The 120,455-nt window shown below is 50.2% G+C and overlaps 1 protein-coding gene across 2 annotated transcripts; it reads left to right on the top strand.

Moving 5' to 3' along the window:
- The first annotated feature begins 776 nt into the window (after positions 1 to 776).
- On the top strand, positions 777 to 66,625 carry IL11RA (interleukin 11 receptor subunit alpha). 2 transcript variants are annotated; one of them, XM_063128372.1, is made up of 14 exons: positions 777 to 904; positions 1,076 to 1,154; positions 41,441 to 41,540; positions 44,446 to 44,506; positions 46,447 to 46,613; positions 46,884 to 46,998; positions 55,425 to 55,457; positions 56,873 to 57,036; positions 58,690 to 58,853; positions 60,229 to 60,370; positions 60,732 to 60,827; positions 62,851 to 62,953; positions 65,297 to 65,379; positions 66,490 to 66,625. In XM_063128372.1, exons 3-14 carry the CDS (start codon positions 41,441 to 41,443, stop codon positions 66,504 to 66,506), a joined length of 1,245 nt encoding a protein of 414 aa, XP_062984442.1. In that variant the 5' UTR covers positions 777 to 904; positions 1,076 to 1,154; the 3' UTR covers positions 66,507 to 66,625. The 2 variants fall into 2 exon arrangements, with proteins under 2 accessions (XP_062984442.1, XP_062984443.1); XM_063128373.1 differs by having other exon boundaries at positions 62,854 to 62,953.
- The last annotated feature ends 53,830 nt before the right edge of the window (positions 66,626 to 120,455 follow it).

Below are 120,455 nucleotides of genomic sequence, written 5' to 3' on the forward strand. Positions count from 1 at the left end.
GTGTCTCATAGCAGTGCCCGGGACCTCACGTGCAGCCGCTGCGTTTCATTATGGTACAGTGCGCATGCGTGCATACATGTCATAAGGACGTGTAGTACTTGGGATAATGGCGGATTCTGGAGAGCGGGAGGAAACGTGGGAGCCGTGGGAAGTGAAGGGGAAAGGCGGCGGTTTGGCGGGGCCGGTGGGAGGCTTTTCTTGGTCTGATGTGGGCATATGGCCTGCCAGTGAGCAAGCAGGAGCTTACTTCTAATGCATGCTGCTGCCCGGCCTGTATGATGCCCATTGCACCATCGAGAAAGGTGCTCAAATGCAGTTCAGGCACAAGTGGCAACTTGCCATGGAGTGCGACCACGCCGCCTCGATCCTGCTCACCAGAAACTGAGCAGGGCTTCACAACCGTGCCGAGCACCTTTGCCCAAATCTTCGCGGCCTCCCTTGACTGCATGCCTCTCCCCGCTGGTGTCCAGACCAGCATAGGTTCCCTGTGGGCTGGCCAGTGGGCCTGCCCTGGCCACGCTGCTCTGGCCTGCCGGCCCGCCTGCGTTTGTTCCGCCCCGGGAGAGCCCTCTCTGCCAGGAACGAGCCCAGTCCTGGGTTGTGTGCTTCGTATCTGCAGCCTGAAATCGAATCCAGGCCCCCTGCTCTCCCACCCCCTTCCCCAGCCGCGGAGTTTTTACGAGCGCTTTGCTTTTGACATTATTTTTAGGAATTTCTCCAGCCTGTGGCCGGGGCTCGAGGGAGGAGGGGAGGGGAGGGGAGGGGAGGGGAGGGGGAACGGTTTTCCTTTCCTCCCAAGCAGGCAGGCAGGCAGGCAGGAGCCGCTGGCTGCTTTGGCTGCTTTTCTGCTCGTTAACAGAGCAGGGGCTGTTCGGTTGGCGCCTGCCAGAGCCTCAGGTTACCGGTGCGTGAGGGGCTCTGGTTGGGTGCAGTGGGGCGGCCAAAGGGAGGGTGCGGGCCGGGGGCTGGGGGGGGCAGAGATGGTGGGGGATTCGGTGGGTGTGTCCTCGAATCTCCAGCCGCAGCCAGCATTAAGAATAGCCCCCCTTCCTTTCTTTGCCTTTTTTTCTCCCAGAGTTTCTGTGATCTGGCAGCTGCAAGGCCATGGGGAACAGCAGAGGCAGGAGCCGCGGCAGCAGCAGCAGGACTTGAAGGTAAGTTGCCGGGGGCATGCGCCCGGGTTCTCGCGTGTGGCGGCATCGTCCTGAACGATCAGGGAAGGAGGGAGCCTGCGGGCGGGCGTCCGTGGGTCCGGGAGCCACGGTGCTGCCCTGTGGCAGCGTGCGCACGTTGCCGGAGGGGACGTCCCGCAGTTCGGAACTGGCACATGCACCGCTGTTGTTAGAACTGGGTGCCTCTTCCGAACGTGTTCGCGCCGGCGGGGCGTCCCCTCGGTAGACTCTTTCGGAATGCCAAGCTGTGGGTCCCGGAGGGATGCGTGGCGGTGTTCTGCAGGCAGCCCAGCATATCTGAGTCATGCTCCACTGAGTCACAACTCCTCGACCCCTTGAGTCAGTGGGGTTGCTCCACATGGTGGACTCCTGTGTACCTGAGTCAGAGTGTTGGTAAACGTGAGCTCAGTCCAAAGAGTGTGGCCGCGTAGTGTAATGTACGCAGCTCTTTGCATTGCGTGTTTCCCTTGCATGACAAGGGTCGTTACAACTCCAGCTGTTTACTGTTCATTTGCTTATTTACTTAATGTAGCTGTGTCCCACCTCTTAGGGTAGAACCTGTACAAGATGGTTTATAGCAGTTCTGGGCTCCACAATTCAAGAAGGACGCAGACAAGCTGGAGCATGTTCAGAGGAGGGCAACCAGGATGATCAGGGGTCTGGAAACAAAGCCCTATGAAGAGAGACTGAAAGAACTGGGCATGTTTAGCCTGGAGAAGAGAAGGCTGAGGGGAGACATGAGAGCACTCTTCAAATACTTGAAAGGTTGTCACACAGAGGAGGGCCAGGATCTCTTCTCGATCCTCCGAGAGTGCAGGACACGAAATAACGGGCTCAAGTTAAAGGAAGTCAGATTCCGGCTGGACATCAGGAAAAACTTCCTGACTGTTAGAGCAGTACGACAATGGAATCAGTTACCTAGGGAGGTTGTGGGCTCTCCCACACTAGAGGCATTCAAGAGGCAGCTGGACAACCATCTGTCAGGGATGCTGTAGGGTGGATTCCTGCATTGAGCAGGGGGTTGGTCTTGATGGCCTTAGAGACCCCTTCCAACTCTTCTATTCTGTGACTCTATAAGTAAAACAATAAAATATTGAAAACGCTACTAGTTTGATACTTTAGTACTGCCCTATTGCTACTGGAAAGGTTTGTTTCCAAATGTATTACTGAATTTATAACTGGTGAAATGTAACTCCGATAAGCTGTGGCAGTGATGGTGGAATGCAACTTCAGTGTTTTCCCTTTACGATTTGTAGGAGTTACTCTAAACTCGCCCTCTGAGTTCCTCTAGACCTGTTCTGGTAAAACGAAGCCAGACCTGTTAGTAGCGACAGTAGCAGATGGTATCTCACCCAAATCTCCAAGGTCAAGCAGAAGCAACCTTTTAATAGCAATACAAACCACATGGGTGTGTAGAGATATTTACGGTGTGTTCTCTGCATCCATGGAATGCTCTCCCTTTGAGATTTATCAAAGTCCACCGTCATTATCTTTTCAAAATGTTGTAAGATCTGGGCCTCTGGATAAGCAGAGAAAAGGTTGGGGCTGGAAGATTAAGAGACCAATTCAATCTGTAATCTGTTTAGTTAGATTTTCAAACATATGCTTTGGGTGTTTTATCTGTTAGCTGCCCTGAGTCTCCAGGATGGAGTCAGCTATACCCTCAACTGATTAAATTACTACTCTTTTTATTAGACGTTTATTAACCCGGTAGGCTATTTTCAGTTCATTTTTGATTGTTCAGTCGCTGTGGTGTCAGTGAGTCAGAGGGAAAAGGCTCCTGGCTTTGCCTTGACCTATCTCTGGCTTTGTAACCTCTGTAGCCCTGGCTTTACCTTGCACTTACTGGCGCTATTCCAGCTCCGCTGCTTTGCAGTTCAAGAGAAACAGCGAGGGTATGTTTAGCCTGGAGAAGAGGGCAGATATGATTGTCACCTTGAAATATCTGAGAGGCTGCCCTGCACAACACGGAATCATAGAATCATAGAATAGCAGAGTTGGAAGGGGCCTACAAGGCCATCGAGTCCAACCCCCCGCTCAATACAGGAATCCACCCTAAAGCATCCCTGACAGATGGTTGTCCAGCTGCCTCTTGAAGGCCTCTAGTGTGGGAGAGCCCACCACCTCCCTAGGTAACTGGTTCCATTGTCGTACTGCTACGGAGCAGATATGTCCAGTGCTCTTCAACATTTTTATTAATGATTTGGACAATGAGGTGCAGGGAACACTTATCAAATTTGCAGATGACACAAAATTGGGTGGGATAGCTAATACCTTGGAAGACAGAAACAAACTTCAAAGTGATCTTGATAGGCTGGAGTGCTGGGCTGAAAACAACAGGATGAAATTTAATGGGGATAAATGCCAAGTTCTACATTTAGGAAATAGAAACCAAAGGCACAGTTACAAGATGGGGGATACTTGGCTCAGCAATACTACAAAAGAGAAGGATCTTGGGATTGTTGTAGATCGCAAGCTGAATATGAGCCAACAGTGCGATATGGCTGCAAGAAAGGCAAATGCTATTTTGAGCTGCATTAATAGAAGTATAGCTTCCAAATCCCGTGAGGTCCTGGTTCCTCTCGATTCGGCCCTGGTTAGGCCTCATCTAGAGTATTGCATCCAGTTCTGGGCTCCACAATTCAAGAAGGATGCAGACAAGCTGGAACGTGTTCAGAGGAGGGCAACCAGGATGATCAGGGGTCTGGAAACAAAGCCCTATGAAGAGAGACTGAAAGAACTGGGCATGTTTAGCCTGGAGAAGAGAAGATTGAGGGGAGACATGAGAGCACTCTTCAAAGACTTAAAAGGTTGTCACACAGAGGAGGGCCAAGATCTCTTCTCGATCCTCCCAGAGTGCAGGACACGGAATAATGGGCTTAAGTTAAAGGAAGCCAGATTCCAGCTGGACATCAGGAAAAACTTCCTGACTGTTTGAGCAGTACGACAATGGAATCAGTTACCTAGGGAGGTTGTGGGCTCTCCCACACTAGAGGCCTTCAAGAGGCAGCTGGACAACCCTCTGTCAGGGATGCTTTGGGGTGGATTCCTGCATTGAGCAGGGGGTTGGACTCGATGGCCTTGTAGGCCCCTTCCAACTCTGCTATTCTGATTCTATGATTCTATGTCCTCTGTTGCTCCATTGGGCAGGATGAGAACCAAGGAGTAGAAATGGCAAGGGAGCAGATTTTGGCTGAACATTAGGAAAATTTAACCGTGAGAGCTGTTCAGCAGTGGAACAGACCCTGCCTCGGGAGGTGGTGGGCTCTTCCCTGCTGGAGGTATATAAGCAGAGGCTTGGTGGCCGTCTGCCAAGGATGCTGAAGATTCCTGTGTTGAGGGTTGGTCTAGATAACCTCTAAGGCCCCTTCCAAATCTGCAATTATATGAGCATGGGATTGTATAGCAACTGAGATAAGCTGTGTCATTCTGGATTCAGCAAGGCCATTGGCTGGGAATTATGGGACTTGCAGTCCAACACATCTGGAGGGCATCAGGTCAGGGAAGGCTGATACAGAGGTTCCCCCCACCACTACCTGCTCTCAGATCCATGGCACTGGGCTGAACGTGGGACCTTTTGCTGGCAAAGAAAGTGTCCCTGTATCATTGTGGGCCCATTCTCTCCAGGGGTAAAGGGTTAAAAGGTTCCCAGGAGAGAATGGCCAGAGGGTGACGCCCGCCTGGAGCTCTTTGCCTTTATTCCGAGATATGTGCAGCCTAGCTGTGACTACTCAGTCCTGTCAGGAATGCATTCTGCACATGCTCAGGGGCAAGCCTTCGAACATTATCATGTATTTTAGAGCATTCCAAATGGGTGCGCCATGGCAGAAGGCTTGTGAGCTGCAGTGTAGGGAAAAGCCAGAGGGCTGGAGTTTTCAAATATGGATTTCAGCGTAGGAATCAAATTCCATTTTAATGAGGTTTTATGTTGTCCCTTTCCATTTTACTGCCTTTCCTGAGCCTTTGAAACAGGGCAGACAATAAATGCGTCGTCCAGCTCCCCCAGAGCACTCCAAAGTTACCACCGGAAGACCCAGGGCCATCCAGTGCTCGTTGGGGCAATGCCATGTTAGGAAGCAAAGCGAACCGGTCCCACAGTCCGGGCCGCGCTGGGGCCAGCCGGGGGTGGCAGAGCCGCTGAGCTTCATGGGTAGGGAGCTTTGGGCGGTAGTTCAGAGCAGGAGCCCAAGCCTTGAGGGCAGAAGATGCCAGGTTGGAACTCGGCGTCCTCCGCTGAAAAGGGGTCTCAGAGACGAGGGAAAGGGCTGGAAAGACCCCTTGCCAATAGCTTCAGTGCAGCCAAAAGCAAAGAGTTTTGTCCTGAAGCTCAGTTGGGGAAGGAAGGTGAGTTGAAATATCGCTAGCGGAGATTTGGTACCAATATCGATCCCCATTTTAAAATTCATTTTCACTCTGAGGGAGAAGCCATGTTCACTTGACCAAATGGGACGGTGTTTAGAAGGGGCAGGGGTGATGGATTGCAGGGCCAGGGGCCACCCCTTTGCCCCAGGAATTTAGTGGTCCTTCTGCAGGAACGAGCCTATGTACGTTTTGACTTATAAAGCCTTGCACAGTCCGGGACCAGAATCTCTGATGGAGCACATCTGCCCAGATGAACGTACTCTGAGGCTAGAGGCTGAATACCAATGGAGCAGGCTATTGTGGACCCCCCCAGAGACGTGGGGAGTGTTCGTGCTCTAGGGTGGATTCCTGCTTTGAGCTGGGGGTTGGACTCGATGGCCTTAGAGGCCCCTTCCAACTCTACTATTCTATGATTCTGTGTGGCTAGCTACTGGTGAAAATGGCATAGTGGGCTAGGAAGACCTTCTTAGACACATCAGTGTGTGCCATACGTTTGCCAGAAAAGTGCTTGTTCTCACCTGGGTCCAGGTCAATCCAAATTCAAGTATCTGCAATTTCGTGTTCGTTACTTGTCCTGAAGCGAAGTCGGGGAAGGAAGGTGAATTGAAGTATCGCTAGCGGAGATCTGGTGCCACTATCCATCCCCGTTATAAAACGTTGGTTGTTGTCACAGGCACAACAGCCGGCTTGACAATGTGGCTTCCTTGGGACACCCAACTGTTTTGGATTAAACCCTATATAGACTGAATAGATGCTGTGGGGCGGAATGGCTTAAGTGGGAATTTCTGAAGAGTTCAGATTGTTTTCAGTTTCCATTCTGAACTCAGTGCAGTCATGTTGGTTTGGGTAGCTTAAAAACGGAGGACTCCTGGTTGGGCAAGGGGTGATTTTGGATTCAGGGAATGATAATGGAACTTTTCTGGGGGGCAGTCTAGAAAATTTCCCTCATCATTCCCTGAATTCAAATTCAGCCCTTGCCCAACCCAGTAAGGTCCTGGAGGTTTAAATTACTCAAACCAAAATTACTGAACGGAGTTCTGAAATGGGGAGGGTCGGAGCTTGTTTCCTTGCATGTAGCTCTTCGTTCACTGTTTTGCCCTCGTGTTCATAGACCCTTGGAGGTGTTCCTTGAGACTCTGAGGCAATCTTTGCCAACCTTGGGCTCTCCAGATGTGCTGGGAAGCAGGTTGGGGAAAGACGTTGAGCGTGCATCTCCACAGCACAGGCTTAAAATTGGTCAAACTCTCTTCCCAGGGAATGCCTTGAACCAAAGCTCTTGGTTGGAGGCTAGGGATCTCTCACGTAGGGATCTCACCAACTAAAGTTCCCAGGATTCTTTGGGGAAACCCATGTGGTATAAGGTGGCAAAAAATGGACATTGAGTTTCGTAATGCAGAAATGACCTGAGAACACGGGGGTAACGTGTGTGTGTGTGCGTGCGTGTGTGTGTGTGTGCCCTGGAATTCTCTGATGGAGCATCTAAGGACACTTTTGGAAGTGATGCTAAAAAAGCTTTTCGGTCTGAAAAGTGTGAAATTGGTTAATGAGGTGTAAGAAGTAGAAGAAAGCCATTTTAAAAATAGAATGCATATGCTAGTTGATGAAGGTTTGTTTTTCACTCGAATTACAGTTGTAAGAAATGGGGGATGGGTGGAAATCATAGAATCATAGAATAGCAGAGTTGGAAGGGGCCTACAAGGCCATCGAATCCAACCCCCTGCTCAATGCAGGAATCCACCCTAAAGCATCCCTGACAGATGGTTGTCCAGCTGCCTCTTGAAGGCCTCTAGTGTGGGAGAGCCCACAACCTCCCTAGGTCACTGGTTCCATTGTCGCACTGCTCTAACAGTCAGGAAACTTTTCCTGATGTCCAGCTGGAATCTGGCTTCCTTTAACTTGAGCCCATTATTCCGTGTCCTGCGCTCTGGGAGGATCGAGAAGAGATCCTGGCCCTCCTCTGTGTGACAACCTTTTAAGGATTTGAAGAGTGCTATCATGTCTCCCCTCCATCTTCTCTTCTCCAGGCTAAACATGCCCAGTTCTTTCAGTCTCTCTTCATAGGGCTTTGTTTCCAGACCCCTGATCATCCTGGTTGCCCTCCTCTGAACACGCCCCAGCTTGTCTGCATCCTTTCACATGCAAGTCAAATAACTGACTTGCATGTGAAAAAGGGCCAAGGCAGTGTTGTTCGAGCTCTTTTCCTGGGAAGCTTTGGGGATCATCCGTGAGAAGATCACTAACAGAGGACAAACCTTCCTGAAAGGCGGCTTGCCCACCGCCGCGGATCCTCCTCTCCAACGCGCAAACGCAGCGCTGGGTGTGTTCCTGGACATGCTCTCGGTTCACGCAGAGCAACACTGACGCCCAGCAAGGTTGGCTGTCACCCCGCGTGAACGCCCTAGAATGCTTCCCAGAATCCACCGCAACAAACAGTGGTCCCTCAGCAGACACGTCAACTTGAAAAGGGTTCCCGAAACAAGAAAGATTGCAACCCGCCGGAATATGGCAGAGATGTTGAAATCAATGGCATTTTGCTCCAGTGTTTTCAGTATTGTTGTCCTCTGCCAGTATGAAATGGGGCCGCAAAAATTCGAAAATGTTTTCAAAGAAATTTGAACTCTTAATGAGAAATGCAGACAGGCCTCGTGGGAGAGAGGCGTAGGGCTGGATTGCAGGGCTGCAAAGCTACGCTGTTCTTTCTGTGTGGATTTAAAGCACATGTGTCAAGAAGCTTTGGAGTGCTGTGCACCACAGCGCTTTGCCGGCCTGCGTGTGGCAGGCGCTGTGTGTTTCGCCATGCATTGCTTTCCCACCAGCCAGTTGTACCTCTGGCTGCCAGTTTGCATGAGCCTTTTCTGACCTTGCAGCTAAGTGGGCTTGGGTGGGTAGAGCAGCTGTAGAGCATCTAGTAAATTCATTTTATTTATTTATTTATTTATTTATTTATTTATTTATTTGCAATATTTATATACCGCTCCCCATTCAAAATTTTGGAGCGGTGTACAAGATAAAATACAATAAAAACAGAATGCAACACCTTAAAATAGATTTTTAAAAGAAGCAAAATGAAAAGGGAACCGTGAACCGTGGCTGGTTATTAACGAAAGGCTTCCTGGAATAATGACATTTTCAGGAGGCCACGAAAGGAATACAAAGTTGGTGCCTGCCTGACCTCCAGAGGCAGGAAGTTCCATAGGAAGGGGTTTTCACCCTGAGGGAGAAACCATGCTGACCTGACCAAGTGGGACAGTGTTTAGAGGGGGCAGGGGTGATGGATTGTAGGGTCAGGGGCCACCCCTTTGCCCAAAGGAATTTAGTGGGCCTTCTGCAGGGACGAGCCTACATACGTTTTGACCTATAAAGCCTTGCACAGTCCAGGACCAGAATCCCCGATGGAGCACCTCTCCCCAGATGAACGTACTCTGAGGCTAGAGGTTGAATACCAACAGAGCAGGCTATTGTGGACCCCCCAGAGACATGTGGCTGACTACTGGTGAAAATGGCATAGTGTGCTAAGAAGACCCTCTTAGATGCGTTAATGTGTGCTATACGTTTGCCAGAAAGGTGCTGGTTCTCACCTGGGTCCAGGCCAATCCAAGTTCAAGTGTCTGCAATTTCGTGTTCGTTACTTGACATGACTTTGTGTTGTGTTGGATCAGAATTTAAACACCTTCTTTGCGGAAATTCTCCACGTTTGCAATTTCTGATTTCTATCAGAAGCAGTTTGCAGATTGTGAACTAACCTTGTGACAACTGTGCCAAGATCCTCAAAGGATGGGAGCGTGTGCCCTTATGTTCTTCAGCAGGAGCACAAGAGGTTTTTAGTGGGATGGCTGGATTTCTTCTTTAAAGGCCCTGCTTATTGCACAGTTCCTTTGCCGAGGCAATTTCAGAGTACTGTGCCTGGTGCAATAAAACGGGTGAGAGATGGCCACTGTCAAAGACGGAGCCAGGATTCTCAGCTGACAGGCACAGGTGCGGGCATCTCGGTCTTTGTAGCAACTGGCTGGTTCCCCAGGCATGCTCCTGGCTCCAGATATTCAAATGTGACCCATCTTGCAGCAACGCGCGGGATTGTTTTCTAGCTCTCTTGTATCACCGTAGCTGCTTGGATATGGCTTTCGTAAACAACAGAGGAGGCAGTAAATCCATGTTCGGATTTGCGGTGCTTTAGGCTGTAGCAGGGCGGGGTCGGGGGGTGGGTGGACTCATGTGGCAGGATGCTCCTCAACGGAACAACGTACCTATGCACAGAAAATTAGCACATCAGCGGGGGAGAAAGCTAAGCCAGGATCCTTTTTCCTGACAGCTAGTTTTCCATGTGTAGGGAATGTATTTGTGTGGAGGAAAATTCAGTCTTGCATGGACTCTCACCTGCAGTATGAAGGATGCACGGACTTCTCCTAAGTTTACCCCTTCTTTGTGAGGACGAGGGCTCAGCCACGTCTTGGACTGTGTGCTCCCTAGGGTGCAGCAAGGCACAAAATCCTGGGCCTTGGGGACTTTTTGTCTGCCCCCTTTCCCCCCTGTCAAAATGTTAGTGTAGGAAACACAGTTGGAGGCCCAGTCCGGCAACCTGCCTGCCACGTACAGCATGAAGTCGCTCTCCGTCTCTGGCTAACAAGCGGTCCTTTGTTGGTCAGGGACGGCTGCACCCTGAGCTACAGCAGGCAGGCGGGCTCCAAGGCGCGGGGCACAGGGCCAGGGAGGGTTCAGAGCCATTAGAGCTTGGATGCATGGGGGGGGAGCGGGGAGGCAGGCATCTGCCCTGCTTCGCAGGAGGGTGAGCACAGCTGCGGAAGGGTAATGGATGTTTTAAACCTCAGCAGTTCACACCTCATTAACAAATTAAGGTGTTACCCTTCCTCCAACCCCCCCACCACCACCGATATCCAAGAGTTGTATCCTGGCTCTATAGGGAGGGGGCCTTTCACACAAGACCAATTTCCTCTGTGGAAGTCCGTCCCACACAAGCAACAGCATGAGGGGCATGGGTTCAAAGAGTGCTTTTTGCCACATGGAAATGACTTTGCCTTGTGTGACGTGTTGCCTGGGGCGGGGAGACAATCCCCCACGGCTTTGCTTTGATTCATTTAGGGTAGAAATCCCAACACCTGTTCAGACAGAAGAAAACGTCATGCATGCTGACTGGGGAATGCTGAAAGTTGTGGGGCTTTTTTCTGTCTTAAAAAGGCATAGGGCTGCATCCTTACTTGTTTTAATTCCTGGCTCAAAACATGCACGTGAAAACCGTTGCTCTAGGAAGCTTTGCCACAAGCATCCGTTCATATACTGAGACATGGTCCTTTTGACCCTGCATCCTGTCTTCAGCAGCGGCCAGTCCACAAGCTGGGCAACGTGACACGAAAGCCACAAACGTCTGTGTCCTCAGCGTCTGATACTCGCAGGTACACTGCCTCTGAACAGGGAGGCTCTGCTTAGCTTCTCCAGCTAATCAGCCTGGATCAATTTGTCCTCTACGAATTTGCCCAACCCTTTTAAAATGCCAGTTAAGCTCCTGGTTGCCACAGTATCTTAACGCAGTGAATTCAGCAAGTTCACTGTGGTTTGTGCAAAGGGCTGCTTGGGCCTGCTGCAAATGTGCTTCCGTGGGAAGTCGCCATTCCTAGGCTTGTTGTGATTAAGAGCGCCTCTGCAAGGGTTGATGTGAAGAAGGAAGAGAAATCAGGGCACGCTCTCAGCGATTGATAGCCATTAAGGTTGGCGCTGCAGAGCACGTCGGCACAAGGCATGAGCGTCCTCAGCGTGAGGCAGCAGGAGCGATGAACAGCCGGCCCTGAAGCCGGCGCTGCGCGTCCTCCCAGAGCAAACCCTCCTCCCGTTGTCCCGAAATGCCGCCTTCCCTGGGGACACCCATCCTCCGCCAAAGGCCCCCGGGGCCCAGAGCTGCCTACCGGGCCTTTTGCGGGGGCGGCTCTCCGCTCAATCCGTTCAGCCCCAGGAGCCAAACCCAGTCTGTCTCCCGGCAATCCAAGCACCTCCACAGAGCGCTCAGCTTTTTCTCTGGCAAGAGAGGGCGGGATAGAATTTCTCCTGGAGAAACCGCAGCTTGAAATATGGCAGTCCAGAAAGAGCCTGACGGGGACGTGGTGCACAGTCCTCCACCACCACCACCCAAACCCTTTGGAACAGGCTGCTCTCAACCCTCGCTGTAGCAGCTTGGGCTTTGCTCAACCACTAATGATGGGTGCCAGTTAATGGGCCAGCCGGGCTGGCTGGGAATCCCTGCTTGTTCGAGTGGGGGGCTGATAGCGGGGCTCTGGCGGGGAGTGGGGCTTCAGAGAGAGAGAGTGGGGAGGAGGCAGCCCTTCGCCTTGTTTCACTTCATCTCTTTAAATGACTTGTGCTGTTTTTTCCAATCGTTCAAAGTGGTTTACATCAACGTTATTTTTTGTACGAACCCCACATTAAAACAGAAGCAACACCAAAAACAACATCAGCTCAAGCCTTTGCAGCCAGCTGCCTGGCAAGTCGCAGCTCTGAGCTGCTGCAAGGATGCGTTCGTGGCTTATGGGGGACTGATGCCACTGTAGGACTAGCCCGGTGGAGTGTTTATGGGTCCCCTTCCCCCCACACACACACACAACCTAACCCACAGGACTGTTGTGAGGATAAAATGGAGAGGAAGAGGGCCATGTAGGCCACCTTGCATTCCTTGCAGGAAGAAAAAAAGTGAAATATATGTGTAATCATAAATACATAAATATGAAGCTACCTTACACTGAGCCAGACCATTGGACCATCTTGTCCAGCTGTTGGCAACTCTGGCAGGCTGTGGCTCTCTAGGGTTTCAGAAACCCCTATGGCAGCCTTCCTCAACCTGGGGCGCTCCAGATGTGTTGACTACAACTCCCAGAATGCCCCAGCGGGGCATCCTGGGAGATGCAGTCCAACACATCTGGAGCACCCCAGGTTGAGGAAGGCTGCCCTGTGGGGAAATACCTCGGACCTTGAACATGTAAAGCATGTGCTCTACCACTGAACTATGATTCTTCCTCTAACCATCTCCTCTGACCATGAATTTGAAAGTAGATAAGGAATTTAAAAGCCTTTTTCCTCTAACAATACCACCAGAGCTCTCCAGAATGCCTATACAGCAAGCGCAAGTGACGTTATTTAAACATATTAGAATATGCTTACTTTTTATTGACCAAGTCAAACAAACTATCATTAAACATTTGGCATGTAAGACAATGGAACGATTATTAAAATGAAAAGACACACCCCTGCTCAAACCATGCATTTCCATGTCAACCGAAAATACGGAGGCACCGTCCTTCTCCAGCCCAGAAAGGGCTTCCTTAGCTGGAGATCCCTCTTGCTCACTGAAGAAGGAATGAGCACAGAAGGATGCCGTTGGCTGGGTTTTACATGGAGCATCTGCTGAGCATTTTGCTCTGTTTTGCCTTTACAGAGCCGCTAGGAGTAGAAAACACATAAAACGTTGGTCCGAATCAAATGGTTAAAACCGACATTTCTGCACATGAAAGTTGCAGTTAAAATAACTGGCTGCATTTTTAGTTGGTGTAACATTTCATTTTAGTTCTGGTTCTCCCATCAGAGTGTTTTCCCTGGGGCAGTCTGTGTTGTGGAGTAAAAATGTATGACCTCTCTGGGCAGGAGCGAATGGCCCCCAGTTTCCCCGCCGTTGCTGGGCCCCAGTCCTCAGAAGAGGTGACAGTAGTAAGAGAATGCCTCTGGGAACGTGCGAAGTTGGTTCCTTCCCCCACCCACTGCGTACAGCTGGCCCCTCGGACCCTTTTGGGGGGGACTTGGAGCCAGCCGCCCGAGGCAGGCACTCACGCAGCTCAGCGTCTCTCTTGTTTGGGCATTTGGCCCTTGTCCTGGGCAGGAACCTGGAAAAGGCCCACTGGAAACTGGAGCTGCAACTTGGCCTCTCTTTCCCCCCTTGCTCTGTTCTGTTCTGGAAAGCCTGCCCAAGCCCCGGGGCTGCTGCACAATTACAACTCAATGCAATTAAAAAACCCTATAAAACACCAGCATGGAAACAGTCAATGGGCTTAAAGAACCGTCCATTTGTTGTGCTTGGCAGGATTAATTTTATAGACCCATCATGGCAAGAGGCACCTTCAGTCCACCCCAGGCTTGGTGAGCTGGTGGGGAGAAGGGATTGGATCCTGGGCCAACGTAGGACTGTGCCAAATATTCTCTCTAAAACATTCTGAGGGCAGAATGGGGGGCCTCGGGGGCAAAATGTTCCTTAATAAATCCCTGAAATCTGCTTTTCCCTTGCTGCTCTTCACGACAGTTACGTTTTCCCCTCTGAGCACTGCTTTGCACATTTCCCTCCCTCTTCCCAGAATGATCCCAGCCAATCAGGCATTGCACAGTTAATGTCATGATGTCATAAGCCTACATAGACCATCATATCTGCTAAGCGACGATGTCATGAAGCTACTTCAGAGGAAGGGCAATGCATTCTCCCTTTACTATGCACTAGAGATGTGAAGGCCTGGGGGGGGGAACGGAAAATTTGGGGAAATACCCATTCCCCCCTCCCCCGTTTTTTCTGAAGTCTTCTTTGGGGGGTTTCCCCTCAAAAATGGAAAAAAAATTAAAAAAGAAAAAGAAAAAATTGATTATGGAATGTTTTATTTTAGCATGATGAATAAAATGTTTAAGACAAGGAGTTCAGATATTTCCTTCTCCAAATGATTTCTAAAAATGATGTACAGTATCAGATTATTACAATTTCTGTCCACCGAGGACAAGCAAGTCCTAGGTTGCAAACTGAGAGTACAACTCTCAAATGCAAGAGCAAGATGCATTTCGGCCTCTATGGGGCAGCACTGCCACTGAAGCAGGGGCTGAAACTGATACTGACGCTATCAGTCAGGAAATGAGTCTGATTAAATTTCATGCATAGACACTGAATCTTGGTCTGTCCCCCCCAGCCCTTTTCTCAGTTCTTTTTATGGGAATGGGGGCTTTATGTCTGCTTGACACTGTGGAGGACTGGCAGAGACATAAATAATTGTCTTGTTTTTTTGTGTGTGTTTTTTTGGGGTTTTTTGCCTGCTCCTCATAAACTGGCAAAACCAATGAGGTTCCTTACAGTTCAGGTGTTCCTTATAGTTCAGGAGCTTGTAGCTCCATTTGTTACAAAAAAAATTAAAAAGTAAATTCAATTTGTAATAATTGCTTGAATACACTGTACTTTTAATATGCCAAATGTAATAATTTTATTCCAAAGCAACTTGGACATAATTACATTTTATGGTCCTAGAGTAACAAAGTGACTATCAATCTGTAAAAGGTGCTAATATTGCAATTTTTGCAATTTTTCCAAACATTTCCATTTTTTCCCGGGGGGGGGGGGGGAATGGGGAAAAAACAGTTTTTTTCCATGGCTTCAAAATTTCCAGAAATCTTACATCTCTACTCTGCACCATGTGGCCAATCGTATTGGCTGCATGTTGGAGTCACAAAGCCAGTTCAGAGTAAGGGACAATGCTTCCTGCCCCTATGCGGAATGGATGGATACTTTACCCTTGCTTGCAACACGCCTGGAAAATTGCGTGAAGGGGCGTGTGCACTTTCTTTAGCAGGTGAAAGCTTGAATGAAAATCCTCCCCCTTTTGGCTCCGCTTTAGGGCACAACCTCTGCTGAGATGCAGATCTGCCTGGCATGAGGGCATTCAGCTGTGGCCATTGCCAACAGGGTCTGTGAGCGGGCATCGCTCCCAGTGGTCTTGGCTGAATGGTGAGCTGAAAGTGCCTTTGCTGTCATTCCCACGCTAATGCCTTGCGAATTTGCTTCTGAGCCAGGCTGAGACTTGAAATCATCACAGCTCCATGGTCTCTTGCAAACAACTTGCAAAAAGGGCATTGTACTACGTATCCCATTTCTGCTTTTCTGATTCTCAGCATGCAAATGGCTTCTTTGCTGCCTCCCAGGATGCTTTGTTCAGTAGGAACAGAAAAAGATGCCATCTACTGAGTCAGTCCTGATGGGCAGCAGCATTCCAGGGCTTCAGACAGGATTCTTTCCTTGCCCCACCTGGAGACGCCAGGGATTGAACCTGAGACCTTCCGCATTCCAGGAAGGGACTCCACCCCACTGAACTAGGATGATCCTTCCCCAGTTGGAACGAGGTGTGTGCATATCTCTGCCAGAGCCTCAGGAGATGTCTGTCACAGCGTTCCGAGAATCACACACAGGAAGATGCTCCTTGATTCATCTCCTCAAATGGTTGGGCACGGGGCCAGCTGCCCTCGTCTATTGCTGCCGTTTAATTAGTGGCTGAAACATAAACCTCTGTGGGATTAAGGGCTGATTGATATTTCAAGGAGTCCTGTGATACTGAGTGTGGTTTTGTGAGAGCAATTTTGTTTTTGAGATGGAAAGATGGCACATTCAAACTTGTCTCAACTTTGAATTATTATTTCATTTTTTTCTTTTTTTCTTTTTTTTTGCTGGAGCTCATTCCAGCAGTAGAAAGAAAGATCTAACTGCCAAACTTTTGGAAAAATGAAAAGCGGTTGCAATTTTTAAAGTTAAAAATAAAAACCGCAACCCTGTAAACCATTATAATGAAATCTTGAATGTTCCATCTTACACTTTTTTAAAGTGTCACAACGTCTGAATTTCATTTCTTTTCTAAAAACCACACACACACACATGTTTAACCTGCCCACCCCGGCTTATAAACATGGCAGGAGGCCCTACTTATGTATTTGGATGAAGTCAGATCAGTTAACAAAACATTTATTGAAAGACACTCTTAAGCATAAGTGACTCAACACAGTAAAGTATCCTAAAGAGACAGCCTCAGTTCATCCTTCCCAGGGTAACCAAGCACACTCAGCAGGATGGCAAAATTCCTCAGGTGCCCATGGGTGGACTGGCCACAGATGTCCCAAACCAGACTCTAGTGGATTCACAAAGAAACAAAGGTTAACGGCTCTGAGCCTTGGCTCCAGGGGCCATGAGCCACCAGACTCTGCAGAACCTGCCAAGTCCTGGCCTGTGGAAGGAGTTGCAGCTCCTTCAGGGCTAGCCTCTCAACTCTCCAGCCAGCCAGCCAGCTAGCTTCGAGCCCAGGCAAGGTCAGCAGTTCCCCCCCCCCCCGGCCTCCCCAAAAAATCTCAGCTTTCAAACTCCCCTTTTCTTGTTGTAATAAGCAACACTTTGCCCTTTTCAGCTCGTCGTGATTCAAAAGTCCTTGCATGAGTACTAGCAAAAAGTATGATTGTTCCCCTGCACAGTTGCAAGTGAGCGAGGGCGGTGCCTCCCCGCACCTTCATCAATTCCCCTTTTAATCAACAACCCAAGAAAATCTCATTCATGGGCTGTTATCATGATGTCTGAACTCAGAACTCTGGATTATTTAGGGATAAAAACAACCCATAGTTAACCCAACAACAAACAATGGACAATTGTTGGGTTACCTCCAGTTATCTAACCCCTAACAACCCATGATAAATCTGAAATGGGGCTGGCTTGTTTCAGAAAGTGGAAGTTTCTGAAACAAGCCAGCTTGTTTCAGCTGCACTTTATCAGACTGGTAACGAGGGAGAATCATAGACTCATAGAATAGCAGAGTTGGAAGGGGCCTACAAGGCCATCGAGTCCAACCCCCTGCTCAGTGGAGGAATCCACCCTAAAGCATCCCTGACAGATGGCTGTCCAGCGGCCTCTTGAAGGCCTTCCAGTGTGGGAGAGCCCACAACCTCCCTAGGTAACTGATTCCATTGTCGTACTGCTCTAACAGTCAGGAAGTTTTTCCTGATGTCCAGCTGGAATCTGGCTTCCTGTAACTTGAGCCCCTTATTCTGTGTCCTGCACTCTGAGAGGAGTTTTGAGCTTTGCTCTGAATTGGAAGGTTGGTTGCCTGAATTCCCAGGAAAGATGAATAAGTGGCAGGCCTGATTGAGAAAATTACTGAAAGCATTATTAAAGACTAAATTAGTAAGCATATAGAAGGACAAGCCCAGCTGAAAAAGAATCTGCATGGTAGGCCATCTCTCACTAACCTTTTAGAGTTCTTTGAGAGTGTCAGTAAACATGTAAACAGGAGTGAGGTGGATCCGGTAGACTTTGTTTACTTGGACTTCCAAAAGGCTTTTGACCAAGTCCCTCACTGAAGACTCCTGAGCAAACTCAGCAGTTGAGATATAAAAGGAGAGGTCCTCTTATGGATCAGTAACTGGTTAAAGAACAGAAAGCAGAGAATAAATGGCAAATTCTCCCAAAGGAGGCATGTTGGGACAAAAACCCAACAACTTCAAGTGTAACCTGATGGGATCTGAGCTAGTGGTGACTGAACAAGAAAGAGATCTTGGGGTTGTGGTGGACAGATGGATGAAAATGTTAACCCAGTGTGTGGCTGTTGTAAAGAAGGCAAACTCCATGATAGGCATGATTAGAAAAGGAATTGAGAATAAAACGGCCCGTACCATACTGCCTTTATACAAATCTGTGGTGTGACCACACATAGAATACTGGTTACAGTTTTGGTCAACACACCTAAAAAAAGATATTGTAGAACTGGAAAAAGTGCAGAAAAGGGCAACTAAAACGATGAAGGGGCTGGAGCATCTCCCCTAGGAGGGAAAGTGACAACAGCTGGGATTGTTTAGCTTGGTAAAAAAGGAGGCTGAGGGGAGACCTGATAGAGGGGTACAAAATTATGCCTGGTGTGGAGAAGGTGGACAGGGAGGCATTTTTCTCAGTCTCTCATAATACCAGAACCCAATGGGGTCATCCCATGAAGCTGATTGGTGGGAGATTCACGACAGATAAAAGGAAGGACTTCTTCACACAGCGCATAAACTATGGGATTTGCTACCACAGGATGTGATGGCCACCAATTTGGATGGCTTTAAAAGGGGGTCGGATGAATTGCTGGAGGAGAAAGCTCTCAATGGCTACTACTGTAATGTTTTTAATTTTTGTGAACTGCCTAGAGAGCTCCGGCTATTGGGCGGCATAGAAATGTAATTAATAAATAAATAAACAAATATAAATACTAGCCCTGATGGTTATGTGCTACCTCCAGTATCCAAGGCAGTAAGCCTGTGTGCACCAGTTGCTGGGGAACATGGGTGGGAGGGTGCCGTTGCACCATGTCCTGCTTGTCGGTTCTGTTTTGCCTTGGTGCAGTCTGTGCCTCTGTTTGGCCTCTGTGAGAACAGAATGGTGGCCTAGACGGGCCCTTGGTGTGATCCAGCCTCCGGGCTCTTCTCATGCTCTTATCAAAGAGCCAACCAGCCCCCCTGCCCCAAGGCAGCACCATCCACCCAACCCATAGCAAACCAGGGATGCTACACACAGCAGGCACTCTGCTGCTTGAGTCTTGAGTGAGCCAGCTGGGCGGTGTGCTGAAAGGGGATGGAGAAAGGGCCAGGATCGTCAGGCTGTCTGGGGAACGGCTTCCCTTGGTCCAATATCATGATCCGTCGATGCCTTCTGCAGCCACACCAGCTTCATTAGGTCCAGTTCCCCATCACCCAGTGTCCTGATCCCCAGTGATAGCTGTGTGTGGAAAATTGGTATTCCCATTTTACAGATACAGAAGCTGGGCTCAGAATTTCTGGAACTTCCATTCCTCCTGCTTTAGCTGATGAGCTGCCCTGTAAGGCCAGAACCTCTTCCTCTGACCTTCCTCACACAGAGATCTCCAAGGTTCCACGCTGCTCTGATCCCTAGACGTGCCCGGTCCTCCCGTCCCCAAACCTTGGTGTCCCACCACCACCACCGCATCCGGGACCCTCCTTCACCCTCCTTGCCCTCATTCTTTCCACTTCCCAGCCGCCCTGCAACCTCTCCCAGTTTCTGTGCTGGGCTGTCCTTTGAGTGCACTGGGGCTTCTAGAGGGAACGTTCACTTTGGCGTCGGGGGAACTATTAATGCCTCCTAAGGCTGGGAGTGATGTGGGGGGGGGGGGGGTTGTCTAGCCTGGTCCCACTTAATTCTGCCCATGGTTCTGGAGCCTCTGGAGACATCTTTGAGATCAAGAAAGTCCCACATCAGGCGGTGGAGGCAAGGCCAAGAATGTCGGCGTGGGGGCTGCCAAGCCCTCTGATCTCCCCCTCCCCCCCTTCCCAGTGGCAGGACGTCTCCCCTGCGGTTCCTGGACCACCAAGGTGGCTGTGAGCACGGGACGCCCGGTGGCCCTTGTGGCATTGCCCTGCCCTCCTGGCAGCCTCTTCCCTTTGCCTCTCTCTCTGTCTCTCTTGAGAGGCTTCACACAAGAAACCCACGACGAAAGCGATGCTCTTGCTGTCCTGGGAAGTTGGCCCAGACCTCGCAGCTGCCTGCTCTGCTGCAGGTGCCCCCACCCCCACCCCTCCACATCCAAATAGGCTTTGGCACTGGGCCAAAGAAGCCCCCCCGTGCCACGCCCCAGAGACCGCAGTCGAGCCAAAGAGGGAAGAGGAGGCCAGGAGAGGAGGGGCTGCCCGGCAGAAGGAGTTCTCGCCCCTGCCTGACCAGTGCCGGGGGGAGGGCTGGGCTTGGAGGCCCCCTGTCTTGGCACCTTCGGTGGACATGTGCCAAGGAACGCGGTCCCTGCTCAGAGGGCAAGCTGCCTTCAAGTGATGGCAGTGCACAAGGGCGGCTGGACCGGCGGGGAGGGCTTCACGGGGGAAGGGGGCAACTCCTGTGCAGGAGAGGAGACTGAAACGCTTTCTTTGGGAAGACGGCGCCATTCCCCCCACCTTACGCGCGGTGGTGACACTCCTGAGGAATCTGACGCGGCCCCTTCCTCTGACCAGTGGACCGGCACCGTGCCTGTTTCTGCAACTGCCCGCCTGCCTCATTCACGCATCATGAGTCAAGGCATGAGCTCAAGAAGCACTGGGGAGGGGTTAAAGCTGTGAGCGATGAAGGGGCCTCCTGGAGACGCCTCTTCTGCTCCCATTCAGGGCCGTACTGGCTGCTGGAATCTCCAGGCGGGGTTTTTCCTTGGGGTAAACTAAGGCTTCTTTTCTGCCTTGATGCGCAAGTGGGCACCCCCTCCCCAGCAGATGTGCCCCTCCCAGGGCCACCCGAGCATCCCGGCACCATCTGCTGCAGTGACTGACCAGGACCTCTGTGTGGCCAGGCGGGCCCAGATGAAGAGGGGGGTCACGGGTCAGTGCGTTCGCGCGTGTGGCGGAGGCCGGCTGCTGCCTTGGACTGTGAACCAGGGGCAGCAGAATCAAAGATGCTCTTGTTTGGCTGGGATGAGGCTCAGCTGTGCGGTTCCCCACTGCGGGGTTTCCAGGCCCAGTGATGAGGTCTGTCACACACACACACACACACACACACACACAAGGCAGGGCCAATCGGCCCTGGTTAGGCCTCATCTAGAGTATTGCGTCCAGTTCTGGGCTCCACAATTCAAGAAGGACGCGGACAAGCTGGAGCGTGTTCAGAGGAGGGCAACCAGGATGATCAGGGGTCTGGAAACAAAGCCCTATGAAGAGAGACTGAAAAAACTGGGCATGTTTAGCCTGGAGAAGAGAGGACTGAGGGGAGACATGATAGCACTCTTCAAATACTTGAAATGTTGTCACACAGAGGAGGGCCAGGATCTCTTCTCGATCCTCCCAGAGTGCAGGACACGGAATAACGGGCTCAAGTTAAAGGAAGCCAGATTCCAGCTGGAAAACTTCCTGACTGTTAGAGCAGTACGACAATGGAATCAGTTACCTAGGGAGGTGGTGGGCTCTCCCACACTAGAGGCCTTCAAGAGGCAGCTGGACAACCATCTGTCAGGGATGCTTTGGGGTGGATTCCTGCATTGAGCAGGGGGTTGGACTCAATGGCCTTGTAGGCCCCTTCCAACTCTGCTATTCTATGATTCTATGAATCCTGAGGGCCGTGACCAGGAGCATTTGTCTGCCTGATCTTTAAAGATTTAAATCCCGAAAGTGCCGCTCTTCCCTGGAGTCCCAAGGACTGTTGCGAATGCCGGCACTTCTGTGCCTCATTTCCAGCAGGGCTGTCTTCTTCTGACTCATCTCCTTTGCAGGACTGGTGTTCGCTCTTTGTCCATTTTTCTATAGGTTAGAAATTCTGGGGGTTGGTCCAGCACCTCTGGAAGGCACCCAATTGGGAAAGATTGTGCTGAAGAGCCTGCTTATGGAAGGATGGATGGATGGATGGATGGATGGATGGATGGATGGGAGGGAGGGGCACCCTGGGAGCTACGCTGACCCCTGTGCCCTAGTGACCCCCAAGCCCCTTTCAGGATGGATCCTGCTTCTGCCTGCCTGCCCCATCCTGGCCTCTGGCTCTTGGTCATGCTGGCGTGTGGCGAGACGTTAGGGGTGTACGTGGGAGTGGAGCGTGGAGCCTGCCGTGGACCTGCAGCCACTTCCCCGTGGTCTTGCTGGGATGACCATCTCCCCCACCTTTTTCCAGTTCACTGCCACCACTTGCAACCAGCACAGACTTTGATGTGAGTTTAGGGCAAACTGGTGCCTAAACTGGTGCCTGCCAGATGTTTTGGACTACAACTCCCAGCTTTCCTTACCATGGGGAATGATCGGAGTTGCAGTCCAGAACATCGGAGGTCACCAGGTTGGGGAAGGCTAAGGGCGGGGCGGGGTTATAACCACAAAGACTGATTGCGTAATGAACGGTTCTTTATTAATTAGGGTCTCCCCCCCCCCTCCGCCCCCTGGCTACAGCTGCCTGCCAGGCACTCAACGGCCGGCATTTGGGCCGTGGGCACCGCAGGGAGGCTGGCCTTGCGCGGCTGGCTTGGCTCGGCCTCCTGAGTCCAGCTTGCATAACGGTGCCCCTGCTAAGTGTCCGTTGGCACCCTCGCCGCACATACCCCGTGGCCTCTGCCAGCCCTTAGTGGCTTCAGCCGTGCGCCCGGCTCCAAGGGAGACCTTCAGCCAAAGGCAAAACAGCTTTGCTGGGCTGGCAGGGAAGGCGGCAACAGCCTGAGAGGGAGCTCTGGGGAGCGGAGGAGGCCGGGAAAGAGAAGACCTTTTCTCCGGGTGCCTCTGCAGTTCTCTCCAGCAGTTTCAGCTTCACCACCTTGCTGCCAGCCTGTGCGCTCTCTCTCTTCCCTGACTTGGCCTGGTCGGCCGTGCCAATTGGCTTTTGTTAGCAAAGGCTCCTGGGTTTGCACAGGGCCCTCGCAGACCTTGCTTCCTTGGTGCATTCATCTGCCCCTGGGTTTGCTTTCATTTCCCTTTCTTAGCCCTTCAGGGGTACAGCAGGGGGTGGGGGTGGGGGGTACTAATTACCAGTGGTGTAGTATAGGGTGGCCATATGGAAAGGAGGACAGGGCTCCTGTATCTTTAACAGTTGCATAGAAAAGGGAATTTCAGCGGGTGTCCTTTGTATGCATGCAGCACCTGGTGAAATTCCCTCGTCATCACAACAGTTAAAGCTGCAGGAGCTATACTAGAGTGACCAGATACGAAAGAGGGCAGGGCTCCTGCAGCTTTAACTGTTGTGATGAAGAGAAAATTTCCCCAGGTTCCCCATATATACAAATGTCACCTGCTGAAATTCCCTTTTCAATACAACTGTGAAAGATACAGGAGCCCTGTCCTCCTTTTCATAGGGTCACCCTAGTGTAGTACAGCCTGGGTTCACAGCGACGCTGGCATCCTCTGCCACCCCACCCCCCAGAATCCCCTGTTCCCCCTGAGCTTAGCTTCCATCCTGACAGTAGCTGCAGGCGAACGGGGAGGGAAGGTGAGAGATTTTCCCAGCAACGGTGTATTGCTCCTTACTGTATAGGGTGACCATATGAAAAGGAGGACAGGGCTCCTGTATCTTTAGCAGTTGTATTGAAAAGGGAATTTCAGCAGGTGTCATTTATATATATGGGGAACCTGGTGAAATTTCCTCTTCATCACAACAGTTAAAGCTGCAGGAGCCCTGCCCTCTTTTAAATCTGGTCACTCTAGTATAGCTCCTACACTTTAACTGTTGTGATGAAGAGAGAATTTCACCAGGTTCTCCAATGACACCTTCTGAAATTCCCTTTCTATGCAACTGTTAAAGATACAGGAGCCCTGTCCTCCTTTTCATATTGGTCACCCTATCACTGTATTTCGGGGTGACCTGGGCCTCATCTACACCAAGCAGGATATTGCAGTATGAAAATGGTATATGAAAGGCAGGAGCCACACGACTGCTTTATAGTGGTATTGAAGTGCACCGACAACTGCTGGGGCCCATTGACACAGACCATGTGCCGCTTTCATACTGCTTTCTCCTGCTCGGTGTGGCTCCTGCCTTTTATATACCGCTTTCATGCTGCAATATCCTGCTTGATGTAGATGAGGCCTGATCTTGAATGGGCAATTCACCCTATTAGCTTTACCCAACAGCTGCTGCTGGTGGAGATGAAAACTGCTAGAACTAGTTTGATGATCTGGATCAGCGTAGCTGCTTGCGTTTTTGGACTCTCCTTGGGGCCGTGGCTGTGAGGCCGGTCACGATGCACGCCTGCTCTTCCAAAGTGACCTCTGCACCACGGACCTCTTGTAATGACAGTCCTCCTGGTGTCCAGGACTTAATTCCTGTCTTGCTGTGTCCTGAGCAGGATGGGAACCCAACCCCCATTGTGATTTCAGTTGCTACAGCAGGTTGGATCTGAAGGAGTTCATAGGACAAGAAAAAGGGGTTGACTGAAGATTAAGAAGAACATCCTGATGGGCTGAGCTGTCCGATGGTGGAGCAGATGGCCGGGGAAGTTGGCAGACTCCCCCCCCCTCCAGGATAACCATTTCCAGAGGGGCAGCTGTGTTAGTCTGTTGCAGCAAAAGCAACCGGGCGTTGTGCAAGAGTCTTTGCTGTTTCTCCTCCATTAGAGGATGGATGCCCCCCACCCCTCTCTCCGGGCTGCAGTCCCAGTGGGGCACCTGCACTGGACCAGGCGGCCTTTGGGGTCCCTTCCACGTCTAGGATTCTGTGCACGTCCATAGGGCAGGGCAGTAGGGCCTGTTACTAGAGCTGTGCTTCCCAGGCACCTGCGTTCACTCCCCATCGATGGAATGTCTGAAAGGGGGCTAATGAGAGAGGCATTCTGGCTGCTGCCCCTAATCTCGGTAGTAGGGGTTTTCCCCCAGTGGTCTTGTCAGGATTGGTTTTTCATAGACAGGTTTAAGGGGATGGGAACACTTAATTCATTTTTGGTCAAAATAACACATATCATGGACGCTTCATCCCAGTGATCTGACTGCCATGTGTGTGCGAAGGTGCCATCGTCTGCTCTCCAGCCAGGGCTGATGAGAAACGGAGAGAAATAATCCGAGTTCACTCAGAGCTCTCAAACTCTGTGCCGCCGCCTCCTCCTCCTCCTCCTCCGCACAAGCTTTCGTGCTGAGGAAGCAAAGAACCCATTTCCTTCGTCTGGGCCCCAAACTGGCCTCCCGGCCTGGCAGAAGGTTGCCTGCTCCTTTCAGCACATGGAGGCCCAAGTGTGCTGTTCCCATGGAGACAGCCCTTTGGAGGAAGGGATCCTTCTGTGAATTGGAAGGTTCGTTTTGAACACCTGGGGGCTGAGTGTGCAGAGCTTGTGTGAATGCAACCAACAGCACTGAGAGAGTCCGGTTCAGAGGGCTGTCACACTGGAGTCTCTCTGACCCCACACAGACCTGGGGAATGGTAGAATTTGGTCCCGGTGCAAAGTGCTCAATACCTGGGACTCTATACTGTCGGCCTGAGCTGATATGTAGGGACTGGTGAGTGGATAGGTTTGTTTGATGGTAGGAGGCACAAGTGGGTGACCGTCTGGTCCCATTCCAGGCATGGTTCTTCCAAATCCCTCCCCAACAATGCATGAAGGGGGAGCATTGATGCCCCCTGCAGTCTGTGGTTTAGTTTGCAGCTGGTCCTCCTGTTCCCAGACTCCCTTTCCTAGCTTCCCCGGGACAGACAGAGATACACACATGCACACCCCTGGGCCCTCTGCTCAGACTCTGCTGGCAGTCGAATGTAAAAAATCTCACTTCTATGCTTCTGTAATAGTCAAGGCGTCTCAGTGGGTGGACCAACCTCTCTCTCTGTCTCTCTCTCTCTGTCTCTCTCTCTCTTTACCTCCATTGGGAAAACACCGCAATGGTTTTGATACCCAGACATGTAAGGATTGATTTGCACTTCATGGCACTACCATGCTTGCTGTTGTGAATGCCATAAACTGGGAATGGAAGAAATGAGTTTTCAGACTAAGGATGTGTGAGAAATTTGTTTCAGTTCATTTTTGATCAGAATATGGCCAGTTCCAAACGTGGGCTCCAATGCAATCTGTAGTCAAGGTCCGTAAATTCCTGCGCTTGCAGTGTGATATGCAGGAGGAAAAAAACCCAATGCATTCAACAGCATATGTACATTTGAACCATGTGCAGGAAAAAGATCATGCTTTTGAAAAATGCACATAAATACACTTTAGTCATTGGGAGAAGAGGACATACATTTCAAAGATGTGCATAATTAATGCTCACATTTGGAAGAATATCCATGAAAAGATGTACAGATTTTCATGCGAGAAGAAAAAAGCGAAGATTGCAATCTGATAGAGACTCAGAATGGGCTTTCAGATGGAATTTGGAGGACTTCAGCAAGTTTTGTGATTTGCACATCCCTATTTCAAACCTGCAGGGACACCCTGTGTCTGTGTGCTGGGATGCAGGGATTGACAGCTGCTTTCCAGGTGCGCACAGAACAATGCTCCCTTGAGTTGAGAAACATAATCTACACTTTGCAGTGTGATATTCACCTCCGCAAATGCTACTTCATCTGCAACCACATGCTTGCAACGTGATGTGTGAGTCGGCCCTGAGCGAGTCAGGGATTTGAGGTCTATGTAACAGGACTGCTGTTGGCATAGCTGCCATTACGGAGCCTGAAAGCCTTTGGTGAGTGACGCATCTAGTCCTGTTTCCACCACAGCCAACATTGAGGCCGTTATACAGTAGCATGAATGCATGAGGTTGTCTCATCTTGACCATCTTGCGTGAATTTGCAATGCCCTAAGTTGCAATATTGTCCTGGCACACCAGTCCTTACACATACCCATGGTTCGAACATCTGAGCTGCCTTCTGCTGCATCAGGAGAGCAGCAGCAAACCAGAAGAGTGGAGGAAGAGCTATGTCTTGGGCGAAACAGTGGCGCTTGCGATGATCACCAAGCACATTGCTAGGAGATCTTCACAAAATCAGTGGCGACTTCCAGCTGTGGGCCAGCACAGCTGTTTGCAGGACGTCCTGTCCTGCAAGATGGAGACGGTCTTCACTCTGAAGCTGAAAGCACCCTCCCCAGCCCATGAGCTCTTTGACTTTATTTCTTTCAGGAATGCAGTTACTTTGACTCCTTGATCCTCTTGCGCCCTGTTAGTAAACACGCTTGCACGCTTTGAACTTCCCCCTGCCTTCAAAGGTGCTTGAGCGTGAGTATGTTTAGAATTAGGCCCTCGGTTGGCAAGTCATAACCCACAATTATTTGCTGTTTATGCCATTCATAAATTGTGGCTTGTGACTTCACTAGGCTGCTGGACTCTGATCTCGCCGCGCATAACTCATGGCTGAAACCCCACGGGGCTTAAAATAGCCGACTCCTCCACACCAGTGTCTTGTGTACTCCCAGCTCGCCAAAACAGTTGGTGACTGTTTGCAAACTTCTCGTTGGAGGTTCCTAAACAGGATTGCACGTCTGGAGTGGGCACAGATGTCAGATCTGTCGCTGATGGGGCTAATTCCAGTCGTTTTGGCTTAATTCTCCAGGCGAAGCCGATTTATACATTTGTCTGCTTGCAAACAAATTCAGAGCTAGGGAGGACAGTGACCTTCTTCTGAGCAGCAGGCTCCTGGGAACATCTGCTTTGCAAGGCTGGCCAAAACGCACGGGCAGCACTTCTCAGAAACACGGAGTTCTCTCTGGCGCAAGCCCTGCTCCGGAAATGCCCCACTGAAACAAAGGCCCTGGTGGACAGTGTGGTAAAGTAGGGGTTGCCACAAAGGAGCCCCCCCCCCTCTCTTTTGCAAAGCTTTTGTTCCCGCCAGGGAAAGCCAGAGAGCCACAGCAATCATGGCCGGCAATTGTGGTTTGCTCCACTTAACGAAACCTCGGTGAGCTGAGCTGCAGTCACTGCTGTGTGGTGGAGGGAGGAGGGACTGGCACCGGCGGCAGACCCCCCACCCAACCCCGCCACCCCACCATGTCCTTGTTTGCATAAAGCTCTTGCTGGATTGTGCTGTAAGCTGATTAGGAATTCCTCCTCTTGTGTATTTTGTGTGTGTGTGTAAAAGGGGAACATATTGGATGCAGCGGGGAGAGGCGTGAGAAAAGTTGGGAGTAACAGAAGTTTGTTCGTTTGTGTAAAAGAGAAGAACGCTTAGAATCTGTGCTGTTTTATTTTCTTTTAAAAAGAAGGCCCAAGTATCTAGTCCTCAAGGCTAAGGATGGAATATTTTTAAATGTCCAGGCTTCATCTCCCTCAGCCTACCCCCACATTGAGACCTACCTCAGGAAGGCTGTCTAGAAGCACGCCAGCCTCATGTTTATCAGTTCTTCTCTAATCACCCCCCACATACACACACACACACCTAAAATCATCTCCTGGCTTCTGAAAAGACTTGTTCGTCTGCTGTCTGCAAGGCCTCAGGCCAGGGACAGCAGACAAAGAAATTGTACTTATATAAGATTTAGTCTGATTTATTAATCAATTAAAATTGCGTATAGTTAAAAGCTATTTATGAAACAAGAAGCCAGTTTTCTTTCTTTCTAGACAATGTCTGTCCCAACAAGCGTCCTCTTAGAAGAGCTGCCTTCTGCTGCGTGGGAGAGAGGGGGGAAAGGCCTCTGTCCCGATGGTGCAGATGCCGCCTGCAGCTCTTAGAAGCACAAAATCTTTCCAATATAATCAGGAGCAAATTAATAGACTGCAATCCTAAGTATGCCGATCTAGCAGTAAGCCCCACTGGACACAATAGGAATTACTTCTGAGTAAGCATATACAGCAGGAGTGGGGAAACAGCCATTCCCTAAGAACTGGAAGCCAGCGTCTCCCCAGATGTGGATCCATGGATGATCCAAGCTTCATTGGTGTCGGCGGTGCATAAGACGGAAAACAAATTGACAGACTATTGCAATTACCAAATGGCTTAAGAGTGGCGGGTGGGTGGACCTGGGACATAAATAGCAGGGAAGTGTTGTGTTCGCTTCATCAGATTGATTGATGAACCATTGCAACCCTAAATGTTTGATTGTAGCCTTAAACTCTGGCAAAGCTCTCAAGGGCAGAGCGGGTCTGGTGCAGCCACAAGGCAGGCAGACGGGGCATCACGAGGCGGTCACGTTTAGACGCTGGACTTGAGGTTTCTGCAAGATTTGGTTTCTCACCCACCCCTCTGGGTGGGGCCTTCAGCCCGGTTTTTCTGAGGCTGAGAGCAAGAATCCTCCGGTCGCTCTTTCTTTCTGTCCATGATTTAAAAAGCAACGGGCCTGTTTCCAGGATCTGCATTTACCCAGGCGCCCTTTCATTGCCTTCTGCGGCGGGAACGTGTCTCCCAGGGAAATGAAGGGGCAATGCCTTTTCCACCCCTGGCCCTTAAACGGTAGCACTGCTGTGCCCCTTCCTGGCCTGCTTCCTGGGCTGTGATGGTGAGGAGGGAGAGGAGGGTGGCTTCTGTTCTGGGGAAGGCACTGCAGCACTTGACCAGGGTTCCCATGTCCTTGGAGACCAGGCACGGCATCCCAGGGACGTTCCCTTCTGCCTCTCTAGAGCCCTGGCACTCCGGGCGACCCTGGCTCAGCCTCGTGATGTGGGGCTCACAAGGCCGCTAATCCTCCTCCAGATGTGGGGCTTCCGCAATTTCTAGTATTTGTGGGAAGGCCGTTGGGCGCCTGCCCAGGTGGGGCTCCTGCCCCCCCCCCCTTTTACGCCCCGCCAGCCCTCGTCTTGCTCCCTCCGCCTGGGGTGGTTTTCATAATGGCTTTTGGCTTTTAAAAAAATAACAATAACAATAACAAAGAAATAAAAAATTCACAATTTACAGAATCCAAACGTTTTCCTTTCAGGGCTACAATTAAATGCGAAATATGGCTAGTTAACATTGCAGCTGACGAGGTCATTTTTCCTTTATTGGGTGAGCGCTCGAGAGTAATGGATTGTTCATGTGTTTTAATGGGGAAAAGCATGTGGAGGCCGAAGGATTTATAGCCCCATTGTGGGCATGTGGGGCTGCGCAGCCACAGACACCGCGCAGGAGGGGACAGAGGTGCTGGCCCAGCCAGAGCAAGGAGCCATCTCGCGCGGAGCTGCCCGTCCTCTGCGCCAGCCTGTGCTGGGCGCGCTAGAAGAATGAGACAAAGGGCGGGGGGGTGTCGTGGCCAGCTGAAGCCAGGGGATGGAGCAAGCGGTGCGTGGGTGGGGGGTGAGGAGCTGCAGGCCCGGCCCCGTTCCTTTCTTGCATGGCCTCTGCCCCCCACCTTTCATTTCCGGATCTCCGGCCACTCGCCCAATTCCTTACCCACAACTGCACAGTTCTTTGAAAATCAGCCTTGGAAAGAAGATCTAGATCCTATTAAGAGACATACATTTCGCACACTTTGTTCTGCTTAAAGGCTTTTGTGCTCTCCTGCAAAAACAGCCACGGACAAAGGCCGCCCACTGCGTGGAAAACAATGGGCTACAATTACAGCAAAGTAGATTTAAGTGAAGTGGTGGTTGGGGGCAAGGGGGGGCGGCTTCAAGAATGGATTGATCAAGTCCCTCAAGAGGACTGCAGCTGGGGAGGGGGGAGAGAGACAACCCTCTCCAGGCGCTGCAAAATCTCCCCCTTAAAGCTGCCCCAAAGGGCAATTAAACTTAGGAGGGGAAACTTCCATTGGTAGCAATGGAAACTTTTTTTCCTAATCAAGGGAGGTGGGAATGAAAGACAGAGACGTGGGGGGGGGGGCGGGAGGAGTCAGGGACGGAACAGAGGAAGACAAGGGGAGAGGAAAGAAACACCGTGCTTATTGCAATCCTAAAAGGTTAGCAATTCTGGCAGGAGGTCCTTCTCCAGGGACCCCAAGGGTGTATCAGATTCCGGTCTTGTGTGGCATTGTGTCATGTGTGTGTGGTGGTGGTGGGGGGGCTCCCCTTGATCTTTGGTGTCTCCCCTCTCTGCAGGGCGGCGCAGGGAGAATTGGCACAGAGTGTGAGTCTTCCTAGCCTCTCTGTGTGTCTCTCGTGTGGGAGTTGGGAGATGGGGGATGGTGGGTGGGTTGCTGTCTATATGTGTTCAAAGCCTGTGGTGGCTGCGAATCAGCGCCGCATCAGTTATATGACACAACTGCACATTTGCAGCCATTGCACTGCTTTTCCGTGAAGCTGCACTGTTAAAAAGTCGGGGAGTTGTCCATACTTTTTTATTGGTAGTGAGGTCCCCCCTGGCTCTTCTGTGTCTGATCTCGGTCCATGGTCGATTCAGGCGGGGGCGTTCTTGGAGGATATTGACTGATGATTGGTCACCAGAAGCCACACTCTGTCCTGGTGTGAGGATTAGTCAATGCCACTCCGCAGGAGCGAAACAGTGGAGTTTAGGAGGAACGTAGCGCCAACTTGGCACCGTGAAGGCCAGGCCAAGGAGAGTCGTATGTCCCCACCAAAGACAGACATCTGCAGAAATGACAGAGGAGAACCTGGAGGTGAGCCCTCCTTCCACCTTCCTCACCTTCCATCATTCTTCCCTCCCTCTCAAACAGAATTGTGCCCCACTTCATCTTATTTCAAAATGTATTGCATGGTGATGGATGGAGTAATTAATGGAAGGGGAATTGATTGTGGAGCAGGATCTGGGTGGGAGTTGGGAAATTAACTGGGGGAACCCCCAAATTTGCCCCTGGCTTGCTTTTGGATTAGTGCTCCATCAAATGTTTGAAACTCCATTTTGGTGCAAAAGCTGCCATTTTTAGGTGGAGGTGAAAAGGCTCATGAAAACAAACAAAACCCTACCAGCCGCTCTTCTTGTGTGTGCGTCTCCCCCCCCCCCCCCCCCCCGTTCACAGCCATTGCAAATTAATTGTAATTGAAGAGGAAGTACAGATTTGGGGTGGGGTGAAAATTCATTGAAGAATTTTTTTTCCCCTGGATTATTTTGAATGGTAAATTAATCAGCCAGCGTTTCCTTCTGTGCAATTTAAATAAATCCCAGCAATTTGCATATATGCAGATAAATTACCTTTTGCAAATTTTATGGAGCTTTATGTCCTCTGGGGCTGTGCCCAAAAAATTTTAAGTGCCCAGTGGAGATGCACAGATTTTTTGTAAAATCCTTTCCATCTGCGTTTTCAAATCGTCAGGATTCATTCCACCATTCCATTGACAGAATCAGATATTTTCCAATTTCTCGATTTGCGCAAATTCACACTTGTAAAAATGTGCATATTCCCCCTCCCCAATGCACAATTCCCCTCCCACACACACAAACACACCTGTTCATGCTTTACGGTATGAGGGAAATGCTCACTTTTGTCTGGTGGTTTGTTTGTTTTTAAAGTATTTTTCTATGACCAAATTTGCGTAAAATTCGAGAATTTTTTTTAAAAAAACAGTCTGTGAAATCCCTGCATCTCAGAAAAAAGATGCAGAATCTGTGGGTCAGATTCAGGGAAAACTGAACTTATTTGATTCCATTTTGGATTTCTTGGACATCCCTAGTACCCATCAACACCTCTGGTTGCAGAATTACTCCTCCCTCAGCCCATTATGGCCATTATGGCAGTACAACAATGGAACCAGTGGCCTAGGGAGGTTGTGGGCTCTTCTCCCACACTCGAGGCCTTCAAGAGGCAGCTGGACAACCCTCTGTCAGGGATACTTCAGGGTGGATTCCTGCATTGAGCAGGGGGTTGGACTCGATGGCCTTGTAGGCCCCTTCCAACTCTGCGATTTTATGATTCTATGATTTGGTGAATGCTCTGCACCTTCGCAAAGCTACACTTTAGTTGATCTTTGGGTGACACGTAAACTACCTTTAGAGCACTTTAAAAATATGTAATGCAGTCAGTAGATTAACTGCAGTCCAAAATCTCCTCTCTCTGCCCCCTCCCCTGCCTTCCCACATGACTGGCTTGGCATGGGAGCCTTGTCTGGAAACACTTATTTGTCTGTGGAATCACACGCCCCAATTCCCCAGAGGAACTAGCCAGACATTTGGCCTCGCGTGGCGCTGAGTTCCACGGTCATTGAGCCGCCAAATATTGGACATATCTGAGAACCGCTGAGCATGCCAGCACTAGTGATTTATGGCTGCCCTGAAAGGTTTAAAAGCTACCTGAATAGAAACCACATTCTGCCCTCATTCCAACAGGCTCTTCTCCCGTATAAGGTCTCGTTTTTCACGACAAGGTCTTGGCAGAAACAAGTATGAGCATCAAAACAAGTGTCGTATGCCTTCAAATAATATTTTGTGGGGGGGAATGCAGCATTGAGTGCAGTGTGAGCAATGAGGCACCCCGCTAGGACATTTATTCAAAAAATAGGCAGACGTGTAATGCACATATGGTGAAGAATATCTCTTGCCAAGTTGTGATGGGTTTGCCAGCTCTGATTGTGCCTCAGTGGGGTCCATACAGGGGTGGACACAGCCATTGGTCTCACCTTTGCCTGCGTACCATTTCTGCCCCAAATACAATTTTTTTGGTAAATTCTTATCAAAAGCAAACTGTAAGAAAATTCTAACCCATCTGCGCTGGTATAGACATGGCCAGCATTTATTTCCTTTTATTTATTCAAAGCATCTTTATCCTGCTCTGCAGTTGAAAGGCCCAGCGTGGCTTGCAAGACTCCGTCATGGGATGGTCCTTGCCCCCAGGTTTACAACCCAAAAAGACACGAGACGCAAAGACAGGGGTGGGGAGGGAGGAGGAAAATATCCATATGATGGTGACGAGGCCGGATTCAGTTGCCCAGATGGCCGGGAATACCCCCATTCTGGGGCCCACTGAACTGAGGCTGGCCGTGCTTTCTTCCCTCTTGCAGTTTTACCTTCTTTTGCGTTCAGGCTTCATCTCTTTCTTCTCCCATCCCCCTCAGGGCAAGATCACTTCTGGAGGGAGTTGGGGCTGGCCGGGGAGGTGAGGGTGTGTGTGTGGGGGGGGGGCGCTGTCACGATGGCCTAGGCCTGCCCAAGCAGACATGTTTGTTTTGCCTCTGCCTCCTGGGAATTCATCCTCCACTTCAGACAGTCGATCCTGCCACGTCCCAACCAGCAACCCCCAGATACACAAAACAGTCTGGCAGGAACGGATTATCCCCACCCCACCCCCCGCCCTCCTTGCCCAGTCCCCAGCTTCAGAAGGTAGGCGCTGGAGCTAATGGCCTCTTCCTTGGGCAAACCTTTGCTTACACAGCTAGCCATCTCCTGGCACCTTCTAGCCACGTGCCTGGGCATCCATTGGTCAACGCACAGGCAGCTGTCAATCAAGCCCACCTCTCACAGGAGAGCATAAAACACGGCCCTGTGTCCAGGCACGTTTCCCTTCCTCCCCCGTCTCCATCCACACTCACCAACGCAAAGAAGCTTCAAGATCTACAAGGAGACCCTGAGCGTAAGCGACGCTCAGTAGAGATCTGGATAGACCAGGACTGTTGGGGTAGGTTTGGTTTGGCTCCCCGTTGAACGGCGCGCATCCTTGCGACATCCTTCCCCATACCTTTATCCTTTCCTTTCCTTTCCTTTCCTTTAAGACACTTGCTTAATTGGATGATTGGGCGGGCGGGTTTCTCCTGTTTTACACTTTCAAAGGGTGGGGGGAGTTGGACTTCCCCCCTCTCCTGATCCATCCAGATGGCTTGAGTTACACTTCCCAAGTGTCAATCAAGACTAAGAAAGGAAGGGAAGACACACAGAGCGTGAGCCAGTGGAGACTGGAGTTTAGGTAGGAATTTCAAAGTTCTGGAAATGTTTGTGGCTATGGGGGGAAACTTTCCCCACCCCTTCTTTTTTTCTGGGGGAAAATTTGGAAATTTGGGGGGAAATTGAAAAATAAGCTATCCTCTTTTTTTAGCGCTCTTTACACTTTGTTGCCTTGAGACAGCCTTCCCCAACCTGGAGCCCTCTGGATATTTTGGACTTCAGCTCCCATCAGCCTCAGGCAACATGACAAAGGGTCTGGAATGCTGGACATTATAGTCTAAAACACCTGAAAGGCTCCAGGTTAAAGAGGGCTGCTTTAGGAACATAAAGCAGCCTTTCTGTACCTAAAGTTATTTTGTGTGTAACTTAGTTTGAGCATAAAATTATCATTGTATTTTAGATCTTTTAAAAGTAAACTCAGTAGATTTGTAATTATTGTCTGAATAGATTAGAACTACATTCAATGACTGCTACAGCATCAGAAACACAGGACTGTATAGAACAAAAACCAAACTGTCAAGAATTGCACGTTTACTGTCAGAAATACACAATGGTGACTCTACTCACATGTTGGGAAACTGAGCATAAATGTTTATCAGTAAAATAAACTTTAGATTGATAATTTTTATAAGGAATTAAAGAACAAACTATGCTGGAAACCTCCCAGAGAGGATTAAAAAACATTTTTTTAATGTTTAATGTTCACTATTTCCATACATTTTACATCTCTAAGCTTTCTATAAAAGTGTTCTTAGTACATCGTTTTTAGAAATCATTTTGGGGGAAGTAAATGCTACGTAACAACAATATAAATACTTAGTCTTAAATTCTAAAAGGAAATATTTCATAATCCAAAGCTGTTCAATTTTTTGGGGGTGGGGGGACCAAATAGTTCTTGTGGGTGGGTGAGGGGTGTAAAAGGGTGGGGTGTTCTTCCGCAATTCTTTACCTGGGCCTTCAGCTTCTATGTGTGATTCATCAACTATTAGAATTATTAGAATGTAAGCCTTTGTGGCAGGGTCTTTTTATTGTTTTACTATGCACATTGATGGTGCTATATTAATTAATTAATTAGTTATAGAATCATAGAATAGCAGAGTTGGAAGGGGCCTACAAGGCCATCAAGTCCTTGCTCAATGCAGGACTCACTCCACCCTAAAGCATCCCTGACAGATGGTTGTCCAGCTGCATCTTGAAGGCCTCTAGTGTGGGAGAGCCCACCACCTTCCTACGTAACTGATTCCATGGTCGAACTGCTCTAACAGTCAAGAAGTTTTTCCTGATGTCCAGCTGGAATCTGGCTTCCTGTAACTTGAGCCCATTATTCGGAGTCCTGCACTCTGGGAGGATGGAGAAGAGATCCTGGCCCTCCTCTGTGGGACAACCTTTTAAGTCTTTGAAGAGTGCTCTCATGTCTCCCCTCAATCTTCTCTTCTCCAGGCTAAACATGCCCAGTTCTTTCAGTCTCTCTTCATAGGGCTTTGTTTCCATACCCCTAATTAATTGATGTATTATCATCAATTAATTAATGATAATACCCTGGAGGGTTGGTACTGGGTTGCCACCATCGTCTGGAGGAATTCTTTCCCGGGCCCACCACTGGGAGCTAGATGGTGGCACCTTAGCAGCGTAAAGAAGACCACATTGTACCTGCCTGCCAGAGAGCTTTTAAAGGTCAGGAGCCCCACCGAAAAAAGTGGTGGCAACCCTGATGGATTCAACCCTGATGCAGCTGAATACCCAGCAATTCAAACCCAGACGTTGGAGAGCTCAGCACAGCACACAAAGCTCTCAACCTAAATGGGCAGTTTCGGTATTTTGTTTTGTTTTGTAATCTCAAGTTCTTTCCATCCCGAACATGAAGAACATTGCAGAACTTGGTCAGTTCTTATCCAAAATGAGCTGAAATTCTCAGCCGTGCCTCGTTGTTCATTGCTTGCCCGCTTCTCCGACGCTCTGAATACTGCCGAAGTCTTTCCCCCTGTGCTCTTTCCCTCATTCTGAAGACACCTCCAGCTTTGATGGAGCTGCACTGATGTGGCTGCTGAGATGGCAGCCGCTCACCCCTGCCAGGTTTTCCATGTTTTCCTGCCCAGGGGGTTGGGAAGCACCTTCGGGAAAGCAAATCAAAGAGCAGAAGGTGGGGAAGTAAATCCTTGCGCCCTTCCGTGAGCCATGGCTGGCAAAGATAAACAAACAGAGCAGCCATGGCGGACACAGACTAAACACCAGCGTTTGTGGCCTGCTGCTGCAGGAGTTTCCTGGCACAAACAGCTGCACGGAGTTTCTGGCAGCCCGTCCGCTTCGCAGGGACGCTGCAGCGTCGAAAGAGCTCTGGAACGGAGGCGCTTGTAGGGGGAACCGGCCCCGAAGTGATCTCGCCATTCCGTCTCCTGCAGGCTGCAGCCACGTGGCCTTCTGGCTGTCAGGCACACAGCTGGTGTGCCGTGGCCTTCTTGGGGTGGGTCCTTCTGTCTAAGCAAAGCAAACGCCTGGCCTACGCTTAGAAACCGTGGCCTTGACTTCCATGTTCTCTTCGACTGATGTGCAGATGCCGTGGACCCTCTGCTCTAGCCCACTTTTGGGTCTCCATGGCAGTCTGCTTCCTCCACCAAATCCACCCCCCAGTGTTGGGGGAGGAAAGGAAGCCAGCAACTGGCAAACCGCTTTGCCTCCACTGGGTCTGTTGAGACGTTCTGCTCTGTTTGCAGCTCCTCCTCTGCACGCAGGTCCCTGGAATCTATGTATAAATAAACACGCCAATCCATTATAGGTTGGAGCGATGTTATTTTTTCCATGTCAAACTATTCCAGACATCTTGGTTCACCAAAATCCTTCTGCCTGGCCTGGGAGGAGTGAGCGAAAGCCGGCTTAAAAAGGATTTAACCTCGCTGTTGAGTTAATGCCTGGAGGGGACAATGGGACACCCACAGGCTGATTTTGCTGTGGTTTTTGGGGTTAGGAGGAGCCAGGGAGTCCCAGCACACAGCGGTGCTTAGTCTGTAGCCGTACTTTACAAGAAACGAAAACTCAAATTCAGGGACTATGGTAAACGCAGAACAATAAAGCCTTATTTCTAGTAACATAATCCCAGCGAATTAAAGAAATGTTTTCAACCAGCTCCAAATCTATCCGTAAAGGCATCCCACTGAACCCTAAGTCTACCCTTGCACACAACACGGGCCATGACCACAGGCCCCTACAGCACCCTGCTTGATAGGGAGGCTACCTGTTGTCCCGTTCTGTTGTCCCAGTTCCTTGTGTGTGCTGAATTCGAAGCCAAGACTGGGGCTTTATCTCTCAGGAGCACCTCTTTTAGCCGGGACCTGACAAAATACTTTGCAAGTAATACGAATCCTGTCAGTTTTCAAGGCTATTCTGTGTGCGTGCAAGAGATTACTATTAGCTGGTAGAGGAGAAACAAAACAGAAGTGTGGTCGTGTCACCATTATACAGTATTTCTTCGATTCTAAGACACACTTCCCCCCCCCATAAACATCTCTAAAAATGGGGTGCGTCTTAGATTCGCAGGTGCGTTTATTATTTCTTAGAATCAAAGCTTTTTTTCTGTTGGTGGTACTGAAATTAGTGTGCGTCTTACAATCGATGGCATCTTAGAATCAAAGAAATACGGTATCAGTCCTCCTTGCCTTCTGTCCTTAAAATATTAGACCCCTCCTCTTCCAGGCTACTCCAGTTCCCATCGCTCTAGCATGGCATCTTTCATGCTCCAGGCCAGCGTGGGAGCAACTGCCCACAATGTGCTTCCTTCAGCACGCTGGTTGTAAGGTCAGAAGGTTCCTCTGAGGTCATCCATCCTGCCCCCATTGTCTAGCACACCACAGGCCCCTCCGCCTCCTCCTGCGTTGATTTGTGGGGTCTGCACACTTGGCACGGACTTCTCCTTGATTGTCAGGGCACCAGTGGCGATGACGGTGCTCCAAGGGGGAATCCACCCCCTCACAAGGCAGCCTGCCCTGGAGTTTAGTCACTCGCTGGGTTGGATGTTACGGGAGAAGGCCTGCGTGATCCCCAGCCCTTGGCTCGTGCCCTGTGAAATGGCTCCTTCTATCAAAACCAGATTGTGGGCGGAGTCGCCTGTCTGTCCGCCACTCTCCCGTTGCACACTCAGCACTCTGGAATGAGCTCTGCAAAGCTGGCGAGGGATCCTTACGGCGCCTCTGCTGATTCCTTGCAGCAAGTCATGGGTAAAGCAGAGGAGGGGCCAGGCAGAGGGAGGCCCTGGATCCTGCCCAGATCGTTCTAGTGGCGGCAGGTCCCTTGGAAGGGGAAGGGTGCTGTGCCTCTTTTGATTGCTTTCTAAAGCAGGACAATCGCTCTGGAAATAGATCCGTTGGCTCTGGTGCAGCTCTCGACTTCTCCTCTGACTGTGGCCCTCTGACACGAGGAGCAACCCTTATGGCCCCATCATAACGTTGTTTATGGTTGCTTTCACACGTCTGTTTCTGTGTCTGTTGCAGGCTTTTGCGGTTTTAAATTTTGTACGTTGTTTGAAATTGTTTTGATCTTACATAGAATGCCCAGAGAGCTACGGCCATGGGATGGTTTAGAAATAATAATAATAATAATAATAATAATAATAATAATAATAATAATACTTCAGGCTGGAGTCATAGTGCTCAACGCGGTCAGGGCTGTGGAAGCCAAAGTAGTCCTCTCGGCGGAGGGGGTTGCCAGCAACAGCTCCTGCCCTTGCAGAGTGCTACGTTGCCTTTGGGGTCCCGAGATGAGGAGGGTCTCCATTGGGTGCTTCTGAGCAGGAATACAGGAACCAGGAGTGCAGGGGGGACCTCAGTTGTAGTCAACTTCAGCTTCTAAGGCAGCCTTCCTCAACCTGGGGCGCTCCAGATGTGTTGACTACAACTCCCAGAATGCCCCAGCGGGGCATTCTGGGAGGTGCAGTCCAACACATCTGGAGCGCCCCAGGTTGAGGAAGGCTGTTCTAAGGTGACCAGGGGCCGGATTCAGGGCTATCACAGCACTAGCGCCAATGACGCTGCTCTGGTGGAAACCAACGCGATCCCAACCTCATTGGCACCTGCTAGGCAAAGGGGAGAAGCAGGGGTTTGCCAGCGAATGTCAGCAGTGCGGTTTGGATTGGGGTTCAGTCACACTGAACACAGCAAACTGACTTTCCCCGCCCCCAGAAAGCAAAAAACAGGTACCAGAAAACACAGGAATTATTAGTTCCTCTGAGCCTCTATTTCTGTTCTTTATTTCTGTTCTTCCCCTTTAAAAAAAACAGCAGAAATGACTCTGTTCATATTTACTTTATGTTCATTGCATTGCATGTACTTTTTATGGATTTAATGTAAAACACACCACTTTTTTATGAGTGTGCTAGCATTTTTAATCATTTTAAACCTATTTGTTAACTTTTGTAAACTGCTCTGATCATTGAAGGGGTGGCAGAAAAAACAGACTCAGTACATAAATAACATTCTGTTTGGTGGGCAGTGCTTGAGAGCTGGAGGGGGCTGGGAGTGTGTCTCCACCCCCAGATTTCGGCCAGCAGCGTGTGAGTTGGAAACAATCGGGGAGTTGGGGCAGGAGAGGCACAAGACCCCAACCCCTGGGCTGGGCACAGCCGACGGACGGAGGCAGCACCTTTGTTTCTTGCCTCCGATTTCTGCCTGTGCCAATATTGGCTTGCAGAGATTAGGACTTGAGTTTTTTCAATGGACGGAGCCAACAGGGCCATATAGCCAATGGGAGGACGTGCTGCCCCCCTGGCATCCTTTTGTAAAATGGCACAGTGGCCTCCATACCGGGCCGGGCTAAGTGGACCCCCCACCCCTTCAAAGTTTGAAGTAGGATTCTCCCCCACAGGAGCAGCATTTGTGGGTATTTTTTTCTTGCCCCATCCCTATGTGAAAGGATAAGGCAGGGGGAAGGGGGGGATTGACGGATGCGCAGCGGAGATGAGACAGGCACCGGATTCAAATGGTGGCAGAGCAAGGGCGAAGGAGCAGAGTGCAGGACACGGAATATGTCAGGGTTGCTATAGGGTGGATTCCTGCATTGAGCGGGGGGTTGGACTCGATGGCCTTGTAGGCCCCTTCCAACTCTGCTATTCTATGATTCTATAATTCTAATGGGCTCAAGTTACAGGAAGCCAGATTCCGGCTGGACATCAGGAAAAACTTCCTGACTGTTAGAGCAGTACGACAATGGAAACAATTGCCTAGGGAGGCCGTGGCCTCTCCCACCCTAGAGGCCTTCAAGAGGCAGCTGGACAGCCATCTGTCATGGGTGCTGTAGGGTGGATTCCTGCATTGAGCAAGGAGTTGGACTTGATGGCCTTGTAGGCCCCTTCCAACTCTGCTATTCTATGATTCTGTTTTACATAGCTGCCCCTGAAAATCTTCCTCAGCATTGAGACCTGGAAGCACAAAGTGTCCCTCTGTCCTGCTGGCCACGTGCTTCTTCCTTCTTAGCTGTGGAATCCTTGTTCCAAATTTTCCCACAGACCTACTTTGCACTTTGGGTAGGGTGACCATATGAAAAGAAGGACAGGGCTCCTGTATCTTTAACAGTTGCATAGAAAAGGGAATTTCAGCAGGTGTCCTTTGTATATATGGAGAACCTGGGGAAATTTCCTCTTCATCACAAGAGTTCAAGCTGCAGGTGCCCTGCCCTCTTTTAAATCTGGTCACTCTAGTATAGCTCCTGCACCTTTAACTGTTGTGATGGAATTTCACCAGGTTCTCCCTATATATAAAGGACAGCTGCTGAAATTCCTCTTTTTCATATGGTCACCCTAACTTTGGGCAAGAGTCTGAGTTGAACTTTCAAATTTCTCTACAGCGAGATTATCTGTCTGTGTGACTTTCTGCAAGTGGCTTCTAGTCATCTGGGTTATTCCTGGTTGCGTGAGGTCCTCCCCAGTAGCCAACGTTGGAGGAATCCATCCCCAACTCTCTCTCTTACACACACACACACGCACACAGACACGCACAATAGCTTCAGGTGTTGAGCCTCTGCCTACAGGTAACCCGTCCTTCCTTTCTCTCTCCCCACCCCTTTTTCCGGCCCCCAGATGCTGAGCCTCGTCTCATGTGTCGGAAGAGTGGTAGTGCTTTTGGCGGCTGTTTTGGTGACCACGTCCATCACCATGTCAGGAGAATGGGGGGAAGAAGGTGAGTCAACCACAGCAGAGTAATAACAGGCTGGGGCTGGAGGGGTTGTTTGCAGGATTTGGGGTGGGGAAGTCATGTCTTGCAGCATCAACTCCCAAAGCCAAGGCAGAGAGGAAATTTCGAAGCAGGGACAAGGCAAGATATCAGGAGCTGCTGCCCTGTTACACCAGACCAGCACAAGAGGAGTTCAGCTGGAGCCCTGTTCTGGCGTTCTGTTTGAACATGCGATGGGCAGACTGAGGGGGAGCATCCGGACATTGAGGGCAAACCACTGCAGCAGAGGGCCTTCTGACCCTGTGTGAGCATCATGCGCAATGCAGAATCCTTGAAAACCTGGGTTCTTTGCCATGCAGCGGCAAAAAGCTCCGTGCTGCAGAGGTTTGCTGGCGCTAGAGTGCTCCTCCTCCTCCTCCCTCCTCAGGTGTTTGAACAGAACGCCTGAATAGGGCTTAAGCCGCTAGTATGTTTTCTGAATATTTGTGGCTTTTGAAGGTGTCACACAGAGAGTGCTTTTCCCCCACAAACCCACAACCTGGCATGGAATTGAATTTAGGATGTCCCTAGGCGCCAGGAATGTGCTTTGCCACGGAATTACGGCTTCTTCACCAGCGAGTCAGAGGTTCCAGGACTCCACTGTCTGTTGTGCATCTTCCTATTTCAAATTCCAAATTAAAATTGTATTTGCACCAAGCCAATCGCCATTGCAATTTATAACAATAAAATAATCATAAAACAGACAGGCATTTAACAACAGGATTTAATAACATGAGCTGAGTTTGTTTGTTTTTAAAGGGCCCCAGAATAGCTGTTTTTATAAGGATATTGTTGTTTTTATGTTTTTTTTTATGTTTTTATGCTTTTTATGTTTTTTGTGAACTGCCCAGAGAGCTCCAGCTATTGGGCGGTATAGAATGTAATAAATAAATAATAAATAAATAATAATTAATAATAATAAATAAATAAACTTTGTATATCTGTTTTTAATGTTTACAGTTTTTAATTGGGGTGTGCACGGACCCCCCACTCCGCTTCACTTTCAGATCCGCCATTTTCGGATCGGGCCGCTCCGCCCCACCCCCACTCCGCCTGTGCCCACTCCGCTCCGCTCGGAGCTCCGGATGCGGCGACGGCGGCAGAGCCCGGTAAGGGACCAAGGGAGAGGGGGACCTTACCTGCCTCCGTCTGCGGTCCGTCGCCGTCTTCAATTGAGCCCGTGGTTCCAGCAGGAAGTCTGGGCCGCGGCCCAGACTTCCTGCTGGAACCACGGGCTCAATTGAAGACGGCGACGGACCGCGGACGGAGGCAGGTAAGGGAGAGGAGGGCGGGGGTTGTTACCGGGCCCTGCCGCCATCGCCACATGGGCGACAGCGGCAGGGCCCGATAAACCCCACTTACCTTTCCGGCGGAGCTCCGGATCGAGGTGAAGGATCCGCCTTCACCTCGATCCTCTCCGCCACGCTCCGCCGGCCCCCCAATCCTCTTCGCCTCCACCTTAAGGGCAGGCGAAGCCCCCCGCTCCGCTCCTGCTTCTCCGGTCCGATTAGAAGCGGAGCACATCCCTAGTTTTTAACGTTTGTAATCCGCCCAGAGAGCTTTGGCTTTGGGGCTGTATATAAATGCAATAAATAAATAAATAAATGTCCCAGGTTTTTTTAAAAAAATCCTTAATACAAATATGCTCAGTATCACCAAGCAAATTGAAACAGTGAACTCAGTTAGGATGAAAATTATAGAATTTAAAACTCAGGATGCAATTGCAGCCCTAGTTTTAATGGCAGTTGCGAAAAAATTTGCAGTTTTCGCTGTAACTGACCTGTCGCAATCTTCAAGAAGAAAGTTCACATAATAATCAGTTGGACGCCCTGGATAAGGCAATAATAAGAGGGTAATTAGCTCTTGACGAGTATTTCTGTACAAAGAACAAAATAGCAGCACGTGGGCCACAGATTTAATATTTACATCTCCACAAACACGTATCTGATTTTGAGACAGAGTTCTTCTATCGCGGCCTTCAAGTACCACAGAAGGAAGCACATTAAAACGTGCACTTGAAAAAGCTGTTCTACGTTTAGGGTATATGAGCTGCTGTTGATACGCCGGTGTCTTATCCTGGAACTGGACGAGGACTGTTTGAGATAAGGGCTCAATTTCCTCATTATGGACAAGCTATTTTGTCATTTAATGTCCAGTAAACGCTGTTTCAATATTTCTTTAGCTTTGAAAAAACCTAGGCCTAATAAGCACTGAGCTGAAAAGCCAACTCAGTTTAGCCTCTGATTAGCAGGTTTCATCCAGCTGCCTTTGTGGGTGTCTCTCCATGTCAGGGAGAGGAGACCCGGGGCAATTAAATGCAGCCGCAGCCAGTAAGACATCTTCAGATCATGGGCATTTGGGATGATGAACATAAGAACATAAGTGCTCTTGGCTGGTCAGACCAAGGGTCCATCTAGTCCAGCACTCTGTTCACACAGTGGCCAACCAGCCATTGGCCGGGGATGAACAAGCAAGACATGGTGCAACAGCACCCTCCCACCCATGTTCCCCAGCAACTGGTGCACACAGGCTTCCTGCCTCGAATACTGGAGATCGCACCCAACCATCAGGGCTGCTTCCTTCTCTTGCTTGGGCCAGTGAGGCTACGGCAGCCCAAGTGAGTCCCAGCTGTGCCTCATTCTAGGCACAGCAGGTTGGGATTCAGGAGTGAGGTTTTCCTGGCGCTGATGCTTGTGGGTACCAAAGAGGAGAGCAGCCCCTGTGCTACGGGTGTGGTCCATCGCTTCCTGCACAAGGCCCCATAAGGTTCCATGGCTTAGGAGCCACCCTTCCCAGGGGCAACTCCCCACAGGCCAGGGAGCAGGAGAGCACCTTCTGTCCCGGGATTCACGCTGATGGACCTCTCTTGCAGGAGTGACGTACGGCCAGCTGGGAAAAGACGTGACGCTGACGTGTGCTGGAGTGAGTCCAGGGTAGGTGTCTATGAATGGTCCTGGTTCTCTTCAGAGGAGCAGGTGGAAAAGGAAATGTTGGCGTACCCTGGCTAACAAACCGTCACTGCCTCGTAGTCACATCTGAGTCACAAGCGGTAGCCATTTTTAGTGCACCCCATATTTATTCCCCCACCCCCGGGTTTCACTGCCACTGCCCTGTGCCGAGAATACAGATAAGGGAAAATGCGTGTGATCTTCCCGGCCAGTTTTGCAAGTTTAATTGTGGCCTTAACATTTTTGTTTGTGAAATACAGTCTTGACGCATGCTTTAAAAGACACAAAAGAATGCCTAAATCACCGGTAGGGAAGCTTCTTGGGCCATGGGCACATTTGACAATTTGAGAAATTGTCCTGGGCACCACCACAAAATGGCTGCCATGGGACTCCCGACAAAGGACAAGTAAGCTGGCCAGAAGACAGAATCCTAACACTGGGGGCAAAACTGGACAGAAACCCACGGGGAGCATGGAGGGGCGGGGGGAGACGGAGACAGAGGGGGAGAAAAGACTGAATCCTGACCCCTGGACTATGTCATAATAGTTCATATTTAGGGGGGGGTTGTCTTTTTCTGTTTGCTTTTCGTCTGTCAAGGTGTCGAGATTGGACGTCACAAACAAAATCTGAATAATTTGCATAGAAGTTTTAAACTTTTAAGGTGGCTCTGCATTTTAAGAGCAGCCCTTCCGGGGCCGTGCCAGAGGCCTTCCTGCCCCGTCTGCCATCCTGCCCCCAGTGTGGCAAACCAGCTGCCCCCACGAAGCCCACATGTTTAAAAACGTTCTGAATGTTTAATGCTGCACTATTTTGATACTTTCGTTGTTGTATTTGTGTGCTTGGTTATTTTGTGGGGGCATTTTGGGGTTTGTATTTATGATTGTAAACCGCCCCGAGGGCAGTTGAGAAGTTTTAGGATCTTTTACGATGCTTTTAGGATGTTTTTTAGGAAGTTTTAACAATGTATGATATGTTTATAATCAGTATTTTATACTGATTGTTGTTCCTCGCCTCAATCAAAATGGAGAGGCGGGTAAGAAATGAATTTGTTATTGTTATTGTTACTGTTATTATTATTATTGTTATTATTATTATTATTGGGCAGTGTACAAGTCTAACAAATGAAAAATAATAATTAATAGCACCCTCCGGCTCATGCTTCCAACTACTGGCATACAGAGGCACATTGCCACGGACACTGCGGGAAATACTTAGCTAGGGTGACCCTATGGAAAGGAGGACTGGGCTCCTGTATCTCTAACAGTTGCATAGAAAAGAGAATTTCAGCAGGTGTCATTTGTATGCGTGTCGCACCAGGTGAAATTCCCTCTTCATCACAGCAGTTAAAGCTGCAGGAGCCCTGCCTAGCTTGACCCGATACAGGCAGGGCTCCTGCAGCTTTAACCGTTGTGATGAAGAGGGAATTTCATCACCAGGTTCTGCTGTAGGGTGGATTCCTGCACTGCGCAGGGGGTTGGACTTGATGGCCTTTTAGGCCCCTTCCAACTCTACTATTCTATGATGCTTTGATTCTCCATATATACAAATGTCGCCTGCTGAAATTCCCTTTTTAATACAGCTGCTAAAGGTCCAGGAGCCCTGTCCTCCTTTCCATAGGGTCACCCTAACTTAGCCCTTGTGGCTAGTAGCCACGTCTTTTCCTTTCACCCCTACTTGCGGTACATTTCCTCCTGCCCCTGCCCCAAATCAGGCTACCCTGAGTACTGATATCGCCCCCTCTGGTAGGAGTGTGCCACCGCTGCCGCCTCCTCCTCCTCCTCCACTCAGCCTCAGGAGGGTGCCAGGCTGGGCAAGGTGGGCTGGAGCGGCTGTGCGAACGCGCAATGGGCTGGCCGGGCCCTGCCGGGGTCGGCCGCCCCTCCTGCCTCTCTCTCTCGCCCTCACTGCAGCTCTCTGGCTTCTAGCTCCACAGCGACCTGGCAGTGGAACGGCGCCCCAGCGCTGCCGGAGGACTCCGCGGTCCAGCAAGGCCAGCTCTTCCTGCCGCACGCCGAGCTCTCCTCCGAGGGCCTCTACAGCTGCCACGACGCCAGCGGGCTCCTCCTCAGCTCCATCACGCTCCGCCTCGGCCGTAAGCTCGGGCTCTGCTGCTGGCGAGCGTCCCTTGGGGAAGCACAGCCTGGGCGGGGGGATGGTTCCGGAAGCCCTCTCTCAGCTAGGCTGGTGCGAGCTTTTCCAGGATCCAAGGGGCAATCCGGTGTGGTGCTGGCCTCCTCTAGAGTTGGCGGTTGCGCTCCCCCTCTAAGCGGCGCCTTTATTTATTTATTTATTTAATTACATTTATATACCGCCCCACAGCCGAAGCTCTCTGGGCGGTTTACAACATTTCCTTCCCCTGCAGGTGCGCCCGGGTTGCCCTCCATCTCCTGCAGAGCTTCGAACTACGAGAACTTCTCCTGCTTCTGGGCTTCCAGCCTTGAGACATTTCTGCCCACCAAATACATCACCACCTACAGGTATGGCTCCGTGTGTGCATGTGTGCGGGTGTGCGGGTGCATGTGCGCGCGCGCCACGGAACGGAGAACACGGAGACCAGCCCGTGAGCTCGCACGCACGCACGTGCTCTCCCTGCGCCCGCTTCCCCTGCACCTCTGCCAAAGCGGCATCTCTCAGAGGCAGTTAGGGGACGTGGTTTCGTGCCAGAATCTGCCCTGATGGGGCTCGCTCCGTTCCCCGTCGCGCACACAGCTCCTCCTTGCTCCCAAACTCTCCCCACGGTGCCCAGAGGGGCTGGACTCTAGAGCAGGAGGTTTCTTTTGCATGACAGCCACGTCCCACGCAGAGGGCGAGGGCTTCCCTCCTGGGCCAGCTGCCTTCTCCGTAGCTGTGCATCCCGGGGGAACGTGGCAACTCGCTGCCCTCCAGCGCTCACGCGGCGCTCAGGCCTCTGCTTTGCAATCCAGTTGCTGTGGCAGAAGGCGGTTGGGGTGAACTGGGGCGTCGATCTGGGTTTGGCTCTCCTGCCTGCAACTGGACACGCGCCCTAAATGGGAATGAACACCCCGGGGCAGATTCCTTGGGGCGGCCTTCTGCCTCTTGCAGGACCGTGATCCACGTGGACGGCGCGTTTTGTGTTTCTATGTGTTTGATTTCTGTGGTGTGGGTGGCTGCTGTTCAGCTGCCTTGAGCACCATTCGGTGGAAAGGAGGGGCTCCGAACTGAATGGATGATCGACAACCTCAGAGAGAAGGTCTCTGCCTTGAGGAGCTTGAGACCTCGAGGTCAGTCAAGCGGAGGCAAGAAAGGGAGCGGAGGGCGACGGAGGTGGAGCCAAGTGCGGGAGGCGGGGGGGGGGAGGAGGAGGAGGAGGACGCGGGATCAGTTCATTCAGGCTTGGTGTCTGTAGGGCGGGGCTGGGGGGAGGGAATTGTGGCCCTCCAGCTTTGGGCTACAAGTCCCATCACAACTCACTATCCTTGGCTGTGCTGGCTGGGGCTAATGGGATTTGAAACCCAGGAGCATCTGGAAAGCCCCATGTTCCCCACCTCTGCGCTGGGGGAAGAGGGCCTCAGGGAAGTGACCAAGGGGGGGAAAGGCCTTGCTGCTCGGGGAAGAGGGCAGCATCTTCCCAAAGGGCTCTCTCCAGTGTCACCTTTGGACATTGCTTTACCAGTGAGCCGGGGAGAGCTCAGCACCACAGTTGTTGCAGCTATGAGCCGGGGGCCACTTGAAAACTGAAACCCCCTGTGCGTGCGCGTGCATGCAGTGGTGTGGGGGTTTTGAGCAGCTCCATCCTGTGCGATGCCATTCATGGGAGCAGGTTGCTTTCCTGAACTGCTAAATGCCCAAATAAGCGGCCAGTCCTTGCACACGAGTTGATCCTGAGCCGGGATTTTTGTTTTTCCCCTGGAGCCTCTTAGTCCTGTCGCTCTAAGGTCCCTCTTGCCCGGCCCTTGCTAGCGTGCTTCTGTGATGGCGCCGGAGTTTGAGGCACGGCTTGGATCGCGCCAGCTCACTTCTCTCGCTCAGGCGCCTTCCGGGACTGACCCAGGCAGGGCAAAGCACTCGGGGGGGGGGGCTGCGATGGGAGCTGTGGGGGGGGGCTGGTGCTCTCCCCCCTTGCATTATTCTGACTGGACGTTCTCTTGCCCCGCAAAGGGCAGCAAATTGCCAAGTCTTTTTCCAAACCCTGTTCTCTGGCCACGGCCCTTGGAAAGAAGACCTTCCCGAAAACGTGTATCCCACGGCTTTCCATCGCTCCTTCCAAATCGATGCTCACAGAAAGATTTGACTCTCCGGGTAAGGGGGGGGAGGCAGCTTGCAGAAAAGGGGAGCTCCGATTGGCCTCCCGGCATTCCAGAAGGGTGGAGTCACGGTGCCGCGGCGCAGGGAGGGACGCTCCAGGCCCACCGCCTCCACCGCAGCAAGCGAGGGCGCGGACCCTGGGCGCGCTGCTGCCGGAATTAACGAGGCCGTAAAGAAGCGAAAGCCGCGCTGCCTCGTATAAAATGGGGGCTCCCAGGCCAGCAGGCTCAGCTGTCCGACACGGGGCCTTCTGCACAGGCAGGGCCTGGGGGACGCTGCCAGGTTTATTAGCCAGGGCTGGCGGGGAGTGGGCTGCAGTAAGCCCGGCCAGCCGTTCGAGGCAAAGCGCTCGCGGGCCCTGGCCCTGCGTCCCAGCCGTTCATGCGAGCCTTTGGTGAAGAAGGAGGCCTGCCCGGGATGGATGGGGTGGGAGCCCTTCTGCAGGAGGAGCTGCAGGCACCGCCTGGCCTGTCGCTCACCCTTGCTTCAGCCACTCAGAAGCTGGAGGCAGAAGCTTTAAAGAGAGTTGAAAAGGGGATTGAGAGAATCATGGCTTTCCATGGCGCACTGCACTGTGGCCCTCTGTGGCCTTCAGCCAAATAGCTTTTGCAGAATCTTTCACCTCTGCAGGAACCTGTTTCATGGGAGCAAAAGCAGGATGAGCGTTCGCACTGAGAGCAGGGATCCCTCCGAGAACCTCCCGCTCTCCAGAAGAATCTCACCTGTGTTCTGCATGATATTTATTTATTTATTTATTTTATTACATTTCTATACCGCCCCCCAGCCGAAGCTCTCTGGGCGGTTTACAACAATTAAAAATAGTAAACATTAAAAGTACACAAAATTTTTAAAAAACATAAAAACAGTATAAAAACAACAGTATCCATTTAAAACAACAATTCTTGGGTCCATTAAAACAAACTTAACGTTATTAAATGCTGCTTAAAATGCCTGGGAGAAGAGAAAGGTCTTGACCTGGCGCTGAAAAGATAACAATGTTGGCGCCAGGCGAGCCTCATCGGGGAGATCATTCCACAGTCGGGGGGCCACCACTGAGAAGGCCCTCTCCCTTGTTGCCATCCTCCGAGCTTCCCAATGTTGAGCGCAGTGTACGGGTAGGTTCATGTCGGGAGAGGCGTTCCATCAGGTACTGTGGTCCCAAGCCATGTAGGGCTTTATAGGTTAAAACCAGCACCTTGAATTGGGCTCGGAAACATATAGGCAGCCAATGCAAGTGGGCCAGAATTGGTGATATATGCTCAAATCTTCCTGTTCCAGCTATCAATCTGGCCGCCGCATTTTGCACAAGCTGCAGTTTCCGGACCGTCTTCAAAGGCTGCCCCATGTAGAGGACGTTGCAGTAATCTAATTTGGAAGTTACCAAAGTATGGACAACTGAAGCTAGGTTATCCCTGTCCAGATAGGGGCGTAGCTGGGCCACCAACCAAAGTTGGTAGAAAGCACTCCGTGCCACCGAGGCCACCTGTGCCTCAAGTGACAAAGATGGTTCTAGGAGAACCCCCAAGCTACGAACCTGCTCCTTCAGGGGGAGTGCAACCCCATCCAGAACCGGTTGAACACCCCCCATCCAATCAGAGGAACCACCCACCAGCAGCATCTCAGTCTTGTCTGGATTGAGTTTCATATAAATGCTGGCGTCGTCTCCTCCCTGCATACCAAAAATGGGATTAAGAGGGAATGCGTGAGATGTGTTTTTGGTATGTGTGAAGGATGTATGAAGTCAGAGCCCTTGCCCATCTACTCCGGTGGGCAATGGCTCCCCAAAAACCGGGACGGGGAGCTGCAGTCCTTTTAACTGGAATTGCCTAGGCTCAAACCTGGCCTCTTCGGCATGCAAACCAGGTGTTTTATCCCTGAGCGGATTTCCCACTGCCCACTTCAGTCCAGGACCCTCACGGAGGGGTGCTTGAGAGACATCTTCTAATGCTGCGTTTTCTCAGTGTGTTCTCCTCCTTTCCTTCCAGGGTTTAAGGGTCCTTAAGCTCCACCTGCCTAGCTTGGTTTTGTGCCTGATGTGAAACTGACCGATGCAATTGACCCTGAGCCCAGAGTTGGTGGCACTCTGAGCATCTCTGCAGCAGTGCCTGCAAAACATCAGGTGCAAAGTTGGGTTGCTGCCCTTAGGGGCACGGCCTCATGGGAAATGCCCCACTGGAGGGAGCTCTTTCTCAAACCCGAAGATGCTCTGAGTGGCGAGGGATTTCGTTATCTTGTTAACATGGCTCTGGGATTTCCCCTCCTGCCCTGTGGACTGTTGTGTGTTTATTGTTGGCTGCACAATGAATGAGCCTATTCAAAACTTGGCCCCATGCACAGAAGGCCGGCGTGTACCTACTTTCATAGAATCATAGAATCATAGAATAGCAGAGTTGGAAGGGGCCTACAAGGCCATCGAGTCCAACCCCCTGCTCAATGCAGGAATCCACCCTAAAGCATCCCTGACAGATGGTTGTCCAGCTGCCTCTTGAATGCCTCTAGTGTGGGAGAGCCCACAACCTCCCTAGGTAGCTGATTCCACCGTCGCACTGCTCTAACAGTCAGGAAGTTTTTCCTGATGTCCAGTCGGAATCTGGCTTCCTTTAACTTGAGCCCGTTATTCCGTGTCCTGCACTCTGGGAGGATCGAGAAGAGATCCTGGCCCTCCTCTGTGTGACAACCTTTTAAGGATTTGAAGAGTGCTATCATGTCTCCCCTCAATCTTCTCTTCTCCAGGCTAAACATGCCCAGTTCTTTCAGTCTCTCTTCATAGGGCTTTGTTTCTAGACCTCTGATCATCCTCGTTGCCCTCTTCTGAACACGCTCCAGCTTGTCTGCGTCCTTCTTGAATTGTGGAGCCCAGAACTGGACGCAATACTCTAGATGAGGCCTAACCAGGGCCGAATAGAGAGGAACCAGTACCTCACGTGATTTGGAAGCTATACTTCTATTAATGCAGCCCAAAATAGCATTTGCCTTTCTTGCAGCCATATCGCACTGTTGGCTCATATTCAGCTTCTAGTCACTCCCTGCTGCATTCAGAATGTGACTGGGGGATTCTGCCCTCCATTGTCAATGGGATGCACCCACCTCTGGTGTAGAGCACAGCTGCAGTTACAAGGCACAACGGCGGGGGGGGGCGGTGTACAAGCAGCAAGCTTGATTCCACTCAGGTTCTCATTTTCCCAAGGCCGAATTTGTTCCACGTTAGATTGTAATTATTATTGTTTTTGTCCAGATGATTCGTTTGGTGCATTTTTATGTGTGTGGGGGGGGGAACCACATTTTTGTACACATTTTTCCAAATTTATTTATATTTATTTGATTTATTACATTTATATACCGCCCCACAGCCGAAGCTCTCTGGACGGTTTACAACAGTTAAAATATTGTGCACATTTTTGCAGATGGACACATCGAATGAAGTGTTTGTCCCAATCAAATGAAGCATTTTTGTACATAGTTTTGCAAAGATACATTTTTGTGCACTTTTTTCAGACAGGGCAAGTATTTTTTTGTGAATGAATTTTTTGTATGTTTTTTTTTAAAAAATTATTTTGTTCTGTAAACTGCATCTCAGATCTTAGAAATGTTTAGAGTTTGGCTTTGAGCTGCGTTCCAGTTCGTGTTTAGGTTCAGGAAGGTCCAATTTGGTACGTTTGCACTGAAATGTGAAAGAAACTAATTCCTCACCCGTCGTTCCTCCCGGGGCCCAGCCGGGGCAGTGCTGGGCTGGCACAACACACACACTGCACTGGGGATTCTCAGTGCCAGCAACAGCACCTCCTGGTGCCACCCTTGAGCAGTATGACAACGGGACCCATGACCCAGGGAGGTGGGTGGGCTCTCCCACACTAGAGGCATAGAGTCATAGAATCATAGAATAGCAGAGTTGGAAGGGGCCTACAAGGCCATCGAGTCCAACCCCCTGCTCAATGCAGGAATCCACCCTAAAGCATCCCTGACAGATGGTTGTCCAGCTGCCTCTTAGGATGCCTCTAGTGTGGGAGAGCCCACCACCTCCCTAGGTCACTGGTTCCATTGTCGTACTGCTCTAACAGTCAGGAAGTTTTTCCTGATGTCCAGCCGGAATCTGGCTTCCTTTAACTTGAGCCCGTTATTCCGTGTCCTGCACTCTGAGAGGATCAAGAAGAGATCCTGGACCTCATTCAAGAGGCAGCATCTGTCAGGGATACTTTGAGGTGGATTCCTGCAGCATTGAGCAGGGGGTTGGACTCGATGGCCTCATAGGCCCCTTCCAACGCTACTACTCTATGATTCTATGAGTCTTGAGTTGTCACCTGCTCTGGGAAGAGAGTGTTAAGTACTTAGCAGAGTTTAAGTAAACGCATATAAGCCTTCAACCCTTTACTTGACGACAGAGTGCCCTCTCAAAAGAAATACTCACAGACGTGGAGTTTCTCCAGTAAAAGAGTTTGCTGAGGCATAACAACATTCCAACACATAACCTTCCATTGACCAGCAGCAATGAGAGAAAGAAACGTTCAATATGTACAACTATATATACATTCAGAAACTAGATGATAACACTATTGTATCAGTCAATTATTCAATTAGGGATGAGGGGGGGAACGTCTCCCGTTATCTTTGACCTTTACAGTTTCATCATTAACTAGCAACACCTGCTGTGATACTAAAACGCTATATTATTAAGTATATTAAAATGCTTGAAAACGTTGCACTATTTGCCCATTATGTAATGACCTATCAAAGACCGGGAGCTATGCCCAGAGGCATGGTGGAATAGTCAGCAGGGAGATTAGCACTGTCTACTATACGAGCTGGCTGAATTGCACAAAGTAAGAGTACTAGTTTGTCGGGAGGATGTCATGATGTTACGTATGGTTTGTGGTTGTTTTATCATAGAATCAGAATAGCAGAGTTGGAAGGGGCCTACAAGGCCATCGAGGAATCCACCCTAAAGCATCCCTGACAGATGGTTGTCTAGCTGCTTCTTGAAGGCCTCTAGTGTGGGAGAGGCCACCACCTCACCAGGCAACTGATTCCATTGTCGTACTGCTCTAACAGTCAGGAAGTTTTTCCTGATGTCCAGCAGGAATCTGGCTTCCTTTAACTTGAGCCCGTGTCCTGCACTCTGGGAGGATCGAGAAGAGATCCTGGCCCTCCTCTGTGTGACAACCTTTCAAGTATTTGAAGAGTGCTCTCATGTCTCCCCTCAATCTTCTCTTCTTCAGGCTAAACATGCCCAGTTCTTTTAGTCTCTCTTCATAGGGCTTTGTTTCCAGACCCCTGATCATCCTGGTTGCCCTCCTCTGAACACGCTCCAGCTTGTCTGCGTCCTTCTTGAATTGTGGAGCCCAGAACTGGACGCAATACTCTAGATGAGGCCTAACCAAGGCCGAATAGAGAGGAACCAGTACCTCACGTGATTTAGAAGCCATACTTCTATTAATGCAGCCCCAAATAGCATTTGCCTTTCTTGCAGCCATATCGCACTGTTGGCTCATATTCAGCTTGCGATCTATGCCAATAAACGTACATTGATTGATTGATTGATACTAAAACTCGGACTCTATGCCAAGTCCAGTTTTATTCAGGGCTTATCTTTCTGTAGATAAATTTTCTGCCCTGACAGATAGTCCCTCCTTCTGGTCAACCCTGGCATTACCCTGCAGCAGCTGACCAGTCCCTGGTAGCCTCTCCCTTTGGAGAAAAGGTCCCAACCCTGCACTGGAGAATCAGTGCCGGCTCACAGTACGGGGCGGACCACCCGTCCACCCACCCCTGGATTCTGCAGCAGCATTACTGGTGTAACAGAGTGAATTACAGAAAGTGCTGTGAGTGCTACAAAGACCTGAGTTGCACGTAGACATCCCTCCCGCCCAATCTCTAGTATTGGGGAGAGGGGGGAGGGAGAAAGATTTTTGAACACTGAGCTCATGTATGTGAAGCAACATTCCATGCACTTCGCATATATTTGGTACAGCATCTGGCACACTCAGTCAATGATGTACAGTGGTGTGCAAGCCGCTTCTGCTCTTGAGGTGGGGGAGCTGTTTCTCTAAGGCTTGGGGCAGCCCAGGGGCCCTCGATTGCAGGCCTGGCTGTTCCGCGCCCCACCGCTCCAGCCACTTCCTATCATGTGAGCATTTTTATTTAGGGATCACTGGGTCCCAAACTCCCTCCATCTCCTGTTTAAAATGTTCTCCGTGCATCTGGGAAAGACCCCAGAAAGGGTGGTCAGTGCCGGGCTAGGGGCCCCATTGGCCTGGCTTTTGCTGAGGCTGCTTCATGCGCCCCCAAGCATGTGAGGGGCTGCCTCGTACAACCAGCTTCTCACAAGGCTGCATGGCAGTCAAGCCGTGGTTGGCGTGTAAGAGTAGGCCCTGGGTTTGCCCTGTCACTCACAGGTGGCCAAAGAAATGCCCCTGCTCATCCCCATCTTCCTAATTCATTGGACCGTAGAGTGGAAAGGGGCTTCCAAAGGTCATCTGTTGCCGTCCCCAGACCTGGAGTCGCAGCCTTGGGGCTGCTATGAAAGAAGAGTTGGACACAGAGACGTGGCAGCCCTATGGAGAAGGCCCTACAACATTCTCTCTAGGCTGAAGTTGTGCTAAAGCCAGATTTCTCAACACATTCTCTCTCTCTCTTTCTCCAGGAAAAAACAGCTGCCTGGAAGCGAGAACCGAAGGTGAGGTCACGTAGTCCAGCCCCTTGTTTCAGGATGGGCTGTCCTCGTACTCCCAAAGTGTCCCCAAGTGAAGCAGTCCTGGACCTTGGGGGTGAAACTTACTCTGCCCCCATAGAGGATCATGGCCACTGGAGGCTTTCGCTTTTTAATCAGGCATTCAGGCTAGTTTTGTTTGGGTTTTTAATCACTAGGGCCCATAGGAAACACCCTTTTCACCTCTAATAGCTACTTCTCCTGAGCAGGGTGGCAGAGTTGCATTAATGAGCGTCATTGGACAGGGTGGGTGGGTCTGCTCCTCTTCTTGCTGCCTGAGGTATGCTGAATATAGGCAGGATATTATTATTATTATTATTATTATTATTATTATTATTATTATTATTATTATTATTATTCATCTTATGTGCTGCTCTCACCAGCTCCCATATTTTTCACCACCATGTTTCCTTCTGAAATGGCCACTTTAAAAAAAATCATGGCCCCAATATAGCCATTTTTTAAAAAATAAATAAATAAACACACAATAGCCTTTGCTTTGCAATCAGAAAAATGGAGGGAGGCAACTCCCAAAAGATATGACTAATCATCTGGTACTGTGTTGTGGGAATATCCCCCCCCCACCCCAGGCTGCAGGAGGGGGTTGGATGTTTGAATGCTTCTCTGTATTTTAAAAACGCAAACTCCCTGCCTGTGGAGAAGGAGCACTCAGTTGTGCTAGTTTTCTAACTACAGGGAGCTTTATTTGTTAATGTCTAGAAACATTCCGCCATGAATCCTGCACCTGCTTCCTTGTGAGGTGCTGCGCAGCCCTGACAGAGCTCTGCCGCATGATTTTTCTGACTGCATAGATCGTCTCTAAGAACATCAGAAGAGCCCTGAGGCTGGATCAGACCAAGGGTCCATCTAGCCCAGCACTCTGCTCACACAGCGGCCAGGCAGCCATCGGCCAGGGACCAACAAGGCAGGACGTGGTGCAACAGCACCCGCCCACCCATGTCCCCCTAGGGTGCAGCCAATTCCCTTGGGCACCATCATCACTGTGATTAAGACTTCTTATGAACTTGAAAACATGCCTGTTTCTTTTCATCGCTTTTGCTGGCCCTAAAAGGAAAGGCCCTGTCTCGGCTGTTTCTACTTGGACCAACACATCCGGCTGCCATTTTTGTCCTCTTCGTGGGGTGGGTTAAGGAAGGGGATGGTGATTGCTCAGCAGAGCTGTGTGGCCAGACTCTCCCACACTCGAGGCCTTCAAGAGGCAGCTGGACAACCATCTGTCAGGGATGCTTTAGGGTGGATTCCTGCCTTGAGCAGGGGGTTGGACTCGATGGCCTTGTAGGCCCCTTCCAATTCTACTATTCTATGATTCTATGACTAGTATTTCCACAAAACTCTTCCTACTCCTGCTTTTATATGGACAGGTCCCCAACCAGTGACGTGGGGCTGTGCGTCCAGGATCCGGCCCAGCCGTTCTCCTGCACCGTCAGCAAGTCCCAGTTCTGGAGTTCCTATCGCATGAACGTGACGGAAGTGAACCCACTTGGCTCCAGCTTCCGGCTCCTGGACATCACCGTGCAAGCCATCAGTAAGCTCTGCCTTTTGGAAGGAGGAGAGGAGACCTGGGCCAGGCTGGGCAGGTGGGGGGGGGGGGCGTTGCTGCCCCTTAACCTTGGCTGCAACCCATCGCCACGTCAGTCAGAGCAGGAGGGAGTTCTCCCCTAAGCCAAACTGGTTTCAGACCCTGGCTGGATTCTCTCTTGCCACATCCTCTCCTGCTTGGCTTGGCTTTCCCCCTGTAGCCGCCTAGACCTCTTTGTTCTGCAGGCTTATTGCCAGGGCGGGGCAGAGATGCTGCGTGTTCCGGAACTGGCAATAATTCTGCGTTTTGGCCCTTTGTTTATTTCTGACGTTTGGGCCCTGTTTCCTTTTCAACCTTGGTGGTTCAAGGCAGCCAAGATCAGGGCTGGCCTAAAACACAACACCAATACAAGCCTGTGCTGATTGAGACTAATCCTGCAACCTGAAGAAATGCAAATGGATGGAGGGTTGCATAATTTATTTTCTTTTGCATATTTTTCTGAACACGTTTGTGTTGTTCTAGTTTTGCTTGCCGTGGGCTCAAAGGGAATTGCATCCAGCCCCCTGACTGGCTTCTGAGACTTCTCCCCCACACGCTTCCAAGCCCCTCTCCTCATCCACTTTTGCTTCTCTCCTCTACCCCCCCCTTTTGCCCCCCTCAGGCGTACAGCCGTTCCTACAACAACAGGTTATAAATTACATGAAATCATTGCAGTCATAATTTTAATAAATTATCAAAATTCAAATGTTGTCAGATTAGATTTTTCTTCTGTGTGTGAGAGACAAGGGTGGAGCCTCTTTTAAAAAGTACAGTTGCTAATGGCATTTTTAATAAGTGTATTAAAACCATAATTTATTTATTTTTTAAAGAAGAAACACAGCAACCATGGCGCAATTATTAAAAAACATAAGAAATGCCATGCTGGATCGGACCGAGAGTCCATCTAGTCCAGCGCTCTTTTCTCACAGTGGTCATAGAATAGCAGAGTTGGAAGGGGCCCATAAGGCCATTGAGTCCAACCCCCTGCTCCATGCAGGAACCCACCCTAAAGCATCCCTGACAGATGGTTGTCCAGCTGCCTCTTGAAGGCCTTGAGCGTGGGAGAGCCCACAACCTCCCCAGGTGACTGGTTCCATTGTCGTACTGCTCAGCTGTCAACAACCAGCTGTTGACCAGGGACCCACAAAAAAGGACATGGTGCAACATGTTCCCCAGCAACTGGTGCACACAGGCTTACTGCCTCAGATACTGGTGGTAGCACATAACTGTCAGGACTAGTAGCCATTGATAGCCTTCTTCTCCTGGAATTTATCCAACCCCTTTTAAAGCCATCCAAACTGGTGGCCATCACCACATCTTGTGGTTGTGAATTCCATAGTTTAATTATGAGCTGTGTGAAGAAGTCCTTCCTTTTATCTGTCCTGAATCCCCTACCAATCAGCTTCATGCGATAGGACTCCACTGGGTTCTAGTATTTTGAGAGAGGGAGAAAAAGGTCTCTCTCTCCACATTCTCCACACCAGGCATCATTTTGTACCCCTCTTTCATCCTGCCCCGGTCTCTGATGTGTCGGATGCTCTAGTTCAAGTGGGGAGGAGGATGTTGGGCCATGGCTCCCCAGTTCCACGTCCAGCAGCTCCACCGTCTTTGTCTCCCCAGTCAAGCCTGACCCCCCGGAGGGCCTGCGGGTGGAGCCGGTGCCGTCGGCCCCCAGACGGCTGCGGGTGAGCTGGGAGTATCCTTCCACCTGGCCAAAAGAGCCGCACTTCCAACTCAAGTTCCGGCTGCAGTATCGGCCCGTCATCGACAATTCGTGGTCTGTGGTGAGTTGAGAATGACGGGTGGGGAGGAGATACGCCAGGGAGGGGCTCCGGTTCACCCCATAAGCAATGGGTCTGGTTGTTTGTTAAAGATTTATATTCCAGCTTTCTTCCAAAAGTGGGTCCCAAAGCAGAAAGCAGCAGAGAACAAATTCACAGTTGATTATCTGACATCCTGCCTTGTTCTGGACAGCCTGCACTTAGTGGGCTCCGTCACACCTATGCTCCTTTCCCCCTCGCTCTGGCTTTGAGGGTGGGGTTGGAACAGTAAAAAGTCCATTCAACCAACTAAGCACAGGAGGAGGAGAAATGCCCGGCCCTCCCCTTTTGTAAGCAAGACTCCATTCAAAGCACACACACCCAACAAAGGAAAAAGAAAGAAGACAGCACTACACGGAGGCTTAAAGGCACATTAAATCCAGTTGGGTGTGTGTGTGGAAATCCAGACTTTCCCTGCACCAAAATAATATGCAAAATGGAGGAAAAGGGGCGAGATGGGTGCAGGACAGGGGTGACATCATGTGAGACCCCTGCTGCAATACCAGATGCCAGATGTGGAGAAAGTGCGTTAAACCACTGGTGTGATGGAGCTCATAGTCAGATCCAGTGTACTTGGTAGTTTTGAATGCAAGCATCTGTATCTCCTTAGTGTGACGTACTTTGTGCTTACAAATGTTGTTTGGACAGAAGTTTTGCATCCAGTCCCCTCCGAGCTGTTTTCCCATCCCCTCCTCCAAACGTTTTCAGAAGTTCAAAAGTACTAGGAATGTATTAGGAAATAGGAAATATTTCGAAATTTGCACACAACTGCCTGTTTGGCCAGCTGCGATCAGCCTTCTCTGGAAACTTATTGGGGGTTCTGTTCCAAGAAAGTTGACGCTAGCGGGGGGGGGGGGGGGGGGCTGCCCTGGAGATGTCAGGAAAATCTTCCTGATTGTTAGAGCAGTACAACAATGGAATCAGTTACCTAGGGAGGTGGTGGGCTCTCCCACACTCGAGGCCTTCAAGAGGCATCTGGACAACCCTCTGTCAGGGATGCTTTAGGGTGGATTCCTGCATTGAGCAAGGGGTTGGACTCCATGGCCTTGTAGGCCCCTTCCAACGCTGCTATTCGATGAGTCTGTGATTCTCCCTCGTTACTGATCTGGTAAAGTGCAGCTGCAGGAGGACGTGGGGATACAAATCGAGGGTCTGCTCTCGTTGTTGTGCGGGGCATCCGGAGACCCAGCTGGCTCTTCCATCCCCTGCCATGAACAGAGAAGGCACCCTAGAATCTCACCAAGGAGAAAGACCCTAGAATCCCCCCAGGCAGGGGAGGGGAGGGGAGGGTCCCGGCCACGTGCTGCGGCTGATCGCTGTGCGCCCCCTGGGTTGGCAGGTGGAGACGGCCAACGTGTCCGAGGTGATAACGGATGCGTTCATGGGCTTGGAGCACGTGGTCCAGGTGAGCGCGAGGGACTTCCTGGATGCTGGGAGCTGGAGCGAGTGGAGCGCGGAAGCATGGGGCGTGCCTGCCACCGGTAAGTACGGGAGGATGTAGGGGAAGGGACGTGGCTGTGGAGAGCGGGATGGTGCCTGCCTGTGGCAGGCCAAGTTGGTGGGACTCCTTTTCCTTGGGCGTGGGGTTGTGAGTTGTCTGGCAGGAACCAGGGCAAGGGAGCTGCCTGCCTTCAGCGTTTCCTCACGCCCCGTCTCACGGCGGCCCCCATTAGACAGGTCTGCAAATCCCCTTCTCATTTCCCCCAGGTTCTCCCCTGCCCAAACCCATTAGCGAGAGCCCCCACGGCCCCGTCCGAGCAGGTGGGGGGCTGCACTCCTCTGGAGGGGCTTGGCGTCCTCTGCTCTCCAGGCCCTCCATCTCTCACTTGCCTCTTTTCTCAGGACTAACTGCGGTGCCCAGTGAGGCTGCCACTGCAGCCGTCGAGTCAGAGAATCCAGCCGAGGGCCCCTCTCTCGCCCCCCAGAATGAGCCTGTTGGTACGTACGAACTGCACACGCGCACACACACACACACAGAGAGAGACAGGCACACAGAGCAGACCTTGGCTCAGGAGCGATGGGCAGCACATGCTTTGCACCCCAGGACTTTTCAAACAATGCTCAAGTCAATCAGTGCATTATCCTGGGCAGGCAATTTGTAGGGTGAAGCAGGGAGTTTGTTCAGCCCTCCTGTAATAGGGTGGACCCTATGGAAAGGAGGACAGGGCTCCTGTACGTTTAACAGGTGTGTTGAAAAGGGAATTTCAGCCAGTGTGACTTTTATGCATGCAGCCCCTGGTGAAATCCCCTCTTCATCACAACAGTTAAGCTGCAGGAGGTATACTAGAGTGACCAGACACAAAAGAGGGCAGGGCTCCTGCAGTTTTAACCATTGTGATGAAGAGGGAATTTCACCAGGTGCTGCATGCATACAAACAACACCTGCTGAAATTCCCTTTCCTATACAATGGTTAAACTTACAGGTGCCCTGTCCTCCTTTCCACATGGTCACCCTACCTGTAAGAGTCTTCTGGTCCTCTGTCACCTTCCCACTAACAGCACACAACAACTCTATCCCTTGCTTATTTACTCAGAAGTAAGTAGGACAACCCTTTGCGGGACAAGCCTCAGGGGTAAGCAGGACTGAACCACTCAGCAGCTTCCTCCTCCTCAGATCTCGCCCCGTCTCCCTGGCAGGAAAGGCTTCTATCTCCGATCAGCTGCTGACTGGAGATGCCTTGGAGAGAAGCTGGCGGGCGGATCAGTTGGCTTGCAAGGTGGGGTGCTCTTGTCCTTGCAGGCCACACTGGGAGCAGCCAAGGGCCCCAGGCAGCCCCGCCCATAACCACTGACCCTTCCTGTTCTGCATTCTCTGTCCGGTTCAGCTGTCAAGAGACAACCACTTCCAAACCATTTATACGCATCTGCTCTAGATGATGGCAGCTCTCTGACCTTCTCCCTCCTGCCTCTCAGTGAGGGCCCGGGTCATTAAAAGCGCCCTGAGGCTGGATCAGACCAAAGGCCCATCTTGTCCAGCATTCTGTTCACACAGGGGCCAACCAGATGCCTCTGGGAAGCCCACAAGCAGGACATGAGTGCGAAAACCCCCTCCTGCCCATGCTCCCCAGCACCTGGTGCACATAGGCATACAGCCTCTGAATACTGGAGGTGGTGTGCAGCCATCAGGACTAGTAGGCATGGATAGCCTTCTCCTTGTCCCTTTTACAGCCATCCAAAGTGGTGGCCATCACTCCATCCTGTGGTGGTGAGTTCCATGGTTTTACTCTGTGCTGTGTTAAGTACTGTCTTTCGTCTGTCAAGAATCTCCCACCGTTCGGCTTCATGACTCCACTGGGTTCTAGTATCATGGGGCAGAGAGACAAACGTCTCCTGATCCAGACCTTGCATGACTTTGCGCACCTCTATCTTGCTCCTCTGCTCCAGCGTCTTCTGTACTTTTTCCAGCTCTACAATACCCCTTTTAGGTGCAGTGACCGGAACTGTACACAGAATTTGAATATAGGCTTTATGATGTTGGTGGTTTCATTTTTGATGCCTTTCCTAATTATGCCCAACATGGAATTTCTCCTTTTCACAGCAGCCGGCCCACTGGGCTGACATTTTCATCAAGGTTTCCACCACAACCCCAAGATCTCTTTCTTGGCCGGTCACCCCTGGCCTAGATCCCACCCACTTACACTTGCTTACGTTGAACTGCATTTGCCATTGGGAAGCCCACTCTTCCAGTTAGGAGAGATTCTTTGGGAACTCCTCACAATTCCATTTTTGTTTTAACCCCCCAAAACAAAATCACATTGTCAACAAACTTGGCCACCTCACTGGTCACTCCTGACTCCAAATCATTTATGATTTTTTTTTTAAAAAAAAATATTTCGGAATTATATGATTCCGTATTGGGCATTCAGATGCCTGACCCTACACTCGTGTTTGGGAGGGCCATGATTCATTTGCAGGCGCTGTTGGAGAACTGCAAAGTGTCACATTTCCCTTCTCTTTCCAGCAGGCCGCAGTGACCCCACGGAGAAGGTGGCGGTTCTGGTGTCACTGGGCGTCTTTGCCTTCTTTGTCCTGGCTGTGATTCTGGTCTTTGCCTTCTTGATGTGGTAGGTGTGCTAGGCCCGCCATGGGAAGGGAACCGTGGGGAGGGGACTGGGCCTTGGGAGAGGAGACGCCCCTTCCTCTGGGCCCCTTTTGCGAACATATTTCATTTGAGAAGGTTTTGGGTACGACGGGCTCCATGTTTTGGGGGTTCTCAGGAACATACCCCTGGTGGTCCCCCAGTCCAGCACCACAAGCTCCTGAGTGAGCAGGTGACTTCTGGCAGGCAAGGGGTGGCTGGTGCCCGGCCTCTTGTGTTTAGCTGGCTGGAATCCACCCTGGTCCTTTTATTAATGATTTGGACGAGGAGGTGCAGGGAATGCTGATCAAATTTGCAGATGACACAAAATTGGGTGGGATAGCTAATACCCTGGAAGACAGAAACAAACTTCAAAGTGATCTTGATAGGCTGGAGTGCTGGGCTGAAAACAACAGGATGGAATTTAATAGGGATAAATGCCAAGTTCTACATTTAGGAAATAGAAACCAAATGCACAGTTACAGGATGGGGGATACTTGGCTCAGCAATACTACAAACGAAAAGGATCTTGGAATTGTTGTAGATCGCAAGCTGAATATGAGCCAACAGTGCGATATGGCTGCAAGAAAGGCCAATGCTATTTTGGGCTGCATTAATAGAAGTATAGCTTCCAAATCACGTGAGGTACTGGTTCCTCTCTATTCGGCCCTGGTTAGGCCTCATCTAGAGTATTGCGTCCAGTTTTGGGCTCCACAATTCAAAAAGGACGCAGACAAGCTGGAGCGTGTTCAGAGGAGGGCAACCAGGATGATCAGGGGTCTGGAAACAAAGCCCTATGAAGAGAGACTGAAAGAACTGGGCCTGTTTAGCTTGGAGAAGAGAAGATTGAGGGGAGACATGAGAGCACTCTTCAAATACTTGAAAGGTTGTCACACAGAGGAGGGCCAGGAGGGGTGGAGTTGGACTGGCCTTGCTTAGAACCCAGCAGTGGGATCGAACCATGTTGCGTTCATCAGGCCCAGCACCCTGTTTCTAACTCTGGCCAGCCAAATGCCCTCTGGAAGCCCCCAGCAGGACATGAGGGCAACCGGAAACCCCCAGCTACTGATCTTCTGTAGCAGGTGGTCTCTAAATCGGGCCGTTCCCAATCACCATCATGACTCGTAACTATCAGTCTATCTGTCCTGCCTGAATTTTATACACCCCTCTTAGGCTCCCCTTCGCTGCCTTTGAAACAATGCTTTCAACCTTTGTGCCTCAGTGTCCCACTCCATAACCCTTGATAGACGTGCTCAAATGCCTCTCCAGGGCCCGTGGAGATATGGAGCAAGGCAGAAAGCCAGCATCATTTTGGAGAAGGGCTGTGGCTGAGTGGTAGAGCACCTGTGTGGCTGCAGAAGGCCCCAGGTTTGATGCCCAGCGTCGCCAGGAGAGATTTGTCCAGTTCACCTTTTAATGATCTTATTGCACACTTTTGAACCACGGTGTGAACTGAAATTCAGCTATCCGTTGAATTTTGCTATGGAGTTCTCCAATAAGAAAAAGTTTAAAAATGCAAATATTAGAGAAAATCATAGAATTGTTGTTGGAAGGGTCCACAAGGATCATCTAGTGTCAGTGGTTCTCAACCTGGGGCACTCCAGATGTGTTGGACTGCATCTCCCAGAATGCCCCAGCCAGCAGAGCTGGCTGGGGCATTCTGGGAGTTGTAGTCCAACACATCTGGAGCGCCCCAGGTTGAGAAAGGCTGGTTCTAGTCCAACCCTCTGCGATATGCAGGAAAACCAGTTAAACCATCCATCCAATTAAACCAACCATAATGTTCACAACTATGCATTGTATTAGGAAAACTACATACAGAAATGCATGTATTAGAAGAAATGTGCACAAAAAGGGTTTTGAATTTTCATACAAACTTTTTTTAAAAAAGTTCTCAATGTTTTGGGGGAACTGAAGACTGAAAACATGAGAAACTGAGAGACACCAAAATTGATGACTTGCCCATCAGGAGTGTCTAGGAAGGAATCCTGCCTGAAACCCTGGAGAGCGGCTGCCAGACAGTGTAGGCAAGCTAGATGGACCGAGGTTCTGTCTTGTTTTAAGACAGCTTCCTACATCCCCAAGTTAGAATTGAATGCTGGGGGAGGTTCTGCTGACATGGCACATTCCCCCAGATGAGGGAGGCAGTATGGTGCAGTGAATGTGGCCAGACCTGAACCGCAGAGGACCTGGGTTCCAATCTCTGCTTACCCATAAAGATTGCTGGGTGTCTTTGTGCCATCAAAAGAACATCACAACCTTTGCAAGGGGGTGTGTCCCATTCTCTCTCTCTCTCTCTCTCTCTCTCTCTCTCTCCCTCCATTTAAAGGGTCCGGGTGAAGAAGCACAGCAAAGAGGCCACCAAAAACCATGACCTGCTTGCGGCTGCCATCCACCTGAAGGCCTTGCCCAGTGAGTACAGCCCCAGGGCACCTGGGAGGGAGGGAGGGTGATGCCCCTTTCAATTTTTGTGTAGAAAGGAGGGACAGCTCTGGCAAGGCCAGAGAGGGAAACGTCCCCACTGGTTTTGTCTCCCTTCTCTTAACCATCTCCCTGGCCTCTCCCAAACCTGGTGGCCTTCACAGCCGTGGCTGCAGGGAGGAGAAGCGCGGCAGGCAGGTTGGGCTGGGATGCCTTCCTCTGTCCAGCCGGACCACCGCAGTGGGGCACCTGATGGGGCAGCCTCCAGGCACAGGCTGGTTTCAGGAGTGAGTCAAGCGCTCCATGGAGAGACGTAGTGAAGTTGGAAGCAGGTCTGGCCCCAGGTTTTGAGGGCCCAGGGAACAAGTCAGCCGGGAAAACTGCACCTCCGGCTGCTCCTTGTGGTCTGGGCCAGAGTGAGAGGCAGGAGAACGCGCAGGGGCGACGGGGAAGAGGAGGGGAGCGGCTCCAGGGGGCTCTTGTCAGCGAGCCCCTCTTGGGATGTGGGCCCACAGCAAGGGCCCGATCACGCCTACCCTGGATGCCGTCCCTACTAATACTCTCGATTTGTATTGTAGCACCACTAATAGTAGCAGTCCGGGGATTCCTACGGAGCTTTGCATTGTCCAAAGCGCTGCCCAGACGTGGCTTCGGCCGTCTCGTGACCCCTTGCGGACCCACCGTCTTCCTGTGGCATCAGTTGCCGCAGAGCAGAGCCGGCTTCGTCGCGTGCTCGCCGTGGACGCTTGTCCGTGGAAGCTGGTGGAACCTGTTCGGGCTTTCAGGTGCCACAAGGCTCTGTGCAGACGAAGGTCTCCTTCTCCCTCCGCTCAGGCCAAGTTGCAACGGGGAAAGCGCTGATGGAATTGGCAGAAGAAAGCGGTTCAGTGCCCGGCCCCGCTGCCCAAAGCCGGCCCCACAAGATCCAGCAGGGTGCTTCCAGGGTGCTTCCCTGACCTGGTGCCCTCCGGATGTGTTGGACTGCAACATCCGGAGGGCACCAGGTCGAGGAATACTCCTTGGAGAAATGGCCTTCCGTCGTTCTGGTAGCAGCGCCCACCCCCTGCCCCCTCTTGACCTCCCCTCTTTCTCCTCCTGCAGAAGCCCAGATCTTGTAGCCTGCCTCTGCCCCTCTCCAGCAGGGCAGCCCCCACCCACAAGAGGGGCACAGCGCCACTGACCTCGCCCCCTGCAGCTGCCTGGCGACTCGCCGAGGGATGAGCCGTGGGCGCCCTGCCCTGCCCCACCACCACCTCCGCAGAAGGACTCTCTGAGAGGGGCTCATCAACAGGGACCTTTAGGGGAGGCAGCTGGGCTCCGGCCCCCTCCCCTCCCCCCCACCCCTGCTTCTGAGAAAGCTCTGCCCCCCCAACCTCTTCCCTTTGCCGCAAGCCGACTGAGTGCTGGAGGCTGCCATTTCTGGACTGGTCGAGAGCCTGTGCCCAGCAAAGACTGAAATGAAGAGCTCAGCACCCACTGAGCCTGGCAGAGGGCGCCAGCTGCTGGCGGGGGTGGAAGGACTGGCACTGCTGCCCCTGCCGATCGAGGCCCCGCTTCTGGTGCCCCCCATCACTCACAGGGAGCCAAAGCGTGGCCCTTGGGACAGCGGGATGCTTTGCCACACGGGCCAGAGGCAGCATCCTTCCATGAGCCATGTGTGCTGGAGAGCAGGGCGTTCTGGGAAATCTGCAGGCCTCAAAGCATTGTGGGAATCCTGCACCCTCTTCTGGGGTTCGGGGCAGTGGGGAGAGTGAAGGGGATGGCAAAGACCTGCCTTGCAGGGGGCAAGAAGTACAGCCGGCTGGGTGGCTGGTGCGGGGGGGGGGGGGTGCGCGCGTGCTTGGTTTGGATGGGAGAATTCAAGTCCAGGTTTTGTTTTGAGGAATATCTGGCAAGCTTCCTTGCACCAGTCTTCCGGACGGCCTCAGTGTTGCTTAGTATTTCAGTGTTGCTCGCTTTTCACTAAAAGGGTCAAAGATCCGCTCGGAAGTGTGTGGGCCATCCCTGGCCAGACTTCAGAAGCTGGGACTGGGGAAGAGGATCAGGGCCAGCAGGTTTTCAGGGGGCTGCGAAGGGGGGGGGGGGCTTCAGTGCCCTTTGTTACTCCCAGTCCCTCCCCAGGAGCAGCGCAAGCAGGATCCGTTCCGCAAAGCATCTTGCTATTTCCGTCATTAACACGGTCTTGGGAACCCAGCTTTGGAGGCCCGCGATTTCCGTTCCCCTCGCGTAAAAGGGCAGGACGTCTGCCGCCCTCGGCCTCTTCGCTTCCCAGCTGCCAGCAAGCTGCTCTCCTTTTGATTCCCAGACCCACGGCACCCTCTGGGCTTTGGACCTTGAGGGCGAAGAAGGGTTCATGCAGGCCTTTCTGCATCGCGTTCCTTCTGCCTGCCTGCCTGCCTGCCTGCCTGCCTCCCTCCCCCCTCCTTTCCTTCCTTCCTTCCTCCCTCCCTCCCTCCCTCCCTCCCTCCCTCCCCCCTCCTTTCCTTCCTTCCTTCCTTCCTCCCTCCCTCCCTCCTTTCCTTCCTTCCTCCCTCCCTCCCTCCTTTCCTTCCTTCCTTCCTTCCTCCCTCCCTCCTTTCCTTCCTTCCTCCCTCCCTCCCTCCCTCCCTCCCTCCCTTCCTTCCTTCCTTCCTTCCTCCCTCCCTCCTTTCCTTCCTCCCTCCCTCCCTCTCTCCTTTCCTTCCTTCCTTCCTTCTCCTGGGGCGGGGGTCTTCCTCTGCACTTGTGGCTCTCGGGTTGTGTGTGTGAGGGGGGGGCTAGTACCCAATCAAGGGCTTCTTTCACACACAGCATTTTGTGTGCGGTTCCACAGAGGTTCCAGAGGGACGAAAGAAATCCCCGTCGCACCAGAGGTGAACGGCAGGAATTGCTGCAAGGGGCACTGACAGCCCTGTGGCTTTAGAGGAGGGCTGGAAGAGGGCGCGCCCTGCCAGCGGCTGCCACGGGCCCCAGCAGGTGCCTCCGGCTGTAGAGGCGCCGTGCCTCTGAACACGGCTGCCGGGGAGCCAGCGGCGTGGGAGGGTCTTGGCGCCCCGCTGGGGAGCTTCCCAGCAGCACTGAGGGAAGCAAGGGCTCTCGCTCTTCTGCTCCATCCGTGGCCGTGTGGCTGGCCCTGCTGGGCAAATGGCCTACAAGTGTTTGCATGTTCAGGGAGCGTGGTTGCCTGTGTCCCAGGGCGCTTCTGCGGCCGCGCAGGGTGCGTGGGTGTCCCTCCCCCTCGAGCGCAGAGGTGTGGAGCTGGGCAGGCTGCCGCACGCCTCCCACCTCCACCACCACCTCTGGGCCCCTGCAGGTGGCTGCTCACACCGTTGCCTGAGCCAGCGGGTGGGGCCAGGCTGTGCGGCGAGGAGCTGATGGCTCTTGGCCAAGCCCTGGAGGCAACGGAGTGGATGGAAACTTCCTGAGACGGAGGCAGCGGCGGTGGCAGGCGCCAGATGGCGGGAAGGGGGGCTGAAAATAACCAGGAACGCTTTCTCCTGCCAGGGCGCTGCCACGGCTGGACCACGGTACGGGGTCACAGGGGTCCCTCCCGCCCACCTGGAAACAGCTGCGGGGGGTGCCTGTGCAATTGACACCCGAGGCGGCTCCAGCCATGATCCCAACCTTCCAGCTCTCGCAGCACCATCTTTTTCAGCTGCCACCCGTGGGAGTGACTTCCGTAGCCACATTGGGGGACAGCCTGAGCTGCACGTGACATTTTCTCACGGGTGGGGTCATTGCAGAGAGACGTTTTAGGGGGTGTGTGGTGGTTGTCCACGGATGGCACGGGGTTGCTGCAGTTGTTGTGCGCAGCCCGTGGCCTTCCCTTCCGCTCCTCCCATATCCACACTCCGTTGTGTTTCTGTTTTGCTTGGTTTTAAAAAATAGAATTGTTTTCCATTTTCTTTGGAGGCTGTGCACTCTCACTCGCTGACTCCTGCACGGGAGCGCACGGGAGCGTGAAAGTGTGGAAGGAGAAGGCTGCAATGCAGCTCTCCTGCTGCAAAAAAGGTGTGTGTGTGTGTGTGTGTGTGTGTGTGCGTGCGTGCGTGCGTGCGTGTGTGTGTGTGTGTGTGTGTCCACTGGCTGAAAGGGGTACTTGTGCAAAAAGGGCCTCCGACGCACTGCTTGTGAGTATCTGTACTGTGAGCACAGGCTCCTCATGGAGCACTCCCAGAAGCTAAGCAGGACCCAGGCAGGGGTCAACGGTTGGGGGGTGGGGCTGCTGTGTCCTGTTCCCATTCCCTCTCCATCCACTCTGAACTGGAAAACTGCAGAACGAATCATGCAAAAACCGAAATAAATGATGCAAGGCAATAAGATGTGCAGAACCAGGGATGGGATGAATCATGCAAAAAACAAAATAAATGTGCAAAACTGGGCTGGGGGCTGGGAATGGAATGTGTACAGCCCACATTTATGTAAAAGTGCTTGATTTGCACGATCTCTTCCGCTTGCAAGTGCCTGGCTGTTCTTGGCAGAGATGTTGTGTTAATTTGTGTCAGAATCTGGATATTTTCCTGCACATGGTAGAGAGAGGGCCTTGGACAGCGGAGGAGAACCGGGAATTCCTCAGCCTGGAAGAGCCGTGGATGAAGCGTGTCTGTGCCACGGGGGGGCTCCAGGGCTTGGCCTGTGCGTGCGTGGAGGGGGGGGTGCCTGCTTGCCCTGCTCCCTTCTGCCTCTGACCTGCAGCACCACCCTCTGCCTCCCCTTCTGGCATCTTCAGATCCAGTTCCACAAGAGGACCCCCATCTCTTCTGGTCTCCCGCCCCGCGGTGTGCTCCGTGCTGCTTTTCCTGCCACGCAAGACAAGAGCGGTTCTTCCACGGACCCTTGACCTTGGCGTCCCCAATCCGGTTCCATTGTGTATTCTGTTTTGGGTGGCATTGGACACCTTGTGAACCCGGTGACAATAAGCTAATGCCAGACTGTGTGATAGCAGCGGGTTTCTCACACGCGCATATGAATAAAAATGAAGGAAAGTGAGTTCGTTGTTCCCTCTGGGATCCAGGATTAAAGGATTAAGGGGGGAAATGGGTACGGATTTTGTCAAACCCTTTTCTGTCTGTTTTGTGCATTGTCGGGCACCTTTCATTGCATCGTCTGCTCATTTCTAACCGAAATGTCTATTTGTGCTAATTCACATGTGTGCAAATGTGCATTTGTGCTAATGCGAATTTGCACAAATCCCTCCTAAAAATGGGGAAAGCGGCCTGCACGTCTGCATGGCTCAGGAACAGCTGCTCCGCTGCTCGATCCACACATCAGATCTAGAGAAATCCAAACACGTTTGATTCCTCTGCGTATTCCTCCGCCATCCCAACCTACCAGCGATTGGGAGGGTGGGGCTGCAATTTCCAAATGGGGCTGAATGCCGCCCGCGGCCCCACGTGGCCTTCCTTTCTCTCTTGGAACCACTCACGTAGTGGCTGCAGCAAGTAGAGGAGCTGCAGTACTGAAAAGATGGGGTACGTGGGAGTAAGGGTGTGTGTGCAAGAGCCCCAGCACGGAGGAGGAGTTTGTGGCCGCCGCACGACGAGATACTCGAGTGAGTAAGCCCTACAACTGACCAGCGAACCGAAGGAACAGACCACGCCCAGACTGAACCACGCATGGAGTCAGTCTCTCCCAAGCGTAACTCAAAAGCGCTCTCCTCCACCACCACCACGCTGTGAGTAAAGGGTTCCCTGCGCTACGATGAGCATTTGGTAATGCCAACAGGAGCCAAATGAGAAGACTTCAGCGGCCGTTTCTGAGCTGCCGGGTGGCCCCCTCTGTCCCAGGCTGCACCAGGGGGCTTTCTCCAGCCTTGGCCTTTACATGACTTCCCTGTCCTTGGTCTTCTGTGAGGAGGCACGGGGGGGCGGGGGGAGCGCTGGGACCCTCCTGCTCCTCTGGCTGTGTTCAGCCTGAGTGGGGGAGCGGCTGCCGCCTTGCTGTCCCTGTGGCACGAGCTTTCTTCCAGCATCAGTAACTCAACAGCTGTGCAGAGCTAATAGAGGAGGGGGGAGCTCTGCAGCAGCAGCAGCAGGGAGTGGGGGGCTGTGGGTTCTGCTTCCCACCTCTGGAGCAACTGGGAGTTTCTCTCGTGTGATGGCGTTTCCCTCTAGAATGCCCTGGAACTGGCATCTTTCTGGGAGGGGGTGGACTGGTGCCCTCCAGTTCTGCCACAGCTACTGCAGGCCATAATGGTCATGTCAAGGTGGGAGCCACTAATAGAATGATACCCCCAAATTAAGGGATTTTGGGAGGTCTCTACTGCAATTCCTCCCACCTCTGTGAGGGTGGGAGGTCCCAGATAGTGAGCCTAAAGCTTGTTTGACAGCTTTGCTTGGTGCCTGAGGTTCATGGACCAGCTGCATCCTGTGCCCAGGGAACCAGAGAGGTGTTGCCGGCATGGCGAGGGAAGTAACTTCTACACTCCTGTGACATTGGATGCAGTGGGAGGCAGGCAGGCAGGCATCCCAGAGGCACAGCGCTCTCTCCTCCTGTGACAGTGCAGGCCCTGGATCAGGGCCTAGACTCAGGGACGGGCTGGATGAGGGCCAATAAACAAGCTGAATCCTGGCAAGATGGAAGCCCTGTGGGTGAGTGGTGCCTGAGTCCAGGAGATTGGCTCACTGCCTGTTCTGTGCCCAGCTGCATAGAGCACATACACACGGTTCCCATCAGGCAAACTCGGGGCACGAGTCCAGCCGACGCACCGCTGGTCACTGGCAGTGGTGAAACACACGCGGGACTCACAGGGAGTTTCCAGTGTTCTGCTGTCACTCACAGCCCAGGGCCTCTGCCCTGCAGTCCCCGGACTCAGAGGGTTCAGCACTGGCCCTGCCGGCCCTGCTGCCGCCACCGCCACCTGAGCCTCCACGGCCACTTCCACAGAGGCCAAGCCAGCACTGGGCAGCCTCATGCCCTTTCTCACCTGCCAATGAACCATGCAATTTATCATGGCCGGAAAAACTGTGAGGGTGGCAGGTCCCAGATAGTGAGCCTACAGCTTGTTTGACAGCTTTGCTTGGTGCCTGAGGTTCCTGGACCAGCTGCATCCTGTGCCCAGGGAACCAGCACCCCCTGGTGGAGGAAGGAACACATGGCTGACCGCAGCCCATCATCCACACCAGGCCACGGGAGAAAGAGGGCTGGCGGCCAAGAGGAGGTGGCAAGAAGACCTTTAATGTGGAGGGAGCTGCAGGTCTCAGTCCTTGAAGGGAACAGCAGCTGAGGCAGACGTGGGCAGCCAGCGCAGGCCGTCTGGGGGCCAAGAGAGGGGGCTGCTCATGGGACATCCTTTGTGATCCGCCCAGTGGCGTGGGGGGCGCTGGACGCCGGGAGTGAATCACAACGGGCACCTCTGGCTGGGATAAGCTGAAGGGAGAAAAAGGAAGGAAAGCTGAGAGGTGCACAGAAGCTGTCTTGCAGACTCCACTGGCCTCAGTCCCACCCCAAACCCTGAAGCCTTGACCCTGGGGTGCAATAAGAACGCAGACACACACCGCACACGCACCCTGATGGACAAAGCATAAGAGAAAGCTTATGCATTTCCCAACTTGGTGTCCTCCAGATATGTTGTACTACAACTCCCATCATCCCAGCCACCTGTTGGGGAAGGCGGGTCTAAGAGCCAAGCAATGCTTCCTATTGGCATTCAGCTGCAGCCTGGGAATGGGAAGGATGTGGGCTGGGGCCGGCCCAAGCATTTTGCTGCCTGAAGCAATGAACAAGATGGGGGATACTTGGATCAGCAATACTACAAACGAGAAGGATCTTGGAATTGTTGTAGATCACAAGCTGAATATGAGCCAACAGTGTGATATGGCTGCAAGAAAGGCAAATGCTATTTGGGGCTGCATTAATAGAAGTAGAGCTTCCAAATCCCGTGAGGTACTGGTTCCCCTCTATTCGGCCCTGGTTAGGCTTCATCTAGAGTAGTGTGTCCAGTTCTGGGCTCCACAATTCAAGAAGGACGCAGACAAGCTGGAGCGTGTTCAGAGGAGGGCAACCAGGATGATCAGGGGTCTGGAAACAAAGCCCTATGAGGAGAGACTGAAAGAACTGGGCATGTTTAGCCTGGAGAAGAGAAGATTGAGGGGAGACATGAGAGCACTCTTCAAATACTTGAAAGGTTGTCACACAGAGGAGGGCCAGGATCTCTTCTCGATCCTCCCAGAGTGCAGGACACGGAATAACAGGCTCAAGTTAAAGGAAGCCAGATTCCAGCTGGACATCAGGAAAAACTTCCTGACTGTTAGAGCAGTACGACAATGGAACCAGTTACCTAGGGAGGTTGTGGCCTCTCCCACACTTGAGGCCTTCAAGAGGCAGCTGGACAAGCATCTGTCAGGGATGCTTTAGGGGGGATTCCTGCATTGAGCAGGGGGTTGGACTTGATGGCCTTGTAGGCCCCTTCCAACTCTGCTATTCTATGATTCTATGCCCCCCCCCACCATTCCTTGTGTGAAAGCTAGAACTGTCCCTGCCAGATGACTGTGCCTTCAATGCTGGCGGTGCTGCACCTTCCTCCACTGCACCTGAAGGCAGCAGGTTAACTTAGGGGGCACAGAGCAGGCTGCAGCACACCTAGGTTTCCCCCACCCTCCCAACACTTTGCTGCCACCTCCCAAGATCTGCCTGAGGCTATTGCCTCACTCTGTGTAATGGTAGGGCCGGCCATGCTTTGGGGGGCCCTTCCACGTTGGCTTCTTGGCGTCTACCTTGGCACTAGCTGTGGAAGGCACCGGGGAGGTTGTGCCCACCTTTAGCAGCTGCCTGCGAGTTCCTGCCCACAGCTCCTCCAGGAGAACGCCCACTCCAGGCGCAGTGAGCGGCACCCATGTGCCCCAGGGCAGGCACAGTGGGGGCCCCATTGAATAGGTCAGATCCAATTTCACGGCTGACGTGGTTGGACTGGAACTCCCATCAGCCTCGCCTTTGGCTGTGCTGTCTAGGTCTGATAGGTGTTGCGATCCAACAACATCTGGAGGGCTACACAGCCACATCTCTGCCCTAGAGAAATGTTTCAGCCCAGTGCAAGACTGTGAGGGTGCAGTAGGAATAACCGGATGTTTTTGAGTAACTCCCGGTACTTGTTCACATTCTGCCTTTGAATGCATGAATCCGTGGCTGTGGCTGTCATCCACTGCCCGCCCCCCTCGCCCCCTATCCCTGCTCCACCCCTTCAGCCGTATTGGCCACCTGGATTTGTTCTGCCATGGAGTCCAACATACCACATCACGGCTGCTCCCTTTTGTCTCTCCTGCACATCCTGAGCCAAGGGAAGAAGTAGAAGCAGCCCCAATAAATCCTGGGAAAGAGAGACAGGAGACCCGAGGGATGCTCTGGGCCCAAGCAGCTAAACACTACCACCACTTGGGTGAGAGAGTGAATCAGCAGGGTCACCTAGATAGGTGGGGAAAGGGAGGTGGCTTTTCAGGGCCAGCGGCCACTTGGTTCTGCTAGTATGGGCCTCCTGAGAAGCAGCAGGCTGGTCTCACAGTCCTCTGGGAAATCATCCAACCTTCCTGGTCAAGCCAATGGCTACCTAGCCCAGCTCTCTGTAGCCATCCAGATATCCCTGGGAAGAAGGATGCAAGCAGGGCTCCCTGGGGTTGGCTTGCGGGAGGCAGATCCTCGCTTAGCACAGAGATCCTCTTTTTGACGGCTGCAGCTAGTAGCTATGGGTCGGCTGAGCGTGGACTTGCCTCATTCCTTTTAAGGTGGTCCATGGCCAGGATGCGTTGCACTCTGCTTCCCCACATATTGGCCAGGATCTGAAAAGATGGCTGGATGGAATCCCACGGCTATATGTCACCTGCTGCCACCCTTGGGGGCTGCAGCCTGAGGATTTTGTGGAAGCCACGAGAGGAGTGGAACCCATTGAAGGGGCAGGTCAGTGGGTTTGGAAGGGCAAAAGATGATGGAGGAGGAGGAGGAGACGGAGACGACTATGTGGGTTGGCAGATGGGGGTTGCCATGAAGGAGCTCAGCACCTCTGCTTTTCCTACAGCAGTCTTCCCAGCCTGGTGCTTTCCAGATGTTTTGGACAGTAGCCTTCCCTAGCCTGGTGCCTTCCAGATGTTTCCAGCATTCCTGATGGTTGGCCATGGTGGCTAAGACTGATGTGAGTCTAGAGAGTGCCAGGTTGGGGGTGGCTGGCCTACAGGCAGGTGACCTCCCTTGTGCAGGTAAACCAGGGGTTCCAAGCCAGGGCCTGGGCACAAGGGGCCAGCTGAGGTATCTCTTTGTACTTACTCTTCGTGGACTGACTCTGACTCAAAGTCCAGCCTCCAGCTGCCGGAATCCAGCCTCTCCTTTGGGCCAAGCAGGTCTCCAGCCTACAGGACAAAGCAGCATTTCCATTGTCTGTCCAAAGTGGTGGCCCCTTCAAGGGGGGGGGTGTTCCTTACCCCCAGGTACTTCTGAAAACTCTATCATGCCCCCATTCAATCATCTTTCCCCCTTCCCACAGCCCAAACACTTACGCCTTCTTATCCTCCCAATTCTAATGTCTCCTTTCATTCCAGGGTCTGTAGGGGACTGATGTGTCCAGGGAGTGGGGGGGAGGCTTATGGATCCAGACCAAAAAAAGAAACGCCAAAAAAAGAAGCCTGCCCTCAATTATCAGAGAGCTGTTTTGATGGAATGAAATGGAACTGGAGCCGGAAACGGGTCTTCAAATACGCCACGACTTCTAATTTTGTTCTTTGAGTATTGGGATGTGAAATTTGAATCCTAAATGTGGAAGTTCTCTTCAAAACACACAGTCCTGCTGCGTTAGAGTTGTGGGCATTTCTAGACTGTTTTGATGCTGGTAAGAGGACAACATGACCCCTCGTAAGAGCTGCCAGCTGTCAAAAGTTGTGAAGTATGAAAAATGCGACCACGTGCTGACGATCAAACATCAAATCATTGGTGAATATTTGGCAAAGTCAATTTTTCAGAGATTATAAAGGGAACAATTATTACCAAAATCTGCAGAAGAGAATTTTTGGAAGCCAATCCAAGTATTTGGGGCTGGGGATCATTTCATAGGATCTGGCATCTGGGGCAGGGCAAGGGGAAAGGACCTTCGTCCCCCAAGTGTTAGGCTATGGGGTCCCCTATCCACGCATGACCCCCACCCCACCCCGCTGCCCATCTGGTCCCTGAGGCGCCCACTTGCCTGCAGGCTGCGTTCCTCTCCTTTCGCGTTCTGCGGCAGAACCCTTTTGACTTCCAGGCTGCTCTGTGGATCAAAAGAGGGACATTGATGGATCCTTGGGAGGCGACGCCTGGAGGACCATCAGGTGCCAGCAAGGCCCCTCGGGACGTGGCCCCTACCTGCGGTGGGCATTCCTCGCCTTGCGTCAACTGACCCTCGCAAGCCCTGGATTCAAGCAGCTGCTGCATCAGCTTTTTCTTCTTTTTCTAGAGGCAGATCAGGAGAGAGCAGAGGGTCATCCAGGGAGTCGGAGCGTGGCCCAGCTCACCTCGTCCCCTGCATGGGAAGGAGCAGGGTCCTGCTCGAGGAGCTCTTTCACACCATGTGACTGAAGGTGGAGCTAGGAAGAGATGGAAGGGCTGTATAACCAGGGATGGAAAGAGTCAGATATTGCATAGAAGCATAGAAGCATAGAATAGCAGAGTTGGAAGGGGCCTACAAGGCCATCGAGTCCAACCCCCTGCTCAATGCAGGAATCCACCCTAAAGCATCCCTGACAGAAGGTTGTCCAGCTGCCTCTTGAAGGCCTCTAGTGTGGGAGAGGCCACAACCTCCCTAGGTAACTGATTCCATTGCCGTACTGCTCTAACAGTCAGGGAGTTTTTCCTGATGTCCAGCTGGAATCTGGCTTCCTTTACCTTGAGCCCGTTATTCCGTGTCCTGCACTTTGGGAGGATCGAGAAGAGATCCTGGCCCTCCTCTGTGTGACAACCTTTTAAGGATTTGAAGAGTGCTCTCATGTCTCCCCTCCATCTTCTCTTCTCCAGGCTAAACATGCCCAGTTCTTTCAGTCTCTCTTCATAGGGCTTTGTTTCCAGACCCCTGATCATCCTGGTTGCCCTCCTCTGAACACGTTCCAGCTTGTCTATTTATCTATTTATGAAGCTGCATGGATGGATGGGGAGGTCTTCATGCTTAAGGCCCCAGGTGGCATCGCCAGTTAAAATAAAATAGTCTGGTGGTAGCAACTGATGATGTGGAAGGTCTCTCTCTACTGGAGAACCCAGAGAGTCTTTGCCACACATAAGAACATCAGAAGAGCCCTGAGGCTGGATCAGACCAAGGGTCCTTCTAGTCCAGCACTCTGTTCACACAGCAGCCAACCAGCTGTCAACCAGGAATCCACAAGCAGGACACGAGTGCAATAGCACCCTCCCACCCATGTTCCCCAGCAACTGGAGTATATAGGCTTACTGCCTCTGGTACTGGAAGTAGCACATGGCCATCAGGACTAGTGGCCATGGATGGCCTTCTCTTCCCGGAATGGATCCAGCCCCCTTTTAAAGCCAGAGTAGGTAATACTGAGCTCCATAGGCAAATAGTCTGACAGCTCCCTGTGTTCTGTGGCGGGGCTGCCCAATCTTGGTGGGCACATCTGGAATTCCGAGAGGGTCTTATGGGTATTCTCACAAAATGGCTGCCATGGGGGGCCACACCAGACTCATTTCCCAGAAGGCAAACTGGTGTGACTACAAGAAAAGAAAGATACCCAAGAACCCCTAAGTACACGGCAGAGTTGGGGTCTGGGCTCCAAAACCTCAAAACTGTTCTACCTCACTCAGCATCTCAGCTCTGACAAGGGCCGGGTTCCGGCCCCACCCAGTGCAAAGGGAGCCAATGCATGAACAGAATGCTCCCCTCCCCCCCCAGGACACCCCCTCCCTGCCCATATATTCCCAGCCCCCCACACTCCCACCCGCATTGCCTTTCCTGCCACGGCTTACCTGCTTGGGGACACTGACCTGGTAGGTGCTGTCTCCTATCAGGTCTTTGCAGTTGCCTTTTCTCTCCCAGTGTAGCCCGGACACCATCTCTCTCCGGCATGAGATCGGCTGGCCACCGGGAACCTTTTTACTGCTGAGGCTGTACATCTCTGTCGACAGAGGGCAATCACTGGAGGAAAGGGAGGAGGAGGAGGCAGCAAGCACTGGAGTCTGGAGGGGAATCCCCTCGCCTCCCCCTCCCCACTTCACAAGAGGAGACCTCTTGGGTAGCCTAACGGGATGGCTCACCATCAAGGTTAAGAGCCAGCTCCGTCGCTGGGAGGGACTATGGAAACAAAGAGCGTTGAGAAATATGTCAGTAAGAATAAAAGAGAATTTCTTTAAAATTATATGGAGGTGGTACCTAACCCCGGTTAGATTAAATAAGATAAATAATCAGCACTCAGCAAATTGTTGGAGAGGATGTGGGGGGAAAGGAACGTATTTACATATGTGGTGGGAATGCAACTATGTACAAAAATTTTGGAAGATGGTGTTTTTGGAGATTGAAGAAATTGTGGGAATGAAGATAGAACCAACACCAAAAGTTGCATTACTGTCACTATTTGAAGATTTAAAATGTAAAAAAGAAATTAAGGAATTGATAACGAATTTGCTGACTGCAGCAAGGTTGATTGTAGCTAGGAACTGGAAGATTCAAGGGGAATATTGTATTGAAGAATGGTATAAAGAAGTATGGGATATAGCTATTAATGATAAATTGACTTGTAATATTAAGTGGAGGAAAGGTATAACTAAAATAAACAAGTTTGAAGGAATTTGGAAACAGTTCCTAATATTTGTGTTTTCTAAGGGAAGTGGGGAACCGCCAGCAGAAGAAAGTATGAGATTTTGGAAGCAGGAATGAGATCCCGAGGTGGGGGGTGCACTTATATGTTAAGTTTGATTATGTTATATAGATATGATATTGATGTTATTCAACATTTATGTAGTATGTGGGGGGTTTTAATTGTAATGGTGTATATTTAAGTATTGTAGGAAATTAAAAAAAAAAATTTTTTTAAAAAAGAGCCAGCTCCGTCAGGGGCTTGCTGTGCCTTCAGGGTTCAGCTGCCCATCTCTGTATGGAAGAAGCACCCCACGCCACCGCCCTGCTCAGGAAACAGCTCAGCGCTGGGTAAATAAAGTGAAGCCCACCTCCTCACCTGCCAAGGAAGTACACCAAATGCCAGCGCAACCTGTTCCCAGAAACCTCCAGGCGAGTGGAGGTGCTTTGCCACCTTCTTCAGCGGGGGGGGGGGTTGAGGGAGGAATCCGCTGCCCCTCAGCTCAAATAAGGCCTCTGCGGCCACCGCAGAGTTGGCTGAAGGAAACGCCTTGGAAGCCCACCTCTCTGCAGGGGAAAAGATCGCTCAACAGCCTCTGGCAGTGGCTGGCCAAGAGGAGCTTCGCACAACCCCGACGTCCAACGAGAAAAGTACATCCCAAGATGGCTCCCAGCGTCGGTTTCCTCATCTTCGGAATGTTGCGCCAGAGTTCCATGGTTCTGTGGCACCGAGAACTACTAGCATGGAGGTCAAAGCAGAGAGGGAGTGGGAGAGGGGGGGCTTCAAGAGGCAGCCTTGGGCTGGTGGCTCAACGTTTGGGTGGGGAGGAGGAAACACTGGATTCGAACCCTTGCTCAGCTTCAGAAGTTCAGTGTATTCCCACTCTCTGTTTCTTTCAGCCTAATGAGGTTGTTGGAAGAATAAAATGAGACCTTTTTTTCACCAACCTGAATTGCTTGAGAAAGGGATGCGGAAAAAATAAGACCTTCTTTTTAAATAATAAGTACACAGACTGTAAGGAAGAATTCACCCATGCATGGCCATCAGTAATGGCAACCTTGCAGGATGACAACACGCATGTCTGAATGGGCCTTCCCAGATAGACATACCAAAGGTAGAAGTTCTATATCTGTTTGCCATGTGCAACGCTTTCCAGTGGAGTCCATTCATACATGCAGGGCCAATCATCAATCAAGTGTACAGTACTCAAGCTATGTGAAACCACAAGGGAGGTGCTCAGCTAAGGTGGAGGGATGGCCAAATGGCTGCCTCTGAGGAATACTGAAGTTGCTTTGGCATTTCTGTAGAAGACTTCCACACTTCACCTTTTTAAAACTCACACACACACCTCAAACAAGGTGGGCTATAAATCTAGACAAATAAGCAAATTTGGCTTTCAGCAGGCAGAGTTAAAAGTCAAGAGGCCATTCTTAGCATGAAGGTTTTACCACTGTTGCGGCCCAAACATCTGGATGGCTTTAAAAGGAGTTAGACAAATTTCTGGAGGAGACGGCTATCGATGGCTTCTAGTCCTGATGGATCCATGGTATCTCCAGTATCAGAGGCAGAATGCCTATGTACACCAATTGCTGGGGAACATGGGTGGTAGAATGCTGTTACACTGTGCCCTGCTTGTGGGCTTCTCAGTCGACAGCTGGTTGGCCACTGTGGGAACGGAGTGCTCTTAAAATTGCCACCTGCAGTTGTTTTTCCTCCCACAGGAAAAACATCTGCAGATATACGATGGGAGAACGGAACGTCAGAGAAAATTTGGACATAAGTCTGTGTAGCAAATTATTTGGTACATTTGGGATGTTAAGAGAGCGTCTTGGGCATTCTCATAAAATGGCTGCCATGAGGATGGGACTCGCTTGTTCATAAAACGGCGGCCACGCATGGGTGGCCACACTGCACTCATTTCCCAGGTGCCAAACTGATGTAATCAAAAGAAAAACAGCTTCTCACACTCAAGCACAGATAGCAGAGGAGAAAATACTAGGCAGGGCGAGGAAAGAACTCCTGCCTGTAACCCTGGAGAGCCACTGCTGCCAGTCAGTGCTGACAATACTGGGCTAGATGGACCAGTGGTCTGGCTGTGTTCTCAGGCAGCTTCTGCCATCCTTACTGCAGCTCTCGTGCATCCGCTGCAAAGGGTGGATCCGTGTTGCCCACTGCGCTTTCCTTTGAGACCGAGCTGCAGAACCTGAGGCCGCATTCAGCCCTATTAAAACTGTGTCCCTTCGCTTGGTTTTGTTTTCCTTGGAGTAGGAAGGGAGCAGCCCCCTCTGGGATGGAACAAGCTTGCCAGACATGCAGTCCTGGCACGGCTAGCAGTCGGGATTAGATACAGTGGGGCTGAGGCAGCTTTGACAAGAGGCCCTAAGAGGCAGGCTTCAGCCTGCCTCGCCCCATGCAAACATCTTGCCTTTGCCAGGAGAGAGGTGGGGCTGCCTTCTCCTGAGAAACTGGGCTAATCTTATCGACAGCTGACACAGCAGAAGTCCCCAAATTAACCGCGTGTTTGGCTTTCGGAGGCGGCTCTTCCTGAGGAACACCCACACACGAAGCTGTCTTTTCGCTTGTCTTCCTTGTGTTTACATGATGCGTCCAGCAGAAAGTCAGGAACCAGGGAGCAGAGGGTGCCACCCTCCTCGGCCAAGGCCTCAGCCCGAGGTTCACCTCCCTCTGTGAGGGACGCCAAGCAGGGATGACCCTCTTGGCCCTGGCCCCTCTGCTGCACCTGCGGCGGCTGTCCGCACAGCCTCCATGCTCTGGGGGCTGAATGCCTGTGGCAGGGGGAGAGACAGCGCTCTGAAGAGAGGTTCCCCGGGCCCTAGAAAACCAGAGTAGTAAGTGGAGCCTACGTGAGTGGAGAAGGCTCCCGGCTGCAGGGCTTACCCCCACCCACCCCACGCTGCACCTCATGCATGGAGGGCTGCAGAGAATGGTGACAAGGACTCCACGGAGGAGGCCAGGCCGGGCCAGGGCTCAGCCCTACTCTCGTGTCATGCTGTAGCCCTAATCACAGGGAGGGTAAGCTTCAGAATAGGTCTCAAGTCTAGCCCAAGGTCCATCAAGCTCAGCATATCCGGCACCAAAGTCCCCAACATGGTGTCTGCACTTCACACGTCCTGCCCCCCAATAATAATAATAATAATAATAATGGTGAAAAATGCTAGGGCGCCAGGTTCTCCTTCCTGTCGAATGCCTCTAGCCACAGGCCTAAAAGGGTTGGAGACCCCCTGTCCGACATTATTATTATTATTATTATTATTATTATTATTATTATTATTATTATTATTATTATTTATATAGCACCATCAGTGTACATGGTGCTGTACAGAGTAAAACAATAAAATAGCAAAACCCTGCTGCATAGGCTTACATTCTAATAGAATCATAATTTTATTAGACAACGGCCTAGCAGCAGCTCTGCAGGGTGGCAGACAGGAGCCTTTCCCAGACCGACCCTGCCTAGAGGTCCCAGCGATTGACCCTGTAGCCTTCATGCAGAGGTTCTGCTGTTGAGCAGACCACCTGCAAACTAATGGAGTCAAATGCTGGGCACTTCAAAATGCCATAGTGGGAGAGAAAGATGCCCCTGCACATGGTGGGAAAGCCCCACCATCACCCCACAGCTAGCCTGAAGAGGAGTTCTCTAGAACTCAAAGGCTTGCTCCCTAGTTGGGCCTGATACAAGGATTACCCTGCCGTGATGTGGATTGTTGTTAATGGAGCAACACAACTACCTCCAGTCTTCAGAGTCTTGTTGGAGTGTAAAGACTTACTGCGCCAGAAGCCTCCCTGGGCTTTCATCAGGCGCACAAAGCCTTGTCCTCAGCTGGCAGGTTCTGAAAAGAAAAGAGGAAGAGGAAAAGAGGGTTTCTGACACTGTCCAGGAGAGGGCAGGCTGGTCCTTCGGAGAGCAAAGGGTTTTTCTGGCGCTTTCTCAAGAAAAGGTGCTGAAAGGAGACGCCAGGCCGTCGTCCCCTGAGCCCGGCCGCAAGGGGGCGGCACCACCACCACCACGCCAGCTGCTTTCTCCAGAATGAACACCATGCACTCAGTTTAACAGCCCAGAGGACGCCGCTGTCCCAAGCCACCTCGAGCCGCTGCTCCCCACATGCCTAATTTTTAAAGCACGGGTGCTATGTGGAGATTTCCAAGACTTCCGGAGGGGTTGCCACACAACCCCTGCGTGGCCCTGAGGGCCCAGACAGCAGGAGGGATGCTGGCTCCTCCGGGCAGATGGGGACACAGCTTGCGTGGTGCCGTCTCGCTCAGCATGTCCCGGTTGCAAAGGCATCGCTGCGTCCTGGTGGTACCAGCCCCCCCCCCCCCCCCAGCTGGTGTTTTGTCTTTCCTTTTTGCATGCTCCCTTTGCTTTGGTCTTAGCATGCAAACGCACAATTGTTTATTCCTTTTTCACCCCTTCTTTTTTTCTCAATCACAACTGCACCATTTTTTTTAAAAAAAGTTCAAAAAACAAATGAGCAGGAGGGGAGATTGCTACAGCTGCAAAAAAGAACAAGGAATCACAGAATCCTAGCACTCTTCAAAGACTAGAAAGGTTGTCACACAGAGGAGGGCCAGGATCTCTTCTTGATCCTCCCAGAGTGCAGGACACGGAATAACGGGCTCAAGTGACAGGAAGCCAGATTCCAGTTGGACATTATTATTATTTATTTATTTATTTATTTATTTATATAGCACCATCAGTGTACATGATGCTGTACAGAGTAAAACAGTAAATAGCAAGACCCTGCTGCATAGGCTTACAATCTAATAAAATCATAATAAAACAATAAGGAGGAGAAGAGAATGCACCAAACAGGCACTGGGTAGGGTAAAACTAGCAGTATAAAGTCAGAGCAAAATCAAGTTTTAAAAACTTTAGGAAAAAGAAAAGGTTTTAGCTGAGCTTTAAAAGCTGCGATTGAACTTGTAGTTCTCAAATGTTCTGGAAGAGCGTTCCAGGCGTAAGGGGCAGCGGAAGAAAATGGACGAAGCCGAGCAAGGGAAGTAGAGACCCTTGGGCAGGTGAGAAACATGGCATTAGAGGAGCCATCATAAATTAAATCATAAATTACATGGTCAGAGCGGCGAGCCAAGAAGATGATCTTAGCAGCAGAGTGGTGAACAGAAACCAACGGACTGATATGAGAAGAAGGAAGGCCAGTGAGAAGAAGGTTGCAGTAGTCCAACCGAGAACCAATGCATGAACAAGAGTCTTGGCAGAAGAGACAGACAAGAATGATCGAATCCTGGCAATATTATACAGGAAAAAACGACAGGATTTAGCTACTGACTCGATATGAGGAATAAAGGAGAGCGAGGAATCAAGTATAAAGCCACGACTATGAGCTTCCTTGACTGGAGTAAGCGTAACATTATTGACAGTAAGAGAGAATGGGAGATGAGGAGAAGGTTTAGGAGGAAAAACAAGCAATTCAGTTTTTGCCATATTAAGTTTCAAACGACGATGAAGCAGCCAGGCTGAGATATCTGAAAGACATGCCGAGATACGATCGTGAACATCAGGAGAAAGATCCAGAGAAGAAAGATATAATTGTGTATCATCGGCATACAGATGATATTGGAGGCCATGAGATTGAATAAGATTACCCAAGGGCAACATGTATAAAGAAAACAACAACGGGCCAAGCACCGAGCCTTGCGGAACCCCTACTGAAAGGGGAAAAGAAGAAGACGAGCTGCCATTAGCCAACACGCTGAAAGAGTGACCCTCTAGATAGGAGGCGAACCAGTTATAGACAGAGCCACAAAATCCGAGGTCATGAAGGGAATCTAAGAGAAGATCATGATCAACCGTGTCAAAGGCTGCAGTTAGATCAAGGAGAATAAGAACGGAATAAAGGCCTTTAGACTTAGCCATAAGAAGATCATTGGTAATCTTAGTAAGGGCTATTTCAGTGGAATGCAAAGGACGGAATCCAGATTGAAAAGGATCCAGAGCAGAGTTACTAGAAAGAAAATCAAGACAACGAGAGTAGACCACAAGCTCCAGGATCTTTGAAACAAAAGGCAACAAAGAGACAGGTTGGTAGTTAGATAGAGATAGCATATCAAGAGTAGGTTTCTTGAGAGTAGGAGAGACTGTAGCATGTTTAAAAGCAGAAGGAAATGAACCAGAGGACAGAGAACCAGAGGACAGAGAAAAATCAATAATATGTAGCAAGGAAGGGAGGATAGCATTGATGGTGCTATATAAATAAATAATAATAATAATAGCAGGGATAAGATTAATAAAGACGTGAGAGGGAATCGGATCACGAGAACAAGTGGAGGGCTTTGAAGAGCGCAGTATTGTAGACAGTTCATCAGCTGAGACCGAAGGAAATGCAGAGAAATTTGTAGGAGGAACCGACAGATGAGGAACAGGAACTGGAAGAGGAGCAGAGCTGGCCAGATCAGAGCGAATAGTTTGGATTTTAGCATTGAAAAAAGAGGCAAAGTTATTAGCAGACAGAGAGGCGGGGAGAGATGGCGGATTAGGCTTCAGAAGAAAATTGAAGGATGCAAAGAGCTGCTGAGGATGCCTAGCATTTGACTGGATCAGCGTTGAGTAGTACTGCTGTTTGGCCAGTGAGATGGCAGAAGAGAAAGAGGAGAGTACAAATTTGTAATGGACAAAGTCTGCCCGGTCCCTGGTCTTACGCCAAAGGCGTTCAGCTGCCCGGGAACAAGAGCGAAGGTAGCGGATGAAAGAGGTGAGCCACGGTTGGGGTTCACTTCCTGACTGTTTGAGCAGCACGACAATGGAACCAGTTACCTAGGGAGGTCGTGAGCTCTCCCATACTAGAGGCCTTCAAGAGGCAGCTGGACAACCACCTGTCAGGGATGCTTTGAGGTGGATTCCTGCATTGAGCGGGGGGTTGGACTCGATGGCCTTAGAGGCCCCTTCCAACTCTTCTATTCTATGATTCTGTGCTTCTATGTTTACTCTAACGGCTGGTGACAAAGGCACTGTCATCTCTGTTTGGGAACTGCCTCTATTCGGGAGTTTCACAGCATTGGAGCACTCACACTTTGTCAGTACTTTCATTTCAGGCTGTACAAAGGGCCATTTCTAGAGAGGGGGGGTTTTGTGGCTTTTTGCAGGGGCAGGCTAGCTGGGCAACAGCCAAAATTCATGTTCCCAGTGCCTCCATTCTCCATTTCCAAAGCCTGAGAAACGTGCCACTTCAGCAGCCCAGAGCAGTTGCTCCAACCCTCCTGAAAGCGACAGTTTCGATTTCCCCACTCAAGCCCGCTGCAGCTCCGGTCTAATCAGAATGTAAACATTTCCGCCAAACAGACACTTCTTGGAACCGGCCAGCGAGCCTCTCTCTGGAAACTTCCCTCGCTGCCCCGAATCAGGGTCACTCCTTGTGGCTTCTCCTTTCTATGCAGCGCCCTGGGGGGGGACAAACCAGAAGAGAAACCGAGAGCAGAACTTGCCGGCGGCACCGCTTGGCTACTGGCCAGGCAGGAAGCTGTGGGCCTGGCGCGGGAGGGGGGCAGCTCCGGGGCTTGCGTCCTGCTCACACACAGTTCAAGTGTTGGAGAACATCCCTCCCTTTTCCTGACAAGGGTTCGGGGTCACGCCACGTCCGCCGGAGCCCTGAGAAGATGCCCAGACCATTCCTCTGCTGCCTTTCAGGACCAGAAGGAGCCCTTCTCGCCACATGGAATGGAGCCCCGGCCCCAGGGCCCATCAGGAGCCAAGGGCCAGCTGGACCCTCCAAGCAAAGCCCCACGTTCTTCCTTGTGTGCTTGAATAATAATAATAATAATAATAATAATAATAATAATAATAATAATAATAATAATTTATTTCTTACCCACCTCTCCATTTTGATCGCGGCAGGGAACAACAGTAAATATAAAATACATAAAACTGAATTAAAACATAATATACATTGTTAAAACATCCTAAAATTCCACTGGATAGGCCAGCCTTCCTCGACCTGATGCCCTCCAAACGGGTTGGACTGCAACTCCCATTATACCCAGCCATGGCCATGCTGGCTGGACATGATGGGAGTTGCAGTCCAACACATCTGGAAGATGCCAGGTTTCTTAGGAAGGTTGCTTTAAGGCCTTTCCTCTGATTGGTGGGAGATCCAGGACAAATAAAAGGAAGTACTTCTTCACACAGTGCATAATTAAATTATGGAACTCACTGCCACAAGATGATGGCTTTAAAAAGGGGTTGGATCAATTCTTGGAGGTGGAGGCTATCAATGGCTACTAGCCGTGATGGTTGTGTGCTACCTCCAGTATTCAAGGCAGTAAGCCTGTGTGCACCAGTTGCTGGGGAACATGGGTGAGAGGATGCTGTTGCACCATGTCCTGCCTTGTTGGTCCATGGCCGAAGGTTGGTTGGCCACTGTGTGAACAGAGTGCTGGAATGGCTGGACCCTGGGTCTGATCCAGCCTCCGGGCTCTTCTTACGTTCTTAAGTTCTTACTCCTGCTTTGCCACGATGGACTGGGAGCCTCTTCACGCCCAGCTCTTCTGCTAACTTCTGTATGAGGTGGGGGAAGCCACATGGTGGCAAAAGGCATGGTGGGGGGTTCACTTTTGGAAGCCATGCTGCCCTCCTCCCCCTTGCCCTTGCCTCCTCCCCCCATCCAGATGTGGTGAGAGAGGGGTTGCCGGCATGGCAAGGGAAATAACTTCTACACTGCTGTGACATTGGATGCAGTGGGAGGCAGGCAGGCATCCCAGAGGCACAGCGCTCTCTCCTCCTGTGACAGTGCAAGTCATGGATCAGGGCCTAGACTCAGGGACGGGCTGGATGAGGGCCAATAAACTGAAGCTGAATCCTGGCAAGACGGAAGCCCTGTGGGTGAGTGGTTCCCGAGTCCGGGAGATTGGCTCACTGCCTGTTCTGTGCCCTTCCCCTGAAGGATCGGGCCCGTAGTTTGGGGGTCCATCATTGTCACTGGAGGCCCAAGTGGCCACCGTGGCTCAGAGGGCCTTCCACCAGCTTCAGTGGCTATGACCAGCTACAGTTTATTGGCATAATTTTATTTTAAATATTTTAATTCTTTTGTATTTTGATTTCCCTTCTTTACTTTTCAACACTTGATGATAATACTTTTTAGGTAGAGATGAAGTTTTATCTGAACAAGATGTTAGGAGGAAGGCTGAAGAAGACCCACCCCCTTTCCCAAGGAGGGCTGCTTTGCTTCACATGGCCTCTGCCTCACCCAAGACCCACCCCAGAGACGCCCTTGAAACAAAAGGTCCTGGCCGCCCACGGGGACCTCGGATCCACATGTGTTCAGCTCTACCAGATACCAGAGTGGGCTGGGGAGAAGGGGCTGCTGTTGCCAAGGCGTTTTCTGAGCCAGACACATGGCAAACAGGCCGTTTGTGCTGTGGCTGGAGAGGACCGGGGGGGGGGGCTTTGCATCGCAGCATTTGAACATCGCTTGGCCCTGCGTCAACAGCCTCTGGAATCGACTGCCACCGTTTCTGTGCTCCGGCTCAGAAAAGACGCCAAGGGGCTAGTGGCCGGCAGCAGTCCTGCTCCCACGTGTTTCGTCATCTTGGGGTGCCGCTTGAAATTGGCTACTAGGCAGCCGGACGGTAACCCACACAGTGGAAGAAGTTGCCAAAAGGACTCAGGAAAAAACCCCGCAAGGGCGCCTGGGACCCTCCCAAATCCTTCCCGCTTTTCTTCTTTTTCTACCTTTTCATGTAAACATGACAGTGGATTTAATGGCTTCCTGTGCAGCCAGACATTGGCGGTTTATTTCTTCCCGCTCTCACACAAACAGATCCATCGTCTTCTGGGGACAAAGCCCAAAAATTCTGGGCCTCAGATACACAAGCTTTACAGCAGCAAACCTCCAGCTGCTTCCACCACACATCTGCAACTGGGTCCCTTTTGGCCCTGAGCAGGGAGAGCGGCATCTCTCCGGCCGAAAGGGACCGCCGTTCCTCCTCTCTTTGGCTCTCACCCCCCCTGCCTGCTCTGTCCCTCGGTACTGTGGAGAGGTCATGCTCGCAGTGTGATGGCACCTCTCACTGCTCTTCATTGCTCTCCTTGCAGGAGCAGCGGGTGCACACATCCCCCACCCCTGCCCCGGCTTCCTGCTCTCAGCCTTTCCCATCCAGTGTCCTTTCAGCTGATGGACAACATCCGATAAACCCCAAGGCCGGCTTGTTTTCCCATCTCCAAAGAAGGGACCTCTTTAAGGCTTAACAACAAGAAGGGCTTTGACCTCCGGGCTTCCCGGCTGCATAGAGCACATACGCGCGGTTCCCATCAGGCAAACTCGGGGCACGAGTCCAGCCGACGCACCGCTGGTCACTGGCAGTGGTGAAACACACGCGGGACTCACAGGGAGTTTCCAGTGTTCTGCTGTCACTCACAGCCCAGGGCCTCTGCCCTGCAGTCCCCGGACTCAGAGGGTTCAGCACTGGCCCTGCCGGCCCTGCTGCCGCCACCGCCACCTGAGCCTCCACGGCCACTTCCACAGAGGCCAGGCCAGCACTGGGCAACCTCATGCCCTTTCTCACCTGCCAACGAACCATGCAATTTATCATGGCCGGAAAAACTTCACGTTGCCTTCTTGCCTTCCTTTCTACTGTTTGAGGATTAAACTCCCAAATATCTCTTGATCTAGTGAAAACTTTCAAAACTGTGGATGCCGTTCTAAGCCATTATTATTATTATTATTATTATTATTATTATTATTATTATTATATCTCTTTCTCGCTCGTGGTGTTTTTTCTAGACAAACATTGTTGTTATTATTATTATTATTATTATTATTAGTAGTAGTAGTAGTAGTAGTAGTACTGCAATTTATACCACCCACCTATATACAGAATACCTTTGGTGGCATACAAAGTTAAAAAAAATTAATCAATAAAATACCGCAGGTAGCATAAAAACATTAAAAACAATTTAGGAAGTTAAAACACTCAATAGAACCATACTGCATAAAAACAATATATAACAGTTAGCAAGGGATGGCCTGCCAGAATTAGAAAGTCTTTAATGCCTGCTTAAAGGCCTTCAAAGAAGTCAGTGGGCGCATTTCAACCGGCTGGTTCTGCCACAGCTCAGGGGCAGCAAAGGGGAAAGGTCCTCTGGCGTGTGGTGGGCAATCTCACGTGAGGGCAGTCGTAGGAAATGCCCCTTGAGGACCTTAAGTGGTGGGCTGGGACATAGGGGAGGGGGCACTCCCTAGGACCTTGGACCTAGATCATGTAGGGCAGGGGGCCCCAACCCCCAGGCCACGGACTGGTACCGGTCCATGGCCTGTTAGCAACCCGGCTGTGCAGGTGAGCTGCTTTCACCCACACCCTCGCACCCCAGCATACCTGGACACAGGACGCCATCTCGCCTGCCCAGCCGAAGCGAAGCCAGGACGCTGGAGTGGGGGCAGGGGTGGGGGTGGCTTCCCAAAACCATCCTCTCAACCCACCCAACCCGGTCTGTGGAAAAATTGTCTTCCACGAAACCGGTCCCTGGTGCCAAAAAGGTTGGGGACCGCTGAGTAGGGCTTTAAAGGTGAGAAACAGCACTTTATACTTTGCCCTACTGTTGGAGGAGTTCAGCTGGGATGGGTTTTGACCTTGACTGATCATTTTTCAGTGTTTTATTTACCTATTGGTTCTATTTATTTAGGGGATCTGTGCCCCACCTTTCAGTGCTTAAAGCAGTCCACAAGCTGGCTTCTAATTACGCTGCAATCCATATGAAAAGTGCCATCCATCCACAAGCAAGCAGAGCGGCACCAAAGCAGGAAAGACGCTTCTGCTTAAAATCGCGCACGTGAAATGCCTGGGAAAACAAGAGCACGTCTCGATGCCTCAAAGGGAGAGGGGTGGGGGCCCAACACACACCTCTGGGGAGGAGGGGGGCTCCACGGAAGGAACTCCACCAGCCAAAAGGTTAACAGCGGCCAAGCAAGGCTCTCGGCCCCATGGGATTTCCCCGAGGCCACTACAGGGCTGTGAAGTTTCTGTTCTCTTCTGTGCTGATGATTTAGCTTCAGTTTCCACACGAGGGAACTCCTCTATGCTGTCAAGGGCCGCATTTCCTCAAGAGTCATCTGTCAGAGGCTGCATCACTTGCTCTCCCGCTCGCTCTCCCTCTGACATCTCCTTCGTTCTCCATCTCCATCTTCCTCCCCGCAGGTGGGGCACCAGGTCAGGGTCAGCTCACGCCTGCCCATGGCCCGAACATGCAGAAGCCTGAGCCACAGGTTGCTGACCCTTGGCCTCAGCGGACATGAGACATACCCTATGGGGAGTTTTATATTTGAAATAAAAAAAGAAATGTCTTGTTATCCATTATTCTAAACAAAGTTTTATTCTCAACTCCTTTTCTAATAATGACTAACCTCTATCAGGTCTCCCCTCAGCCTCGTTTTTTCCAAGCTAAACAATCCCAGCTGTTGTAACCTTCCCTGATGGGGAGCTGCTCCAGCCCCTTGATACCCTTTTCTGCATTTTTTTCAGCTCGTGTGTGTGTGTGTTGACCAGAACTGTACACAGTCTTCTAAGTGTGGTCACACCATAGATTTGTATAAGGGCAGTAGAGTACTGGCTGTTTTATTCTCAGCTCCTTTTCTTATAACGCCTAACACGGAGTTTGCCTTCTTTACAGCAGCCGCACGCTGGGTTGACATTTTCACTGAACTGTCCACCATAACTCCCAGATCTCTTTCTTGTTTGGTCACCGCCAGCTCTGATCCCATCAGGTTATACTTGAAGTTGGTTTTTTTTTTTTGCCCCAACATGCATCACCTTACACTTGCTTCCATTGAACCGCATCTGCCATTTGGACGCCCACTCTCCCAGCTTGGAGAGATCCCTTTGGAGCTCTTCACAATCCCTTTGTGTATTAACAACCTTAAATAATTTGGTGTCGTCGGCAAACTTGGCCACTTCACTGCTCACTCCTAATTCCAGATAATTTATGAACAAGTTGAAAAGAATTGGTCCCAATAACGATCCCTGTAGGACCCCACTATTGACTTCCCTCCATCGGGAGAACTGACCATTTATTCCCACTCTCTTCCTGTTCTTTATCCAGTTATTGATCCATAAGAGGACCTCTGCTCTTATTCCATGTCTACTAAATTTATTCAGGAGTCTTTGGTGAGGGGCTTTGTCAAAGTCTTTTTTAAAAATCTTTTTTTTTTGTAGGTAATGGCCATTGGGATGATGGAAGTTGTAGTCCAATGCATATAGAGGGCACCAAGTGGGGGGAGGCTGCAGTTTACTGGCTACTCCGTGGTTCTCAGGGTGCAATTTATCCCTTCATTTCTGTGCAGTTTGTTAAAACGTGCCAAGCCCATGACACAATTTGATGTCATGCCACAATGTTCATGGCAAAGACATGAAACGTCCGCTATCCACAGAGGAATGTACAAAGCCTCTTTCGGAAACGGAGCACATGGAAATAGAAACATTTCTATGGCAGCCATGTTCTCCTTGCGTTTCATACAGAACAGCCCTCATAGAATCATAGAATCATAGAATAGCAGAGTTGGAAGGGGCCTACAAGGCCATCGAGTCCAACCCCCTGCTCAATGCAGGAATCCACCCTAAAGCATCCCTGACAGATGGTTGTCCAGCTGCCTCTTGGATGCCTCTAGTGTGGGAGAGCCCACAACCTCCCTAGGTAACTGGCTCCATTGTCGTACTGCTCTAACAGTCAGGAAGTTTTTCCTGATGTCCAGCCGGAATCTGGCTTCCTGTCACTTGAGCCCGTTATTCCGTGTCCTGCACTCTGGGAGGATCGAGAAGAGATCCTGGCCCTCCTCTGTGTGACAACCTTTTAAGTATTTGAAGAGTGCTATCATGTCTCCCCTCAATCTTCTCTTCTCCAGGCTAAACATGCCCAGTTTAGCCTGGAGAACAGTTTATCTCTCTTCATAGGGCTTTGTTTCCAGACCCCTGATCATCCTGGTTGCCTTCCTCTGAACACGCTCCAGCTTGTCTGCGTCCTTCTTGAATTGTGGAGCCCAGAACTGGACCCAATACTCTAGATGAGGCCTAACCAGGGCCGAATAGAGAGGAACCAGGACCTCACGTGATTTGGAAGCTATACTTCTATTAATGCAGCCCAAAATAGCATTTTCCTTTCTTGCAGCCCTCCTTTAGGTAGGCAAAGGGAAGCCATGAGGTGAAGGAGGCAGACTCTGATGGCCGAGGGCTCCGCCTGAGAAGAGGGTCTCCTTAATATGAGCCCTGATGGAAGAAGAAAAAAGGGGAGATGCACCAGTGTAGCGTAGAGCAGACTCCCAGGGGCAGGAAGCATTTAGCCGGGCAAGAACAAGACGACCTTGGCAGCCCCCCTCCCCACTTCGCCCCCACCCCTGCAGATGGGACTGGAGAGGCGTCAGGGCCTGCCTTGCACCCCGTTCTCTTTCCCTTGATGTTTTGTTCAGTTGTAATTTGGGGGCAAGGCTGGAGTTAAAATTGCAGGAAGAAACATTAACAATCTCAGCTATGCAGATGACACCACTTTGATGGCTGAAAGCGAGGAGGAGCTGAGGAGCCTTATGACAAAGGTGAAAGAAGAAAGTGCAAAAGCCGGGTTGCAGTTAAACCTCAAAAAAACCAAGATTATGGCAACCAGCTTGATTGATAACTGGTAAATAGAGGGAGAAAACGTGGAGGCAGTGACAGACTTCGTATTTCTGGGCTCAAAGATTACTGCAGACGCTGACTGCAGCCAGGAAATCAGAAGACGTTTACTTTTTGGGAGGAGAGCGATGACAAATCTTGATAAAATAGTTAAGAGCAGAGACACCACACTGACAACAAAGGTCCACATAGTTAAAGCAATGGTATTCCCCGTAGTAACCTATGGCTGCGAGAGCTGGACCATAAGGAAGGCTGAGCGAAGGAAGAGAGATGCTTTTGAACTGTGGTGTTGGAGGAAAATTCTGAGAGTGCCTTGGACTGCAAGAAGATCAAACCAGTCCATACTCCAGGAAATAAAGCCAGACTGCTCACTTGAGGGAATGGTATTAAAGGCAAAACTGAAGTACTTTGGCCACCTAATGAGAAGACAGGATACCCTGGAGAAGAGGCTGATGCTAGGGAAAGTGGAAGGCAAAAGGAAGAGGGGCCGACCAAGGGAAAGATGGATGGAGGATATTCTGGAGGTGACAGACTCAACCTTGGGGGAGCTAGGGGTGGCGACAGCCGACAGAAAGCTCTGGCGTGGGCTGGTCCATGAAGTCACGAAGAGTCGGAAACGACTGAACGAATAAACAACATCAGGCTGCATTTTGGCCCTGCATCTGGAAAGCCAGGGAGCCCAACGTGGGAGAATCTCCAGCAGCAACGATAACCTCTCATTCCCTTGTGGGGACATGCATGGCTGCCAGCGTGAGTGACAAGACACTGGTTACGTTCGCCACACTGCCCACGTGAGACTTCGGAAGCACCTCAGCAGGCTTGCTGGCAAAGTCACCGGAGAGGTGCAGCAGCGGTTTTGCTTCCTAGAAATGAGCCCGATCGATTCATATTTAATTCATTTTTATCCCACACCTTTTCTCCAAGGAGCTCAGAGTGAGTTACTTGTTCTTCTTCCCCATGCCCATTTAATCCTCATAGCAACGCTGTGATGTTATTATTATTATTTATTTATATAGCACCATCAATGTACATGGTGCTGTACAGAGTAAAACAGTAAATAGCAAGACCCTGCCGCATAGGCTTACATTCTAATAATACTGATACATTCTAATACTGATGTAGATCAGTATCTTTTGTATTTTACATCCTACTTCTCCTTCTGTCAAAGAACCTGGGTCCCACCATGATAGAAACAAAAGGCCGTTTTTCCCCAAGAAGGACATTGATAATAATAATAATAGGCATTCTGTTGTTAAATTTAGCATTTATTTATTTATTTCATTTATATACCGCCCCACAGCCGAAGCTCTCTGGGCGGTTCACAAAAGCTAAACACTTTATGGAAAGTTTTAAGAATATAAAAGTGCAGTAGTATTGTTGGGAGTAAAATTTATTGTTATGGCTTTGAAACACAAACAAACCCAAATAATAATTCCATTAGTAGTTTTTTAAAAAGGCTACTGCCGGCATGCAGACGGTCACCGATGAATAATCCGTGACAGGAGGCAGGGCATCGCTCTTGCAGGTGGACATGGGGATGGAAGGATTGTTATGAAAACTCCTCGTCCCACCTAGACTTCCTCTGCGTCCCACCGGTGGTTCGTTCGCATGGCACCAGTTGAGAGCCACTGAGGTAGGTACCTTACTGAGAGAGGGTCACTGCTCTTGTGAGCTTGATGGCCTGAGCAGGGTTTTGAGCGTGGGCCTCCCTGGTCGTGGCCTCTCCACTTCAGCCTTCCCCAGCCCGGCGTCTTCTGTTCCAAATACGTGGAACATCAACTGCTACCATTCCCAGCCAGCCAGCCCAATGAGTAAAGCTCAGGGCCACCTAAATGAACCAATGTATCTGGCAAGCAACCCGACCTTCTGTTTCCCTCATGTTAGACAAATATCTGGTTCTTTCTTCCTAAGGGTGGATCCCATAGAAATGCACAGATCAAGTTTGGAGGATATATATATATATTTATTCAGGCTGCAGCGCTGGGTGCGAAAAGCTCTAAAGCTATTCGGACCCTGAATACAAGAAATTACAATTATTTATACCGTTAACATCACATATGCTTCTTTTCCTGCCATTATTCTAAAAATGTATACGTGGTATAGTTAGCATTACATATGCCTCTCTCCCACCATTGTTCTAAAAATGTGTACATTGTGCTGGTTCTGACTAAATGTCAACAGGCATCCGGGTTTGGTTCAAACCGATTCCTCAACTGCTGTTTCTGAAAAACAACTTACATAGCACAGGGGGTTTGGGTGAAACAGAGTTCATTCCCAAGTCACACAGCAAGATTTTTCTAAAATGGAGTTACATTTGCTAACATTTCTCCCTCCTCTAAAGCGTTTTATAGATCATAAATCACAGTTTATCATTGATTCTTTCATCTATTTGTTCATACATTACAAGCATTTGTTTTTGCATCAAGCTTTTTTTGCATGTGGCGAATAAGAGCCATTAAACAGGGAAAGCAACAAGATAATACTAGACAAACAAACAATACGGCTAACATAATCATTATCAATCCCTTGAGCCAACTTAAATCAGGTAACCAGCTGGTAAGCCAGTTAAACCAATCATTTGGTCCGCTGATCCCTCTTGTATTTTGGCCATTCATATGTTGGAGATTCTCAAGTTCATTTTCAATAGTTTTATTTAAATCTTGAAAGGTGACTCGACACCCTTTACCAACTATCTTACAATATCTTCCTTGTTTGGCCAAAATATAATCTAATACAAAACGCTGCTGTCCAACTTCTTGACTAAGGTCTTCTATTTCAGATTGCATTGCTCTAATCATTCTTGCAGTAGCATTTATAGTTTTCTCTAAGCGACAGGTCAAGCCTAATATACTTTTGCGGTTTTCCTGTGCAATGATGCCAGGATATGCTCCTAATGTTAGGATTCCAGAGAATAATCCACCTGCTACTCTTGATGGTTCTGTTTTAGACATTTGTTTTCTTACAATCACCATGTCATTACAATTCTTTCCTATGGGTCCTACTAGCTGTCCTAAGCCCCCTGTCTCTCTCCGAGTTCTGATTCCAGCAAGTTTTACCACTTGCACTGGCATGGTCAGATACCCAACGCCCACACATTGGTAGTTTCCAGGGTGATAGTTAGTGGCCCATCCTTTATAAAAGAACCATAAATTGGGGTCTCTGGCTTGCCATCCAGAGCAAATACTTCCTCCTTTTCCTGAATATTTCGCCTGAAACATTGGGTATTCAGGATATATATCAGAAAAGGTTGTTTGATTAGGGGAGTTAATAGACATGGAAGTATTTCTCTGTCCCCACAACCAAAATTTATCAGAACAATAGGAATAATTCTTTAATCGTTCATAGAATGGCTTCTATTTTCCCCAATCTTTGGTCTTGTTATTCTAACTTCCTGAGTGTGAACAACAAAAACACATTCCTTTGGTGTACTTATTGGTTTTAAACTTTCAGTGTGGGTTTGCTCTGAATTCACTGCTACTTACTTTAGTAAAAAGAGTACCTGCTCCTTTATTCCCTAGCGTGGCTTGCAGAGCTCCTACAACCATGTCAGGATCAGTAATTAAACTAGGTATCATGATAAAGTCTCTTACAGTAAGAGGATGTTCATAAAACAAAATTGCATCTTGTCCATGTTGGTTAAACATATATTCAGCATGTGTTTTGAACCAGTTTCCTTGTCCCGTCTGGATTAGGATCAAGCATTCAAGCAGGACCAAGGCCGATAATTCTCTGGATGCCGCCTATACCACAAAGGCCAGTAGATTTTGGGCTCTACAGTCCCTAACCTCTGAAAGATGTAGGGTTTTTCTGAGGCCCTTTTCCTTGTGTCCACACAACAGTGTTGTTCAGTTCTCCTTGGGGCAGTGGGTTTACAAAATTTTGAATGACTGGTTCAGCTGCTGTATGATAGTGCACACTTTGGAGGCCCACCCATCTACTAATTTTTCACAATTTTAACTTTGGTGCCTCCAAGAGGTATACAAGTATACTTAACACGCTTGTCTTGATCCTTGTTGGATTCTTGTCCTATGCTCTGAGCTGCTTCCGGTGAGTTCAGAGAGGGAGGGTTGCTGTCCTCAAGGTTGCCCGTGTCCCTCGAGCATGCGAGGCTCGAAGGAGGCAGGGGTGGCCTGTAGGCTTTAATTCTAGAACAATGAGTCCATTTATTTAGTCCATTTATTTAGTCCAATTAACTTAACTGCTGAATGGCTTACAAGTCCTACTGAATAAGGTCCTTCCCACCGTACGCCGTCAGAATCTGGGTTCCACCTTTTCAACAACACTTCATCTCCCGTCTGGAAGCGATGGATCGGGACATCAAGTGGCAATCGCTGGAAGGGTGCGGCGTACTTGTGGAGCTGTGTTAAAACAGACTGAAGGGCAGTTATATGACCAAATAACATCTGGTCTCCCATTTCCCACTTAACTTCTTCCCTTATCCCAGTCAGCACACGCGGTGGAAACCCAAACATCAATTCAAAAGGTGATGTCTTTAAACCCTTGCGAGGCATTCTCCTAAGCTTCGTTAAGGCTAGGGGCAAGGCATCTACCCAATTTTGAGAGGTTTCTAGCTGGATTTTATTATTATTATTTATTTATATAGCACCATCGATGTACATGGTGCTGTACAGATAACACAGTAAATAGCAAGACCCTGCCGCATTTTCTTCAGTGTTTCTTTCAAGGGTTCTTCCTATTCATTCTTTCCACTTGTCCTGAGGCCTGTGGCCTCCAAGGAGTGTGGAGCTTCCAATCTATCCCTAGCTCTTTTAGCTACCCCCTGCACTATCTTAGAAGTAAAATGGCTTCCTTGATCTGATTTCTATGACTTCAGGTAAGGAAAAGCAAGTTACAATTTCTGACATTAACTTTTGAACTACAGATTTAACCTGGTTATTCTGACAAGGAAAGGCCTCCATCCAACCCATGACCTGATCAACAAAAACTAACAAATACTTAAACCCTTTGGCAAGAGGCATTTCGGCAAAGTCTACTTGTAGACGCTGGAATGGGTAGTGTGCCCACGGTCTTCCTCCCATCGCTGGAGGGGGTCGTCTGGGAATGTTGGTCTTCTGACAGATGGTGCAGGTTGCGGCTATTCTTTGGGCTTCTTGGTGCATCCCTTTTCTAATGGTTGTTCTTTGCAGGTGTTCCACCATGCTGCTGGCTCCAGGATGTCCCAGGTTCTGATGAAGATCTTGTAGGATTTTTCTCATGATCAATCGAGGCAGTAGTGCAAGTCCTTCAGGGGTTATCCACCAACCAGTCTCATTCTTTTGAGCTTTGGTTTCTTGAGCCAGGGCGTCATCTGAGGGTTCATATACAGGTGGTAACAGTTTGGCGGGTTGAACTAGGAAAATTCCTGCTTCTCCTTGCAGGGCAGCTTGTTTAGCAGCCTGGTCTGCCTTCTGATTTCCTTTTCTCAATTTTTCTTCGGGCGCACGTCCGTGGGCTCGCACATGCATCACAGCCACTTCAAGGGGAAGCATCAGGGCTTGTAACAGGTCATTGATGAGACCTCCATGCGCGACAGGCTGTCCATTGGCAGTGATGAAACCTCTTTCTTTCCATAAGGCACCATGCGCATATAATACAGAGAAAGCATAACGAGAGTCTGTATATACATTTAAGTGTTTACCTGTTCCAAACTCGAGGGCTCGCGTTAAAGCAATCAATTCAGCGGCTTGTGCAGAGAAATGTGGAGGTAATCTCTCTTGCCATATGATTTCTTCACTGGTTACCACAGCTGCTCCTGTGTGTCTTTTCCCTTCAGTTACAAAACTAGAGCCGTCAACAAAATAAGTCACATCAGGATGCTTAAGGGGAATATCATTTAAATCAGGTCTAGACTTGGATTCTAGACTTAAAGTCTCTAAACAGTCATGCTCGGGGCCCTCCTCTGAGGTTCCTTCAGGTAACAATGTTGCAGGATTTAAAGAGGCAATGGCCTTAAAAGTCAATCGTTCAGTTAACAATAATCCAATTTCATACCTTGACTGCCGTGCAGGGTTGAGATACTTATCTCCTCCTCCTGATCCTAGGATCTGGGGCACTCCATGTGGCACAAGAACTTCCATCTCTCCTCCCATGGTCAGCTTGTCCGCTTCCTGGACGAGGAGGGCGGTGGCAGTGACAGCTCTCAAGCATGCAGGCCAACCTTTAGCTACAGGATCTAAGACTTTAGAATAATAGCCTACCGGTCTCCATGAAGGTCCCAGCTTCTGGCACAGCAATCCTGAGGCCACTCCTTTCTTTTCGTGCACGTACAGGCGATATGGCTTCCATATCGGGTAAGGCTAATGCGGGTGGCACCTGTAATGCTGATTTAAGGTCTTAAAAACGCTTTATTCATCTCTCTTCCCATTTTCAGCCCAGATGTCCTGCATGTTTCAAGTGAGTGTTTCCAACTTTGGTCAGTAGAGGGCGCGTAAAGGTCTTATCCCCCACTTTAATCTTAACCACTGGGTCGGTGCTGGCTGAATCAGTTTAAAGAATGGGGGAGCCCGACCCGGATCCCCTTCATTGGGATTCATAAAGAACTGGTGTTGGTCCAGACCCTCCTCTGGGACTTTCATGTTCCAATTTTGCCTTTAAAATATGGCATTCTTGTTTTCATTGTCCTTGTTCAAAACGCACATTGACTCTTGCCAAGGGGCTGCCTTCTTGCCTGCCTTCTTGAACCTCCTCCTGATTTCTAACTTTCTTTTTGTCTTTCTCCTCTAAGGCTAGGGCAATAAATTTTGCCTGTTGCCTCACCTGGTTCTTCTCATCTATCTCATCCCTTCGATCATATACTGCTTGAGCAATTTCTAAAAGTTCTCCAATTCCTTTCCCATACACTCCATCTATCTTCTGCATAATATATATATATATATATATATATATATATATATATATATAGCTGTGTTGTATCTAAACTGATTCACTATTACCCTTTGGTTGGCATCATCCAAAGGACCCATGTCAAGGGATCCATGGATTCCTGCATTGAGCAGGGGGTTGGACTAGATGGCCTTGTAGACCCCTTCCAACTCTGTTATTCTATGATTCTATGCCAGAATACATTTTAAAAGTATTTGTCAGCCATTCCAAAAAAAAAGCGGAAGGGCTCTCAGTTTTTCTCCTGTTTGATTTCAAAAACTTTAGACAGGTTCACTGGTTTACGAAACAATCTATCTTAAACCGGCTACTATACAATTGTAATAGGCGGTGCTCTCTCTGCCTGGCCAGTTCCCCTGCTGGGATCTGCCTGAGGCATGAGCTGAATCAGCGGCATCCGCTGAGCCCCCCCCCCCCCCGCCAACTCCTATAAATTCGAACAGACTTGCCAACTTCTCTGGGTCTTCGCTAAATGAGGGGTTCTGGTTTTTCCAATTGTGCAGATTTGACGTGAAGAAGAGAGAGTAAGCAAATATGTTCGCAAGCGGAGCGGCATTACTCATGACGGGGCAAACGCTCCCTCCTCTTGATCAGAGTCAGAGGAAGGGGGGCTTTAACTTCTTTTGTCTTAATTCTATTGACTGCAGGCGATGCCCTGCTGGGAGCACGAACCTTATTCTTGGGGTTAGGTTTCAAAGGGGGATGATCAAAGGGATCATCTTTGCCTCCTTGAGAAGGGGGGGTGCAAAGGTTTCACTCTGGGGTAAAACATGGGACTTTAACTCCTTAAACCATTTCTGTATTAACATAATATTACACCTTTGCATTTTACATTTTTAAAAGCCAAGAGGGGGCAGGCTGTGATGTCATCAAAAGACCCCCCTGGTCTCTATCCAGTGCCAAAAATTGGCCATTCACAAACACAAAACTTAATCAATTCATCTTTAGACATTTTAACACAACAGACATTTTTAACGCAACAAACATTTTTAACACAACAAACATTTTTAGCACAACACCACAAAGGACAGAGAAATTTCCCAACATATAACCAAGTGGGGTTAAGGAACTTTCTTCTACAGACTGGGACTTTAACTCCCATGTCTTCCCAAGTGAAATTCAGACAAGTCTGAACTTCCAATTTGAAGAAAAGAATTACACTTACCCCTGTTCCCGGGAACTCCAAAGACAATATTGCAGTCACGTCTAACTGCCAAACAATACAATGCAACTATTTCTAATTGCGAACCAATATGCAATTACGTCTAATTGCCAACTTAAGACGCCTTTCCAAAGCCTCCGGTCTGTGTCTAAATTTGTCAGACTTTCAGATCCTTGCCTAATTGGACATCGGCATCGGTCAGTCTGTGGTCTTGAGGCAAAGAGGAAGGACTGAATTCAGTCCTGTGGCCACACCCTAGTTGCCCCACTCTTTGACAGAACGGCCGACAGCGATCCAACTTAGAAAGATAATCCGAGTCACATCACCAATTTGTTAGACAAATATCTGGTTCTTTCTTCCTAAGGGTGGATCCCATAGAAATGCACAGATCAAGTTTGGAGGATATATATATATATTTATTCAGGCTGCAGCGCTGGGTGCGAAAAGCTCTAAAGCTATTCGGACCCTGAATACAAGAAATTACAATTATTTATACCGTTAACATCACATATGCTTCTTTTCCTGCCATTATTCTAAAAATGTATACGTGGTATAGTTAGCATTACATATGCCTCTCTCCCACCATTGTTCTAAAAATGTGTACATTGTGCTGGTTCTGACTAAATGTCAACAGGCATCCGGGTTTGGTTCAAACCGATTCCTCAACTGCTGTTTCTGAAAAACAACTTACATAGCACAGGGGGTTTGGGTGAAACAGAGTTCATTCCCAAGTCACACAGCAAGATTTTTCTAAAATGGAGTTACATTTGCTAACACTCAGAGCACACAGGCACAAATAAGGGCCAATGGCCTTTAGGGGGCTTGTAGCTCACAGAGATTCAGAGTTGTATCACTTTATTGAAACATACATTTTTTAAACCAGCCCGTTAAAATGTGAAACAGCACAGAGCCCTGTCTAAGGCTGATTCTGCACTGAACACCTTAGGCGCGAGATTGATCTCCTTCCAACAGGCCTTGGTGGCACAGGCAGGAGTAATGGCCTTGCCTGGAAATCAGTGGGTGCTTTATAGGTGCTTCTACTAGTCTGAGCGTTCCAAGACTATAAGATAAGCAGGGGTCTAGAAACAAAGCCCTGTGAGGAGAGGCTGAAAGAACTGGGCATGTTTGGCCTGGAGAAGAGAAGACTTCTCCAGGAGAAATGATAGCCCTCTTCAAATACTTGAAAGGTTGTCACACATATCTCTTCTCGATCCTCCCAGAGTGCAGGACATGGAATAACGGGCTCAAGTTACAGGAAGGGTAACCCTAACCCTAACCCTGGACCTCAGGAAAAGCATCCTGACTGTTAGAGCAGTATGACAATGGAACCAATGACCTAGGGAGGTTGTGGGCTCTCCCACACTAGAGGCCTTCAAGAGGCAGCTAGACAGCCATCTGTCAGGGATGCTCTAAGGTGGAGGTTGGACTCAATGGCCTTGTAGGCCCCTTCCAGCTCTACTATTCTATGAGTCTACGATCCTTTAGACATTACCTGACCTAGGTAGGAGCTGCTTTTTTATTGATAGGAAGTTTTTTATTGAGTGGGTGTCCCGAAACTCCACTGCTCACCTCATGGTGGTTTTTATTTGGAGGAGAATGGATGCAGTGTTGGGAATATTGCAAAAGTTACAGGAAGGGGCAGTGTTGCAGTTAGTTGATGGGAATTTGGGCATAGCTACCTTTAGGATCTCTATAGCCTACAGTGTGGTTTCCTGCTCCTCCTATCTCTTCTTCCTCTCCCCCTGACCTCTCCCTCTGACCTTCTCCATTCCTGGGGGCAGACCTAGTTTGCTCCCTCTCCTGCCAATATTACAGAATACAAAGAAATTGACTGAACAAACTCTGTTTAGAACTATATGTTGTACCAATATTTGTATATACAAGAAACTGATTAAACCATTTTACCTTTTATTCACTAAAGAAGAGGGTGGTCTCCTTTTTTATTAAGATAGTCTTATGTAAATGTGGGACTTGTAGACGGTTCTTTCTCTTTTGCCTTTTAGTTTCTCCCCTGCTAGTTGCCCATTTAACACGCAGTAGCAATACCAGTTAACCCCATCATGTAGGAGATTGGATTCCCCAATGTCACACCTCGCTTAGCCTTGTGTTTTAGGAGGATCAGCAGGAGAGGGGAGCAGTGTCCCCTGCATCATCGACATCCTCAGGTGAGGGGTGGGGAAGGAGAGGCACGTGGGTGTCCAGTGGAAGGGACTCTCCAGGCTGGGACTTGCTAGCAGAAATTCCTGAGCACGACTTTTCACCTGGCGTGTGAAAAGTGTTTGCTGCTCTAATCTTTATTGCTTTTGCCCAGAAAAACATGCAGATTACTGTTCTAATCTTTACCGCCTTTGCCCTAAAATCATACAGCAGGACAAGCGTGCACAGGCCTGGGAGGCCGTTCTTCTCAGCACTGAACCGGGGACTTGGGATTTTTCCCTGTGGAAAGCCCCAAACAGTCACCAGGACTTGTGTGATGCTGCAACCCACACATACAGCTCCAGCAGGTGTGGCTGCTGTTCTCATAAAGCCTCCTGCCCCAACCTGATGCCCTCCAGATGTGCTGGAACGCAACTCCCATCATTCCCACACATCCCTTTGTTTGTTTTGCATTGAACAGTTTGCATTGAAGAGGAGTCTGTAGTTTTATTCTTGTAAAGACTAATTCAGTGAGTCATTTGGTTACAGGAGGGCTATGTTTGGTTCATACGGAATGCTGGAGAGAGCCAGGGGCTGTCTATACGTCTCCCAAGCCCCCCAAATCGGCACTGCACCGGTTATACAATGCAGCCGCTGATTCGCTTTTCCCTGTCGCTGCACATTGGAAAAGTTGGAGACTTGCCCCAGTTTTCCCCAGAGCTAGGAAGAGGGTAGGGGGCAGGGGCAGGCTCCAGTACCCGGATGACCTCCAGGAAACCCCAGGTTTTCTCCTGGCATAAGGATCTCCCATCTCCACCCTGAAGCAGTGATAACACAGGGTTTCAAGAGAAAGGGAGCAGTGAAGTGGCACCGTGAAGACACACACAAACCGTGTGGCATAGTGGTGAGAGTGTTGGACTGGGACTGGGGAGACCCGGGTTCTAGTCCCCACTCGGCCATGTAAGCTCCCTGGGTGACTCTGGTCCAGTCCCTGACTCTCAGCCCAACCTACCTCACAGGGTTATTGTGAAGATAAACTGGAGAGGATGAGGATTATGTGAGTCGCCCTGGGCTCTTTGGAGGAAAAGGAGGGATATAATCATAACAAACAGATACATAAGCACAACTATCCTCTTGTTGGAGGTGTGTGTGTGTGTGTGTGTGTGTGTGCGCGCGCGTGCGCGCACATTGTGCATGTTTGTGTTGACATACTTGGCATCCCCTGCAGGATCCCTGCTGGGAGGGAGGGCAGACCTCAATGGTCCATGGTGGAAGGTGGGTTTCAACAGGTGCAGCCTTCTGCGTCCTCCCCACCCAGGGCCTGTGCTACCATAGAGGCCACTCAGGCGGCCGCCTAGAGCGCCAAGCTAAGAGGGGCGCCGGGCGCAGCGCAGCACTCACGCGCTTTGGCTGGGAGCTGGGCGGGCAAGATGGTGCCCCGTGCCCGCCCAGCTGAAGCGAAGCCAGGGACACTGGGGTGGGGGTGGGGCGGCTCCACATTCGTACTTCTGGAACGTGCCCGGAAGAGAGAGAGAATGTAGAGGTGCATGGGGTGCATGGGGTCTTTGAGTGAATGCATGTGTTCATGCGTGTGTTTGTTTGGAGTGAGTAATGCTGAGTGTGTGTGTGCGTGCACGTGTGAGTTGGGGGGGATGATTTGGAGGTGATATTCTTATTAAATAATGCATTTTAGACCCATAGACGTTCCTTTCCAATTTGTTTGCTATAATTGGCATGACGTATTCCTTGTACTTTAAACTAAATTTAGCAGTTTCCGTGCTTCTTATTTTTTTCCTGGAAACATATGTTCTTAAAAATCAAAGTTGGCATTTTTTGGGAGGGGGTGAAAGTAGCTCACCTTGCCTAGGGCACAAAATAGTCTGGCACCGGCCCTGTCCCCACCCCCACTTGCCTGCCCCCCAGAAGGAATTGGAAGCCGATCACTCCTGTGGGGTGGGAGCCCAACCTTCGGGCGATTCCAGGCATGGAGAACTTGGCCTGTGGCACTCTGCATAACAGGGGCTTTTGTAGCAGTGTCGGGCTGGCTGGCTATGATGGCTCAGGCGTGGCCCTGTAGGAAGAGGCCAGTTGGAGTGTGGGGGCGGAGGGGCTTTGTGCAGCGGCCTGCGCATTTCTCTCTACGGAGGAAGAGATGCCCTTTGGCACCTAGAGGACAGACGACGCGGAGCCGGAGTGGACACAGTCTGGTGAAGAGGTGAAATCAATGCAATGGGGAAGGGGAACAGCGAACAGACGTTTTGTTGCCTGAGAGAGAGCTACAAAGTCAAGGTACATCGTATCCAAGGTCAGCCAAGTTATTCTGGCACCGGAATCAGAGGAGCCCCTGAGTGCTTCTCCCCCTTCCTTCCTGGCAGCAAAAGTGCTTATCAAATTTGCAGATGACACAAAATTGGGTGGGAAAGCTAATACCCTGGAAGACAGAAGCAAACTTCAAAGGGATCTTGACAGGCTGGAGTGCTGGGCTGAAAACAACAGAATGGAATTTGATAGGGATAAATGCCAAGTTCTACACCTAGGAAATAGAAACCAAATGCACAGTTACAAGATGGGGAATACTTGGCTCAGCAATAGTACAAACGAGAAGAGTCTTGGAATTGTTGTAGATCACAAGCTGAATATGAGCCAACAGTATGATGTAGCTGCAAAAAAAAGCAAATGCTATTTTGGGCTGCATTAATAGAAGTATAGCTTCCAAAATGTGTGAGGTACTGGTTCCCCTCTATTCAGCACTGGTTAGGCCTCATCTAGAGTATTGCATCCAGTTCTGTGCTCCACACTTCAAGAAGGATGCAGACAAGCCGGAGCGTGTTCAGAGGAGGGCAACCAGGATGATCAGAGGTCTGGAAACAAAGCCCTAAGGAAGAGAGACTGAAAGAACTGGGCATGTTTAGCCTGGAGAAGAGAAGTTTGATGGGAGACATGATAGCACTCCTCAAATACTTGAAAGTTGTCACACACATGAGGGCCCGGATCTCTTCTCAATCCTCCCAGAGTGCAGGACACGGAATAACGGGCTCAAGTTACAGGAAGTCAGATTCCGGCTGGACATCAGGAAAAACTTCTTGACTGTTAGAGCAGTACGACAATGTAATCAGTTGCCTGGTGAGGTTGTGGGCTCTCCCACGCTAGAGGCCTTCAAGAGGCAGCTGGACAACTGTCAGGGATACTTCGAGATGGATTCCTGCACTGAACAGGGGGTTGGACTCAATGGCCCTCTGCTATTCTATGATTCTATGATTCTAACAATTATTATTATTATTATTATTATTATTATTATTATTATTATTTATATAGCACCATCAATGTACATGGTGCTGTACAGAGTAAAACAGTAAATAGCAAGACCCTGCCGCATAGGCTTACATTCTAATAAAATCATAATAAAACAATAAGGAGGGGAAGAGAATGCACCAAACAGGCACAGGGTAGGGTAAAACTAACAGTATAAAGTCAGAGCAAAATCAAGTTTTAAAAGCTTTAGGAAAAAGAAAGGTTTTTAGCTGAGCTTTAAAAGCTGCGATTGAACTTGTAGTTCTCAAATGTTCTGGAAGAGCGTTCCAGGCATAAGAGGCAGTGGAAGAAAATGGACGAAGCCGAGCAAGATAAGTAGAGACCCTTGGGCAGGTGAGAAACATGGCATTAGAGGAGCCATCATAAATTATTATTATTATTATTATTATTATTATTATTATTATTATTTATATAGCACCATCAATGTACATGGTGCTGTACAGAGTAAAACAGTAAATAGCAAGACTCTGCCGCATAGGCTTACAATCTAATAAAATCCTAGTAAAACAATAAGGAGGGGAAGAGAATGCCAACAGGTACAGGGTAGGGTAAGCAGGCACAGGGTAGGGTAAAACTAACAGTATAAAGTCTGCACAACATCAAGTTTTAAAAGCTTTAGGAAAAATAAAAGTTTTTAGTTGAGCTTTAAAAGCTGCGATTGAACTTGTAGTTCTCAAATGTTCTGGAAGAGCGTTCCAGGCGTAAGGGGCAGCAGAAGAAAATGGACAGAACTGAGCAAGGGAAGTAGAGGCCCTTGGGCAGGCGAGAAACATGGCATCAGAGGAGCGAAGAGCACGAGTGGGGCAATAGTGTTAAATCATAAATTAAATTGCTATCAAGTTGCTGCCTTTGCATGACACCCTAAACTGGCTGCCTGAACTGGCCGCCTCACCTTGCCTCATGGAAGGGCCGGCCCTGTTGGTGAAACTGGAAGTTTCAGGGCGAAACATCCTGCTGAGCATAGCCAGTTCAAGGGCAAGGGAGCTGTCCCCAAACCTCCAGTGTGTTTGCTTGGGGGTAGCAACTGAAGCCACAAGGGAAGGGTCCGTGGCCCCATGGCAGAAACCCTGCTTGGCCTGCATAAGGCCCCTAGTTCAATCCCTGACCAGGTAAGGCTTCGAAGAAACCCAGAAGAGCCAATGCTGCCAGTCAGTGTTGACAATACTGGGCTAGATGTGCCAAGAGTCTGACCCAGTAGAAGGGAGCTTCCAAGGTACCACGGGACCCAAGGGTGCCAGAGGGTCCCTTACAATGTTCCCAATGGGTGGATGGGACAGGGACAGGGTGCAGTCATTGCTTTTGCATGCAGCCACCTGTGCCCAGGCTCTCCTGCAAGGTTGCAAGATACCCCAGCAGAGGCGCAGAGGTCTGCCAACTCTCCCTGCTCCAGTGACGCTTTTAAAACACTGGAACGCTTGGGCAGGTGGGTCCATCCGACAGGCAGTCTGCTTGGGAACCTTCTCTGTCCAGGAGCTGGTGCTGGAAACTCCCTAGACCAGCATTTCTGGGTGCAGCTGGCCCCGGGCAGCTAATAATGATATAATATATTTATTTGTTACCTGCCTCTCCCTCTGGATCGAGGCGGGGCACAACACAAATGCAAACACCATAAAATACATACAACTAATTCAAACGTTTAAAACCAGTGCATCATTAAAAGCAGCACACCATTAAAAAAGGCATCTTCAAATTCCGCTGGGTAAGCCTGCCAGAAGAGATCCGTCTTTATGGCTTTCTTAAATTCCGGAAGACTGTTAAGTTGACGAATATCCTCCGGCAGGCCATTCCACAAACTGGGAGCGGCAGAAGAAAAGGTGTTTCCCTCCCTGTGTTCCTTACGGGACCCTGTGACATGCGCTTGTCCTTCGAAGCGGCTCTATATCAGGCCTTGTGGAGCCCCTCTTGCCTTTGAGGATGGGCGTTTTGCTTTGCCTTCATTAAAACGATGCTGCGCTGCTAATTCTAATAGGGCAACTGCTCTGCCAACGCTCATGTCTCCAGGAGAGAAGGGCCATGCGGCTGATTCTGATTCTCTTCTGCAGCTGCAAACATCAAGAAAATGGCAGAAGCATTTTAGCCCATGACATTCGGTTAAGCTTGTGTTTTTAGGCAGGTGACCCAGGGCACTGCCCCAGAACCTATCTTCAATGCCATGGCTCAGCCATATAACTGGAGGAAATAAGCTTGTGGTGCCTCTGAGGATGTGCAGACAGAGTATCTTGCCATCTCCATTGTGTAACTGTGGTTAGCCATTTCCAGTGCTGGCTCTGGGTTTTGGAGGGCCTCGGGCAAGATCCTCCCCAAGGGACCCCTCCCTCAGGGAGCTGACCTTCTCCCCACCAATGTCACCAACTGTTCCTCCTCCTCTTCCTCCTCTTCCTCCTCCTCCTCCTCCTCCTCCTCCTCCTTGCTACCATTTGCCAGCTTGACAGGTAGAGAGCCAGTGAACATTCTCTATCAAGTTCTGTGAGAACTTGATAGAGAAAAGAACATGATCAGAGGACGGCAACCAGGATGATCAGGGGTCTGGAGGCGGAGCCCTATGAAGAGAGACTGAAAGAACTGGGCATGTTTAGCCTGGAGAAGAGAAGATGGAGGGGAGACATGAGAGCACTCTTCAAATACTTAAAAGGTTGTCACACAGAGGAGAGCCAGGATCTCTTCTCAATCCTCCCAGAGTGCAGGACACGGAATAATGGACTCAAGTTAAAGGAAGCCAGATTCCAGCTGGACATCAGGAAAAACTTCCTGACTGTTAGAGCAGTGCGACAATGGAATCAGTTACCTAGGGAGGTTGTGGGCTCTCCCACACTCGAGGCCTTCAAGAGGCAGCTGGACAACCACCTGTCAGGGATGCTCTAGGGTGGATTCCTGCATTGAGCAGGGGGTTGGACTCGATGGGCTTGTAGGCCCCTTCCAACTCTGCTATTCTATGATTCTATGATTCTATGTCGGTAGTGACATCTGCTGCTTCTCCTCCTCCTTCTCCTCCTCCTTCTCAGCACCACCAGCATTGTCTGGGCCAGACAGAGCAAAAGACGGGTTGCAGTGGTGGAGTGGAGGAACCAGTCGTGGGGTGGGGGGTGTTTGCCGGTGGGCCCCTGCTGGGGTCACGATGAAGCTGACAGCGCCAGATGTTCCTTCCGCTTGGGTCCAGCTTGAATTGTGAGATTGCCGATGGTGGGGGTTATATTATCACTATGGGAGCGCCTTAAAACAAAGCTTGATCACGCTGTGAGACTGGACCAAGCAATCTAATGTTTCATTATGGCCCAGGATGGCCAATGTTCCTTTATGAGCATTGAGCACATGGCATCCCCAGCTAAAAGGAGGGGCAAAGGAGTGTGTGTGTGTGTGTGTGTGTTGTGTTGTGTGTACATTATGTGTGTGAGAGAGAAATAGAGTTTAATCACCCCACCCGTCTCCCTTGCACATCCATGGCTGCTCTTAATTAAAAGGAAAAAAAGAGATCCGATTAGGACTCTTCCATGTCTTCTGCAGCTTGAACATTGGTCTTCTCTGCCACACGAGTGCCCTCATTGGGGCTGGGGGCGCTGTGCCACTGCTCAGGCCCCACACGACACAGCCAACCATGTGGGAGGGGAGAGTTTTATCACTCCTCATTGCCAGTGATCTGTGACACGCCTGTGGAACTCACCCCACCACAATCCACACTGCGCTCCGCATTACAACAACCCTGCTAGCCAGGGGGAAGTATCTTATTTCTTAATTATGCGTTATCACATCTCACGTGTATTTGCATAACATGTTGTGGTTTGAGTTCTCGGCACTGCAGTATTCCACAAGCCAGAATCCCGTCCCTGGGAGAAGATGACTCCCTGGATCCCTTACAGCAAATGAGTCACAATTTCCCACCGTGCCCCCACCCCACCCCCCGCGCGCCATGCCAGCCTCCGGGTACGAGCCACAGACGCAGCTCACAGTCACGGGACCACAGAATACTGCTTGCTGGGGGTGAGGGGGGGCAGCGGAGGGCTCTGGCTGTCATGTGCTCCTTGGGTTCTTCCCAGAGCCCTCTGCCAGGCCACCGAGGGAAGCAGCTGGCAGAACTAAATGCAGCTTCCTTGGTCTGATCCTGCAGGGCTCTTCTGCTGGTCTTATGGGCTACAAAACACACTGCATTGCAACTCGGATGGGCCTCTTAAGAACATAGAATCATAGCATCATAGAATAGCAGAGTTGGAAGGGGCCTACAAGGCCATCGAGTCCAACCCCCTGCTCAATGCAGGAATCCACCCTAAAGCATCCCTGACAGATGCTTGTCCAGCTGCCTCTTGAAGGCCTCGAGTGTGGGAGAAGAGCCCACAACCTCCCTAGGTAACTGATTCTACTGTCGCACTGCTCTAACAGTCAGGAAGTTTTTCCTGATGTCCAGCTGGAATCTGGCTTCCTGTAACTTGAGCCCGTTATTCCGTGTCCTGCACTCTGGGAGGATCGAGAAGAGATCCTGGCCCTCCGCTGTGTGACAACCTTTTAAGTCTTTGAAGAGTGCTCTCATGTCTCCCCTCCATCTTCTCTTCTCCAGGCTAAACATGCCCAGTTCTTTCAGTCTCTCTTCATAGGGCTTTGTTTCTAGACCCCTGATCATCCCGGCTGCCCTCCTCTGAACACGCTCCAGCTTGTCTGCGTCCTTCTTGAATTGTGGAGCCCAGAACTGGACGCAATACATCAGAAGAGCCGTGTTGGACCAGGCCAACGTCCATCTAGTCCAGCAATCTGTTCACACAGTGGCCAACCAGCTACCCACAGGAGACCCACAAGCAGGACGCGAATGCAATAGCACCCTCCTGCTCATAACAAAGGAGGGCAGGGCTCGTGTATCTTTAACAGTTGCATAGAAAAAGGAATTTCAGCAGGTGTCACTGTATGCATGCAGCACCTGGTGCAATTCCCTCTTCACCACAACTGTTAAAGCTGCAGGAACCCTGCCCTCTTTTGTATCTGATCATAGAATCATAGAATAGTAGAGTTGGAAGGAGCCTATGAGGCCATCGAGTCCAACCCCCTGCTCAGTGCAAGAAGGCAGGGATGCTATAGCTGCAGCCTGCAGGGCAGAGCCGGCAGTGAGCAGAGGGTTGGACTAGATAATGTCCAAGATCCCTTCTAACACTCTGATACTATGGGTCCAACAGAGGTGACAAAGGGACTTGAGGACATGCCCTATGAAGATACATAAAAGGTTGGCAGTTTTAATTTAGCTGTATTTTATTTATTTAGTACATTTTATCCCGTCTTCCCTTGAAGGACCCCAGGATGATGTGGATGGTCCATCCAACTCCTCCATCTAATCTTCACAACAACTCTATGCTGTAGGCCCATGTCCAAGAAAGTAACCAGCCAGAGGTCATCCAGTATGCAGATGAAGGAGCAGGTTGTGGAAGAGGGAGACAAAGGCAAGTGTGGCCTAGTGTCCTACCCTGGAGAGCTGGCGTTGGCCACAGCTATCGCGTAATCTTGACAAACGCACAAATTGATTTTTGCAACAACAACAACCACAAAGTCTCATGCAGGAGACAGTCAGTTTGCTTTTTACAAGCAAGGTGATGCATTTTTCTTCCTACCAGAACTGCACAGTATTGTAACTGAGACTGATGAAATTACGTCAGTTGCTCCTTTCCTGGGAGTTGTGAAATCAGGATCACCTGGAAATGCACAATAGGATCTAGCCAGAGGAGGTAAAGCTACTGGCTAGTTCACTCCTGTGCTTTTAGGGTTGGCCACAGATTGGTGTTAGCTGAGATCTCAGCAGGGGTCAGGTGACAAAGACCCTGCTCAGACAACACGCTAAGACATGGCGATTACGCATTTTTCAGCTAAACATTCTGGCTTAGCGCGTCATGTGAACCATTCCTAACCATGGTGGCTACATAACTATGGTTTAAACTAGGGGTGTGCACGGACCCCCCGCTCCGCTTCACTTGCAGATCCGCCATTTTCCGGATCGGGCCGCTCCGCCCCGCCCCCGCTCCGCCCACTTCCGCTCCGCTCCGCCCGGAGCTCCGGATCCGGATCCGGAGCTCCGTTTCCCCTCCCCCATAGGCTTGCATTGAAAGCTAAAAAATTATACAACTTTTTTTCTGTTCAAGTTAGAAACCTCATGTTTGGCACCATGACACCTCATGGGGATATACACACGCACGCCAAGTTTCAAAGCAATCCCATCATCCCCTGATTTTTGGCGAATTTTTGAAAATCGGGCACCCCACACACAACATCCCTGCGAGGTGGGCAGGGGAGGAGGGAGGGAAGGCAGGCAGGCATGCAGCTGGCATTTCTGGGGGCATAAGGAAGTGAGCCAAGGATAAGCCAGTAATGCATATAAAATGGAATAAATCAATCAATAAACAAAGGAGGGGTGGAATTAAAAGCAGCAGTGTTGCTCAATAAACAGCAAGAAGAATTTTTTTTAAAAGGCTATATCTGTCTTTTACCAGCAATAGGGGGACGTGCCCGGGGGAGGGGGAAGTAGCTGCCAGTTCAAGACACTGACAGCCACCAACAGCTCTGAGAAGAAGTAAAACGCTCACTTCGACTCATAACAGGCATTGCTCCACCACTGAAAAGTGACCATTCACTTCAACTCATGATAGGCATTGCTCCACCGTTTTACTCTCTTTGGAAGGCTCTAATGGCCTTCCAGTGCAGGAGAGAGTGGGGGCACGTCCACGATGAGATGCCTTAGGGGAGCTCATCCCCTTGCACCACATCTATTCAGTTGTTCACCAAGGTTAGGGTGGGGAGCAGTGCTGTGTTTCTATCTCTTATTCTTGGCTTAGTATATGATTTCAGGTTGTGTTTGTGCATTTGGTGGGGCTACTGTGTTAAAAAACACGGGGAAAAGCCCGTTCAGATGAAGAAAGAGAAGTTTCCCAGAATCCCAAGTTACCTGTTTTGCCTATGCCCTCCTCCAACTTTGGGATCATCATGACCGGGAGCTGACTCTGCCCCTCAGCCCTTTGAAAAAGGTATTTTTCCCGCCGATTTTTTAAAAACTTCTAGCCCGCGACCCGTACGATGCAGAAAGTTGAGAGTGGTCTCAAAATGACCCCCATCCACGACTCTCTGTGCACAAGAATTTTCAGAATGATAGCTTAAACGCCCCCCCAGTTATCCCCGATTCTTTCCCTCAATGCAATCCTATGGGCGAAAAGCCGAAAACGCCGTTTGAGCCGCGCGGTTGACCCGATTTTCACAAAAATATAGCACGCGACCCAGACAACGCAGAGAGGTGAGAGTGGTCTCAAAATGACCCCCATCCACGACTCTCTGTGCACAAGAATTTTCAGAATGATAGCTTCAAAAACAATGTAGTTATGCGCGATTATTTGCCGCAATGCAATCCTATGGCGAAATGTTTTCAAGATGGCGACCGGAGCGCTCCGCCTGAACTAGGAGCTCCGAAAAATGGGCGCTTCTCTTCGCCTTGCTTCTAGGGGGTCCGCGGTCCGCTCCTACTCCGCCTCTGGGTAAGGCGGAGCAGGCCAATCCGCTACTGCTTCTACGCTCCTAATCGGAGCGGAGCACATCCCTAGTTTAAACATGCTCACTAACTATCTGCTGCAAAAGGATTAGCAGCCTAACCATGGCTTAACATGTTGCCTGAACCAGCCCAAAAGGGACCAATTGCATTCCACTTGGTCTTCTAAAGCCACTGGCACTGGCCTGGATCCTTAGAGCCTTTCTACACAAGGCTTTTATCAAGTGCTCATGATTGCATAAGAACATAAGATGAGCAATGCTGGATCAGACCAAGGGTCCATCTAGTTCAGCGCTCTGTTCACACAGTGGCTGCCAACCAGGGACCCACAAGCAGGATACAAGTGCAACAGCACCCTCCCACCCATGTTTCACAGCAACTGGTGTATATAGGCTTATGCCTCTGATACTGGAGGAAACTTTGGGCTCATCTACACCAAGCAGGATATTCCACTATGAATTTATTTATTTATTTTATTTATTTATTACATTTTTATGTACTGCCCAATAGCCAAAGCTCTCTGGGCGGTTCACAAAAATTAAAACCATAATAAAGCAACCAACAGGTTAAAAGCACAAATACAAAATACAGTATAAAAAGCACAACCAGGATAAAACAACGCAGCAAAATTGATATAAGATTAAAATACAGAGTTAAAACAGTAAAATTTAAATTCAAGTTAAAATTAAGTGTTAAAATACTGAGTGAATATAAAGGTCTTCAGCTGGCGACGAAAGGAGTACAGTGTAGGCGCCAGGCGGACCTCTCTGGGGAGCTCGTTCCACAACCGGGGTGCCACAGCGGAGAAAGCCGCCCTCCTAGTAGCCACCTGCCTCACTTCCTTTGGCAGGGGCTCACGGAGAAGGGCCCCTGTAGATGATCTTAAGGTCCGGGTAGGTACCTATGGGAGGAGGCATTCCTTCAAATAACCTGGCCCCAAACCGTTTAGGGCTTTGAATGTTAATACCAGCACTTTGAATCGGGCTCGGACCTGGACTGGCAGCCAATGAAGTTGTAAAAGGACTGGCGTAATGTGATCTCGCCGGCCAGTCCCTGTTAGTAAACGGGCTGCCCTGTTTTGTACCAGCTGAAGCTTCCGGACCGTTTTCAAAGGCAGCCCCACGTATAACGCATTGCAGTAATCCAAACGAGAGGTTATCAGAGCATGGATAACTGTAGCTAGGCTATCTCTGTCCAGATAAGGGCGCAGCTGGTATATCAGCCTGAGCTGGTAAAAGGTGCTCTTTGCCACTGAGTTCACCTGTGCCTCAAGTGACAGTTCTGGATCCAAGAGCACCCCAAACTATGGACCCGATCCTTTAGGGAGAGTGCAACCCCGTCCAGGACAGGGCAAACATCACCTCGCCGGACAGATGACCCACCCGCTAACAGTACCTCCATCTTGTCTTGATTTTCAGTTTATTAGCCCTCATCCAGTCCACTACCGTGCCCAGGCACTGGTTCAGGACAGCCACTGCCTCACCTGGGTTTGATGAAAAGGAAAGGTAGAGCTGGGTATCATCCGCATATTGATGACACCTCAGTCCACCTCTCCGGATAACCTCCCCCAGGACAGGGCAAACATCACCTCGCCAGACAGATGAACCACCCGCTAACAGTACCTCTGTCTTGTACCTCCCTATGAAAGCAGTATGAAAGTGGTATCTAAAAGGCAAGAGCCACACTACAAGCTTTATAGTGATTTTGAAGTACACTGACAATTATGGGGGCCCACTAACACAGACCATAGACAGCTTTCATATTGCTTTCATAGTGCAATATCCTGCTTGGTGTAGATGTGTCAATGGGCCCCAACAGTTGTCAGTGCACTTCAGTACCACTATAAAGTAGGGTGACCCTATGAAAAGGAGGACGGGGCTCCTGTATCTTTAACAGTTGTATTGAAAAGGGAATTTCACCAGGTGTCATTTGTATATATGGGGAACCTGGTGAAATTCCCTCTTCATCACAACAGTTAAAGCTGCAGGTGCCCTCCCGCTTTTAAATCTGGTCACTCTAGTATAGCTCCTGCAGCTTTAACTGCGGTGATGAAGAGGGAATTTCACCAGGTTCTCCATATATACAAATGACACCTGCTGAAATTCCCTTTTCTATGCAACTGTTAAAGATACAGGAGCCCCGTCCTCCTTTTCATAGGGTCACCCTACTATAAAGCAGCAGTGTGGCTCCTGCCTTTTATATACTGCTTTCATAGTGGAACATCCTGCTTGGTGTAGAAGAGCCCTGTGTTTCCTTTTTTTTAATTTGAGAAATTTTTAGAGATTACAGACAGAAGGAAGGAAGGAAATAACATTTATACCCCCCACCCCATTTTAAATCCATGACTAAATAACCTCTTGGGTAAATGCACGACTCTGTGGTACAATGGAGAGAGACTTTGTACCGTACCCAGGACGTGTCTGGGTATACCCTCAAGCGCTCACTTGACACAAGTTAGCTGTACATTAACATACTTTTAATGAGCCTTTTGAACTCATAATCAATGAGATTAGACTGATTAAAAGGGGGATTTGGTCCACTCTTCTAAAGAACATTTTAAGAACTGGAGGTGACCTGAATCCTGGTAAATGGTTATGAAAACACTAGAGATTAATAATTCAGTTTTTAAAAAAGGAATAAAAGATTAAAAAGGCCTGAGAAGAATCTTCCCAGGCAGCCGTCACTTCCTCAGCTTGGACCAGAGCTCATCTCATTTGAGACAGAAGTTCACAAGAATTCAGAAGTTGCAGAGTTTTGTGCGAGAATGTTGTCTGAGTCAGAGATGCTCTAGACTTGTTCACAGTTCTGGATTATTTGGCAGACCGCTCCTAAACTGACAAACACTTCTTAACACATTGCAAGTTTTATTTCAAATCCCGTCAAGGGGGGAAAAAATATCTCAGCAAGGTGCAGCCTTGGGAAAACGTTCGGGTTTTGGGATGCCTTCTGCCCCGGCCCTTTCATTTCACAATGGGCATAAACTGAATGGTCGTCCCAGCACTTTCTCCACGCAACCCTCTGCAATGAAATGGTGCATTGCACAACCGACGCATCCTGAGCAGGGAAGACAAATAGAGTCGAATGTTGGGAACAATTTGAGAACCCCCCAGTGGCCTCCCATCTCATTTCAGATATCGAAACCATCAAGTGCTAAACAGCATGTTAGCAGCCCAAATGCTCTCGAGATTCAACTGTCAGATGTTAAACACTGAAATCCAATATCACTGGATGTCAGAAAACAAATAGCAGGAGAATATTCATATATTCACGCAATCAGAGGACATCTGGAGATTACTGACAAAAACATTTACAAAAGAAAAAGACTGAGGTTTGCTTTTGAGAAACAAGTTCACTCCAGCTCATGTTCTCTGGCTATTTGTTGCCTCCGTCTCGGGGTGGGGGGATTCCATGCTCCTGTCGTGTGTTGGTGTGTTTGCATTCTATCTCATCTCTGTCTACACTGGACGCACAGAAATTCTCCTTTAATATACTTGCGCTGTCGTGTTTTTGTTTAATGAATTGCACCACCATGACTCACAGTGTTGCGCTGGTGCAATGCAGCCCCTGCGGCAAAAATGAGCCCATGTTGGAATAGCAAATCCACCCATTGGTCACCCTGGTTGTATAGACTTGAGGTAGGCACACTTTTAGGGCCTGCAGGCACATTTTGCATTTTGAAATGCATCCATGTGTGAAGCACAGGCTGCGGTGAGAGCCATGGCCGGGGTGGGGTGCGGTGGGGAATAAAGGCCAAGGAGGGGGGAAGAAAGGAAGGGTCTGGGTTGTAATGGGGTCTGGGGGCTGCACTTGGGGCTCTTGGAGGTCTCCAGTGCTCCTGTGTGTGAAGGCTGTTCAAAGCTTCATTAGTCATTGTAAGACTATTTTCCCCCAACCTGGTGCCCTTCAGATGTTTGGGGTCACAACGCCTGGCATCCCTGACAACCATGTTGGATGGGGCTGATGGGAGTTGAGGACCAACCCATCCAAAGGGCACCAATCAGGCTGGGAGAAGCTGTTGTAGAGAAAGGGCCAGGAGTTCTATCCCCCCACCCCTCATAACCGATATGGCATGATCTAGAGCTTCTCTACACTAGGTTTTTAGCCTTCATCTTTACTGGGGCTTCTGCTTCTGGGTCCTTTGCAGGATTAAAATTGGCTTCTTTACATGTGTTTACACATGCTTTTTTCAGGGATTTCCTTTCTCTGCAAGTTCTATATGTTTCATTATACTGCCACTAGATGGCACCTTCTTTCTTTCTTTATATTGTGATATAGTGGAATTGTGGTAGAACATGCAGTCTTTGCAGCACGTCATCAGGCTTCTAGAAAAAATGCTGCACTTTCCCCGATCTTTAAAAAAAAAAATGGGATGAAGGTTATGAAGTATTGAAGAGGCCCTGGAGGTTGACGACGACATGTAAAGGACCCGGAAATGTCTGGGAGTGATCATTCATGAGCGCATGATAAAAACCCTCATCTAGAGATGCTCCTGACGTCATAGCATTCTCCAGGAGGAACCTGGCTTTGCAAGCAGGAAGATACGGGATCGGTATCTCCAGCTGAAGGATTTCAGTTAGCAGCGCTTGGGATTTTTATTGTATTAGGTTAAAATAAGCATATATACCATTCTGCTCAATAAGACTTCAAGGCAAGCCACATCATTTTAAACAAGTAAAACTAAAATTCTTCCTAAAAATTGTATAAAACCTTCGTCAAGCGCTGAGCTCTCTCTACGAACTGCTGAGTGTCCAGAGCAGACAAAGTTGGATAAACTGGATGAAAAGTCAGTAGAAGGACTGACAATGTGCAACGCACTATACGTTCTGACAGACAAAAAGTAAAAGGGGGTTGGATAAATTCCTGGAGGCAAAGGCTATCAACGGCTCAGTGCAACCTCCAGTAGCCGAGGCAGTACGCCTATAGGCACCAGTTGCTGAGGAACATGGGCGGGAGGGTGCTGTTGCACCATGTCCTGCTTGTTCATCCCTGGCTGATGGCTGCTTGGCCATTGTGTGAACAGAGTGCTGGACTAGATGGATCCTTGGTCTGATCCAGCCTCAGGATTCTTCTGATGTTCTTATGTCCTTAGAACAGCTTCATAGAATCATAGAATAGCAGCTTTGGAAGGGGCCTACAAGGCCATTGAGTCCAACCCCCTGCTCAATGCAGGAATCCACCCTAAAGCATCCCTGACAGATGGTTGTCCAGCTGCCTCTTGAAGGCCTCTAGTGTGGGAGAGCCCACAACCTCCCTAGGTAACTGGTTCCACTGGTGTACTTCTCTAAGGGTCAGGAAGTTTTTCCTGATGTCCAGCTGGAATCTGGCTTCCTGTAACTTGAGCCCGTTATTCCATGTCCTGCACTCTGGGAGGATCGAGAAGAGATCCGGGCCCTCCTCTGGAGCTTAATATTGCTCCTTTTCTCTTCGTGGCCTTTGCTTTTGCCAATTATGCCAAATACTCCCCAACCAGGCAGTTGAGGAGTTGAAAAAGAAAGGAAGGAAGAAAAAAGTACCCTGTACATTTCTTTCTGGAATATGTAGTTCCTATTTCAAGAAACTAAGAGGAAGTGAGAATAGGGGAAGTTTTGTATGGCATGGGGGGGGAGTCTGTTTGTGTGGGGGCCTTCCCCCATTTCCTATTAGCTCATGTCAAAGGTGGACTCAGGAGATCATGGATGGTCCACGTCGTTGACCCCTTCTTCCCATGCAAAATCCAAATCCAGAG

This window comes from Elgaria multicarinata, chromosome 6 (genome assembly GCF_023053635.1).
Source record: "Elgaria multicarinata webbii isolate HBS135686 ecotype San Diego chromosome 6, rElgMul1.1.pri, whole genome shotgun sequence".
In the NCBI taxonomy this organism is placed as follows: domain Eukaryota; kingdom Metazoa; phylum Chordata; class Lepidosauria; order Squamata; family Anguidae; genus Elgaria; species Elgaria multicarinata.

Bases quoted from the DNA above. Each gene is read 5' to 3' on its own strand.
- IL11RA (XM_063128372.1), top strand. From the start codon at position 41,441: ATGCTGAGCCTCGTCTCATGTGTCGGAAGAGTGGTAGTGCTTTTGGCG. The intron at 60,828-62,850 runs GTACGTACGAAC...TTCTCTTTCCAG, and splicing joins CCCCCAGAATGAGCCTGTTG to CAGGCCGCAGTGACCCCACG. The intron at 62,954-65,296 runs GTAGGTGTGCTA...CTCCATTTAAAG, and splicing joins GTCTTTGCCTTCTTGATGTG to GGTCCGGGTGAAGAAGCACA.